The sequence below is a fragment of the Aptenodytes patagonicus genome, chromosome 2, assembly GCF_965638725.1.
Source record: "Aptenodytes patagonicus chromosome 2, bAptPat1.pri.cur, whole genome shotgun sequence".
In the NCBI taxonomy this organism is placed as follows: Eukaryota; Metazoa; Chordata; class Aves; order Sphenisciformes; family Spheniscidae; genus Aptenodytes; species Aptenodytes patagonicus.
Genome location: NC_134950.1, coordinates 27323340 through 27467518, shown reverse-complemented (window position 1 = coordinate 27467518; position 144179 = coordinate 27323340). Strand labels below are relative to the sequence as shown.

The following is a 144179-nucleotide window of genomic DNA, read 5'->3' as shown; positions in this document are numbered from 1 at the left end:
CAATCTGTTTTTCTTTAATGAATACGTGCTTTTGAATAATGCAGGGTAAGCAGTTACTTCAGGTATTACATAATACTCTAGCTCAATTGATAACATTTTAAACCTGTAAATCAGGTTTTAAATTTGCATGACAAGTACAGCACATATGACATTTAAGCTAATGACTTGCTTCACAAATTTATGGACCCTTCTCATTCCTATAATGCTAGAAAAACAGGAAGCTTTTGTGCTAAAGTATTTTGATTCCAAAACGTTGCAAACTCTGTGTTTCACATTTGCAGGATCTGTGTTCCTCTGCCATGCAGTAAATTTTCAGGTGGTAAAAGGGCACTGCAGAGGGTGCAAAACATAAAAAGAGACAGACCGCAACAAGCCCTTTTCAACACTAGCCAGAAGTGAACTGGAGCACTTTGCTCTACTATGTATAAAGAAAAAAAAAACTGAAAAAAATCTTTCCTCAGGGAACAGGGCAGGCATCTGTAGAACTTCTTTTCTTATAAGGTGTCCTCAACTCTATTTTGGCTGAGGGAGAGAAGCAAGACGATAGTTGCTGAACAGAAGCGAAAGCACAGCAACAAACCAAATGTCCCACATTACCTCACTTCTCCATTTTCACATTCAGGGTAGATGAACATGCAAAGAAAAAAAAAAAACAGTCTGGCTACACTGTAGGTAAATATGCAGATATTTTTGTCCCATTGGCATTAGGGCAGTTAGGTTTTCACTGAGTTACTTAGTGCCTTACTGTACCTCCTTTGTCCAGCTCTGTTAAAATATAGAACGTGCATAAATGTATTAATTCAGATTACATAGTTGTATATACACATACTGACCTGATTTATAAGAACAGTCTTCAGTAAGTACTTAACACCTTGAATCTCCAGCTCAGCTGCACTCAAATGACTTATATTGGACTCAATTCTCACCTCAGCTTGCTCAAATACAAAATTCCCTGTTGTTCAGGAGGCTGGTGGCTAATCAAATGCCAACCAATTAATGAAAAATAAGAGGTAAGATACCAGATACACTGAAAACCACCAGCCAGCACAACAGGAAACAAAGCTGAGTGAAATTATAAATTCAGAATGCTATTATTAATTTGCAATTGAAGAAGGAAGACTAGTCTTGTGGTTAAGAACCTGTAATAGGACTTGGGACCAGACACGTGATTTGCTTCTTGGCTATGTTGAAGTCTCCCTGAATAACTTTGTACTGGCCAATTTCTCTTCCATGTCATTTTCCCATATATGACACGATGATACTTACACCTGTTTTCTTCCTGTCTCCCTGTCCTCTTTCCTCACCTTCATCCACGGAAGCACTGGAACAGGAGCTGCTCTCTCCTAAATGCCTTTTACACAGAGTTTCAATCCTACTAGGGATTTTCTATCATCTCTATCATTATCAAAATGGAGTTTCATTTCCTTTTCATAAAAAAAAAAAACCACCATGAGGTGTAGGTTAAAGAAATCTGAAATGCAAAATTTTACAATAATATTGTTTCAAAAAAAATCTACTAGCATTGCTAAAGAAAAACACTAACTATCTGAGGACTCAGTGAAACTATATCTATCTGCTAATCATAAAACACAAATGGTATGTACATTAAGATATTACCTATATTTCAGCTCTATCTAACCTTACCATATCACAGGTCCTAAGCTTGACTCTGTAGAAGTACTACTTTTTCAGTAATATTGAACTGCACAAAACCTTCTGCAAGATAAATAGAAACAGATATGAATTAAACATGATTCAATCTTAAATAAGTCTGCATATATAATTTTACTATTAAATCAGTATTTTTTTTCTATTTTCCTATTAAACAATATAGTCAGCATTTTCCTCTAAGCAGGGCTGTCTTTGGGTGATGTTCTAGGGCTTATATTATGCAAAATATCAAAATACAGGGCCCACTTCATGAATATACATACCTTTTCCTCCAGCAACCTCAGAAATTATAAAAATTTTCCTTTTTTTTTCCTCTACACTGAAATACATTAATTGAATGACAATATCCATGCATGTTAAACCAAAAGGGGTTGAGTGGCTTTATAAAAGCCTTTTTTACCTATATCAATTGGCCTACTGAAAGACTTACTTCTCTTCACATATATATAATCAAGAAAGGCTAAATTTAATATTATTATTTAAGACAAAAATGCAGAAATGCTTCAGTACACATAGAAAAAAACAAATTAAAAATGTTTTAAAAATAGTTTTCCTTTAGCAGTATGTACAGCATGGCATATCTCAACACATTAAACACGTTAATATATGTGTGCGTTAAGAGATCAATATCCAGAACACACTTGTTCGTAATGCATTACAGATGGCTCTCCTCTAATTATTTTCATATTGCTATATGGACGCTATGATGCTTACTGCTTTGATGGTACTTTGAGTTACTGTTTTGATGACTCCGTATAACTTTGAACCAGTTCAAGGTGATGCTGCATTCCACTTACAAGTCCTCTCTTGTTCTTATATATGTGCTTAGCATACGAATTGGAAGATTTCTATTTACAGGTCAGACACTAAGTGAACAACAATTTGCATCGGACAATCTAAAGAATATACTAACCTATGCTTCTTCTATATGTTCATTGTTTATATAGTTGACCAGCCAGCTTAATGGTTCGAAATTTAAGAATTATTTCTCTGCTTGCAATGTTTGTATTGCTTTCTTAAGTCTTTGTGAATAATTATGCTCAACAACCTTTCAAAGTTTTTCAGGAATAAGTCTCACACCAACCCTCTCATCTACCCTGTACTACTGGAATGACTTAAAAAAATGTTAGTGGAAGCATCATCCTTTGTAGATTAGTTTTCTCCATCCAAAATCTTATTTTTTATAACAAAAGATACTTCAGAAGAGAAAATTATATTATTTAATGTAATTGAAAAGAGCAATGCTATATTAATCAATAATAATACAAATAACTGATTTCAACATTCAGAATAATCTTCCAAGCATATACATTTTTTAACATACCATTTCCATTGTTTAGATATAACTATGAAGTCAATTTAGATTTACATGCTCTTTTCTGATCTTCTGAAGGAAGAATGATACAAATCAGAAGAGCAAAGCACTTTGGAAATGGTCTTGCAGGAGTGGAAGAGGAGACTTTTTGTAGTTTAAAGGTGGAAGAAGGCTTCTGCAAAAACTCTTCCAAATTACTTTGTTCCTCTGAGTCCATTTAATCCCTTGGAGAGAATATCTTCTGGAGTGACCTCCTTGAACCTTTGTGACCAGTGCAATAAAACACTAAAAGACCTAGAGATTAGAAAAGAGAGCCTTGAAACTAAAAAGAGTGTTCCTCAGGGCTATAAGTTACACCAACAGAGTGAGAATGAATCCCAGTGGGAAGGGAAGATCCTGTATCCCTACCATCAATTATCTGCTTCGTAATCTACTCCCATTATAATTGTAATACTTTCTAAATGCAGCTCTCCTTTCTCATGCCTGCAGCAATGCACATTGTTCCCTGTCTGACAAAACCCCTCTTTGTTTGGGAATCGAAAGCTATGTAAACTGCATAACAGTCTTTAAGAAAAGAATCAGATCTTTGTTGTGTTTATGCTACACATTTCTCTTCCGTGTTTTATACAAATTATTTGCCCATAGAAACTGCATGGATGTACCAATAGCATAACTTAAGAAATACTGATCTACATGTCTAAATGCTGCTTTATTCCGTGCACAGCTTTACCCACTGTATGTGTCTTCATTAATTATGTTTGCTCTTCCCTGTTATTTAAAAATAAAGAAAACAAATTTTATTCTTGGATACAACTGAGGACACCAAAGGCTTGCTCAGAATTATCCACAATAATAATTTTGACCATAGACAAATACAGTGCATATGTTTAAAAGAGGAGGAATGTGTTTATTCCCACAGATCATACAACTGGCCTCCACCTCATACTAGGAGCATTGTCCATTGGTGCAACACGAGCTGCAAACTACACTCCCGCACAAGTCGGTTGGAGGCACTACAGTCGTATCCCCTGTTTTGCTGCCTGACCATCCCATGTCATACTCTGCCTGAAGCCCGAAGACAGACTCCTGGGGCAGGGACTAAATGCTGTGGTCTCTAGTTGCAGAAGACCACCCTGGTCTTGCCAGGGTTGCTCTGGCTCTGTTACTGCACACGCACTGATGACGGAGCATTTCTCACAGCTTCGTGGTCCTGGGCCTTGAAAAATACAGGACAAGGAAGTTTTCAGAGAAGGTAATAAGACATGAAATGCACACCTGTAATTTCATAACAAAGTCAAATTGTATTTTATGCCTATATTCTACATGGCTGTATATAGAGTACACCAATTTTAGAGGCTTTTATCTTTTTTTGCTCATGTTTTTTCCTTTTCCCAAGGGTGCAAAATTACCAGAGCACTAAGACTCCCTCAGTCGGCATTGCTGAGTATAATCTTTGCTAAAGCCTAACTTCTGAGTATATCAAGTATATCAATTCAGCAATGGCTCAGTAGTTAATGAAATCTAAGAAAGATCCCTAAAAAAAGAAGGAGGCCTATAGTTTGTGAAAGGATTTGTGGGAATTGGGGAACAATTACCATTCACTAAGACACTTGCTTTGCCAGCTGCATACACGTATTCTATCTCCACGAAGATCCTAATCCACAAAGCTGAAACAATCTTTCAGAGAAGGCCAATGTTTTGAGGGGCTCATCGTTACAAAGGCAAGCAAGATAATCAAGAACTAGCAATTTATAATCAGAGCTTTTATTAATAGACACACTGGTTTGAATCAGGAATGTTTCTAAATTATTTCATAGTTATTCAATATCCTTTTTCTTCTTTGCTTCGAAATGATTTCTTTTCCAAAAAAATATTTGGGTCAGATTTTATCTTTAAGGTTTGCTGTTTAATTTTCTAATATTTTTAAAACATGGAAGAAAAGTGGTAATAGAGTAATCATTTTACATTAAGCAAGAGCAGAAGAGTAATGAAGTGGAATCACAGTGTTCAAGTCCTTCATTTACAAAACACGCTTTTATCCCAAACACCTGCATCTTTCCCCAGGCTGAGGGAGCATTTTGACTTAAAACAGAATGTTAGAAGCTCTAGTGCATTATCGCTTCAGATCACCTACAGCCGACTGATTCTGGGTGTCAATTAATGTTATTACCACCTAATCAAATGCTACTTAATGCAAACTGTGGGCTATACCCTTGGCTTTGTATACAGCTTGGGATTCACAGTTGAAGAAAAGAAGCTGTTTGCAAAGGGCAGTTTACAGAAACTGCAAATATTACACTGGTTTCTAAGCCAGACAGAGAATTAAAAAGAATTGTGTATTTCAAGGGGGAAGTTTTAGTGTAATTACTTTCAATGTATTATATGCAATGGTCATACTGTCTAGAGTACCACAGGTTTAGAGGTTTCAAAAGCACAAAGTCTTTATATTAGGTGGGACTCACTCCCTGCACTGTAAAAATATTCCTAAAATTGGGGTTGGGGGCAGGGTGGACTAGATGATCTCCAGAGGCAGCTACCAACCTCAGCTGTTCTGTGATTCTCTAATAAGTAGGGTTAGCCTTCCAGGTGGTGGGCACACAATTATGATATACAAACAGCTATGGTACACAACCTTGCGCCTTCTCACAGTCACGAGCAGTATCTCACATAGCAAATCCAAGGTATCTTCCTTTTCACCTTCATCTTCCTGAGAACACACCTTAATCAACAGATTGTAATCTAAGGTGACATCTTCTGAATTCCTCCTATCTTCTTTGTAAGCATTAATGCAATATTCATAGTAAGAGACCAGACATACAGAGTGTGGGCCTCCTGTGCTCAGCAGGAAGCCCAGACACAGAAACATTAGCCTTTGCTACAATTATGATATCATATGAAACACCAAAATATGCACTGCAACATGGTTTGGAACTTGGGGATTTTAGTATTTCTTTGCTGGATGATGCTGGGACCACTGAGCCTCCTTGTTCTTTCATCCCGGTAACTGCCAACATCTCACCTCCATATCCCATAAGGGCTGGCACTTACAGCTGTCTCCTGGGAGTTTGCTTGTAGAGTGTCATATCCCTGCAAATGAACAAGGAGGAAGCTAAACCCAAGACCCTCTTCCCTTAGGGTTGTACTCCATTTGCTGACACCCTGAGTAAAGAAAACAGCAGCACCAGCTCTTCCCACAGGCATAAGCATTGGTGACAGCATGACCTTTACCACCAGATCAGAGCTCTCTAAACAGAACATGGACAAACCTGTTCTTGTAAATCCTGGTGGGGCAAAAACTGCAGTAGCCATATGATACAAAGAGCTAATCCAGCTGTTTACTTCACTTTCCCAGTCCAAATTCATTCAAAAGTTCCAACAAACTTTCTCACAACTTTAATGCCATATTCTTTGTCCTGCCAGAGGAAGAGTAAAGCCAACATAAAAACACTCAGTCTAAACTGTACTGCATGCTTTGGCTAATTCAACAGAAATGTTCACATACTCATTTTTGATCCAGATCAAATCTGGACTTAACAGGTCATATCCTGCACCATGCAGCCACCACCTTCCTGTGAAGGGGAGTAAGTGGTTCTCACATTCCTCATGGAGGACATCCTACCAACCTGCTTTGTTCAGCATTTTTTGGTTTAGTGTAACAGTACGCTTCTCCACCTCTGGTGCAATATCGTAACATCTTGCACACAAAAGTACCTGAATGCAGATTGAACTCTTCCAAAACCTTCTCAGCATACCATTAAATTTGGATGGGAGCTGAGCTGCAGTAGCTGGGCCTATATAATGTGTTGGGTTAGTTGTAATCCTGTCACACAATATGCAATTCCTATCTGATACATTATTTGAAACCCTGCCAAAACACACTTGAGAAATAAGTTATCTTATAAATGATTTCTGAAGAATTTCTTTTCTATTGTAATTAAAAGCCCACTTTATATACACTAGGCATCTTATTTCCTTAATTATTTTCAAACAGTTCCTGAATGGTTTATGCATTCATCCCCAAACACACCAGCCTGTTATCCCCACTGGAATATAACATATGCTGAAAATTAATTATTTGAATATCTAAATGACAAATATTCTTTTCCAATATCTGTTTGCTGACCAAACTTTCCATTATGAATTAAGCATGGCTAGGGAAGTTGCCTATTATAAGAAGAAAAGAGCAATGACATAACACAGACAAAGACTAATTTATGGTATGGACTGGTCACACTGCCAGATCTGCACTACGTGTTGCATCCTATGTCATGGCTTGAATACAGAACGCTTCAGACTATACATCTGCAACAGCAGCTGATTTTCATTTGACATCATTGCCTAGGGTTCTCCAGCTGGAAAGGCAATGTCCACCACTAGACCTCACTGGGGCTCCAGGCCTTGCAGAATCCTATCTCCAAGCTGTGTTTGATAAAGTCTGTCATGCCCATACCTTGACTGCTGCCATCCTCTAGGTCTTCGTGGTCTTCTTTGCTTACCTTTGAGAGCTACCTTGAGCAATTTCTCTCAGTTGGTCACAACTGTGCCCTGAGTTTTAATGTCTACTGCCTCTATTCTTCTCTTTGGTATTATTTTCCAGTGAAATATAGACACAACCATCTAGATTTAAACAAAATCATCATTATTCTCTTCTGAACAAATGCCAAAAAGCTTTAAAATTAATAGCATTCAATCCCTGAATAACACCTTTCTGCAAACTTGAATGTGGCAAAGAAACACTTTGAGCTTTCAGTTTGAATCGTTTGGATTTTATTACTGTGTTGTGCATGACAACAATCTTAATAAAGCAGGAAAACAATTTTTATTACATAATACCTTTGGTTTTTAACAAATCAAATCCTTTTTGGTAAGTCTTCATGCATCTACCAGTAATCCTAAACTATACTTCTAATTGCACAGAGATACAGGAATTATAGTTTTAACCAAGAGAAAGACAATATAAGGCTGGGATTTTTGTATGCTCCAAACTTATATCTAATGCCCAGTCTAACTGCATGAGGTCAGTGCCTTGATTCTAACCTTCAAAGAAGAAAACAGGTAAAGTCATTGCCATGTTAATAACTGCTTTCAACTCAGAAACCACCGAGATAGCTGCACTTCTGTGTGCTAAAGCTCCCTGTAAACGGTTGTGACCATAATGAAGGCTTTTGAAATTTGGAGGTAAAATATTTGAAGTGGAGGAAGCTGTGAAACCAACTCCGAGAAACAGGTCAGAAAAATGCAAAGTGCAACTATTTTGGAATATGACTCCATATTCAAGGCCTTTTTGACTTGAACATGTTTTTGCTGTAACTTTTCTAAATGATTTAAGAGGTATAAGTGTAAAAAAATTTGTCCCAGAAAAACACAACCAGACAGTCAGCCTGAGAAAAAAGTGAAAGAGTAAAAGAGGTGTTTTATATGGCCAGTATTTCAAACAACCAATAAGTTAGTAATGCAAACTGAAGAGAAAAGTTTCAAGTTTTCTGAAGTTTTGGGTTTTGGTTGTGGGTTGTTGGGGTTTTTTTAAGACTCTAGTTGCAACCTATTAAGGAAGTATGAGCTTGCTGTAATTATAGATGAAATCCTAACTGTCACTTCTAAAAAAGAACATAACCAGTTCTTTTTAAAGTGATATAAAAGACAAGTCCATGAAAAAAAAGTCATATCTTGATGTAATAAAATGTTGGCTGCAGAGTTTCTGAAGAGAATGCTCAAAAGCAAACAAAAGTTGCTTGGGAGTTGGATTTGTTTTAATGAGCTTCCAGGAACATTTATGACATATCTACCCCGGTGACCACAGGTGGATATCCCTGCTGGGTAACACTCGGCTGCTCCTGAATAAAACAAGAGAGAGCAAACAAACAGAAGAGACAAAAGAAAAAAAGAAGAGATTTATGTCAGGGTACACTTAATGAACACCTGCACTTCACAGGCCTGAGTAACTATTTACCACCTTCTTCCTTCCAGATAAATATCTACTAAGAAATTACTCCTCTTTCTGTATCACTGACAAATTAAACGAAACCCCTGAAGAGTGCTTGGAGGCAAACTACGCATAGGTTAATTTTCCTTTTTTGTATGCCAGGAAAATAATCATCATGGGAGCACCTAATTAAAAAGGACTCGACCCTTTGTGCGCGGTCATGGTTGTTGCTTCATAACAGAATGACTATTTATCTGGACATGGAGAATGCAGTTAAACAGAGCTTCCAACTTTAGTGGTCCAGCTGCTTGGGATCAGAGCACCCTAACAGTTATCCATCAGAAAGTCGCCTGTGTAAACTTCAAACTGGCCACAGTGAGAGAAATCATCCTTTGCTTCACTGCCAGTTTAGGAACTTGGCCCATTTGTCCAGATCTGCCTGCCTTCCTCTCCTCATTTGTGATGAGGATTTATGCCTGTGCAAGACATTTATAAGCCCAAAACAAGCTACCCAAAGAGGCTAGTAGCCTATAATCAACTTGGCTCTTTGCAACCTGAATGCAAGCTATATTTGCCATCCACATGCCACAGCTAACAGGGACCCTGATGTACAAACACCCCACCCCAAGAGTCCTCAAAAGCTACTTCTGCAAAGAATGTAGAAGGGCAGCAAAATAAGCAATGCAATCTAGATACTGTTCCAAAAAATGTCCCTCTCAGAGCATGGGAAACAACCACTCTCCATTGCACACTGCAAACCAATTGGTGGCAGTTCAGCAAGATGAGGCCATAAGTTCCTCCAGAGCTGCCCAGACCAGAAGCTGAAATTCTGGCATGTCCAGCACACTGTTGTTCACAGGCTGAAAACTGTCCCCAGGACAGTGTGCCATCCTGTCCATCAAACGCTTCTGTAAACCACCAGTGCCCTTGTGACATGAAGAACATGTATGCCAACAGAGGACAACCTGTTTTTCAAAGATGCTCCCCAAGGACTGACAGGAATATGGAATAGCTGAAAAGTGAAGTTTAAATTCTAGAGGTAGAAGTCATCTTAATGAAATTTACTTAGGTGTCTAATCCAAATTAGTCACCTGAGCATATCCAGGAGGTTTATCCCACTTAGCTTGCAGTCCTGACCACAGGCTGGGATGGCAGTTCCTCAGAAGGTGACTGTTCCTGTTCAGGCAACATAAATGGAAATTAAGCATTAGTCTGGAATAGCCATGGAGTGTCAGACTGTTTAGACTTGTTTTAGATTAAGACACTTGCATTTAGGCACTCAAATGTGCATGTCTTAATCTCAAACTGAATCCTGCCCTGAACTTGTAGCCCAGCCTAGGAAAATATTGTCTTCATGGGTTGAGGAGAAGCTATATATGGAATAATCTTCCCCAAGTTCTACAGCCATGCAGAACTCTGTGCCATAATTTTTTAGATCCTGAATAATCCAAATTGGTCATTTTCAGATTTTCAACCTTTGTAAGCAAAGAGTAACTCACAGCACAATCATAAAGCAGATCTTCCTCAGGTGTTAAACTCCTATTACTTTTTGGTTTTCCTTTAAAATATCCCAGAAGAAATAATTTCTGTCTAGAAATATTAGTGCTTTTTTCTTCATTCTTTCTATTCATCTCAGTCCCCTCTTTACTTTCTGCTACACCATAAATGATAGTGGTTTTGCTTCATCTTCTCCCTCTTGTTTCATAGCCTCAAATGACTCCTTTTATAAGTGGTTACACAATCTTCTGCTGCACTGCCCTGGATCTGAAGAAAACAGACTTTGTATTCTTTATTTTAAATGTTAAACAAGGAGAAAAAGGATGAAAATTCTATTTGCAAAAGTTTTGTCACTCACATTTCTATATTCTAACTACTGAACATGCATTTTCTGCATTCACAAATTTTGGCTACATAGTCAGAGCACAATACATAGAGAAAACAGCAGTACTGGTATTATTGCATTAATGTCAAAACAAATGTTCCATGCTTTGATGGCAAGAAAGTCAGTCCATCACCAAGGGTCAATTGCTTTTGCTAAAGGTGGCTTAGTTGTCATTAAAACAAATACATTGTTGTGACAAAAGCTTCATAGGAATTATGCTCTGTGCCCCTTACAAAAGGAGCCTTGACATCCTACAACAAAACTGGACCTTTAGTACAAAAGGCCAAAAGCTTCAAATACTCTGTGTATGACAGAAGAGAACAGGAGAGGTCAAAGTGCACCTCCTGGTGTCTTATGTTCTCGTAATAGCAGCTAGTGAAAAAATGGATTATCCTAGGAAATGGACTATATACTGCAAAGGCGGAAAAAGGGCTCTCAATGTTCTTTGCCAGCCTGACCAGGGGAAATCCTGACCCCAGGTCCCCCGTGTGTGAGTGGACAGGTACCCAAGCTGCGTCTCAGTCAACTTGGGACACCCCCTGTGCCCTCCACAACATCCCGACTCTGATTGGGGCCAAACTCCAGCTACTGGGAAGCACATTCAAGAATGTGGGATTCTGTTTCATTTGGGAAGTGTGAATTTGCAGATTCTTTCAAACGTATTGCAAGATGTTTATCTCACAGTGCGTTGATACCAAAAAGATACCCACTATGCTGTAGTCTTCATAAACAAAACAATATATTGCCTCAAACCAACAATAAGACAGTAATTCAATAGAGAAATTTATAGACAACATACAACACTTAAATTCATTTTAAAGACTGCACTTATAGTCCCCCTTGGGTTAAAACTTTTCTAACACATCAGGGAGAATCAAGCAAACAAAGTCTATATTTTTGTATAGAGTGTTTTATGTTCAATACTTCAATATTTATGTGTGGCATTATTTACCCTACACAAAAATATAGGCTTTGTGTCTTTCATTTATTCAACACTTCAGAATTGCTAATACCCATGGCTTTATTACACTCACAGGTTTATTCCTCTGACAATCCTTACCTCAGAAAAATGAAATTTTTACATTTTAAATTAAAGCTAACTCTAATTTGCAATTGTAATGTACTGTAAGAGAGTATTATACAGTATGTGTGCCAAAGGAGCTGCCTTATGCTGGTAAGGTACACTATAGTAAGGGCTGCTGTGAATGAATGTGACACATGAGAGCAGGGGAAAAAATAAATCAAGTAACCCAGGTTACTAACTATAACAACTCCACACTGCTAAAGTAATTTCAGACATGGCTGATAATCTGCTGGAACCCACCAGTCTCTCCAACCTGGCAAGGAAACATCACTCACACATTACTCACCTGCAAAACAAACAATGTCTTTGTAACTATGCAGAAAAAGTGATGTCCCCAGGGTATCTCCTTTTTTAATTGCCTTGGCATTAGCTTTTCTGTTGTAGAACATTTTATCAAGGAATCTTTCTGGATGTATTGCATAAACAGAAAATCCTCAATGCATCAGTTACGAATGTGCACCTTCCTATTGAGCCTAGATCTATTCTAGGTGTCGATGCCAATGCTCCCTATTTCAAGAAGCCACTCTGAAACAAAGCTGCTAATGCTCTTCACAGATCTCTCTGAAGTGCTAGCCTGCTAGCACTTTGTTTAATTCTACTACCTTTGTTTAATTCCACTCCCTCGCCAAGGAAGCTCCTGCTCCACCACCATCCTCCTCTTCCTTCAGAGCTAGAAACAGGATACCAGGTATAGCTTGGCCCACTTCTACACTGAGTGGTGAAAAAAGGAAAGATTCACTCAGGATGATGCTGTACTACGTTATGTAGAGCTGCCTGATACATATCAAGCCTAAATTACTTGCTCCCTGCATCCCAGAGATCACTTCCACAGCCCTGCTACAGGACACAGAAGTTAATAGATCTTCAGAGTGATACCATTTCTCAAGGTGTAGTTTGTTGTCCTTAAAGCAGCAGGAACAACAGAGCTCATGCTCCTTGACAGCTTTAGGTGCCCTGCAGAAAGGGACTGCACATCCCTCACGAACAACCACAAGGGTTGATAGATTTGTGGTCTGAAATGGGCCAGATGTTCCCACAGAACACTTCCAGGGGTCAGAGGCAGGGGTGCCAAGTGCCCTCTTACACTGGTTATGTGCATTGGTTGGCCTTATATTAGAACACCCATCTACAAATGTGACACCCATCTATAAGAAGGGCCGGAAGGGGGATCCAGGGAACTACAGGTGTGTCAGGCTGAACGTGGTGCTGGGGAAGGTTATGGAGTAGATCATCTTCAGTGCCATCACACGGCATGCACAGGACAACCAGGGGATCAGGCGCAGTCAGCATGGGTTTATGAAAGGCAGGTCCTGCTTGACTAACATGATCTCCTTCTATGACAAGGTGACCCACTTAGTGGATAAGGGAAAGGCCTTGGATGTTGTTTACCTAGACTTTAGTAAAGCCTTTGACACCATTTCCCACAGCATTCTCCTGGAGAAACCGGCTGCTCATGGCTTGGATGGGTGTACTCTTCACCGGGTAAAAAAACTGGCTGGACGGCCAGGCCCAGAGAGTTGTGATGAATGGAGTTAAATCCAGTTGGCGGCCGGTCACAAGTGGTGTTCCCCAGGGCTCAGTTTTGGGTCCAGTTCTGTTTAGTATCTTTATCAATGATCTGGATGAGGGGATCGAGTGCACCCTCAGTAAGTTTGCAGACACCAAGTTGGGCGGGAGTGTTGATCTGCTTGAAGGTAGGAAGGCTCTACAGAGGGACCTGGACAGGCTGGATCGATGGGCCGAGGCCAACTGCATGAGGTTCAACACGGCCAAGTGCCGGGTCCTGCACTTCGGCCACAACAACCCCATGCAGCGCTACAGGCTTGGGGAAGAGTGGCTGGAAAGCTGCCTGGCGGAAAAGGACCTGGGGGTGCTGGTCGACAGCCGGCTGAACATGAGCCGGCAGTGTGCCCAGGCGGCCAAGAAGGCCAATGGCATCCTGGCCTGTATCAGAAATAGTGTGGCCAGCAGGAGTAGGGAAGTGATCGTGCCCCTGTACTCGGCACTGGTGAGGCCGCATCTCGAATACTGTGTTCAGTTCTGGGCCCCTCACTACAAGAAGGACGTCGAGGTGTTAGAGCGTGTCCAGAGAAGGGCAACGAAGCTGGTGAAGGGTCTGGAGAACAAGTCTTATGAGGGAACTGGGACTGTTTAGCCTGGAGAAAAGGAGGCTGAGGGGAGACCTTATCGCTCTCTACAACTACTTGAAAGGAGGTTGTAGTGAGGTGGGTGTTGGTCTCTTCTCCCAAGTAACAAGTGATAGGACAAGTGGGAATGGCCTCAAGCTGTGCAAGGGGAGGTTTAGATTGGATGTTAGGAAAAATTTCTTCACTGAAAGGGTTGTCAAGCATTGGAACAGGCTGTCTAGGGAAGTGGTTGAGTCACCATCCTCGGGAGGTATTTAAAAGACGTGTAGACGTGGTGCTTAGGGACATGGTTTAGTGGTGGACTTGGGAGTGCTAGGTTAATGGTTGGACTCGATGATCTTAAAGGTCCTTTCCAGCCTAAATGATTCTATGATTCCATGATTCTAAGAGTGTCTTAAAAAGGCATGTATGAAAACAGATCCCTTTGCCATCCTGTCTTGTTTGACAGCCAGTGACTGTGGCATGCGAGTTAGTCTCCCTGATGTGGTCTATCAAGTGTTTCCTGCTTAAAACCAGTAAGCTGTGAGAGTGTTATTTGTTCCCCCACCTCCCACTTTTTTAATTTTCACTGCAAACACAGCTTATTTACACTCTGTCTCTTTTAAAAATCAAGTGTCAACCGAGTGCTAAACTGCTGCTATTTGCCAATGTTTCATTAACACCTTATTAGCTTCCAACAGCTGAAGGTGACTGGACCTTCACCTCTGTTTATTTCCTCAAAGTAACAGTTAACTGAAGCATCAGGATGGAGGCACCCCTGTAAATATGACTGAAAACAAATATGCATGCAGAACAAAATCACACACAACTTCAGCCAGATCTGCTAACAGACACATGTAGTTAATTTTATGCACAGTCACATACTATCAAGTTTGGAGCTCAGATTCTTATTAGCGATGATAATAAAGATCTGTGTGTGTTTTTTGCCCCTTGTCCATATCAAAAACTGACTAAAACAGACATACAAACCCTGTACAAATTATGCTATTTCAGTTTAAATACCAGGTCGGAAGGTGTGATCCTCTTGTCATGTAAAACAGCACAGCTCCACTGATTCCCATAAAGCTAAACCATAAAGCATTCCCATAAAGCATGTATATACACATTCTTCTATACTGAATCCCAGTCCATATAGATATAACTGCAAAAGAAAGCAAGAAGGAGGAAAAAAAAGCAAAACCCTAGAAATAGGACTCCCAGAGCAGGAAGACAGGAAACATCCTCCTTCAGAGGGATCCCTGAGGGATTAAAACCTTTCTTTAGCTTTCCCCTATTCCCCTGCCCTACTGTCCCTTTTTTTTTCTTTTTTTTTCCCCCTTTCCATATTCTCATCTAATTTGAAAGGAAAGGGACAGGACAGCTTAGATATATATGTTTGGTATCTCTCTTCCTCTGTTTTTCATTTTATGAAAAATCTTTCCTTTTTTTTTGGCTCCCACACTTCCAGACCAGCATTCTGCACACCTGGAAAAAGGAACCAACTTGGTGGAAGGCAATTCATAGATGTTTCTGCTACCCTGTCCCAATGGGTAGGGCCTTTTGAACTACAGGTTTTGCTAATGCTAGAGGAGCTGGACCTGTTCTGGTTGTTCTGCAGTTCATACTTCTATTTTTGATGGCCCATTGGTTTCTACAACTGCATCTCACTTGTATTAACACTGGGAGCTTGGTTATCAGAATGCTAGTTACCACTTTTCATCATCCAGACAGGTAGAATTCAGATGTTTCCAATGAGCTAAAAAGGGGGAAGTCTCTTCTATTGTAATAAGCATTCAAGAAGAACGTGAATAATTCTCTTCTGATTTTGGTAATCATTCTTATATCAACTATAAAATTTTCATACTGTTCTTCATGCATATAATGAAAAAAAAGTTTGCTTTCTGAAATGTCCTCTGAAAAAGCTGACAAATCACCAAGAAGCTAAGGTGGAAAGAATAAAAAAAAAGGAATTGGCAGGTATTTGGGAATAGAAGTACAAAGAATCATATGGGTGATTATAAAAACTTAAGTAAATGTGATGTTGGTACCACTAACAAGGGTAGTGTACTCTAGTCTTTGCAAGGCTGGAACCTTGAATTATTCTTCTCATCTCAAAATATTGTGTTAAACTAGAACATTTTAAAAATAATTGCTAACTCATAACTTGAGCATTCATGTAGCTTATCTGATATGACCAATATTTTTTTGCATCTACTCAGGAACACTCCCAGGTTTTACTACTTTTGGTATAGGTTAGTGAATAAATTTTAATCTGTTATCCTTTTAGTGTTCATTCTTATTGTTATACACAGACTTGTGTACAAAGATTTTAAAAAGTCTGCAGAGTGGTATATTTTACTTGAGGAATGGGATGAATGCTTTGCTCTCAGCTCTATCTCTGCAAGTACATTGGACCAGATTTTGGTCTCATTAGCACCAATATAAATCTGGAATAGTTCCACTAGTCTCTGTAATGTTACTCCCAATACATGCTGATTTAACTGAGATCACAAGCTGGTCCATTGACCTAAGTGGTGTCAGTGGGGATGTACTGAGAAGAAAATTTGATCTACTAAATTCAAATCCTTGAGGTGTTGTTCTAGCAGCCAAGTTATTTAGAAAGAAAACACTGAACTTGAATGTTGACCCTCCATCCCAGCTGGATCTCCAAGTAAACTGTGCTCCTGCTGTAGCCTTTTAAATAGATCAGCAATTTACATTTTAAATAGATCAGCAATTCAAATTAGTGAAATGCCAGAATGTAGGTAGCATGGAGGGGGCAGAACTTAGCGCTATCTGAAATTTCATCAGCGTTCCACAGTGTAACTGTCCTTACATTTTCTGAGAGCAGGGACTGTAAGGCTGTAAGGATTCAACTACTGCACATCTGTGCCCAGAGACAGCAGAAGTGGCTGTTATGTAAAGGATAGGCAGGCATGGACATGATATCCCAGATCTTGACCAGACCTTGACTGGCCATAGCAGGTGGGCTCAGGCCCAAATCTTGCTGGGGAAAAACCTGCCAAGGAAAAGGTCCTGTGGGAGACACAACTGTGTTCTGGCCTGGTGTGATTTGCTAGTACAGATGTGGCCCACAAGTCTCATCCAGAAAGTGGGATAACCTGTGGGCAGTAAAGTATACGGAGCAGGGACGCAATGACCCTGCCGCTGATGTTGGGCCCCGAGCCGACACAGGCTCACGGGTCAGAGAGCCCAACCGTGCTTTGGTTGCCTTTTGGCTGCCGTGCACAAGCACAAGGTGATGGCTCCATGTTCCGATTCTTGCTCCTTTAAACACCCAAATGTTCCTGAGAACAGGAGGTGTTTGCTCCGAGGAGCTCTGGGGTCTAAAATGGATGTAGGTGCTTCTAGGGTTAAGCTGCTATGGCCTGTAGGTTTTTAAATCATATTCTTGGATTTTAGCACCAAAGTAGGTGGTCTGAATCTCACCAAAGATAAATTATTGGCTGTGAGAGCAATGTGTAAACATAGGAAAATGTAAATGGAAAGGCCAATGTAAAACTGTATGACTATGTGGCGTTTTCTTCTGAAGGCCCTGGCCTAAGTCAGTCTGCATTATACAACGGCTCATCAGGCCCCTCCAGAGAGAGATAGAATCATAGAAGAATGATAGAATCATTAAGGTTGGAAAAGATCTCTAAGATCAATCGAGTCCAACCATCAACCCAACACCACCATGCCCACTAAACCATGTCCCTAAGTGCCTCATCTACACGACTTTTAAATACCTCCAGGGATGGGGACTCAACCACTTCCCTGGGCAGCCTGGTCCAATGTTTAACCACTCTTTCAGTAAAGAAATTTTTCCTCACGTCCAATCTAAACCTCCCCTGGCGCAACTTGAGGCCATTTCCTCTCGTCCTATCACTAGTTACTTGGGAGAAGAGACCCACACCCACCTCACTACAACCTCTCCTTCAAAGGAGACCTCACCCACCTCATCATTGTAGAGAGCAATGAGGTCTCCCCTGAGCCTCCTTCTCTCCAGGCTAAACAGTCCCAGTTCCCTCAGCCGCTCCTCAGAAGACTTGTTCTCCAGACCCTTCACCAGCTTCGTTGCCCTTCTCTGGACACGCTCTAACACCTCAACGTCCATCTTGTAGTGAGGGGCCCAAAACTGAAGACAGTATTCGAGGTGCGGCCTCACCAGGGCCGAGTACAGGGGCACGATCACTTCCCTCCTCCTGCTGGCCACACTATTTCTGATACAGGCCAGGATGCCATTGGCCTTCTTGGCCACCTGGGCACACTGCCGACTCATGTTCAGCCGGCTGTCAACCAACACCCCCAGGTTTTTTTTCCGCCAGGCAGCTTTCCAGCCAAGATCTGTCCTTATGTCTTCCTATGGAGCCACACACACAACAACAGTCACTTGTCAATGAGGGCCCAACCTGTGCTCCTTACAACAGGCTTGTGGGATTATTTGGGAGCTAGAAGCAGCCAGTTCTTCTGAACCAGCTGTGGAAAAACATAAGACTGACACAGAGTGAGATTTTAATGAGACATTTTGTTTGCTGCTTTTTGCTTTGCTTCCTCATTTATTTGTCTCTCCCTTCAGGTATTTAACCATTGCTGCTGGGCACTGAAAGGACTTTGAGCTACATTATTTCCACCTTTGACCTTCAGCACTGATCTTACTCTGAACACACCGGATGATTTTTGGGTGATAAAATGATGCTGCAGTTCTCAAGGCCAGGATCATTTCCATCTCAAGGAATGGTGAAGCCTCGGTGCTTATGTTCATCTCCACTGCTTGCTTCAAACACACAAACAGCCTTTAATTGCTGCCGCCAATTAAAGGCATGTAATGCAGCCATACACACCTCGTCCCTGTGGTACTGGGTCTGGCTGTCCTTTGCTGAAGGAATACCACTGCATTTTATCCGAATGCCTCATGCCCTGACACACAGCGTACAGCAGCGTCACGCACTTCAGTGTCTGCCTTAAAAAGCATCTGTGCCGATCACAACACAATTATTCTTAATCCCTCCAGCTCTGATATTTGTTCACCTCACGCCAGGAGGAAGAATAGGGGGCAGTTGCCCAGGATAAACACGAACGACTGTGGGAGATCCCCTCAGGAGCAGCTCTGTCACCTAGGACATTTGCCTCATTGACAGCCCCATGCAGCCTGTCGCCTTGGCTGCTGCTCTCCGCAAGAGAAATGGCAGCATTTCAGGCTGTTAAAGGTGTGATTGATGGGTGCTGTCGGTCCCTACCTGTCAGCCCATCACACTGACAGGAGTGAGAGCCCCCCAAGGGAGACAGCCTTACACAATACAGCCCACCCACCCTGTTCAGTGAGATCCTAATGTCCTGCTGCAGTGCTCCTGGCAGGTGGTAAACTGCTCGGCGGGGCTGGGGAAGGGCAAGTGAATTGCTGGGAGCTCTGTTTTTGCTGGCAAGGGCAGTGACATCTCTCTCAGAAGTACCTGGAGACGCCGGAGCAGGGCTGCGAGTGCAGCCGAGGCAGGCTGGCTGCTGCAGAGGGCTGGTTCAGCCTGGGGTTAGGACAGATCCTGCTGCCACAGCTGCAGCTGCGGGGACATCAGTGGGAGAAACTTGTGGGATGCTGGCACGACTCCACGGCTTTGCATGTGCAACATTAAACATGTGCAGAGGGTTTGCAGTATCTGCTCCCGAGCCCGAGGGATGACAGAGGTGATACAACCATTTACCCCTGCTCGGAGGAATCCCCCACGGATGCGCACGGCGGTGCTGGCACACGTAGGTGTGAATTCCTCACCCCACAGGAGCGAGGCTCAACATCGTCTGACTGTTCCTCTGGTTTTGCATCAACCTAAATAAAAGTATCCGGTCAGAATAACAAATCACCCTAGGAGCCAGAGATTTTTTTCTCTTTTGTGTTTGCTAGCAGGAGATTTAAGGCTGTTTTTCAACATTGCAGTTTAAAGAAGATCTTTAAATCCACAAAAGCACCTAAATCAAACCTCAGACCATTCAGCCACTGTCAACACAAGAAAGCAACAGCAAGAAAATCCAGTTACCTTTCAGCAGCCTCTTCCCTTTCTTGCTGTCCCGTTCTCCTCCCCACCCTCTGCCCCTCCAGACTGGCGGTGGTTAACCTTTGTGCAGCTTCACCTGCCTCTCCCTGCATCTGGCTCACAGCAGCACCAGGGCTCTCGGGCCAGGAAACCCCAGCGGGGCTGTCCAAAGCCCACTGACGTCAGTGGAAAGACTCCCACTGACTTCAGGAGAGGCTGCATCAGGCCCAGGTTGAAGCAGGGCCATCTTTCCTTCAAAATTTTTACTTGACAGTTCATAGGCTGGTGCTGGCCATGCATTAAGACATTTGGGGACTTGCTACAGTGCCTGCAGGGCAAGTGCTGACACCACTGCTGGGTCACTCCTTTCATCTGATGACTCAGATACGAGTGCGTCTCACAGCTTCCCTTTCCCCTCCAAATCAAAGGCAGCGACTGCAGCTGCACAGACTGGCGAGTCTGTTTCATTTCTGTGGGCCAACAGCCACCAGCTGTAGAGGCTGCTGTGCTTTTTACTGGATGGGAGCTTTTAATTCCAATAGACAATGTGTACAAATATTTCCCATATCAAAATTGTTCCATATCTTCCTAAGTTAATTAAATGCTAATTTTCTAATGAGGTGACAACAATGGCAATAACCTGTTATCAGCAAGCTAGCTAGTGCCCATAACCAACGGGTGAACACAGAACCCTTGTGCTGTTATTAAACTGCATTCCTATATTAATTAATTACTTTTGCAGCTGTATTATTCTGAAGCTGGACAGAAATGCGGATAGTAATTAAATGAAAAAAAATTTACATTATTTGGAGATTGCAGAGTTGCTTTGTAGTATTTATTATTTCTCAGTGTTGTTATAGAAACCCCTCATGTTTTCATGCCCACTGCATGCTAGTTTAGCAAGAAATGGTGGGAGGAAAACTCAGGATAAAAAGTGCTGTTCAATATACATTGAGCATAAATTAATGTATAAAAGTTTCCTGAGTTGTGCAGTAAGAATGAAAAAGCCACTCGGAGTTCAGATTGAAGGGTGGCCATATATGTCACATCTTTGTACTCAGAAAAGGATTTAGGTGCTCAAAACCTGGCAGAGGTGGAGTTTATGTGCTTACATCCAAACCAAAGATTCTGCTGTCTACTCCAGGAAGTTTCCAAACTCTCCCTGACTTCAGCTGCTAGTACAAAAAATCCCCAGACATATTGAATTCTGGTGATACCCAAGAGCTCTTCAGTCTTAAAAAGCTCAAGTTGCCTAACATGCAGTTCAGGCACCAGCTTAGTTGGGACCCAAAAAATATGTTCCTCTGTTTATCTTCCCCCAGGGCTGGTTTGAGCACTCTGAAAATTCCTACCGAACAGCTCTGAAATTGGATCTTACATAAAATACAATGGCAGCTATCAATTTCTTCTGAAATATGGTCGCTGGAGTCCTCCTCTTTTCTAAGCTACTGCAGTATTTGAATGGGATATGAGAGATACAGTTCAATGCCTGACTGCCCAGTCAGAGCTCATTCCTCCTGTGATACGCTCTAGTCAGGAGGCTTCATCTCCTTGGAAGTCAGTGTGAGATTTTCTCATCCCTTCTCACAGAAAAGGAGTGGTAATTTCCGTCAGGACTGTGATTTAGAGATGTGACGGACGCTTCACTTTTGACAGAGATGGTTTAAGCACCTACCATCAAAAGAGCATTCAGATGGTGGGGAAAGGGACAAGTCTTCATGATGGCACAGAAATTCAAAAGTCTGTTAAAAAGCCATTCAAAAGTGGGAAGGGCATGGGATTTCAGATGGGCTCCTGGCATCCACATCTCTGTGTTCTCTGATCAATTGAGGCAGCATACTCCATCCTTGTGTACCCGCATGTGCTGTTCATGAACCCTGGGTACCCAACCAAGGATCAGGGACTGAGAAATCGCATACTGCAATGCTAGAGTGTTGCAATGGGTAAAACCTTCATTGGTCTTGAATCCTCTTAAACCCTGGGGTTTGTGTTTGGGAACTTCCAAATATTTTTCTGCCATCAGCCAGCATGTTTCAGAGGTACAAGGGACAGATTTTTTTCCCCACTGTTGGAGAACAGGCTACGTTAACAAAGACCGATACGGATTTTATTAGGAATTAGTTGTATGCACCATGTTTAGATAATCAAGTAGTGGATTTCCATGTAGAGCATTTTACAGCCGTTCTTTTAATGGTATGAATCTTGTCACAATGAGCAACTGGTGAGACGCACCTGTAAACCATTTCTCTGAGTGCTTCACACAGTCAGTGTAATGATGTCCTACAACTGAATAATAAAGCCTGCCAGGAAAATGAAGCTGTAATTTGAAATTCATGTTCAAAACTGTTTAAAACAATTTGTTTACTGAATTCAGACAAATACCTCCAAACTGTTTTCATTGCATTTAGTGCTAGCTGAGCCAAGGCAAAAAATACAATGCTGATAATAAACTATGAGTCCATTCACATTAAGCAATAGGTAGACAAATACCTTTCCTGTATTCCTCTGTGTGCTTCTTTCTACTCCAAATGTGGATAAATAAATTCTTATTATTCACTCCTAGTAGCTGACGACGACGATGATGATAATAATAATAATGATAATAGCAAAATAATTTACATTTACAGAGAATGTTTCCTCACAAATCATTCTACAAACTTTGCAAAACGATGCGGTGGGACCACTTTATCCAGTAACTGAAATGCAGCCACCTCTGGAGTGAATCACATCTGCTTAAACACGGATAATATCATGCTGTGTGATGGATTAGGATCAGGAGAAGGGAGAAGTACTATAACTAGGTCATAATGAAAGGGAAATTATTTGAGTTGAGGTTTGTAGGAAAACCACAGCTAAAACCCCTTAGCTTTGGAGAAAAGTTCTACAGGGTCTTTAGTAATTATTAGGTTTTTGAGATTTGCCTCATCCTAACGGCAAAATCTGAAGCTGTACAGCTATCCCAACACCATGCTGGAGGAAGGAAAAACCTGCTGGTGACGGACCAGCACGGCAGCTTCCCCATGGCTGTGAAACGTGTTCTGACCAAGTCTTGGGATGAAGTCTGCCAGCACCACACAGTGAGCGAAGTGAACCGCTTTTTAAGATGCCTATATTCATCCCAACCTATCGCTTTTATCTTAATGAATTTAGTATTATTCAGCGTGGTGGATTTAATTAAAATATTTTAAAGTATTTAAATTATTAATGATTTAATAATTAGAAATAAGTATTTTAATCCATGACTGAATAATGTATACAACTATTCAATTTATTTTTTGGAAATGAGGGTCTAGGTTTATTCTTTTCCCTATATTTTCAATTCAGAACTATTCAGACGTTGCAACTCTGCCATACCGGCTTCCTGCAAAATATAGTGAGCGCAAAACATCGTATTTAATGCAGCCCAAGAAAACACACGTGTGTGGGAGATAGAAAGTGATACAGTCTCCTAAAGTTCTGCTAAAATCTTAGTGGTGGTTAGAGATACAGCTGTATGAAAAACATCAGAAAAAAACAAGTCACAAGTCATAAACAAAAAGGATATAATTATGCCAGAGCAAATTTAGAACCTTTACACCAAAAGTTGAATTACTTTGAATGTGCCCACAGAGTCTTTCGCAATGCAATAGTCATGCATATTCACCCTTCATTCAGGCAATAAACATGGGCTGTCCTTGCAGCAGCTGGGGACAGCCCTTCAGAGATCACGGGCCCACAAACCCGAGCACACCCAGAAGTAAATTTAATATTGCCATGGCGTGAAGTCTGTTACCAGACAGGTTGTTGCAAAAGTCACCTGTGGTCCCATTGTGGACAGGGAGAGACAGCCTGGAGGGTAGCAGCCCTTCGGAGGCAAGCTGCTACATGTGCTTCACACATCTGCAACTCCAGACTGCCTTCTGCTCTCCAGACACTTGTGGTGTGGGCAATTGTTCACTGTACATTCAGGACCAGCTGAGAATCAACCCTAAACCTAACCAACCTCTAAATTCCCTTCATTTCTGATGAGAGTTGGATTTAGACACCATCCTCCTGACAACTTAGCGTATAGGCTCTGTGTCCCCTGGGGCTTCTGCTCATCCTCCCACATGCATTCCTGCCTTGGTTTTGCCTCCAGGGTATTGCTTGCTTGGGTCTACTGCACAGATAAGCCCTGTCAATACTTAAACTGCTCGGAGGGCTGATGCAGCAGCAAGGAGCACCGTCAGCTGCCCTGGCCCTGCAGCGACTCAGGACTCCCAGAGCAGGCAATACCACTGGGAGAAGTGCATCGCAAGGGCATAACCCTGAACAGGCTCCTGCCTTCTCCAACACAAGCTGCCCTGCCAGAGGCACTGCACCCATCTCTGTGAGCAAGGGCGATCTGTGCCAGCTGCAGTGAATCAAGCCACTATCTGTGTGGGCTTTTTTTTTTTTTTAAATGCAGCTGCCAAATATCCAAAAAACAAGTCATTAAGAACATTACAGTATTAGTCAAATCAACTTCGTTTTTCAGAGGGATGAAAGCCAGTGATATAATTCACAAATAGTGGGTGTTGGTGGGTGGTAGTATTATGCAGAGGTTTTCAAGCTCTTTTCTCCTGTGTCAGCAAATTTTCATTCTTGGAGAGACATCCTGTGTAGTTGCTGTTGAAGGGGCACACAAGGTTTGTTTTCCCCAAGCTCCCAGGCAGAGTGAGCTTGCCGAAGGCTTGGGCTTTGGATGGAGAGGCAGTGCTGCTCCTTTGGGCCACGGCACTGCTGTGGATTTGAGGCTCTAGAAGAAGGGCTGGTTGCTCCGCTTGCTGGTTGCTGTCCTCTTTTCAGGACCATCTATTCAGCCTTCCACATCACTGATTATACCTCCACTGGGACATAGACGGCCCAAAGCTTTTTCCACTGTGCTTTCCAAAGAGGAACAACAGCGTCTTTCCTGGAGTACTTTATCCCAGTTTCACCTCCAAGGACGGCTGTGATGTCTGCCTCCAAAGGATTAAGACTAGCATATAGTAGAGGTTTTTAGAGAATATCCTCTTTTTCCTCCTCATTAGCCTGCCAGCTTCAGCTCTCAGCCTATGCTAAGGTCAAGGAACACCTTGTGAGAGGAGCAACATAAGACAAAATCTCTCACACATGTGACAGTCTCTGTATTCCTCAAGACTTCTGAGACACAGGAGAACTTGACAGCGCGGGAACATGTTGCTGGTGGATCTGTTTTTGATATTTGGCTGTGAGGCACGTAATAGTGGGGTATCTATATAAGCTATAATTTAATGAACTGAGAGTTTTATTTCTGCAGCTCTCTAAACTGGGGCAGTTAGGTAGCCTGGTGTTTTGTAATCCTGTTTTACTTAATTAAAGTATTCCTGTTGGCTGGATGGAAAGATGTGTTACCCTGTTACTAGCACATGATGAAAGGAGGCAGACATCATTAGTGTACATGACTCCTTCCTCAGACCCCATCAGAGCTAGGGACTTTGTAGCTCCTCTGGAACAGAATTAACATTTCTCATTGAAATGTTTTTTTCTCTCATATTCAGCTGCATAGATTTCCCCATTACAAGTATTAAACTGTTTTATTATCCGTAATGTGCCTAGACTTTCACGAAGGTTCAGTTACAGACGAACCCCTGCTGTTAGGTTAAGGAAGGTTTATTTTAGCACGTCCTATAATCCTGAGTTGTTAATGAATTGACCAACTTTTCATCATCCTTAGCATGAGAGATACTTCTCATGATCTCGACTCTTACTCCTGAAGAGCAAGATTGCACTGGAGTCCTCTCATAAGTTTTCTTGGGTTTGTGCCATTGGAGGAGGGAGTGCATAAGAAGAAGCATCTGGCAGTACATCTGCATCCAGTCCCTGCTGACATCCTGAGATCCGTCTGCCTGGGCTCACTCCTCCCTTCATACGGAGCTTGGCATATCTGGTACCCCACTGCCAGACAACCTCAGCAAATACTTCTCTCTCCAAGGGAGGCTGAGTCGCTTTTTCAGTGTCTTCATCTTGTGTTATCTCATTGCTAACCTGATGGAAGCGTATGCAGTCTCTTTTCAAACTGCTCATGGCTCTCTAGAAGGAATCTGGTGAAGAGCCTTGATCTAAGCAAGCTGGAAGGCCTGATCTAGGTGCAAAGATCAAAACCAGCCTTCTCCAGACCAATGACCCTGAAGTTTTAATTCTTTACAAAGGATACAAAAACTAAGATGGTAACTGAGATAAATGTTGATGAGTGGATGTGACAGATCTGTTCCTCGAGGCGTTGCAAGGAAGCAGCATGGAAGCGCTGAAGGCCCCCAGGCCAGCTCCACAGTTAGCTGATTGGTTGAAAGCTAGTTATAATTTTTTTCTGTTATTCTACATCACTTTGCGTTATATATTATTGTACATACCCTCTGGTAGACCCTTTCAAAGCAACTGAATAACTCAATGCTTAACGAGGATACTTTAATTTTCTTGTTTAAGTTCTGGGAAATACAAGATCATTTTTCATTCTGAGTTGGCAATGACGATCCCCAAACTAGAGGTGGAATACGGGGAATAATAGCTTTGTGGAAACTACTTTAGAATTCTGCACTGTAAGGAATGATGAATATGTGACAGAGGGGTGAGGCCTACTTTTATTCTTTTAAATGTGCAGTGTAATGAAAACTTCCTTTCTGTATTTGTATTGTCTTTTAAACTTAACATGTTTTATGCCTGTGCACAACTCCTGTGCTGCAGGAATGATTCTTGTTTCCAAATGCCCTTGCTCACAGGGAGCGTTTTTTCTTTCTTCTATCTGTATATTTTACATGAAGATGTACAAAACAGAAGTTATCTTCTTCTGTACGTAGGAATTCATTTAGTAAGAGACATCTCTTGTGTATAAGAGCATAACATTCAGGCTGGGTAATATCCAAGGATCACCTCCTCCAAGCTCAGGAGCGATGCATCCCAACAAAGAGGAAGTCAGGCAAAAACGCCAGGAGGCCTGCATGGATGAACAAGGAGCCTCTGGACAAACTCAAACACAAAAAGGAAGCCTACAGAGGGTGGAAGCAAGGACAGGTAGCCTGGGAGGAATACAGAGAAATTGTGTGAGCAGCCAGGGATCAGGTTAGGAAAGCTAAAGCCCTGATAGAATTAAATCTGGCCAGGGATGTCAAGGGCAACAAGAAAAGATTCTATAGGTACGTTGGGGATAAAAGGAAGATGAGGGAAAATGTGGGCCCTCTCCGGAACGAAACGGGAAACCTGGTTACGTGGGACATGGAGAAGGCGGAGGTACTCAGTGACTTTTTTGCCTCGGTCTTCACCGGCAAGTGCTCGAGCCTCGCCACCCAAGCTGCAGAAGGCAAAGGCGGGGACTGGGAGAATGAAGAGCCACCCACTGTGGGAGCAGATCAGGTTTGAGACCATCTAAGGCACCTGAAGGTGCACAAGTCCATGGGACCTGATGAGATCCATCCGCAGGTCCTGAAGGAACTGGCAGATGAAGTTGCTGAGCCACTATCCATCGTATTTGAGAAGTCGTGGCAGTCCGGTGAAGTTCCCACTGACTGGGAAAGGGGAAACATAACCCCCATTTTTAAAAAGGGGAAAAAGGAAGACCCGGGGAACTACAGGCCAGTCAGTCTCACCTCTGTGCCTGGGAAGACCATGGAACAGATCCTCCTGGAAGCTATGCTAAGGCCCGTGGAGGACAGGGAGGTGATTCGAGACAGCCAGCATGGCTTCACCAAGGGCAAGTCCTGCCTGACTAACCTAGTGGCCTTCTATGATGGAGTGACTACATCAGTGGACACGGGAAGGGCTACAGATGTCATCTCTCTGGACCTCTGTAAGGCCTTTGAGACGGTTCCCCACAACATCCTTCTCTCTAAACTGGAGAGGTATGGATTTGATGGGTGGACTGTCCGGTGGGTGAGGAATTGGTTAGATGGTCGCATCCAGAGGGTAGTGGTCAATGGCTCAATGTCCAGATGGAGACTGGTGACAAGTGGCGTCCCACAGGGGTCTGTATCGGGACCGGTACTGTTTAATATCTTCATCAATGACATGGACAGTGGGATCGAGTGCACCCTCAGCAAGTTTGCAGATGACATCAAGCCGAGTGGTGCGGTCAACACGCCAGAGGGATGGGATGCCATCCAGAGAGACCTGGACAAGCTCGAGAAGTGGGCCTGTGTGAACCTCATGAGGTTTAACAAGGCCAAGGGCAAGGTCCTGCACCTGGGTTGGGGCAACCCCCAGTATCAATCCAGGCTGGGGGATGAAGGGATTGAGAGCAGCCCTGCCAAGAAGGAATTGGGGGTACTGGTGGACATGAGCCAGCAAGGTGCACTCGCAGCCCAGAAGGCCAATTATATCCTGGGCTGCATCAAAAGAAGCGTGGCCAGCAGGTTGAGGGAGGGGATTCTGCCCCTCTACTCTGCTCTGGTGAGACCCCACCTGGGGGGTACTGGGAGTACTGTGTCCAGTTCTGGAGCCCTCAGCAAAAGACATGGACCTGTTGGAGCGGGTCCAGAGGAGGGTCATGAAAATGCTCAGGGGGATGGAACACCTCTCCTGTGAAGAAAGGCTGAGAGAGTTGGGGTTGTTCAGCCTAGAGAAGAGAAGGCTCTGGGGAGACCTTCTTGCAGCCTATCAGTCCTTAAAGGGGGCTTATAAAAAAGATGGTGGCAAACTCTTTAGCAGGGCCTGTTGTGACAGGACAAGGGGGAATGGCTTTAATCTAAAGGGGGGTAGATTTAGACTAGATAGAAGGAAGAAATTTTTTACACTGAGGGTGGTGAAACACTGGCACAGGTTGCCCAGAGAGGTGGTGGATGCCCCATCCCTGGAACCATTCAAGGTCAGGTTGGGCGGGGCTCTGAGCAACTTGATCTAGTTGAAGATGTCCCTGCCCACGGCAGAAGGGTTGGACTAGATGACCTTTAGAGGTCCCTTCCAACCCAAACTATTCTATGATTCTATGATTCTAACATAGTGTAGCAGAAACACTTGCCCCCGTGAGTTTGAGGGTGCAACAATCACAAGCAAAGTAGATTGTCTCAGATGCATTGCCTCTCCATCACGCTGTAACACTGACATAGTCCAGTCACAGTAGTGTGTATACGAGAGGTTGAATAATGCATGTGAAGAGTCCCTTAAGCATTTATTTTGTTCTTTTCAGTTGTCCTTCAGGCATTACTCACTCCATCATGTTATCAACTTGAAAATTTCCTAATACAGAAGGTAAAACTCATTGACAAGGAAAAATTTCAAAACCACTGCTCTTGGTAGAGTCATAGATCTGATATTTCTGTGGAGAATTTACCAAATTTCAGCATCACAGTCTTTGGAAAAAGTCATACATATTACAAGTAATTCCTATTTTGAGGCAACCCTTAACCAAAGGGAGGTAATTATCATTCTGTAACATTTCAGATGAGAAGCTACTTTTGACCCAACTGTATCATCCACAAACAAAGCCACTTTTCTATTAATTAAAAACAGCTGATGACCAGTTTATGAGAAAAAAAAATTCTGACGCATTCTCATGAATAACGCAATCATGTTTATAACATCTTATTTTAATGTGAATTCACAAGCCTTCATGTATAAGGGCAGGGACTGTCAAATGGCATTCACAAGAACAGAGCAGGTTTTAAAGGGCTGCTCTTCAAAATAAAAATCTATATAGCACACTGGAAAAATTTTCCCCACGTATATTGCCTAACTTTAAATGAATTTGTGGCTTTGGTAATGATCTGAAGAAGAACGCTCTACTCTCTTCTCTGTTCAGCACATCCCATTGTTACTGGAGCAGCAGAAACACAGTGGCACAAAGGTAAAGTACTACCTAAGAAGAGCAGCTCGAGAACGGCTACAATTAATGAACAGATAAACACAAATATGATTGTCTGCCTTTTAAGAAGGAACAGTCACAAGCTCATTAGGGCAGTGAGAACCCATGATACCGTTGTTAAGCAGCCCTGCTTTAAGTAGACAACCATAGCACCTTAGCTCATCTTTTAAATGAGAAGCTGAAGGAAGGGAAGCAAGCAAAAACCTGACTTTCACCGTGTGGGCTGCTTTGAAGGCTCCTCAGGCAGGAAAGGCTAAATAAAGCTGCCCTGAATTCAGAATTTGCTGTCCTTCCCAAACCAGAGCAAGTCTTACGGTATTACACAGTAATAGCTACTTGAGGCCTCTTCAGCTTCAGCCAGGCGAGAGCAGGGGACTGGCAGGTCACTCCCCAGCCCCTCCTTGCAAAAGGATAATATCTACAACTTTCCTACCCAAAGCAGTAGGCATGAGCGTGGCATTCTTTGACTGCAAAGCAGCCCCACAGACACTAAGGGAAACAACTATGCAGAAACAAGTTTCAAAAGGACAACAAAAGACAATTTTTCTGGCACCTCCCTGAGAACCTAATAAATAAAAGTAAAAAGCATGAACATCTCAGCTTCTATTTGTCTGTGGTAACAAATCAGGCACCAGTGATGGTAGGACACTCACCCTGTAGGTTAAGCTCTGCTCTGTTCTTTTTTGTAGCCTGTCCAAAGCAATCCAGGACTGCAGTCCTACTCTAAACACCAGCAGGTCCCCACTGAGCAGGGGTGATGCTTTAGGAGTGCAGAATCAGCAAAAGGGCTCCCCTGCCATTTCCCTCCCTGTCCCTCCTCTCTGCTGGCAGTATCACAGGAGAAGAAGGTGTCTCTAGAGAAATGAGGACACTGCCAGTATCAGTACATTTACATTTAACTCAATAACAGACACACAAAGCTACTGTAGCTTGGCATAATGTGACTTTTTTAATACATGAAGGCAACAGCAATTAGCCCGACATGCTTTGTGTAAATCCCCCAAACCCTGTTTATTCCTTACTTAAATAAATGAACCATTGATCCAACGAGAAGCTGCTTTGTTTCAGACATCTTTATCTCCTCCTGTCCCTTTTTTTGCCCTATGACAAATAAGAATTTGAGGCAGCTCTGATTTGATATCAGAATTAGCTTTTCTTCCACCCTCTTCTTCTTGAGCAACACGGTGAGTTGTGAGGTGGTTGTCTCCTGGAAGAATTGGCCATTTTACTTCAATTTTCTTCCACTCTTGTTCCCGGAGGAACTGCGATAGGAGAATGACATCAGTTTGCCACCAAACTCCATACTCATCTCCTGTGGCTTCGCTCTTTAAAATTCCTACAATCTCTTTGTGAAATGGCAAACTCCCAAAGATCTATATGCTGCTCAGTTTTTCCAAGGTTCAGCAAAATGAAGCTTTTCATAGCTCACATTTATAACTGACCTGAACAAACACCTTTTAGGGAGAATTTGGGCAAGGCATGAACTGTGCTGCAGGGCTGTCAGCTTTTATCTGCTTTTTTAGTGATTCAGAATAAGACAACAGAATCAAGCCTATTGTTTGACTAGTCATGTATTTATTTGTGGTTTTAACATGCAAAACCAGCATAACAATTATAGAACTTACTTAGAAAAAATATAGCACTGAAAAAAGTATTCATGCAGAATGAGGCTTCTACTTGAACTATCCTCCACAATCGCCAGTTAGTTGATTTGTCCCAATATTTATAGTTCATCATTACAACTGCCAAAACTGGCAACCACCAGGATTGTTGTCTCAATTAAGGACAGTAAACAGATTGTCCCATTTTTTTTAATGAAAAAATCTAAAATGTAATACTTCACAGTTTAACATGTTTATTCATTTAAACGAGCTAAAAAATAGTGGTGTGACATCTGCTTGAGAGACACTGGTACCTAACATTTTGGCTGTCTCCCCACCAATTTGGTTGTGATTAAGGGGGAATAAAAGGAAGAGTAGAGGATTCTGTCAATTAATGCATTGATGAACTACAACAAATATTTTTCCACTCTTGGAAAAGTGTAGAAATACATCTACAAAAGAATGTATTGCAGCAAACTAAGAGGATGATGGGGAAAAGTGTTGCAAAATATGTCCATCGGCTCTTTCAGGGAAAAATACTGTAAGCATCAGATCACAGACAATCTTTGCCAGTTTATTCATCTCATGGATTCATTTCCCAAAGTGCAGGCATAATCCACTACAAAATCTTTTAAGAAGCAGTTCCAACATCACATTTCTGCTGTCTTATTGATGTACCGTATCGTTATTTTCTTAGTCATAAGCACCACTAATTATTATGCTACTGTAAGTAAAACTTGAAACGCGATCAAGATCTGTAGTATCCTGTTTGTTGGCACTCTAACTTGCCTAGTCTGCATTTCAAGTACAGTCCTTTACTGAGAATTGTCCCGAATGCATTTGACCTTCACCAGCTGGCTCAGTTGTGCCTTATAGGCACAATCCCGTATCAGAGCAAAATGAATCATCACTCTACTGTGAGCTGCTAGCAACATTTTCCTCCCTGAAAGGGCAGCATTCAAAACTTGGCCCTAAGTCAGCAGATAAGCCTCTTCCATGGTGGCAATTTTCATGGAAATGGGATGAGCGGTTTTGTAGGGCTTTCACTGTGCCTTCATTTAGTAGGGTTGTTTAAAAACCGTTTGTTTTCAAACACAACTTGTTAGGTCAACTACTCTAGATGACACCAAAACAGATGAGTTTGCTCACGTTACGTATGTTCGCAGTTATGTATTGCGGCATAATCTCACAGTCTATGTGCCGTCCCTGCTATAGCTGGCCTGATGCATGGAAGGACCTATGACAGATCCTGAATCACATGATGTCTATATGATATGCAACAGTGAACTTTAAATAAAGCGTTCTTCAAGAGAAGTTTAAATATATCTCTAGGGTCCATTAGGTAAATGCTTAACGTGCCTCCTAAGCTTCCAGTAAAATGTATTTATGGACTCTAGGAAATAGAGTTAAAGCCTTTCCTTGGCAACGTTCACCAGCAGCACTAGTAAAACTACTATATTGAGGCTTCTGTCCTGAGATGGTCTACACGCTGGTTCTGCTTTTGTAGGATCAAAAGGAAAAGGAAAACTGCTGAGGAAAGATTTACTGAGCAAAGTCACTGCTGGAAGACTGTCGTGCCTTCCTAGCCAGAGACTCTTCCAGATGGGACATCCGCTCCCACCCACAGCGCGAGGACTCAGCACAGGCATCTCCTCCACAACCTCTGCTGCAGTTTACTCCACAAGCAGAGGGCAACATCAATACCGACATCTGCCCTTTCCGCAGAGATGAATATCCTTGAAAAAACCTGCCCCATTAAGCCAGGGCTGCTGTGTCAATGATTTGATCAGCAATCTTTTTTTGAAACAAGCATATAAAAGTATTACTTTTATAATAACGTCAATCTGTCTGAAGTTGATGGGAGCTACATGGAACAACTTTGTCTGCAGAAAGAGATCTGCTCTATTGATATTGAGTAGCATGCCAAGGGAAGTTCTCTTTATTGTCTTTTAAGTATTCACAGGCTATGCTTAGTTTTAATATGGGCTTAGGCGGTTAAACTGCCTAGAATAATCCAGATATTCTAAAACTGGTGAATATCACTGCTCGCATTTGAACACTGTGCTGTTTAGATTGCTTTAATGTCCTTTCAAATGTATATATAATTCAGTGTGACACATCCAACATTAATAAGAGCACAAAAATAGTAAAAATACATTTATTATTAAAATAGACACTGAGCAACTCATACAAAGATAGGTGGTCCAAAAACCAAGAGGCATTCAATCTCAGGTATAATTAAGGGCAAAATAAGCCACGTTTGCAAGATTAAAATCAGTCTCTACTTTAAAATATCAGGCATGGACAATGTAGTGCTCCAGAAAGCAGAAATAACTTCAGGTCAGATTCTGATTTTCCCTTGGAGTAAATCAGTTGTAATTTCAGTGAACTCAGGGGAATCACAAATTAGTAAGCTCAGGATCAGACCTCATTGCTAATATTGTTGTGCTTGTGCCTTTTAGAAAACCAAGGATGAATAATTTGATGAAAAGTGGGAGCTTTTAGCTTTAAAAAACTATTGACATAGTCCCATTAGAAATTATTGTACTGGTAGGAGAAAAAGTGTATTTGCAGCAATATTTGCCATGCATTTCTATGTACACTGAACAGAAGTCTATCCAGTTTATCTGAGCAAAAGGAAATTTTGTTACATGAGAATATCTTTCATGTGAATGAAAAGGCCTAACCTAAAGGAAGCCAACAGACAAACTGCAAACTATGGCACTTGTGGGCAATACGGACTGATAAGCCGCAAATCAGGGAAGCTGCTTCAATCACACATATACGTGCTTCGGATTTTGTCTATGAGTCATAATTATGGGAAATGCAATCTTCCTGTTCTAGGAACTTCATGTTCATAAATTTGACAGTAAGAATATCTTGCTTTTTCATGTATCTGATTCAGAAAGCAGGTTACAAGACAACTTGCATGAAGGGGATAACTACGCATCATTCTCAGGCCACACATCACCCAGAGAGCTACGTGCAGACATTTAGAAAGCAATCCTTCCAGCATTTTATGCAAGGAGAAAATTGCTCATGCAAAGCAACAGGAGAGGTCTGCAGCTTCTGTGACATGTGGTGTGGCACTGGGGAAGTGAAAGGCATGTCACATCCAAGGAGACAGCTTGTGAAGGATATGCTTTTCTCTCCACTGAAAGTCGGGCCATGTGTCAGATAATGCTTCACCATAAATGCAACATGTTGCTAAGCGTTTGGTCATGTGTGCGAGTATTAGCGGACTGTAAGTCATATGAATGCATAAATGTTAGGATTTTGTGTCTGTAACAGTCATAATTAGAAAATGAGAAATATTTGCACATATACGTTTATGCTTCTCTTTCATATCCTTCTTGGAAGACTGTTGTACTCTGAATTTCTAGAGGAGTTGTTTTGCGTGGCACAAAGTGAATGAGGAGTATGACAGATAGGAAGTGGATCCTTAGAGACTCATAATGTATATGGTCATAGTTACTGTATGGTTTAAAAATTAACTGTATCGATCTAAGTTCCTTAAGTGGTGATAATGGGACTGTGTCAATTTAAAATAAATATATTTTCCATTATAATATTTGCTATGATTTGTATCCCTTTGTCTTCAAAATCACTGTAAGAAATCTTAGTCAGGCATTTCTGGAACAAGTCAGTAAACATCTCAGTTGCAACTAAACCTATCATTCAGCCCTGAAATTGGTATCAAAGATAAAACCAAGCTAGTTTGCTAACAGAATTTCAGAATTATGATAACTTTTCTGGAAGTCAATCTGCCTAACTCCCTTGCCACATTCAGCACCAATGGCTCTATGCTTTTCTTGGTATCAGAGTGAATCCAAACTAGAGAAAGACTAACCACATTTTTAAAAGGATCAAAACTGAACCTTTACAGCCACAAGCTCAGTTATATGCCAAAGCCAAAGCAGAACAGGAAAAAGCCAGAATTTTACAGCTCCCTGCAGCTGCTTTGACATACCAGCTTCTTCAAGTGGCTTGTGGTTACCAAAGGGATCAGAAATGTTATCTACAGTGCATATTCTGAAAGGTACTTCGCAAGAACTGAAGGATGTCATGGGGCCAAGATTTTCCCAATTATTAGTATGCATGGAAAAAAAGGTTTCTTAATACTTACAACTTCTCACATTAGTTTGATGATTAAAATGATTGTATAACTGGAAAGCAATTTTTTTACAACATCCCGCTAACAGGTAGAGCAAGTTGATACCACAACCAGCAGGAAGAGTATAATTAAAATACGGTTTTGACTTTATATTAATAATAGAGCAATACACTAATTAAAACCAACGTTGACTGAACTTTCTATTTACACTAGTTCAGACAGCACAGGAGGCAAAGAACTGTGTTTCAGAGGCATATGCGAATGTTAGAGCTTCTGTCATCCAGGTGCCATTTCTGACAGAACACATGTGTGCTGAACAGTTGGCAAAAGAATGAAAAAGATTACTGCAGATATATGGGCACACAGAATCTGGGATGACATAAAATTAAGTCCATATAGGAGGTGACAGACTGCTTCTAAAAAGATATTTTTTTTCCTACAATTTCTTCCATCTTCGTGCGTGCGCGTGTGCACACATGCACAAGGAAGATTAAAAGGGAGAGAAAGGATGAGGGTTTTTTGATATATTTTAAATACAAATCAAGAAAAGACTTTTTATTTGGCATTTCTGCTTTCTTTTGGGAAAGGAACCTAATTTGGCTATTAGGAAGCTTTGATTCCTAAATTTAGTCAAGGCAGACTCTCCTCCTGTGAAGTTAGCATCAACATCCACGATAACAATAGCACCTGTCTTTTGACATCAAAGTTCTCTGCCTGAGAAAAAAATAACGTAAACAATAAACTTCACGTATTGTACTGCTGCTCCTGGCTTTGGTGTTAACCAAATACACTTGCCGGGCATGAGTGTCCTCTTATTTTGGAGATCTGGAATGTTAAAGTGACTGACATATTGCAAAACTTGCTTATGAATTTGGACTGCAAGAAATGGCATCATTTACTGTCTCACAGTGAAGGGACTGTGTGTTCCTACATAGTCTTGTTCAAGCTGAAGAAATCTTGATGATAGATTCATTGCATCTGCTAGTTTTCATCTGGATCCAGATCAAGGTCAACTTCAGTGGAAATGTTAAGATAAAAGAAAGCATAGAAAGCCAACAAAAATACCAGTATAGCTGCAAGGACAAGGGCAACTTCCTGTAGAAATAAGAGAAAAAAAATAAAACAAAACCTGTTAGAAATAGTACCGTATTTTCAGATAAATCAGGAATAAATATTATTTCCATTCTATAATGCACATCAAAATAACATCAGACATATATAATTGCATAAGGCATTGATACTTTAATGATTTCTTCTTTGCGATTCAGAATGTTACAAAATCCATTCACTTAGTAAAGATTTTGGTGAGTCTGATATACTGCCAGAAATAGGATATTTGGCTTAAATCAGATCTTTCATCTGACCTAGAAATAGGAGCTTTACGTCCTTTTATTATGCTATTCTTTCTTTTTTAAAAGAAAAGACAGAATTCACAAACCACAGTTTTGAACACAAATTTAAGTTACGAATTTACACTGTGAATTTTGATGTTTTCTAGCAATATGTTACTGCTTTTTGCCAACAAATTTGTAATTTTTTAATGAAGCAAACACAGTATGGTGGAAGTCAATGAAAAGTGCTACCTCTACCTCCCAACCTCCTGGCATGCATTACAATATGGAGCTACAAAATCCTTCAGAATTGGACGAAACTTTTCTTCCTTCCCCTCTGCAATAAGGCAAAGCACAACAATTTGCACTTGCACTTGCCTCTCTTCCCATAAAATACTGCAACTTGCTGCATCTTTCTTAATTAACATAAAAGAGTCTTCCAAAGTACACATGATTTATAGCAGCTTTCAGAAGCAGAATAATGTTTTTGTACTACACGTCATACTCATTATGTGACTGCCTATCACCATATTCTATCTTAAGGCTGGACTCTGCTAAGCTCCAACTTTAGATCTCAGATATAATAAATCATAGTATGATCATCCTCTTTATAACACTACTTCTTTCAAAGTCACAGTATTTCATATTTTTAAGCTTTTATTTTCCTGGAAAGCACAGCGCACTTCCTATAGTGTTGATTCTCATTTTGCTAGACAATGAAAGAAGAAATATAAATTTGAGAAAAATCCTTATGTTCCTTCAGCTCACAGAAAGTGCCACTTCCACAGCTAACAACATGCACTGCTTCATTCCTTATTACCATGATATATTTTTAAAATCGTGCACGGAGGTGCTCAAAAGTACAGGTTAGTTTGTACCCCCCAAAACCGTTTTCCCTCTGCAAAAAGAAGCAACAACCTCCCCTCCAAATCTCAGCTTCATGTTAACCTACAAACAATCTGCATCGGAACAATCCAGCTGTATACTTAAAAGGAGAGAAGAAAAACAGTTCAGTGACTTTGTAACAACTAATCTGAATTGGTACAGAAGATGCCACATCAAATCTACTCTGCCAGTGGGACTGAAAGGAGATGCCTACACCGCACCTAGACAATCAGACACCCTTTACGGTCCAAGGAGAGAATCTGACCCTCTTTGGTGTAAGTTTCATTGTGTCCTCTAAAAGAGGTCAGGTGAATTCTTCCTAAAGATGCCTCTTTCTCCCCTTAGACTAGAAGGGGAGTGGAGGTGATACCTCTGGTGTGGAGACCTGCACTGTAGGACAAATTCCATCCGGTATCTCTAGATTGGTGGTGGCTTTGTGACCAACTTTGTGTGTCCACTGCCATGAAGGAGTTAAAACTGTGTCAGCTTCATTTTTTAAAGTCTAGCCCATAATCTGGCATTCTTCTATAGAACAGCATTTCATTTGCATTTACATGAATGCATTATATAGTTTATCAGAATGTTGGATCAATAATTCAACATATGCCATCTAATAAACTTTGAAATACTACTGCCTAGTTGGCATACGCTCTATAGGAGTCTTTGTTCTATAGAAATCTTTGCTTTACATTTTATATGGATGATTAATTGAGATGTACTTTAAATTTATTTTACCATATTAAAATTGCTCCTGTAAATTTGCTGAGGCTGTTTGCTACAGATTTCAACTACATTTTCCTCTTAGAATTACATCGTCCTCTGAACCTCATCCTCCTGATTTCATATGATTTGATTAAAAAAAAGAAAGTACATCTAATTCGCTGATATATTAAAGGAAAGTGATTTTTGCTTTGTTGCAGTTGCAACACGTCAGTATCTCACAAAAGGGCATGGCAGCATCAGACAGGTTTCATTTATTTCCTTGTATCCACAGCTGTGCTCCCAGACCCATCTGGCCACACAGCTACTAATCTTAAGAGGATGTAATAAACAAGTGACATACAACTGCAAGCTCCATCTGCTCAGGAGAGTGGACAACAAAACCGTACAATGCAGGCACCGTTCACACTTGACACAGAGAGCAAATTCATTCCAGTATTAAGAAGTTTCTTCCCTTGTTTGGATGCCACGCTTGCCACGCTTTCTGCTTAACAATAGGTTCACCTTTCCTACCCCTTCTCCCCAGTCTCCCTTATGAAACGCTGTGGTAGCAGCAGCAAAATTTTGGGGAATGTTTGCATTAAAGATTTGTTTTATGGGAAGTGGAACTGGGAAAATCTTGATTTTTATTCTCAGGCTGCCCAGTAACTGCTTTGATGGGAGTAGTTCTTTAATTCCTCTGCCTACGTTTTACAGTGACTAACACTGAGATAACAATACTACTTTCCTTACGCAGGCATTAGGAACTGGGTGGCTGGATCAGTATTTATTAACCCTGGGAATGAAAAGCCTTATTGAAATTCCAGGTTTGAGAATTATGAAAGAACCTTAATTTTGAGTTACTGAAGAAGGCAGAGTAACAGAAATCTAAAATAAACAGCCTAACAAAGGACACCTGGCTCTCAGATAGGATACGCAGTCTCTTAAGAACTGCATCATAAATTTTCCAATGTAAATAACAAATGAGATGCTACACCACTATACTGTCTTTGCAACAACATTATATATTGTCATTTTAATTTGTTTTATACTTATCAGGCTTTGCTATTTGTATTTTAAGCCATGCATAGAAATGAAATGTTAAAGTACTCCCCGCTCGGCATATATAGCTCCCTTTCTCTTGCACTTTATGGATCATCCCCATCATCCCTCTGCGAAATCCATTTACTCAGAGGATTTCACCATGAATAATTAACCAATATAGAAAAAGTCCTACAGAAATAAACTTAAAATGATCACAGAGCTTTTTCTCCTTTTTTTCTTTTATAACATGGTACAGAACACTAGGAAATAACATCCCTGCTCTCAAATCCCAAAGTACAGTCAAAGAAGCCTTTAAGAGGAACAGAATTTTCTATTATATTCTCTTATATTTAGAATAATGTCTGTAGAACCCTACTGATTTCAGCTTGGTTAAGTTTTTCAGAAACTCTTCCATAAAGGAAACACATACCATTACAGCATAACGTAGATTTAATTCTCCTATCATTTTTTTGTCAGTTTTACATCTCTCATGCCAAAATACTTGGATAATGATCTCAGATTCACCCTGATGGAGCAAGTTGCAGAGTTGGGATCTAAACAAGATTAATCAGGAGATGAAAAAAATAGGGGTGAGGAAAAGATGTTGGCTATAATAACACAAATCTGGACACTGTGTATGGCAGCATCGTATCCTACACATATAGAGAAATATCACACTTTCAGAAAATTTTGGATTTTTTACATATTTTTTATGGTCCTCCAAAGGGAATCGTACCTTTTTCATCCAAAACCAGATTAAAACTAGGTGAAAGAGTACCACAAACTGCTGTCTTTGAAATGCTAAACTATCCCTAGCTATTTCTGAAAAGAGATGAAAATGAAATCATGCTGACCAAGGATAACTGTAGAAATAAAACAAACATACATGGACTTGACAAGCAACCTTTTTATCCCATATAATTTCTAACTGCAAGACTTTATCTGGACATTCACTGTGACCATTTTTTAGAATTTCAACAAAATCATAATTAAAAATGGATGTTTACTTCCTTAATGCAGGACATTCTACATCTAATACAAGGTAACAAAAGTAATTTATTAACTTTTATCAGTAATTTTTATGTTATAAATTTTTTATTGTAAAAATTTCAGATGGAACAAAGATCATTATTGTCTCAAATAATGAGAACAAGGTACTATTACAGAGTCATCTAAAAGGCCTGGCTATATGATCACAAAGCAACAGGATTCATTTTAATATAGCTAAATGCAAGATAATATATACAGGTATCAAAGATGTAGATAGTACTTACAAAGTGGAGGGCTCTGCCTTGAAAAACTGTGACTCTAAAAAGGTCTTTGGATTTAGGGGGTAACCACTCCCTCAGGGTGATCTCTGAATGTGCAAAGGCGGAGAGATTTTCAGGAGGGAGATGACTGGTATTTATTTTATCATAGAGAAGAATGAGAGGTAGTTTGGCTACAGCATATAACTATATATGCCATACACCTGTATTTAAGTAAGGTGCTTCACAGTGTGGGGTCCTTCTATCTTGTTTACAAGAACCTTTCAAGGTCCAGCTGCAGTTAGATAAGCTCAGTCTTGAAATAAGATGCCATTTCCTAGGAGCAAGAATGATTGAACATTCCAGTTACCTCTTGGGGAAAATATGGACTTCCGTGTCTGAGAGTCTTTTATGGTCAGATCTCTTAAAAAAAGTACATTTTTATTTAGCTATTGGGAAGAATACTTCAACTTGGGCTTGTGTGAAAAGGAGGTCCTGGTTACCAGCCTTGGAGTTGGCGGACTCAGCCTCCCAGACTGCTCCCTTCCTTCAGGGCCCTGGGAAGACTGGGATTACTTACATGGTCAGTGCTATATTCTGAACCCCTGAAGTACCAGATTGTTAAAAGTAATGGCACCTCATGCTTCAGTGCTTCAGACTTTTCATAGGATCAAAAGAAGTTTCCTTCTTTTTCAGGAAATTTTCCTCCAATTGTATTGATTTCATTTCTGGGATTTGAGGTTTTGTTGTTGTCAACTATCCTTTGAAGTGTTAGAGATTGGTCCTAAGTAGAGACCAAAGCCTGAGAAAGCTGGACTACTGCTCTGAGATGGTACAGAAAATCCTCCTAAGCTCCTGCTTGGTGCATCTTGTTCACATGCTCAAACCACCATGATTATTGTTCTTATGTGTACAGGTCTGGCCACGGTCAGGTGGGAGCAATCTGATTTTGTTTTTCTCTTTGTATGGGTTTTTTCCCCTCCCTTCCATTTCAAGGTCAGGGATCAAAGTCTGACTACTGGGATCACTGGGAATATCACACTTTGTTCACTGGTGGCACGTTAAGCTGCCCTGCTCTTTATGTGAGGCACATAAGCTGGTTTGAAGACCCAGTATTTTGGCCGTTATAAAGTGCTTGGACTTCCTAGAAAGTATTTGGATGAAATTTTATGATCTGTAACATATAGAAGGCCAGATCAAATGATCTAATAGTCCCTTGTGGCCTTAAATTCTGCAAAGCTATGAAACTATATTCCCAACTTATCTTGGCAAATGTAGTTCACTAACTTAGCAGATTATGAACAGCATGAAATCAGAGAATACCCTTTGCCAAAATACACTAGGAATGTCTTGTTATCTATTCATACATAACTTGTTCCAGATGAGATAAACTCTTAAGAGTGAGCTAGCTAGCTACACAATAGATTAAGTAGATATGCGAAAGAATGACAGACAGTAAGCTCTCACTTTCTTAGGAAACATTTTTTCCTGAGCTCAATCGATGTACTACATTGCTAATAATTCTCTATGGAGTGGTATTCTGCAGTCGATTATGTCTTTGCAAGTGGGTGTAAAATGCTACTGTTCAGATTTGCATCCACCTTTCAACACGAGAGAAAACTTCATCATCTACCCCACAGACCACTGATTCATTCTTGCAGCCTGTGAAAAAAATCTCTCCCCAAGAACTCCCATTACTTTCGGCCTCTGCATACCAAACCCCAGCTATCTGGGGCTGAGCTTCCACATTCCTCAAACCATTTTCTGCTTGCCACCCTCCTGCTGGCACCTCTTCCTCACCCACTGAGAGCAGAATTAGCACCGATGGTGCAGACCCCTTGCTGCTCCACCTGGTAAGAACGAGCAGGTGGGCTTCCACCAGCACAAGCCCCCCATGGAGGGACAAAAAAACAACCACAGAGAGAAGGTTCAGAGGCTCCCTTTTTGGTACTGCTACAAAGAATTTTGTCTTATCCAAACACCAGGAGACATACAGCATACTGCTTTCTCTCCGAGTTGTTTCTCGAGACAGGGGTCCTGCTTTTCCAAGAGATACCATATATTTTGGCACTGTCTGCTTTAGTGTCACATATACAAACAGAGCCGGCACAATAGCTCTGCTACAATATTTAATTTTTAAACATGTTTAAAGAGCAAATATTACACACCAAATACTAGCATGGTCACCCTGCTTGAACTAACTTTTGATAGTTATTAGTGCTTAGCTGCTTCTCTGACATTATCAACACAGATAAAATCTCTCATTGGGGAAATTAAAATGTACTAAATGCCAGTGACTGAAAGAAACTTTGTTACTTTAAACCTTGCATTAAAATGACAAGGCAATCAAAGTGTGACAAGACAAGCTAATTAGTATGCCAGCGATGAAATGTGACGGATCTCCAGGGGATTGGCTCTGAAAAGTTTTATGTCATTTATAGGGCCTTTTTTTTTTTAAGCGAATGTTGTCAGCTCTCAAGGTGAAATACACAACAGTTGAATTTCATTATCTTCATAGAAATTAAGGACTAAAATCCCTTCACTGTTTTCCAGTCCTCTTTTTTTTTCCCCCCTAAATACTACAACAAGTCTTAGTTTACAGCCAGGAATGTAAACTCTTCAGGACACTAGTGCAAAACAACTCTAGAGGTATCAAGGAGCACTAAATATCCTATCATTTTAAGTGGCAGTATGGTACTTACTGTGTTAGGTATTTCACAGAATTATAAAAATATTCCTCCTTCCCAGAGAGCTTGTACTTTTACATGTATGATAAGGATATCCTTCCTCTACAATATTTTTATTAACTGCAACATAGCTTTTTATAAGAAAATGTTAATATATTTTGAAATGCTCTATACTGTATCATGTACTGAAACCTGGACAAACCAATAAAATATATGGTAAATACATATATGTATATGTTTTCTCAAAGATTTACAAGAACTTTGGACATTTCTATTTAAAGTGCTGCCTACTTATTACATTGCACTGTAGTTACACCACTTTTTTTTCCCTCAACACAGACTGAAGTTAATCAACTGTCACAGCACAGAATCGGGGCCTACATCATCTAAAAAGACTAAAATCCCAGCCTTTGGAAGGTGAATCATGTCACTTATCACCACCAGAAAACTTTGTTACTATGAAGTGACAACTATGACGATACCTCCCCAAAGGAAGAGCTCAGGCACACTCAAAAGCTCTGAATATTAGGAAACAATTAAAGGAATGCACACTCAAGCCTCAAAATAGTTTCATGAATGTACATAACCTGATGGGACAGCAACTCTGCTGACTCTTCTGACAGCCACAGACATGAGGAGCGGTTTAACAGCCTGCTGTCACACTCACAGCAGGAGACTTCAAGAAATTCTTATTTAAAAATTTATCCAGAAGACAACAGAGGATTATCTGGGATAGGTGTGGAGGATCCCACCCTGGTATCAATCCAGGCTGGGGGATGAAGGGATTGAGAGCAGCCCTGCTGAGAAGGACTTGGGGGTACTGGTGGATGAAAAGCTGGACATGAGCCAGCAAGATGCGCTCGCAGCCCAGAAGGCCAATCGTCTCCTGGGCTGCATCAGAAGCAGCGTGGCCAGCAGGTCAAGGGAGGGGATTCTGCCCCTCTACTCTGCTCTGGTGAGACCCCACCTGGAGTACTGTGTCCAGCTCTGGAGCCCTCAGCATAAGAAAGACACGGACCTGTTGGAGCGGGTCCAGAGAAGGGTCAAGAAAATGATCAGGGGGATGGAACACCTCTCCTGTGAAGAAAGGCTGAGAGAGTTGGGGTTGTTCAGCCTAGAGAAGAGAAGGCTCTGGGGAGACCTTCTTGCAGCCTATCAGTCCTTAAAGGGGGCTTATAAAAAAGATGGCGGCAAACTCTTTAGCAGGGCCTGTTGTGACAGGACAAGGGGAATGGCTTTAATCTAAAGGGGGGTAGATTTAGACTAGATAGAAGGAAGAAATTTTTTACACTGAGGGTGGTGAAACACTGGCACAGGTTGCCCAGAGAGGTGGTGGATGCCCCATCCCTGGAACCATTCAAGGTCAGGTTGGACGGGGCTCTGAGCAACTTGATCTAGTTGAAGATGTCCCTGCCCACGGCAGAAGGGTTGGACTAGATGACCTTTAGAGGTCCCTTCCAACCCAAACTATTCTATGATTCTATGATTCTATGAACGTAAGAAAATTGCTCTTGGACAGCTGGAGGAACTTAACAATGGACTGAGCAAAATTAAGCCCTGCCTGAAAGAGGGGGAGAGGTTACGGGGCTTCACAACTAAGCAACCTCTCCTGGGGTAGGGAGGGCGATTTCCCTGCAGACACTCCAGGCGCATCCACTGCCCATGGTGAAGCTTTGCTGAACTGGAGGGATAGAGCAGGGTGAAGAGTTGTCACTGCGAGGCGGGAAGAGGTGCAAGTTTACCCCGAGACGTTAAATATGCCTTGCTTCCGTGCTGAGTGCTGCAGGGTCTGTCAGTAGAAGTGCAGAGTTTTATTCTACAGGGATTGCCCATATTCTGGTAGAAGTATCGTAACATTTAGTAAGCTTGAGGTTGTTGGCATTAAGCATGTTCAGTGAGAAGGATGCATACAAAGGCCCTGCTTTCCTTCCCCCACAAGCATATCCCCGGAGGGAAAGGTGCCCAACTTACACTCCCTTTTGCTTCAGCTCTGTCAGCTTTTCTCAGCAATTAGGAAGCAAAGCAAATGACTGTGATCTGTTCAGGGATGATCCAGAGTCATATTTTAAGGTCGAGGCGTGCAAAAAGTATCACAGCCGGAAGACAATATTTTAAGGAATTTCTTTCTTTTTTTTTTTAAAGGCAGAGGCAGAATTGCAAACCTGAGACATTGCACACTGCAACTAGCAGAACCCCAGAAACACAACATCCCATGACCTGGAGAGCACGTGTGTGCCTTGATGGTAAAACTTATTCTTACCTAGAAGTCAGCTAGTGTTCTGCTGTAACATGCAGGAACATATTTGTACAAAATAAACTGTTCTTGATTTCTTTGCTCACTAATACTTGATTCCTCATTATACATATGATTACACATATGCTTTCCTATTCTCCCTCATTTTTAAGTAAGAATTACTTAAGAAAATAAGGAAACAAAACAGGTTTTGAAGGACCAAGTTTCGTATTTTTCTCTTGTGAAAGACATGCAAAAAACTTGCACATTTTAAAGGAACTAGGCTGTACAGTATAAGTCTCCAAGTAGAACATTACTTTTAAAAGGTCATGTCATTGAAAGTAAAATGAAAAGAAAAAGTAAAATTTAATAAGAAAGGAAAGAAAAAACATTGAACTCAAAAGGTTAATAATCTATCCTTTAAACAAAAAAGGCGATCTACTTTTTCTCATTAAAACCTGACACACAGCACTAACTGAGGAGATTATGTTGTGAAAACATACTGCATCGCACGGTAATGCTTGATCGAGATCAGCAATCAGGAGCAAAAAGAAAGCACTGTTTCGTGATTATAATAGCAAATTCTGGAAGACAACCAAATACATCATCTGGCAGCTCAACAGCTGTTACAGCTTGGTAGTAATACCTTGGCATTTGCTATAAGCTATAACTTGAAAAAATTGATTTCTCATCTGCCAGAAACAAGAAAATGTTCTCCTTTTAACATTTCTGAAGTTTCTTTCACTAGAATACCAAGGTATTTGAACCACTTTTTTATTTTGCTTGGTTTTTACCCTTGCTGCTTAGCTAATTGTATACCAATTTGATTCAAAAATAAGTTTGAGGGAAAAATACCGGATGCAATGTAAATAAACAATGTGCGTTCAGATAAATCCCGTATTGATGACACACTGGGCAGTTGATAGCACAAAATATTCCTAATTGTCCTCCTTGCTCATATTCACAGCCGTGATCAACTAGTCATTATTATACTTCATACCTGCTTGAAAAAAGGACATTTCCAAAATAAAGTTCAGTACATTTCCATGTGTTTTGCTGTTAGTTAAGCCTTCTGTTTTCCAAGTCAGAGGCAGTACACAAGGATGTAGACTGAGATAATAATGCTGAGAATTTACAATACTTAACAAACCCAGTCGTTAAATTACTCCTGGGTATAGGATAGGAAGAGGAAGAAGGAAGATGTTTATTGTAATTTTTATAACTATATGAAATCGTTAAAGCATTTGTTCTGTGTGTAGAGAGGCTCCCTGAAAAGATCAATTTTCTAAGCATACAGTACTTTATTGACCTTAAAGTAAGTATGCATCATAACAAGGACATGGACTACCTAAAATCTTATAGCATTTCAACTATTCTAGTTATTTTAGGATTAAGTAAAAGCAATCCATCATAAATATTTTAGATTCTGGCATTCCACTTAGATTTTGACGTGTCATAAACAATATCTCTCAGAAATCAATATTCACACAGTACATCTATGGGGAAAAGAAACAACATATACACAAAGGTGGTATAAGCTATCAAATAGATCTCTACCTTTATGCCTAGTGCAGTTTTCTTGGCCTCTGCTTTTAATCTTGTAGCTCTTAACATAGGCCTGGTTTTCTTATAATCTTGTTTTCCTAGAGTAGAAAAGCACATTTAATGAAAATGATGCAAAAAGAAGATAAAGAATGTCTGCAATTATTTCAGTTGAAAAGTCAGATCTAACATTTTGAAAACTTCCCACAGTCCAGCACTTTAAGCAGGAGCTACTCTATAAGACAGGGGCCCAATCCATGGAACAACGGTCCTTAACACAGGCAATGACAGCAACAAGCAAGAGCTGACAAATCAGCATAGAACCTATTACTCCAGAGAGACATCAAAATACACGTATGGATAGCCATCCACTAGTACAATGTTTATTAAATTGTTCAGTAAGCATCAGACAGCAAATAAGTAGATTAAAGGTAGATGACGTTTTTCCCTCACATTTAAATAAAAACAAAATTTTAATTATAATTTTTGTTGGTTAGTGATCTCTAATGCATATATAAATGTGTCATACAGGACATCATGGTGAATGTAAATGTTTCATCATTCTGAACTGGAACATTATTTGCGAGTAGCAGAACTTGGAGACAATGCAAGTCAGTCCAAGTAAGCGCTAATAAAACCATTGCTTCACACCATCTGCTTGTAGAAACATGTTACACAAAACCTTCTAGAAGTGTATTAGATGGACTTTTAAACAGTTACGAGGACTATCCCTTGAAGTCACAAAGAGCGCAGCCAAATGCTTGGTTACTGTGAGTCCATATGAACTGAGTTCAGAGGAGGACAAGTACTTAGAAATGGCATAAATCATTTATCTGAACTTAATAAAGCATTAACCACTTGATATCTCTCAGGGATATTTTTGCTGTCTGAAGGGCCTGTTACTGCTGTACTGTGTACTATTAAACACAGCTTCTTTAAGTCAACAGAAGTCAAGGTACAGATACAGTCACAAAAGGAGGAGAAGGAAAAGAAGAATCTGTGAAGAAACTGCTCGCAGGGGTAGCGCCTCAGTACAACCGCTTTGGCTATCAAAAAAGTCCTTTCCATTTTTTACCCCCTAATTCATACATGCCTTTTTGTCCTTTTTGCCTATTTCCAAAGCCGAGCTACAATGTTTAAAGCAGAAATCTTTGGCCATTTTTAACCACTAATTTTACCTAGTTTTACCTTTAGCTTCCATCGTTGTTACATTCAAATAATTTAACCTTTTCTCTAAAACCATGCCCACTAGTTTTGTGCATGCAACACTCCCATTTGCTCAACCAGATGTGGTCTTACATTCATAACCAATAGTGCAAGCTTCTCATTTTATGGTCACCTTCAAAACTGGGATATTATAGTGCAGTGGTGAAATTCTGAAACATGAATTGGAAAAGAAAGGTCTTCTCCAGCGGTACACTGGATTAACAGAAACACACCTCTACCTTTGTCCACTCTTTCTATCACTCTGCTCATATTCAATATAGAGCTCCTCTCTGTAGCATATTGTGGATGCTGAACTCGCATTATGAATTTGCTTTCATTGTATAATCTCTCCTCAGCCCTAGGGATTATATATTGTGAAGGTCTCTGTATTATCCTTTGGTCAGATATTATTCATAAAAGACCTGAAATAACTTAGAAAACACTCAGTGACAAAAGGAAAAAATAACTGAAACCATGTCTATTGGGGGGAAAAAAAAAGCATATATCCAAGGAACCTTCTTAATGGATAGAGTGAAGAAAAGATGACAGAATGACTATTTACGTCTGATGCTCCAATATATTCATCCAGTCAATGTATCTCATTTGCAGGACAGGACCACTGCAGCATTATTCTTCAGAAGTCAATGATATCGGATAATAGGATGCATCAGGAGTACAGTAATTTTTTTGAACAGTTAGCGCAAGAATTGCAGGAACCACTAAAATGGCTAAGTCATGAGACGACACCAGCCAGAAAGAGAACGTTTCTTCTCCCTACAGTACTGCAGCCTACTTTTGCTATGAAATAGTTAAAGAGCTGTCAGAATTTCCATTATAGATGGCAGGAGTTTATTACTCATAAAAATTCACTCCAGGCTGAAATTTGGCATAGATATACCCCAGCCTTGAATTTTTTTGTTTGTTTGTTGGGAGCCAACTTTCAATGAAGTGATGCAGCTGTTCTTACTTACTTGCGAACAAACTATAGAAATTTATCCATCCAAGATGTTTTAAGCATGGCAAATACCTTCGTTTAGAAGTATATAAATGACAAGGACTAAGTTCAATTTCAGTTCTCGTAATTCAGGTTTGCTGCTCTCCCGTCTGCGGTAAATAAAGCAGGACAGTCAGAGGTTTCCCTTCCAGTGATGCAATGGCATTAGATAATGAAAACTAGAAAGCTTTGTAAGGCCCGTAAGAAATGGGAAACAAATCGGCTACTGAAACCCACCTCCCTTTCCTCCCGTTGCCCAGTCTCCCTCCCCCTCTCCAAGGCTCAACTGTGAAGGTGACACGAGCACAGGAGACCCAGCCTATGAACTAGATCTATCGGTAGGACCAAGTCTGTTCCTAGAAAAGGGAAGGCTTATTGGTGTTCTTTCCCTCGGTTTCAAGCACTCTGGCACTATTTATTCTAGTATCGTGGCTATGGCTAAGACTGGATTCTACTTATCTAGAGAATGCTTCCAGATTTATATTAAACCTGATATGAACAACTAAACCACCCTATATAACAAATAGGCTATTTTAATAATGACTCTAGAGCTGGTAGTTCTCCAAATTTATGCACCTGCCATTAATTTACCACTCTCCTTGCTAAATGCAATAGCCAAAAGGAAAAAAAAAAAAAAAAAGATAGGGAAACAGTCTGAGTCCACCAAGTGCAAAAGTTTAAAAAGGGCATCTGCGGAGTCCTCTGTAATGAAAACCAGATTCAGCAGTTGTAGTAAAAGACTCTTAAAGCATCTGAACTTTCTGAGGCCTTGGGAAAGACATCTGCACTACAGGACTATAAAGAACTATGAAATACAAAGCCCCTACCACGTGAATACTGATCATTACCACCTGGAAAACAAGCAGAAATAAATAATACAGGCTCCCAATGTTCTTTTGGGTCTGCAAATTCAACCAGTTGGAATACGTATACTCACACTCCCAATGTCTTCTAGTTTTATCTCACTTATCCTGCAAGCTTTCTTGTACATTTATCTGTCAGAGTCATCAGCTTAGGCTGTTTCTTCTTCCCAGGAACTGACCGTCAAAGCCAGTTAAGATGGACTAATCAGACAAAGCCCCATTTGTCTGCTTTACCCAATGTCTATCCAAGACAGACACAGTTTTCCTGAGGGAATGTAGGAAGGCAAGAAGAAGAAGCCAAAAAGATAGAATTGGAAGATTTCCAGATCAAATCTTACTTTTGGTATTACTTAAGCAAAATCCTTTCCTCTTCTACTTCTCATTATCGTTATCAATTCTTCATCTCATCTCTTCTCTCAAATTCCAGTGTTGGCTTTCCTTAACTTTTTTTAATAACTACCCCAATTTCCCTTTTTTTTTTTTTTTTTTTTTACAAATTTGCCACTTCTTTCTTTACAACTTTTTCCAAGTCCATTACCTTCTTTCCATTTTTAAGGCCAAAGATCTAGTCCACGATAAGGCAACTTTTCTTACCGACTACAGCCATCACCTCCCTGCTTGTCTTGCCTCCTGCCAGTCCCTCCCAAGGCCAGGTGCAAAGATCATCCACCTTTCCATTTCAGTGCCTGAAGTTGCCTTTGCCCTTCGGAAGCTCTCCAGAGCTCACCTTTCATCCCACCCCTTCCTTCCACCCTTCTTGCACAGTTTTTTCTACTCCTTTGGTGGCAGAGTGACGTCAGCAGCAGCTGAACTGAGTTGTGCCCTGTTTACAGATCCTGCTTTGAAAACTTTCCACAGGTAGAAATGAAGACTATTCTACTAGCTGTAGAATTAGAAAAGGGTGAAGATAAGGGTGAAATATAGGTACTTTTTGAGCTACTAAACACAGCTGTATTGTGAAAAATGCCAAAGTGTCTCCCTCAGAGTGAATATTAGGTATTCATACAATATGCAACATGAGTTTGTTTCTCCTCATGTAACTAGGATTAAAAATCTACAAGTTTCACAAGAATTTTTGTGATTTATCTCTACTCACAAGGGAAATTGAGATCCCATATATCTTCTATTCAATAATTTTAATAACAGATTAGAGATGACCTGATCTGGTATATTCAGTATTCTTTTTAACTAAACCTCCAATGACGCCATGACTCATGCAAAGCTTAAACTAAATAATACATATGAACTAGACAAGTTCATTAAGTTCTGGGTGACCATTTTTTTTTAGTCTACAGAAATACTGTGACATTACCAGGTAGTATGCATAACATTGTACTTTTGCATACATACCAAGCTCTGTTTTACATGTAACTGAGAATGCAACATGCTGAGCACTATATTTAAGAAAACTCACTACATTTAAGATTGTGTTTAAAGATGCTGCCGTTTAAGATACAACCTGAACAAATCTATAGAATAACTTCACGAGAAAAAAAATTAGATTCCCAACACTTCTAGATATTTACTCTTTCATTCTAACAATAGCTCATTACTGCAATTGAATAACAGACTAAAGGCTGCCTCTCTGCTTTTCAATTCCTCAGGCTTTAGCAGAAACAGGACTGCATCTTTGGCCTTTGTTGATGCTGCTGTCCAATCTTATTATCATATGAATATCTAGTTATTGTTTTATAAATGTTCACATTTCGGGAGCTCCCTGCTTTCTTTTCTCTCAGTAGACTTTACAATATCCCCCTTCATTATCATCATGTGGCAGCACTGCTCTTTGCCTGCATTTGCTACTTTAAAAATTAATGCATTGCTATTTTCTGAATACTGTACTGCGTAAGCTGCTTATGAGTACATTATGCTATCAAGCAAGCACATGCAGAAAAGCTTCCTAAACTGTTATTCTTTCAATGAAAATACAGCTGGTTCTGCTTCAAAGGCACTTCTTTTCACCTGCAAATGGACTTGCTCCTACACTTATTCCTCAATTCATTGTCTTTTATTTGTGTCTGCAAATCTTTAATTGCCTTTAATTAGAAAAAAGTAAATTCAGTGCTTTAATCTTGCAAATACATTCAATCATAATTCTGTCTGGGATGAATACCAAGTTCTATTCACTGACTGATCTTTATAACAAAGGTATATAAATTTATTGTCCGTTTATATAGACCACACCAATTAAGCCACAATAGAAAAGCAAATAGATAAGAGTCAAAATATTTGAAATGACAAATGTGCAATCGAAATTTAATTACTCAGACAAATTATTTGAAGATGAGTTATTTACAGCATGCCAGAAAACCTGACAGATAGTAAAATTTGCTAATCAACATTACAGATTTAAAATTCCTTTCAACACTTTCACTATAACTTGTAACAACCAACAAACTGCTGTCCCAAATCTTTCTGTACTGGCATTATAGTCATAATCAAAACATTAGTAAGATATTTTCCATACAGTAGCAATCCATTTCGTATGTTAAGGTATTAAGTTGTAATAAAACTACAACTACTGGGTAAATTTTAGTTACCAGTAGTAGTTTAACTAAAGTACATTAATGTAACTGATGCTGAAACCTATACTAAAATGTATATGTAGCTAGTTAGAAACTAGAGACAGACTGTGGCAAGCTTTACTGTCAAACTGGACGTGTGAAATCACACACCTAGTTAAGCTGAAATCAATGTTGTTCTTATGATTATTGATCTAAATTAGCGAAGGTTCCAGGAACCTTCCCGCAAAATCCTACAGAACAAACACAGAACAAAAAAACGGTCCTCTGGTCTTTTCAGGGTTTCCACGGTCTGACTTCGAGCATCCCCTCCTTTTCCCCGCTGTAACAGGGGGAAGGGAAAAGTTAGATCTCGCTGGCAGGGGCAAAGGTCCACGATGGAGGAAGGCTCAGTCACACTATCCTCCACAACCTTCTTACATGCAAGACATAGATGGTCACAGGTATTGCACCTGACTTCAGTTTTAGGTGATTGTTTATTTAGGTCTCTCTTTACTTCTCATAGAGAGACTTCTCCTAGACTGCTGTCACTTACTCTTTGGACAGCCTCAAGTGCTCCCTGGCAGCACCTATTTTACTGTCATCAACAACAGAGAGAGCCTGTCTCTCTCTGCACCAGCACCCAAGTCAGGTGGGTTGGTTTCACCTCTAAAGTTAAGCAGAATGAATCTGAGCCAAGGAAACTAGATCTAAAGGACAAGTGGAGAAGGAGAATCGGTTTCCTACATGATTTTATCTGGACTCTCGGGACATTTGTGAACATGGCCAAATTACCTTTGAAGTAATAACCTTAAGTATTACTAGCACTATAAAGAGAAGATCACAGAGCCATGAAGGGACTGTAAAATGCATCTAAAATCACAGTTTAGCTGGTGGTTCCCAGTGATTTCCACCCCTGCTCAGCTACGCCGTGGCGGTTCCCAAGCCAGTTAGCTACGTCTGTACTACAGAGCCACTGTTGTGAAGATGTACCATAATTACACTGCTTCTTCAGAACCGTTCCTGTGTGCCAGCTGTGATCCCTGGTGCTTTAAGCTACAGACTCATAGGATAGTTTAGGTTAGAAGGGATTTCTGGAAGTCATCTGGTCCAACCCTCCACTCATAACAGAGCCAACTTCTAAACTGGATCCAGCCTGAAAGTTAGCTCCAGTCGCTCAGGGAGCTAAGTCTAGCTGAGCTTGTCTAGCTGAGTTTTGAGCATTTCCAAAGGTGGAGATTCCACAGTCTGTCTTAGCAACCTTTTCCAACATTTGACCATCCTTCTGGTAAAAGCATTTTTCTCCTACCTAACTGGAATTTCCATGTTCTAACTTGCCTTTTGTCCTACCATTGTGCACCTTCGAGAAAAGTTAGGCTTCACCCTGTCTATAGCCTCCTATTAAATATTTGTAGACAGCAGTAACATCTCAACTGAGCCTTCTCTTCTTAGAGCTGAACAAACCAGCACGCTCAGCCTCTCCTTGTACATCCTGTATTCCAGACAGTCATCTTGGTCCTTCACTGGACTCACTCTAGTATGTCCATGTCCTCCTCCTAGTTTTCTTGCAGATAGGCGCGACATTTGCCTTTTTCCAGTCATCAGGGAACAATTCCTTGGAACCAGCTAAATGGCTGACAACTCAGGGAGAATTTGGCCATAAAATCACATTGTCTGAAATACCTTAATGTAACTATAGTAATGTAGCTAAAGTGCACCAAAGGAATTCAGTAGGGTCTATAAATAGCAAGTCAATGGACTAAAAAGTTCAAATCAGTTTGTACTTTCAACAATTCCATAACTTTACAGTAGTTTGTTTTTTATAGGAGGGAATATATGTATATTTTTTTCCTACATGCCCTGGGACTCCTCAAAACTGGGCTCTATCATCTCATACACAGTAGCAGAATTTTTCTTTAAGTGCCTTTATTAATGCCAGCAAGTTAGGTGTCTGGCATGGGGAAAGAAGTGTTTTCTCAAGTGCTTTGTAACATCACCCAGATCCATAAAGGTACCTAGGCACCTAGCTTCTAAGGTGCGTGTACAGAAGTATATGATTAAATATCTTTGAGATATTTTAAACCAGTCACTATGTATTCATTGAGTAACAGAATTTCAGTCCAGTGAAACTCTACTCACACATGACACATCTTAAAGATGCATGCCTCATCCATAACACTATAAACTTTAAAACTGGAAATAACTATTTATTTAGGATGTTAGAGGAACCTCAGAAAAACAAAATTCCAAAGGAATTTCAGGCCTAACCTCAGTTAAAATCAGACAGCAAATCACACATCAGTAACAGTGTTATAATCTATGTTTGAGAATTGGCACCAGAACTCTAGCTCACGTCTACGGAACAAGACCAAGTTCTCAAGTATTTATTATTGGGGTTTTTGTGCTCTTAGTGTCACACAGATGTATTCAATGACCATTCTTTTCCTGAGAAGCAGAAATGAGATTTTCTTATTTTTAATTGTTGTGATTCCAACAACAGTCTTAGGAGTCTTAGGTTAACAGAAACATTTTGATATGTCTTATACATACTCAAGAGTATGTCTGTACTCAGAAAAGGCATGAAAACCCCCCACAGCCTCTCTCTTTTTTATTCAGGTTTAATGGCAGCTCAAATCACTGACCATTTTTCAATCTTGAGAGACGGAACAGCTTGACACTAATAATACATTTGCAAAGGACACATCATCATTTAACACAACATTAAGTGCTCAGGGACAACTTTTTACCGTAGACACAATGTGCTCTGAGCTCAGGGTTGACATTTAATGCTACAAAGATAATCCAACCAGTCATTCATGAGGGGTAAATTAATTTTCATGCAACTATATTTCAGCTTTAAGCCAACAAGAAGGATGCATTAAAAAGAGTAAGTTCCTTTTATGCTGCATACAAGATTAAAAAAAAAACCAAAATATAAAGCATCCTTAAGTATACCAAAATATACCCATCTAATTATTGCTATCTTTTCCCGATTCCAAAACAGAAGTCTGGTAATATTTGTTAAATATAATATTCTGACTGGAAACAGAATCCCTTAGAAAATCCCTCAGAATTTGCTATGAGTTGCCATGAAAAGCAGCATTTCATTAAAGAAATGTTTTACATTTAAAATTTGTATTAGACATACGTTGATTATAATGAGTAACTACGAACATATTTAAATTAGCACCTTTTCTGATACTTCTTTTAAGGAATATTTTAAAAATCTATATAAGCAATTAAGAAAAGAAATTCAGAAAACTTGTTATCAATAATGTACAAAACAAAAAATAACACCAACACTTTAAATCAGCTAATTAGTCAGGTAATTTCATTGTTTTCAATACCTGTAGAATATACTCAATTAACTGCAAGACCATAATAAAAGATCTGAAGAACAGCACTAAAAATGTTGATGCAAATAGATACTATTTGATGGGCAATCCTTTTTCACGCCTTTCAATGCTAAATCATCTTTTACAATCTTTTGCTCAAGCCCAACAGGTGCATGCCTACAGCCATTAAAAAGTAATAGCTCCATGTAAAAGGAGTATCTTTAACACACGTGATGGCAGTTCTTCAATTAACCTTTCCAACAATCTCCTTAACATTTCCTACTCAAATAGACAACTATGAAAACATTAAATACCTTTCTTGAAAATAAATTAACACAATTAATTTGAAACAGATCACTGGGTGGGGTGTTTCGCTTCTTTTCTTCTCCACCTACATAATATATACATGCATTAATGTGCACATGTAGTTTTGAGCACATTTTTATTACTTTGCTATGGAACAACGACTAACAGTTGCACTTTCACATAAACAACCATGTTTTAGTATAAATTCTGAAAATGAGAAAAGCAAAACAAAAATACTACTGCTTAGGAGTGAAGTACACACCATTAACACAATTAAAGGCCGTATTTTTATCAAACATTTGATTAGATGATTGTTGGACAACAGAAACTATCGTACTATTTCTTTGATGACGAGAGGTGTGAAAAAGGCAGCGTAACGTGTGGTAAGAGGGACACACAGCACACAAAGAGTCTTTCTGCCTTTCTGAGACAGACTGCACCCAGCTCCAATTTGGCTTATGCTGATTTTATTAACTGTTGGTTGCAAATAGAGGAAAATGTGACATACCCTGAAATAAGCGGAAAAAGACTTATGGCCAGAGCTTTCTAGGAAGACGAAGGTAGCATGCAGCGGCATCGTTCCAGAGCTGCACAAGTCCTAAGTATGCTCTTCTGGTCTTTGCCATCTCTGTCCCTAGAGGCCTCAGACTTTTTTTAATACATCCCATTTGAAGGTGTACTCATAGCTCACTTAATAGGGGAAAAAACTGAACAGGAGGGGATCTGCCAGATAGAAGCTAAGTAGCAAAGACAAGAGAAGGAGAGATGATTCCATTGTTGTCACAGATACTGACCTGGAGGACACATCCAGCAACGATGTTCCACACAGGGACTAGAGAGTCACAGAAAAACAGGTCCTTAAAAATGGAGATGGCACAGCCTCACTAGCTTTCCCCTGGTGCTTCGCTAGGTTAATCATGGAAAGTTTCCTCATGTCCAATATCTAACTCAAATCTCCCGTATTGAACTCTTAGCCCATTACTTTTTGTCATATCCACCACAGACTTGGAGGACAGTTGATTTATTCCCTTCTTCTTTGCATAAGGCTTTTATATACTTAATGACTGCCATTACATTTCTCAAGTCTTCTGTCCTCCAGATTGAACCAGTCCTTCAGTCCCAGTCCTTTAGTCTTTGTTTTCTGGGCTCCTCTTGATCTCCTCTGGACTTTTTTTCTGGTCTTTGTACAAAATCGAACACAGCACTTCATCTGAGGCCTTAACGGTATCTTTTATGTATATACTCTCCTTACACATTCAATCACAGTCTGCCTGTGACTCTGCTCACTGTTACAAACCCTTTCTCCAAAATTATTGCCTAAGCATTTCTTACCTATATTCAGCCTGTAGGTTGATTATTTATACCAAAGTTAAGAATCTTGCCCTTGTCCTTGTTGGATTGTATTCTATTTTTCCAAGCCATTTCATTGATTTCTCAAATTTAGTTTGAATTTTAATCTTAAACTCTTATCTCTTTACTGCCTCCCATACTGGTATAATTTGCAAACTAAATTCACCATCCCACTTGCAATTAAAATACTGGGTCCAGGACAGACCACTATGGATCCCTTATTGCACCTTTACAAACAGACAATAAACCATTAATAGCTACCGAGAACAGGTTTCATACCAATTTGGTACCCATCTTGCAGTAGCTTCACATTCACGCATCTCTAGTTTGTTTACCAGAATACACTGTCAAAAAGCCTTGACAAGGTCAAGGCATATGGCACCTCTTCCTCTTCCCCATCGATAAGGTTTGCTACTCTGTCAGAGAAGAAAATTGAATTGATTTGACAAATCATGTTGGCTGTTGCTTACCTCCTTGTGGTACTGTAGGTGCATACAAGAAACTGTCTGTCTCTGTCCTGAAGAGCTTACTGTGAAGGATGAGGAAGCTGCAATCAATAATTTATTAATATTATATGTCCCATCTGTTTGCTTGTTATTGTGATGTTGGCTTTATAATTTACTAGAGGTTAGCTTCAATAAAAGCTAGCCTGTGCTTAGGCAGGAAGGTAGAAAAATACTACTAATAGTTGTCCACTGAGAGCATTTAAAGACAATAAACGAAAATATAGAGACTGATGACCAGGTCATCCAATTCAGGCCCACAATAAATAAATATAATAAATCGACGGTTGGACTCGATGATCCTAGAGGTCTTTTCCAACCTCTATGATTCTATGATTCTATGAATAAAGCATATCCATGTAACAGATGTTCCACAAAACATCTTCTCTGTTCTTCTTATCCCCACAACTACATAGCCAGAAATTTCTCCCATTGTCTTATACAAATTACTTTCTTTTGACCTTCAACAGAACAGGAGCAACTGAGGTCACAGGAGAAGTCAAAGATTCCCTACTGGGGTATTTTTTTAGGAGAAACAACAACACACATGTAAATTATTATAGGACCATGATCAAAAGGAAAGCAATACCCCCTTCCCTCTTTCCCCACTGAAGAAAACCCCTTCAACAGCCCTAGCTTATCTGAACCAGCAAGAAACTCTGCCAGACCATGTCTCTGGCAATAAGTTTAACCTCTTGAGCACATGAACAGGACCAAACCAACCACTGCCTGAAAAACGTTTTCAATACCAGTAATTTGAAATTTATTCCCAATTACTCTGGTGTATATCATGCTACTGCCAGACAACATCACTGAGTCATTCACAACAGTGGTTGCTGAGTAAGCACCACAACATCACCAAGTACTGTAATAATAATATTAAACTTTTTGGATAAAGGGTCAGTGGTGTTTCAGGACAGGAGGATCTCTCTCCCTCTCTTGTAGTTAACCCCACGCTACCTGATGTGTCCAACCTTATTAGGTGACCGGGGCCTGTGCCTGGGGGATGTCACAGTGGGACTGCGGCACCACATGGATCTGCAGTCATCCCTTCTCCTGTGCCCCTGCTCCTCCACGAGCACCCTCCCAGGAACCACAGACCTCCCCAACCAAACCTGACCAGCTGTTCTGCTGTGGGACTTTGCGTAGAGGAGGGATGAGGACAGCTAGGCCAGGAAGACAAGGACACAACCTGTCACCCACAGCTTCCTTTTCCCTAGCTGGAACAGCAAGGTCTTGGGGGTGGCACAGAAAACCTGAGCAACTCGGGGAACAGACGAGGCCATATGAAACAGAGTACAGGACTTCCACTGCAGATACCACATTGCATCCATTTCTAACAGTTTCACAGTCTTCTGTTCTCACACACGATAGGATGGCAGTATTTGAACGGTATTAGTACATCACCCAGCATTAAATCATATATGCGATTTTCTGAAAAACAAAAGAAGCCTTGCAGCAAACAAAGAACATTGACAAAGTTGCATGATGAGCCAGGGACAGAGCCTCAGAGACAGTGCAGCTCAGCAGAAGTTAGGGTCACTTCTCTCTAAGGCCTGCCTTGTTGAGCTGAAATACCTTTTAACATTACCCTGTGTCCTCGCTGCCAAGATTAAAAACATTCTTAGTTTCAGATTGACTCACTGTTAATTCGCCACTGGTCACAACTTGCTAAAGAAAAGCTTCCCAAGTCTGAACCAAACAAAGCCTGGACTGGAGCTAGAACTTGTGGGTAACGGACTAAATTTATGGATTTAGTCCAAGTGTGGGATTCATGGCGTTCACCTAGGAGTGGAGAAGCTGCAAGAGCTGAGGGGGACACCCTATGAACAATCACAGCCACATCACACACCAAGGACAACAGCAGAGTCTAAAAAAGGCTAAGAGTGGGGAAAGGAACAAGACATCTGGGTGAAGAGACTTGCATGAGGTCAGGCACCAGAAGAATGGCACAACCGTGATCCTGAATGCCTTAACTCCTGATCCAGTGTCTTACCCAGTGGATAATGCTTTTCTCAGAATTGAAAATAAATTGGATGCTGTCTGCCAAGATGCAGTAATTCCTTACTAGTAAGTCATATCATTCTGGACCAGCTGTATATTCAAGACCATCCCAAAACACAAGTTGTAATTTATTAATTCTGCCTAAGTAAAAGGTTTCCAGTAATACTGTCAGCATTTGCAGTTCTCACTTCAGTGAAGCATATTGCAAAGGATGCTGTGTCAGACCTATATATCACTGTCACTCCAGGAGTCAATGCACTGACAGTCTTAGCAGAGGTGGATGTTACAGGATACTGTGAAAGTGATTAGGTAAGATGGAAAAGCAGGTTTTTGGAGTCTCACTCCAGCAACGCAGAAATCAGAGGCTTTTAATGGCATTAGCGGAGAAGGGAACATCTCTTGTACACATCACCATTATCCCTTGGGATCCTAAAATTACTTGTGAGGAATAATCTCTCCCACTCACTCATAATTTTAGCACTGCTAAGAACTACATATCTTCAGTTTGCCCATAATTTAAACTCCTTTCCTTCCACAGAAACACCACCTGACAGGTCTTAACTAAAAAGTGAATGACAGCAATAGCAGCTTACTTAAAAGTGTAAAGGAAATGCATATTTATGAGCACCCAGAGTAATGGTTTATGGACCTCAGAACTAAAGGTGTAATAATGTCTTGAAGGCATATTAGGAGACACAATTTTACCTTCAAAAGCCACACTGGGCTACAGCCAGTGATGAGATCCGTGTTTGTGTTAAGATAATAGGATAGAGGAGCCTGGCTAACTTTAAAATGTATTTTATTTTACGGACATACTACTCCATCCTTTTCTTTTCCCTTTCTGAAAGCTCATAGAAAAGGAACTACATGTGCATGCATGTAGTGTATTAAAACATGTAAAATAATGGCCTCTTACTCCTGACTTTAGGATTGGACTTGCTGCCTTATAGGTGAATGTCTGGTATCATTCACAAATACTGCAATCTTCAATATATAATGAAGAATAGCTAGGCTTTACTTCACATCTTCCCTTTAGGCATGTAAATTTGTCAAGTAACTTAAATGCTGTATTTTTCCTATCACTTTGCCATCAGAGTGATGGTAATGAGTTTATCTGAGACCTTTTGATTTTATTTCGTCATTCGCACCAGCATCAGTGCTCTGTTGATGTTTTAATGAATAAAGTCAGTCGGTTTCAGGAATAGTCTTATTTTGAACGTGACTATATTATAAACAATTTCAATAGCGAAGACATGTATTAGGGCAATTTATTCCAAGAAACAAGGATTTCTCCCAGCATCATTTTTTTCCGAAACTTTATCCCACAGGATGATCTTTTAAGTATGCTACCTCTTTTAGGAAACATACAAAAGCTGAGGAGACTGCTGAGGAAAATAGTCTACCATCTGGAAAACTATTCGATTAGAGCAGATAAAGCATAGAGCTGTTTTCTATTCCTGAATCTTACATAAAATTACTGTATGACCTTGGGAAATCTCTTTTCCTTGCAAGACTTCGGTACTCATCAAAAACTCCGAGATCCTGGTCTAATGGTGTAACAGAAGTGAAAAACACTCATGAGTATTATCTATTAGAGATGATTCTCTGATGGCCTATATTAATTTCTTTTTAAAGATTTTAAAATTACATTTACAAATATAATGAGAAACAATCAAAAAAAGTACCTGAAAAAGTAACCAAATCTGCTACTGACCCTTAAAGTCAATTTCTTATTCATTAAAAATGCATGTTAAATATTTATAAACCCATGCACAAAGCAATTTCAGTTTCTGGAATTAAAAGCATACAAAATTAAACAGAATTAAACAGAAAACTAACTTTTAGCTGTGCCTGTTTCCTCACAAACTGTTGATGTGGGCACTGCTCTGATCACAGAGGTCCTACGTAACCCCACACCACCCTGTCTTCCCTTGCTGAAGAAGTCCCTCTGTGCAGAGTCACCTAGTGTGGTCTAGCACGCAATACAGGACACAGAACTTCAGCCATGCACCGTTAGGTGACGAGTGACTTGGTCCTACTTCAAGTGCATCTCCTGCGGGGAAGTCCTGATGTGCAGCATCAGCAGAGAAAATCCTCCACCTCCCGTGGCACTGGGCTCGCAACAGACAGGACAGGCATTGCTCAGGACAGATGAGAGAGGTTATTTGTGAACTACCTGAACAGTTCTCTATTAACATTTCTTGCTCTGATTGATTCTGTTCTTTAAACATACCAGAAAGGACACATTTAGTATACATAGCATGCAGAGTGAAAAACAGTCAATGCGTTTCTTTTTCAGAGTCATTTTTCAGTCCTTCGCAACCTAGAGGTTTGTCTCACATTCAGAGCGTACTGTTTTTCTGAATGTCTCATTTTGTAGATAGATAGATATAGAAATGCAGAACAAAACAAAGCCATACACCCTCCCTATGGCCTGTTTTTCAACAGTTCATTTCCTCAGAAGAAAAGAGGCACAACTTCACTTTCAGTAACAACGCAGTCCTTATGACAGACGTACTTTTCCTAGATCCAAGAAAAAGCCAGTGGATCTGATTATGTCAAGTTCTAAGGATTTAGCAAAGGGATTTTGCATATGCAGAATAGAGGACACTAAATTATTAAAACAAAATTACTGCAACTAACATTTGAGTGAAACATGCATGAAATGAAGATTTACATCGAGTTACTTCTTAGTTCTTTTAGTGCAAAATCCAAAGGTGTGGCAGAAATGCAAGGCTAATTTTATGCTCATGTTCTAATCAGTAATTTTTTTTTCTTACAATAAAAGGGCTACAGAATGTGGCAAAAGGACTCACTGACAGTTCACTCCGTGGTGTGCTAGTGCTTTATTTTTTACTGCTTTTCTCCACAGAAATTTCATAGGAAAAATCTTTAGGCACCCACCTGTATTTTTAATACAGATACAGATACTAGCAAGTTCAAAGGCAGGCATTGAAAAGACAAGGAATAAATATAAATTTGTCTGCTCCTAACATATATACCAGAATACAGAATTTTATGAATTTTTATCATTTTATGATAATGTATGCTGCTCAGAAGCCCCTTCCTCTTTCAGTAGCTAAGTAGATATGGATGATAAGACTCATTGATCAAGTTGTATGAAGCGTAGTAAATGAGGCAAGGGACCAATGGAAGATGACAAATGCATTTATGGTTAGGGTAATAGACGAGGACCAGAGTATCTTTTCCTCTCTCAGCCACATGTTCTGGGTATGACCTTGGACAAGACATTCACATTTTGATTCATCAAATGTGCAAACAGTCCTAGATAACAGTCTTCCTTCTTTTGGGTTAGGAAAAGTGCAGAGATTTGATGAGTAAAACATGGCAATAGTCTTACCTCATTCTTCTCCGAGGCCAGCATCCCTCGCCGTGATCGAATGGCAGCCTTAGTTGGTATGTCCCTGTGATACGTTAGTGACCAATAGTCCACATAAATACATGTGCTTTGATCACTTTCTACTCCAGGTGTTTAGCCAGCTTATACCCACTCTAGCCAATATATTGACCTATTCCAAGATTTACTGGGAACGAAGCTCTTTCCATGTCCCCCATACTGTTGTGCACTTCCAAGATCCGAGCAACTTTACGCCAAAGATTTCAGTAATGCTTAGTGCTGCACACCCGCATGAATTTCTTTCAAAATGTGCTAAGCTAGGTTAAAATAATTCTTGGGAAATGACTGATTTTGAATATGCTGCTCAATAAATAAATAGATAGGCGGAGAAGGAAAACTCTACCTAAAGAAAGCACTTCAGTCAGCAATGTATGCAGTGGAGACTGAAGTTACCACGCCCTTATTCCACAACCTTTGGCACCTGCTACAAACTGTTTCCAAACTCTTCCTATTTACTTACAGAATGAAATATGTTCCCAGGTTCCTTGACAACCTAGAAATACTATGCGTTTCCTACCAGTGGGACATGCTGCAACAGCTAGGGCCAAGGGGTGACATAGGGAAGTCCTGTCAAGATGTACAACTGGGGATCCTCTGAGATATTCCACACTAAACTTACTACTAGACTGTTAAGTACTGCACTTCTACAATATAAAGAACTAAAAGAGCAGCAACACCAAACGTACACCCAGCAGTTTATTAAAAACCCCCAAAAACAGACAGGAAAAGATGATGCTGGGGAAATGTTTTGATAGTTTCACCACATTACATTGAGAGCACAGGCACTGAGAAACAAAGGTTAATGTTACGATCGAAATGTGCTCCTTTTCCCTCATGTCTCTTCTTTCAGCCTGGACTTCCAGCATGAATTTCATATTCTCTTCAACAAAAAGGAAAAAGCCTGTGAAATTCAATTATATTTTCAGTTCTCCTGAAATCTTGCTTTTGGTGAAAATACTCAGTATTAATTTTTCCACAAGGAAAACTACAGTCAGAAAGTTATAGTAATCCTTCCAAATGCATTTTCTAGCTATAAATATCTCAGAAAGCTGCTCCACTTCACAGTGAAACTTTGTCCATATGGAACATATGACTAGGAAGGACTTGGTGAACTACTGAAATCCAGTACTCTGTTAGTGAAGGCACCCATAGCATTCAGTTTTATTCAAAACCGATCATAGAAAACGATCAGTTGGAAAACGAGCTAGAGCTTTGGGGTTTTTTTTGTCTTTAGCACTGCAAGTAGGACATTACTCAAGAAGCTCAATCTCCTATTGGAAGAAACTGTCTTCTAATTTCCAGCTTTGTTTCTTTACGGACAATTTATACACACAGACTGGATACATATGGACTGTTGTCTTTCCCAAGTGTTTACTCCCAAAACATTCACTAAGAGGAACCCATATTTGCCTTAGTTTGTGTTCAGCTGTGCTAAACAAGGCTCTTCTTGGTCATCCTAGTAGTTCTTTCAGCATCTCTTTCACTTTCGATTCATCTTTCTTAAACATGGATGAGCAAAGCAGTACTCAGTACTTCAAACACACTGTCTCCAGTGCCCTATTTAATGGCTTTAGTATTTCTTATCTCTACTTTAAATACATAAAAGGATAAACCACACTTTTTTTTCATGACCATACTTTGGGTGATCATCAAAAACAAGGGGACCTTTCCTCTAAGATTTTCAGCTGATGAAGTGCCAGCATTCGTATCGAGCTAGCTGGTCATCAAAGTAAAGATATAAGCCATGTTTTAAGATGCTGATGCAACCCACCCTGACATTCCCACATAGCGATGTATGAGAAGTACCGCATCATTAGTTTTCTGTTTCTTCATCTGCCCATGCGAAGGAGTGTATTGAACAGCTCTGAGAACCTTTTCTGTGTTACGACTCTATGCTGGTACCACTCTAAGCAAATATTTCCAGCATTTCAGAAACAAATGAGAATAATGGCAGGGTACGTCAGAATAATTCAGGACGGAAGTGACCTCTGGAGGTTACCTACTCTAACCAGAAGCTAGGCCAGGCTAACTTTGAAGTTAGATCACATGGCTCAGGTCTTCGTACAACTCTGTTTCAAAAAATTTCCAGAGATGGAAATGCCACAACTTCTCTGGGCAACACGTACTGATGTTTAGCCTCCTTTATCATGAAACTTTTCCAAAATTATTACTAAGTTAGCAACATGCACAGTTCTTTGATAGTATTTTGACAACAGACAACAAACAAATCGTGAAGAAACATAATAAGCCTTTCCAGTATCTAAATGTTATTCATTTTATCTTCACACTTACAGATTCAATTTTGCTCCCAGTTACAAGGATGAGCATCTGAAATAACTTTGCTAAATTCAGTAGTGTGATACCTGTCCCAAATCTCCACCACCATAAAATCCAACCTTCCTACTCATGGCCTCTTGACTGTAGGAAGTGTTTCTCTTCAAACTAAAAATTACCTGAAAGGTAGCTGGATAAAGCAAAAAAGTTAACACTGCTATGCTTTTTAATTTCTCTTTTTGCATCAGTGATAGAAGTAAGATGGGGAAGACAATCCTCTGTGGACTACACTTTTTCTGCTTTTGCCACAGCCAAAATATTTCATTCTCCCTCTCCGAAGAGTACATGAAAGCACTTCCCTCTTTGTCCTTTTCATGATGATTACTCATTAGAATTTGATAGTTTTCTCTACACAAACACAACAGGTCATATTTGCTTTTCCCATTAAGCCATTTGGACAGAAACTCTTCCATGGAATATATGGTATGGGGTCTGTGGTTTTCCAAGCTGCCTATCAAGATACACGGAGCCTCCTGCGTTACAGACATGAGTCTGATTTTCTTGTAACTCTACCAATCGTTTCCATCTGGTATTGTACTTAACAGGTTGATTTTCTGAGACACTTCACACTATGAAGTATGTTAAGGATTGTACCTTCAGTTCTATTTGATTTGCAATTTATTCAATGTTTCTCCCTGTGCAGTTCATTCTAGTTTGCACAGTCCCCATCTATTCCAGAAAAGACACAGCGGACTGAAGCCTATCTTTTCTGGAAAAGTATTTCTTCAGAGATAATCCCACTAGTCACTTCATTTCTTTCTAATGTTCGGTAGGCAAAAGATGCAGTACTATACCTGAACATTATGGAAAAGGAAGGCTGTGCCAAAAAAAGAACTGCATTCAGGTTTTGGTGTGCCTTCCACATGTATGGAAGACAACATTGTTCACTGCAGACAGTGTAAAATACCTCTAAAAATACATGGATTTAAACTATCATAGTTATTAGTCATAAAGTAATTTAGACAGTAAGACTGATCTGACCTACAGAGGCCACGGGACTGAAATCAAAAGTGATTCTAAGAAGTCGGGGGAAGCCTACACAGGAAGCGAATCCTTTTTACACTTCCTAATCTGTTCAATCTGCATGTTATACGGAATAAAGACTCTTTCTAGACTCATTCAAGGTGTGGCTTGGCTTTGTAATATGTTCAACAACAATACTGGCTTATGGCACTTGTTGGCCTGAGTTTTGCCACACACTTCAGTCCCTGCAGTGTGCCGTCCTGCTCTTCGATGCGTATTAGCTCAGTTTGTGCGTGCAGCCAGATGATGAAGCAGATCAGGAAATTGATTCAACTGAAAAACTGCCCAGCACATCTTTTTCTTCAAGCTGGACCAAAATGGTACACAAACAGCTGTGCCATCTCAGAGGATGGTATAGTATACACTGTGACATGGGGACAGGAACAAGTAGAGAGAGGTAGGTGTTGCTCAAGGTCACTTTGTAATGTCAAACTGTACACTCTGGCTATTTGGTTGCAGGATAGCAATGTATTATACAACGCCAATAGGAACTGGAATTCAGTGGTCTGCACCCTCCCATTGTTACAACAGTCCCTGGCACAGTTTGTGCCCAGAGTACCCCTCTCTCAAGCAATTCCTACACATGGCTCAAGAGTTAACATGGGCCTGGAGCAATTTTCAATAAGCACTTTGCAAGCAGCCACTCTGGTTTAGGGATAAAAGAGTTTAACAGTATGGGCAGGGTCACTGGATGCCAGTTGGCCTCTGTGCCAGAAAGCAGTACCAGGCTTGTTTAACCTACAAGTGCAGACATGAATCACCAGCCCAAAGTCAGACTTTTCACCCGTTAGAAGAGAAGCCTACAGAGATGATTCTTACACATCCCCACTCAATGCCTACAAAACTCCTAGGAGGCCCCACCTGCATTCTACTTTAACTTAAAACTTCTTCCAGCTCTTCAGTGACAGTGACTGAGGGTCCCTCAGGCCAGATCTACACAAACAGTTGCACACTCATTCTGCCTGTGATGTGAACTGGGCAGGTGCAAGCCAGCCTCAAACCAGGAGATGCACTGCCACAATACACAGCATCATGGCCAAGTTAATTAGCACTGCTAAGAGGCAGGTCAACACGAGCGCTATGCTCAAGAGGTCCAAAGCTGAGGGATTTAATGCACCCTCTGACTCCAGACTTACAACAGCTTCAGTGAATCTGGGCCACGCTCTCATCAGTATGCCATAACCTTGAGCTGAAGGGACCATGTCTAATGCTGAGACACTGTTTCACTCCATATGCTAGTTCGTTATCCAGCTCCTCTCTGTTTTGACTGCCAACAAATAATGATGATTTTCAACACTTCTCCACTAGGAACTGAATGCACAAACATCGCATCATAAATGCCACCCAACATCTGCCAGGCAGTTACCATCTTCCCATGACTAACACCTAGGCTGAACCTGAGCAAGTGATTTAGTGATGAGCTGTGTCAAATCCTCTTACCTATCATGCCCTAGATCATCCAAACCCCAATTCTTATGGACAAGAAAGCCCACAGGTATTCAGTTAAAATCCCATAGGAAAATTAATTCTAAGAAAAAAACCCATGCATTCTAAAATTACTGTTACTTTGTTAATGAAAAATCAAATACCACAATCGAGGATATCATCATTGCTACAAATCTTACAGCACCAATGCAGATATGGTGATAATGATAAGATAGTCACAGAAAATAAACTAAGGAAAAGGCAGGCTTTTTCTATCTTTCCTATTTAACAGGCAGTCAAAACTCTTGAAAATATTATTATTTAATGTATGAGTTATTTTAGAACAGCACCAATAGCTTAGCAGCGCAAAACTCGCTCAGTTGGTCCCATGGTAAATAGGGTATCTATGTAGCTGGGATGATGACAAGGACCAGATTTCAAGTAAAGTATTTCAGAGATTAAACAACAGATTAATGACTTGCCTTATATTATCTGTAAATTTATTAACTGTAACCAGAGCACTCAATCAGGGCAGAGTATTTGACTTCCCACATTCCACTTCTTATTCTTTGTTCACTTCATGGTGCTTTGCTGCACTTGATCCAACTGCTACACAGATGAAACATCTCAAAATAACTTTGAATCTGTGAATACTTTCAATAGTGCTTATTTTTAATCAGCCTTTACCATCAAGTAAAAGCAAAAGCTAGTCACATGATGTTTGCAATTTCTGTAAATGTAATTCAAATTAAGCAACTGCCTGTTTATATTTTCATTCTAGCAGTTTGAGCTTACTAAGATCATTCTCCCGCTGCCCTGTTACTTCATTTCCCATCCAACGCTTAAAGCCCGCAAGTAATATGTAGGGCCTAGCAGACAATCCCATAAATAGTTCAAGACCTTGAAAACCACAATGTAGCCAGTTCCTAACTTTCTTCCAAAATAAGGCATAATAGACACAAAAGCTTCCACTGAAAAAATATTTTTAATACAAACCAGTTACAGAAATCCCTGACAACATGCAATTAATAGACCGCATAAAGCAATCACCAATGTGAACAAATTCATTACAAAAGCCAGATGACTGTTCTATGGTCATGCTTACCCTGAACACAGATATCTAACACATTTTTTTAAGGCCATAAATAGATGCAATACCTGCTGAACTACATAATGCACACGGTCACGTCCTCAAGCATGAAATACAAAAGTCCCTTCAGTTAAACCTCTTGAATTGAGCCAAGGGGACTCTATGTCCTTCTTCTTAGACCAGTGCACCCTACAACGCTCGCCAGACTCCTTGCTGCCTTCATTTCTGCTAGTCCAGACAGTGGAGGAGCAGTGGAGGTTTAACGGACTGCCACCCTCCATTAGGGGACAGTGGCTGGACAAAACTTAATTGCATGAAAAAAAAATAGCACTACATCTCATAGCATTGTAACTGAAGAAATGCAGTTACAACTATGCATTACGTCCACCTTAAACATCTATCAAGCACATCTTGATAGATGTATGTGCACTGGGCATTTCATTCTTATGCCTTTTGCACTGCTGCCTTACAATGAAATAAGAGGAAATCAGATTTGTAGCTCACTGCCCAACTCTCCTTGCATTTATATTGACATAATATTACCTACAAATATAAGCACATGCACCACACGCAGAGAATGCATATATAAACACTGTATACACAGAAAAACTATGTCTGAGATTTTTTAGAAATGGGCGTCTAAAGTTAGATTTACAGATTCACATTGAGATAGGAGTACTTTGAAGTCCACCCTTCACACATACGAGCTAAGATTTTCAAAGCCTGGTGAAAGAATTTCTAAAAATGTTAAACTGCTCTGCCTCTGAATGTAATATATACATGCTTATGTGTCTATAGTGAAATTTTTATGTATTTTGGAAAGGATGCAAAGAGGTTGTTTTAGGTTGATTTTTTTGACTGCAGAAATGAATCCATTGAAGAACGAATCAGAAGCTGAGAGTAAGTACAAGCACAAATACGTAGCATTGCAAGAGCCCTGTAGACACCAGATACCCTACAGGAATTGCAAGTGCCTGAAATAACACCATGCTGAAATGCAGTTCAGCAATTGGAAACAGCGTGTCAAATTTCACTCTCATTTACACCTATAAAAAATTTCGTATCGACTCCACTGAGTGAAATGGTGATGTTGTTGATGAGATTAAAATAAGAGCAGACTATGAGCCTCCATCTGTATAAAAGTACTAAACAAGTGTAGTATAAACGTATAGTAAAAGCAGTATAATCAAACAAGTTCAAAGAAACTCTAGGCTTTTCCTGTGGAGAGGGGATGGGAGCCAAGGGTTGGACACACCACCTTCCTCCTTAGCATCTCTGCACGGTGTGTGTACACGCTCCCACAGCCCCCTGGCTCTGCAGCCGCCCCTCCCGTCCCTGCTCAGGCTGGGGCTGCGACTGCCCAGCAAATGAAAACTAAATAAAATCTACGCAAACACAATTACGTATCCAGATCTATCATCACCTTGTATGCTTTAAGCCAAGGCAATAAAATATAGCTTTACTGCTTTGGACTTTAAAAAATAAGTGATCACATACTGTATGTGCTTAAAATCCATCATCAGCCTTCACAGAACATATTTAAAAACATCCCAATCGTCACAAAATGTGGATTAAATTAGTACAGCCAGACTAGGCTTCACTTCACAGCAGTGTTTTCCTCAGCTGCTCCTGCTTTAGTTTCCAAGAAGTGATGCCACTGGCACAAAACTGAAATCAAAATGGCAATCACTGACCAAAAGATCTAGCTCAATTCTTGTGACAAAGAAATTAATTTTTCATAAAACCTCTTCCCAAACAAAAGAAAAGGAACTACAAGTGGTATCTGTGGCATATCACTGTGAAGTATGAAACTCAGCATCGGAAAAGATTCCAAAACTTGCCAACAGTCACACATAATAGCAAAAAGGACGGGGTTTTTTTCCTACTTCTCTTTATTATGTGCTTAATAGTACATTTTTATTAGAAAAATTCAACAGAGTAAATGTAATGTTCCATATGCAAAAAAAAAAAGGGCATGGCATGCACTGGAACTACCTTTTTCTTGGGTTCCTTTCATCCTCTAAATAAATAGTAGGAGAGGTCTCTTCCCTTTTTGTCTCAACTTAGAATAGCAAGTATTTGTTTCTGTACTTTTCCCCTCCCTACCTTCCCCCCATAAATAGGTGACTGACATCAAATATAAAGGAAAAAAGATGACTAATTAAAAAAATAGGTTGGAGCATTTTCATTCCATTGACATCAGTCCTGCTACATCTTTGCTTGTGACAGCGGAGAGCAATCTTGATGATGCAAATGCTGTCTTCTGGTCCTGTGCCTTTTCTTAACAGACAAAAGATACAGGAATTCCTGTTTTGTGACAAATGGTGCGATTTTGAAATTTTCAGCACAAATTCAGTCCAAATATTTTTTGCTGCTGCTGCTGTTGTTTCAGAAATGAAATCTAAAATTTTGATGCTGATAACAAACATTTCCTGATCCAAACCAAAACAAAACAATCACATTTCACTTCAAAGTATGTAATATATTCCAGAAGAAAGTATCAAAATGTAACACTTTTCCTTTTTTTGAGCTGAAAAGGAAGACTGTTAGTGGCCCGTTTGATTTGAGTATGTAATGGCACTACTCAGGATAAGGAAGGCGGACATTAACTCTGTAAAAAAACAGAGAAAGTGAACAATAATGGAAAACAGAGAAAAAGGTGAGGTGGTAGAGAGTAAAGACACTTCTTTTAGCAGGAGGGCAAGTGAAGATGGCAATCTGCCACAAGAAGGGCTTCCCTCTGGAGACAGGGAGGCAACAGGTCCATGCTCACGACTGAGCTGGTAACTGGAGGTGGGAACCCCAGAGACATTCTTGCTATCGCTAGTCCCCATCCATCCATCCATCTTGCCAAGGTCTATTCCTTCATATTGTCAGTGCAACCGTATTACCACAAATGACTCCTGGTTTGGGAGACTGGGACTGCTTTCTTTTGCAATCACCCCGCTGACAGTTGAGCTACTCTGTGCAGGAGGCTGGGAGGCAACAGAGCCCAGCTCTGCCCACCACGCTTGTGCTGAAAGACAAACTCTTCTCCATCTCATCGGGGCTACAGTGGGACCGTAACCCTTGGCACTAGGATGAGGTGCCCTTCTTCTGGACCAGTCACCAGTTCCCGACACCGAGGAGTTTTAAAAAAGGGGCGACTTTACCCACAGAGTTTTATCGGTTAGTTCAGGTGGGCAGTGCTCTCTCCCCTCCGTGCTGCTACAGCCGGGGTCTCAGGACTCCCACCCAGTCCCCTTCACCACCCCATTGCTCTGTGTGTGCTATGCCAACGAGCACCACCTCCACCACTGAGCCACCGTGCTCAGCCTAGCACCTTGTGCTTTCCAAAACAAAAAGAGAATTTATCTTCATTCATAACTTTTACTCCTTCCCAGGGGATGTGAGGAGCTTTGTTTACTCCAGAGATCCCCTGGGCTATGCCTATATAAGCTCCATCCCCTAAAGGATCAAGCCGGCAAGTCAGAAGATACAGAAACAATAAGCAGACCTTTGAGTCTACAAATTGGAGGTTGAATGATTGGCAAACAACCTCTCCTCATGAAAAATTATGCTACAGCAACACAATAGTAATGGGAGCCAAAAGTATGTCTATTCCTGATTTGTAGACCAGGTTTTAGTTATGCTATAATCCTCTCAGTATGCCTGCTTAGGATCCCGCAATCACACGAGTCATGAACACTACCCACAAATCCTGCGGCTTCCATGCCGAGCAAGCGACACACCAGATGAAGAAGCATGGAAAATATACATGTGGAATTGTTCTGGGAACTTAAAGCACGCATAACAGTAAACAAAGCAAATATGGTGCAAAACCTGTTGCTATTTTCACAGCATTTGTGGAGCAAAGCTGCATAAATGCAGAAAGATGCATACTGCCTCACACCTTTCCTCCGATCCCAGCAAATTAAGCACAGCGGCACAAACAGCAGCAGTGAGAAGGAAACGCCATGCGGAAGAGTTGCCCCGTTTGCTGCTGCACTACAGGTATATGCGTGGGTATGTGAGAGAGAGCTGAGTAAAGAGCGTTAAAATTACTTCTCCTCATGCCTCCTCCAAAGCCTCAGCTGCTCACGGGGAACTGAACGGGGAGAGATTCCCTCAGCGCTGTCCTCCCTCCTCCAGGCACAGTCTAAGCCAGTTTGAAAAGGTTGCTGCTGTTGTTCCCTGTCCCACTTGGGGACAGTCTTCACGAAGACAGTGCCAGTTTGGTCTGATAACTAAAAGGCTGCCTCTGCTCCTCATGGAAAAGGCAGTGCCACTGTTGGATACCGGAGCACTTACTGAACAAGAGGCACTACAGACAAATTTTGGCTGGTGGCAGGAGAGATGGCTGAAAGCCAGCTGACAGAGAAGAGCAATATCAATCTCTTTGCTGGGGGAATCCTCTGAAAATGCTACTGAAGCAAACAGCAACCGCTAACAGCACAGCAGCAAACAAGACACGAGCGATCCTGAGCTCACGGAGGAGAGGAAAAGGCAAACGGCTGAACTGAAGTGATCAACATGAACTTGAACCATGGCACAGGGCAAACATGTGGTGTGCCGTATGGAAACTCAGAACAAAACAGAAAGCTTGGAACAAAATGAAATTAAAAATCTGCTTTTATTTAAAATTACTCCACTAAACATCTAACTGAAAATTGTGTTGAAGTTGACGTGACTTTGTGACATGTTGTTCCTTGAAGACTGCCATTTTTCTTAAAAAAAAAAGGTATTAAAAACGTTTCAATCTGGTTACCTTCTATCCAGAAAGGCTAGAAAACATTAAATCATGAGCTAAAAAATAACGCCACACCATTAGTCAGCAAGAGATAGCTGTTCAGACAGCATCCATCATATTTTCAAGAATCCATAGATACCGAATGCCTGGAAAGGAAGGACAGCAGTCACCTCAAGCATGGATTTAGAACTTTAAACAGGTTTGATAAATTATTTTATTTAAAGGCAGGCTCCGTGCATCCTCCCTTTGCCCACTGTTTCTAGATATAACCTATCTGGGAAAGGGTGATCAAATGTCCATCTCCAAAACAGATGAGCCTTCTGTCTCTGTTCTCCTACAAACAAGAATGACCCTCCCATAAGCTACACAGTCCTGGAGTATGACAGTGTTCTATATCCTAGGAGGTCTTCTACTGAACAGCCTCACACTAAGGCATTCCTGAAAAAGTACCTAAGCTGCCAAATCTAGGGCTTAATTGATGAACGATTTTAAGAAAAAATTGAAATTCTTCCTGTATAATTTCTAATAAGTATCTGAATTAAATCAGTTCATGAAGAATTAGATCAAAAGGAGTTAAAATTAAGTATCTGGAACATCTCTCCTATGAGGAAAGGCTGAGAGAACTAGGACTGTTTAACCAGGAGAAGGCTCAGGGGAGACCTCATCAATATATATAAATACCTGAAGGGAGGGTGCACAGAGGACAGAGCCAGGCTCTTCTCAGCGGTGTCCAGTGACAGGACCAGAGGCAGTGGGCACACACTGAAATACGTAAGGGAAAACTTTTTACTTTGAGGGTGGTCAAACAGAGGAACAGGTTGTCCAGAGAGCTTGTGGAGTTCCCCTCCTCGGAGATATTCAAAAGCTATCTAGACACTGTCCTGGGCAACTAGCTCTAGGTGGCCCTGCTTGAGCAGGGGGTTTGGACCAGATGACCTCCAGAGGTTCCTGCCAACCTCAACCATCCTGTGATTCTGTGATAAACAGATGAATTATCATCACTTACGCAAAACTATATAAAAAGAAAAAAATCAAGAAGTAATGGCAAAAACTGAAAGATTTCCATATTCATTATAGCAAGAAAAGTTCTTTATTGGATAATATTTGTCAATAATACACCTATTTGCCCTGTAATACACCTAAAGGCATAATGAGACTAGAGGGATAGCTCCACTAAGCTCAGCTACCAGGCCTAAAGCTAGCCCAAAATGCTTATATGTAAAACAAGCATGCCCACAATGTTACAGTATAAAACCGTATCCATAAATTTTCAACTCCCCCCTCTCACATTCATTAAGTTCACTGGTGAGGTCAGAGAACTAATTTCCATTGGCACACACTGCGGCTGTATCAGTGAATGACCAGAGTGGGAGCTGAAACAACCAACATCAGAGCAAAAGGCAGTGAATAGTCTATTTTAGTTCTTGATCTCTGTACTCTAAGGAATGCTACAATCACAGAAACACCTCCTAGGTTATATAGTTTATTTGCCTGCTGGTAGAATCATAGAATCGCTTAGGTTGGAAAAGACCTTTAAGACCATCAAGTCCAACCGTTAACCTAGCACTGCCAAGTCCACCACTAAACCATGTCCCTAAGCACCACATCTACACATCGTTTAAATACCTCCAGGGATGGGGACTCCACCACTTCCCTGGGCAGCCTGGTCCAACGCTTGACAACCCTTTCGGTGAAGAAATTTTTCCTCACGTCCAATCTAAACCTCCCCTGGCGCAACTTGAGGCCATTTCCTCTCGTCCTATCACTTGTTACCTGGGAAAAGAGACTGACACCCACCTCGCTACAACCTCCTTTCAGGGAGTTGTAGAGAGCGATGAGGTCTCCCCTCAGCCTCCTTCTCTCCAGGCTAAACAACCCCAGTTCCCTCAGCCGCTCCTCATAAGACTTGTTCTCCAGACCCCTCACCAGCCTCGTTGCCCTTCTCTGGACACGCTCCAGCACCTCAACGTCCTTCGTGTAGTGAGGGGCCCAAAACTGAACACAGTATTCAAGGTGCGGCCTCACCAGTGCCGAGTACAGGGGCACCATCACTTCCCTACTCCTGCTGGCCACACTAGTTCTGATACAGGCCAGGATGCCATTGGCCTTCTTGGCCGCCTGGGCACACTGCTGGCTCATGTTCAGCCGGCTGTCGACCAACACCCCCAGGTCCTTTTCCGCCAGGCAGCTTTCCAGCCACTCTTCCCCAAGCCTGTAGCGCTGCATGGGGTTGTTGTGGCCAAAGTGCAGGACCCGGCACTTGGCCTTGTTGAACCTCATACAGTTGGCCTTGGCCCATCGATCCAGCCTGTCCAGGTCCCTCTGCAGAGCCTTCCTACCCTCGAGCAGATCAACACTCCCATCCAACTTGGTGTAATCTGCAAACTTACTGAGGGTGCACTCGATCCCCTCCTCCAGACCACTGATGAAGATATTGAACAGAACTGGCCCCAATACTGAGCCCTGGGGAACACCGCTCGTGACCGGCCGCCAACTGGATTTAACTCCGTTCACCACAACTCTTTGGGCCTAGCCATCCAGCCAGTTTTTTACCCAGTGAAGAGTACGCCCATCCAAGCCATGAGCAGCCACTTTCTCCAGGAGAATGCTGGAAGAATGGAAACGGTGTCAAAGGCTTTACTAAAATCTAGGTAGACAACATCCAGGGCCTTTCCCTCATCCACTAAGCGGGTCACCTGGTCATAGAAGGTGAGATACTTCCCTATGACAATTTTTAACACTTGCTTTTGCCAAGTTAAGAGCAACGTAAGGAAAATGAGCTTATTATGAGCCCTCTCAGACACTGTATTTTGCAGTACCCAATGGATCACGGTGCTGCATCGTATAACAGGGAACGTGCCAAATTGTTCAGACAACATGCTAGCCTGAAACCAGAGAGTCAGCAACATAACAGGATCCCTCTGAGTGCTGAGCCCCAATACAAATACTCTCGCCCCCTTGCTACAGCACAGTGTCCTCTCCCCTGCTCGAGGCACAGCTGATCAGTCCTGGTATCTCACGGGTGTAAGATGTGCAACCCCGATGCTGCATGGTAGTAATGTGCAAGAAATAGCCCAAGCTGTGAAAGAGCAGGAGGTAATTTTGTGAGTCCCATACTTAGATGCAGATTTACATCCCCCTGGTCCTCCGGCAGCCCAGCCTGCTCTCCAGGGATCCCGCTGGAGATCACCAGTCTCTTTCACCCTGCGGAGGACTTCAAAAAACAAGTCCAACCGTGGTCACTTGAAGGTGTTCACAAAAGGAAGAAAAGCAACCCTAAAGCAGGTGGCTGAAAAAGAAATGACCGCGATGAAGAACATGCAGAGAAAATGCCAGAAGGCTGATGCAATCATGCTCTCTCCAAACACCCAGTTAGACGGGACGAGTTGTCCCAAAGATGAGCTGCAGGGCTTCCACTTCTCACCAAACCCATTTGGGTGAAATATTTGTGGTGTCATCTTCTGCTGGTTAATAGTTTCCTTGCAAGGTTTTCTAAACGAAACCTAAATCGCACAAAAGCACAGAGTCCATCTATTTAAACATTTTTCTAGTATATCTGCTGCCCATCTGTAAAGGTACTCAGAAGTTTTCAGCCACATTTCTAACTATCTCAGAGAATGAACCGAGGAAGCCAGCCACACAAACTGCCCAAGATTAGGAAATATAGAGCATTCCATAGCTATCTAAAACAAATAAAATACAAAATAGTCTCTTACTTTCAACTTTAAGTGCAGAAAAGACCATTAAAGCAGTTATATTAAAATAATAAGGCAGCACTAAAAAAATTAAGACATGATAAAAATAAAATTGTTCACATAACCCTAGCTCTTTCACCATGAGAATGTACCTTATAAACAGCCTTTATTTCCCAGACACTTGCTATTTTTCTGCATATTTAAACACAGATGTGGGTACTTAGCAACTGTAAAACAAAGTCATTTACTTAAATAACTGAGTATAGATTAAAGTACTTCATTTTATATGTGAATTTTTAAAATCTTGTGTCTGATTTATAATATTAATTAACACCTAGAGAGACAGAATCCTCATATATGGATTCCAAAAATAAGCCACTTACCTTTGCATTTAAGCAAAGAAATAGGGATTTGAGTCTGCTATGTAGGTATCTGTGTGAGTATACATGTGTGCACTCGTGTGTGTGCATGTGCGTACTTTGTATACAAGTTACCTGCATATACAATGGGTAAGAACAGAAAAAGACCTAGGAAAATAAACGATTAACATGTTAAAAGTATTCCATTAGTGTGAGAATAAATACAGTTATACAATGTTAAGGTCGCATCATTCAGTGTATCAAAAATTGTTATGAAGCAGGAAGAGTATTTTGTTAGAAATGCCCATATTTTAAACTGGAGACAAACAGGAAAATCAGGGAAGTTCCAACAGTTCAGAAACACCATGGAGCTGCTGCAATGCAGTATTTCACTAGTATTTCCAAACACAGAACATGGACTTTTTCAAGTTACTCAAAACACTGTCTTCATAAAAGCTTTCGCTGAATGAATTAGTTAACAGCATATAAAAAATGTTTCCCTGGAGTGTGCATTATTTTGCACCACTCGCAAGAAAAACAAAGTTTTTGAAGAGGAATAATACATTTTGTTACACTAACTGGTCTGGCTGAAAAAAACAGATTTTTTTTTTTAAGCACACAAACTTTTCTTCAGATCTCTTACCTATTTGTTTCCTGTACTGGTCAACAGGAGTCCTTGCTGTAGAGGCATCTTTTCTACCCATCGTTTTCAATCCAAAAATCACTGTCAGTATCAGGAAAAAAAAGAAGCATTATTCCTAAATAAGATACTAAGGAAATCAATGACTTATAACATCAGAAAAAACTGTAACAAGCAACAGTTACATGATTATACACAAAGACATAAGCCTTCCCAGAATACAATGAGACACTGGAGTTAACCATCACTATTCTGAAGACTATTAGATAAATCCTAAACATACCTTTTTCCCTATTGCATGGGTTATTAACATTACAGAATGCCTGTTAGTTTGAATAAAAAAATAATAAAAAAAGGATTTAAACTGATTGCACTGTAATTCAGCATTTGGTACCATTGAATTACATTCCTGTATCTTTTTTTTTCTTCAGTAAACCAGGGATTGAATGTAGTATTGTGAGCTGCTTCTATTGTTGGCAAACGTATTTACACTACCTACACCTGGGAGTCTGAGGCAGGACTAGGCATGTGTGCATCCACAGGTGTAACTGCTCAGGAAACCCACCTGCAGACACAGCCCTCCAGCCACCCTGAGCAAAAGAGAGGAACAGATACTTAAAACACAGCAACCCCATGCTCTCCTACCTTCCCATCATGGGCTCTAGAGGTCTGAGAATGAAAAGAAAGTGGAGAATAAAGGTGAGAGCTGGGGCTGTGCCCATTTTACACCTCTCAGCCGAAGTACTGAGAGTTTAAATCCCCTTCAATGCCTTTAGGTAACAACCACCCTGACTCTTGAATGGGCTGCTCACGTTGCGGAGCGCAAGCAGGTGACACTAGGATTGCACAGGGAACTACCCTATCGTTCATCCAAAGATGCTCTTTTTGGTACTTTGGTGCTCCCACACCATCCGTGTAACTGAACAAGCGTCACCTGAGTAGTGTTCTAGCAAACCCCCGATATACCCATGGTAATGTGCAAAACCTTATGGTCTCTTATTCATCCCCTCACAGGACTGCCACTCAAAAGATACAGTAAGATTCTACATACATGCTCATTTCACCTCTTTTTCCACAGTTAAAAAATACCTGGCTTTTATAGTCATGCTTGTTGCTCAAAACACTGGTTTTCAACTATTTTGGCCGGGCTGAAGATAGCACCCATCACAGCGATGATAAGCCCTGCTGTTTGACCATCTTTATGACACAAGCATCCCAACATCAACCCCTGCGCTCACAAGAGGACTGACATTTTCCAGAAGTGTCAGATTTACCATTTGAGCGCAGAAGACGCACAACAGCAAACACTTGCCTTTTTCCAACCGGCCTTGGCGAGCACAGTGCCATGGGCAAACTTTGGCTGAACCGTTCCGGGTAGCCGCAAACCGTCTGCCCATTGTGCACATATGGCCTCGGAGTATCTGCAAGAGTTTTACTTTTCTGTTAGGCATAACCAGCAGCGTTACAGCAAGACGAGCTTCCCCGGGCTCTGCCAAGGCACGCTGTCTGGGAAGCGCAACCCTTTAAGGCACTACGATGCCAAACCATGGGCCAAAAAGCATGCCAAGGCACTGCTGAATGGGCTACCATCAGCATCCCAACCTCAAACATCCACCATTACTTCCTTCATAGCTTCAAACGAGGTTTAAAGTCTAGCTGAAGGAATGATCCCACCAGTTATTCGTGCATTTTGAAACCACAAAGTTTCTTCTTTTGTTTTTATCTATTCTGAAAGAATTATTGTCATTTAATGTCAAGTGACAAATCCAGGCTCCTTAATTTAAAGTGTGGGACACAGGGCATAAAATGAACTTTGGTGCTCAAAAGTCAGCAACCTTTTTTAAAGGTATTCAGGAATAATAACAAGGTATAAAAGACTGCCATTATTTTTTAATCCGAACTGAAAACTCAGTTATAGTGTTCTAATGTTTCCATACATTACTTTGGTTTAATTGAGAGAATATTCCCATTTTATGTAAGACACATAAGCAGTGAACCGTAATCCACTGGGGTTTTTTTCCCCTCTATTATGCTTCCCAGCTATTCTCTTGACTGAGTTGTATTTCTCACATAATGTTCACATCATAATAACGAGAGTGGAAAATAAAAGTACCATTTGAACTTTCAGCTAGTTGAGGAGATAACAGATACATTTTTACACTGCAAAACTAGTTCTTGGCTTTTTTATGCCACTGTTGGAGACTGTTTTGACTTGCCTTTTGCAATTTCAATAGCCTAATGTTTTGTAACAAAACGTCAGCTGTGAACGATGTTTGCAGTTTTAGCAGTGCCGATAAAACACAAACACAGGCAAAAATTATTTCACGACTTAATCCGAGCCACAGAGATGCTCGCATTTGCCCGTGTGGCTCAGTGTCATCGACTCCCGCACCTAGAACCTCGACTCCTCTTTGTTCTTCAAAGGGATGCAGTAATCATCATTCATTTCCACCGCTTTGATGGTTAGATAGCAAACGCCCGAGAAACCCATGGAGACATTAGCACACACAGCCGCAATGTCTAATAAGACAGCTATTTGCATAAAAGATCAGCCACAATTTAGAATGTGTTGTGATAGATGTGGAAAGGGAATAACAGATCTATATTAGCATGTACGAAACCAAGATTGTTTTCACAATTTAATTCCTCGGGGACTGTGGCTCATCACCTTCTCTTGTAAAGAATCCTGCATTCCCTGAGGAAGCAACTTGCCATGAGCCAGAGTTAAACTAAAATATGGATTAATAAGAGAGAATATTTATTATTTATGAACCTTGCTGTAGGAGTGGTTTCCAACGTAACTTTCTGATCAGATTTCCATAAAGGAAAAGCCTGGAACCTTTATGAGTCACGAAACAATTTGAAAAGCACCTTTTCCCCATTTAAAATAGCAGTGGTCATCCTAGAATAATTGGTCATCTTAACTTCACTGTAAATGAAATGTGCACTCAAGTCTATCCCAGCTGTCTTTGGCTGCTCCGCTGCCTCCGATGTCAGCAAGTGGATCCAATGTCAGCAAGGGAAGGATCTGGCTTTTCCCATATTTCTTTGCCAAACTGAAGGGATAGCCAGCGCGCCGTGCTGTGTGCACCCTGAGCAGCCTTCAGGTCCATAGAATTTTAATGACTGCATAACCATTTAAAAAACACATAAAGGAGCTTGTCAGTGCTCTTTTTACAGGCTACTAAAATACTTCAAGAGTAGTTTCAGATCATTTGAAGGCAACGTGAGCCGCCCTCAATTTTCAAGCTTTTACAAAAGATGGTTTTAAGAAAACAAAGCGAGGCCCAATGGAGTGATTTTTTGTTTATTGCTATTTCAGAGATACTACAAGGTCAAAAGACGTCTTTGTTTTTGTGGTACCCTTCACTGTTTTTTCACCCTCTTTCTCCTCCCCTCTAGTAATTAACTTTTGAAGGCTTATACCCTTGGAAGAACACTTGATTTTTCTTTCCCTCCTCTTTTATTCATAAGCAGTGACTGATAATAATTAATACACACAATAAATTGCCTATTATTACCTCCAACTGTTAACAGCATTTTGTGAGATAAAAACCAGTTCTGAATGTCCATTCAAGGTTGTGCTGGTTTTGGCTGGGGTAGAGTTCATTTTCTTCATAGTAGCTAGCATGGGGCCATGTTTTGGATTTGTGCTGAAAACAGTGTTGATAATACAGGGATGTTTTAGTTACTGCTGAGCAGTGCTTACACAGAGTCAAGGCCTTCTCTGCTTCTCACACCACCCCACCGGCGAGTCGGCTGGGGGTGCACAAGAAGTTGGGAGGGGACGCAGCCGGGACAGCTGACCCCAACTGACCAAAGGGATATTCCATACCATATCACATCGTGCTCAGCATATAAACCTGGGGGAAGAAGAAGGAAGGGGGAGACATTTGGAGTGATGGCATTTGTCTTCCCAAGTAACCGTTACGCATGATGGAGCCCTGCTTTCCTGGAGATGGCTGAACACCTGCCTGCCGGTGGGAAGGAGTGAATGAATTCCCTGTTTTGCTTTGCTTGCACGTGTGGCTTTTGCTTTACCTGTTAGATTGTCTTCACCTCAACCCATGAGTTCTCTCACTTTTACCCTCTGATTCTCTCCCCCATCCCACCGGGGTGGAGTGAGCGAGCGCTGTGTGGTGCCCAGTTGCTGGCTGGTGTTAAACCATGACAAAGGTCTGGCCACAGGAGTGTTTAAATCCCAACCCACTATTCTTGATGCATACACAGCTTGTATCAACCAAAAAAAAAAATTAAAACAATTACTTTAATGAAATAGAAACATACTATGAATTACTTTAGAAATACTAATAAAAAATAAGTACAGGGACTATATAGCACAAAGATTGCCCTTTGTGCATTTATGGTGCAATACAAATGATTAATAACAGTGATAAGGCTTAAAATGTGAACCAGTGAACACTAAAAGATCTACATATGTGCATGTGTACAAACTGTCTTAGCAGTGATATTTGATAGTATGTCTGTATTCTTCAACAATAAACTGCCTAAATATTAATAGAGGGCACGTTAAAGAAATAATCAATGAAATGACTGGTTTTGTAGCTGAAATACTGCTAGTCAGTTGAAAGAAAAGCAAGCAAAACTTCAGGATAGAAAAGAACCACTACAGAATGTAAAAGTACTGGACCAAGTCTTCAGCTGTAATTGAAAATGCAGGTGAATGCACAGTGAATATCTGCATATATGCAGAAGTACCTTATCCTTAATTGCAAATGGATATCTAACTTAAAAATCCTTTTTTTTTTTTGTTGGATGCAATGCAGGTTGATAATTTGAACTCATAACCCAAATCATTTTTTTAATATGATTCAAAGTTTACTGATGTCAGTGAAAGAATTGGTCTTTTACCAGTCAATTCCATAGCTCATAGTTTAATAAATAATGGATATTAAAACCCTTACAAGTTACAAGAGAGCAAAAATAGCCTTTTATCCTCCTCGGGTAAAATCCAAGGAGCATATCAGATCCCCTGTGAACATCAAGTTATTCCAAAGAACTGGAAGCACTGCATTTAAAGTGGGAAACTGTCTGCATGTAGGTATTTTGGAAATCATTGCTGTTGGTTATTTTAATTGGCTTTTTTTGGTGTACTGCTGAAGTACAGTAACTAAGGTCTGTACAGCAGTAGAAGAAATGCAGTGGAAGTAACCTGCAGCCAAAATTGCAAGAATAATGCAGCTGAATACTTTAACCATACTTTAGCCAAGAGAAAGAATTTTAAAACCTTTAGTACTACTACTTAAAAAAAACCATAGAGACAAACAAAAAAAAAAACCTGAAAAAAACCACCCCCGTTCATGTTCTATTGATAAGTCTTACAGTAGTCTTCACCATTCCTCTGGAAAGCCTCTCTCAAAGGACGCAACTATTATTTCAAAGGAAAGAGTAGCTGCCCATGGTGCTTCTTGCAGAATCTAGCTCTACTTTCTTTGGGGATTTATTTCATTTTCTTTTAATAAAAGGAATTTAACATTTCTTTACTTAATTTAACCTTGAAAGCAGCAGAGGTGATTTAAATTCAGTTAAATTTGGGAAAATGAATCAAAAAACCAGGATCCATAACTCCAGTTGGAACAAATATTGCTAAAATAATCTTAACTTTCTACACAAAGACAACACACACTGTACCATACCGCAAGATTAAAACCACCTAGGAATTACAGCTTGTATTCTGACATATATCAGGCTGTTTCATAGCTTCATGTAAGCACTAGGAACAAAACACACATTGTTACTTCCAGTAAGTGCCCTTTGCACTCTAGGGAAAGGAGCCGCTCTGTTGTTTGTTAGTTATACAGTGCCTACAAAACCCATGAAATTAGCTCTAAATTTATTTCACGAAAGTAGTACACAGGTAATAGTCCATGTACATACTCAGCATATTCTCCTGGATGTTTCAAAATCCTGAGGCAATATATTATGAAGAATAAATTTCTCAACAACCCAGACTAGTTCCACCTGATTTCAGGAAGGCGAGACACCCAAGTTATGCAGGAGGCCACCTCTGCTCCCTTTACAGTGAATGAAGAAAGAGATGCAATGTTAAGGAATCCAAATCGCCTCCGGCAATCTTGCTTTCTTGCTATGCCCCTAAACCTCCCCTAAGTACCTAAAATTTGGTGGGATTACTTAGGCCCAAATATTTCCGTTTGCTCCTCTAGCAAAAAATCTACTTACTTTTACTAGATGTAAAATGGTTTTAAACATCCGAAGAGTTGAAAAGATTATCATTATATGTATTCATGACAGCCAGGAAAAAAGTGAAAATTTCAAGGATTGCAAAACCTAAGATTTTTTTTAGAATACTTCATACTTATGTAAATTTGTTTTTTTAAGCAAAAAGAGGCTATTAAAAATGTCAAAGGTTCCTTCCATTCCCTATGGAATGGAAGGAATTCTTCCACAAGGAAGAAGAATCAAAATGTACTAGGCCAAAACTCACTTAAAATCATTACTTATACAGAAGATATCTGTTTAGCAATTGGTGTTATACTTGTTATAAAAACAGCATGACATTTTGCAGAAGAATATGCCTATTTGTAGCAATTCTATGCACCTTACATTTACTTTTCATTATTAGGATTTGTTATTTGTCTTCAGAACCAAATTCCCTACTCACTTCAGAGCCGAGTAGAGCTATACCATCTGTGAAACATATATTCATTTTAATATGAAGACAGATCTTCATCTGAACAAATTTAAAATTCCAAACGTTCAAAGATGAACTTTTTTTTCATGCTTATGAATATATGATGGCATTGGTGTGTCAAGAAAATATCCTTGAAGAAGTTCATGAAGGAAAAAAGCATACATGTGGTTCGATTCTGCCTTGCCAGACAGTTCAAAATGTAGTATTTCCCAGAGGAAAGAGTAATCTCTGCTAAAGGGAAAATTACACGATAAATGACACCATATGCAGTATTTCAGAATAACATTCTTCAAAATAACAGAATCTGTTTCATTTTTTTGGGGGGGAGGGGACTACAGTAGAAATAAGAGCTAAAAAGGGCGGGAAGAGAATGGGCATCCAGACCACCCTGATGCCCAGAGGCACATCCACCAAGGATGGATACAGCCTCCATGGGAACAACCACAGATGCTGTACAGCCACCTCTGTGGTCGGAGGGTAAGTACGGAGGACACCATCACCACCACGACTGCACAAGATGGAAACAAAACACGTGTTCTCTGCCTCGCGAGTTAAAAGTTCATCGAGTCAAAAGCAACGACGAGGAACAATTATTTGCTCCATCTCAGTAATTGAAGCGGCAGCAGCGAACATTTTGCGGTTCAGTTAAATCCAGGCAGTTTTATTCCCTCTTTGATCCCCACCACACACCCCTTCAGCACTCATTTCCTTTGATGAAGTAGGGAATAATTTAAATAACAGGTATAAAGCTAGAGGTCATACACCTTAAATTTCAAAATCGGCTAAGTCTGCCTAAGCACTTCACTTCTAATATGTTACGAAGTTACAATTCTTGCATTTAGGAGAGCGCCATGTGGTTTCACTGAGGTCTTATTCCAAAACCTCAAAAACTTTGTTTTGCCCTGCTAGGTGTTACAGCAGGGGAAGAGCAACTTCTTTCCCTTCTTTAAATCAGAAAATAACCCCTCTACTCGCCCCTCTCTTTACTTTTGGGAAGTGACAAAAATACCATTTTTTCCAGATGTTACTCCTTTTCTGGGACTGCCACAAGTCATAGCTTGCTATAAGCCTGGGTGCTTTAATTATATACAGTTGTTAATTCCTCATTCGTAGATTTTAAGCTTAGGCTCCTCTTTGACAGAAATGAAATTCTTATTTCTTCCTTAAGTGAGAAGAAATATTTAGGGAATAATTATACTTCCCTTTAGCATATCCATCTTAAACTACAGTTCACAACCATCCAGAGGACAGAAAGTCTGTTTCACGATGTTTTCAATATTGCAAAATGGGATAACGACCTTCAGTGAGAATAAATGTTGCAACTTTTGAAGTTATTCACATGCAAAAAAATTTTAGAACAATAAGTAATTCCATATTGATTTTTTTTTTCTATTGTGCCTTTTTTTTCACTTGCATTATCTTGGACCATTAAAAATAAAAAATTTCTGAGTGAATTGTTTAAAAATTGAAACAGTTTCTTTGAAGAAATATATCGAAACAAGACAATTTGAAACTGCTGGGATTTCTTCCTTTCCTCTCGTGCTGTTCTTAAAAAAAAAATATGCTTTTTAAAGTATGTTAGGCTAAGTTTCAGCTTAATTTTTTCCCCACTAATTCTATTATTGGTATCCCATCTATTTTGACTCCATTTTCATTGAATTTTGTCTATCGTTCAAGAAGAAAACCAGCTCTCAGCAAATAGTCGATTCCTGCTTGACAATCAACGTAATAACCAAAAACCAGAAGAAGAGAAAACAGCCATAAATAAGCCACACAGGCACAAAGCTGGGAGGCAGACAAACGTGCCCTTCTGTTATGTATTTCACTGTAGTATAATACGATGTCCCATCACACATGACTTGAAGTCATAATAATTGCTAAAACTGGTCACTACATCTATAGCCTAATGATTGCTTCACTTCTTACCTTGAGCAAGCATGCGAAAGTTGAAAACAGGCTACAAATGACAGCAGCAAATAACACTTCAGTACACGTAGACCTAATTGTAACACTTCAGCAAAACTGAATTATTAGTTCCATTACTACCTGGTGTTCAAAAGGACTTAAAAGGTAATCTTTCCATCCAACGTTGAGAATGAATGTGGGTTTTTTTCCTTTCTCTGAAACTACTGCAGCTCAATAAGTATTACATAGACTGATCTATGAATGAACAAAATTAGTTTTATGCCACTTTTGTTGTCTCACATGCTGTATTAGGCATTCAGGAAAGCAACTCAGCTTAAAAAAAAAAAAAAAATCTATTCTAGTCACCAGGCAAAAGAAACATTAAATGTAAAGAGTTTTAATTTGGTCCTTTTGGCATCTATGTTTTCTTATATTTTTCAATAACTGATTAAAGACAGAATAACCTGTTAAATCTTCCCCATAAAGATCAGAAGATAAAGCTGACATGTATTTCCTTAGCCTTAACACAACACATCATTTTTTGTACTTTTTTCTTTAAAACTGTCTGAGGTGAAAACCAGTAGATAAACCAGTAGATAACTTAGTGTTAACATGTCAAATGCCAAGTTCAGCCCTACAGCACTTAATAATGAGCTTAATAGTCAGGCTTAGTGAACAGACCTATAGACATTAGCAGCAGCATTTTCAAAACCAAGTCCTACTCTATTGGTTTTGAAGGATTAGGCCATAATTGGGTGAAGAGTTTAATATGCCTTAAGTAACATTGGCTCAGTAGTTTCCAGAGTAGTTGAAAACAACAGGCCAAGCACACTCTCTGCAGATTATATCTAAATTGCTCAAGACTTGGCTCTCCTGAAACCTACCTAGAGATCCCATTAAAGGCAATGATTTTTAAAATAAAGAATAAAGTAATAGTGTACATGATACCATCTCTTGAGGGGCTTTATGTTCTATTTGGGCAAAAAGGGAATATAAGATCATTGATATCTATCAAAAATCTGAATCTTGAACAAAATTTGAATTAAAGGAGTGGATCAAAATCAGGCTAAAACCTTTATATGTGCCAAATGAAAAAAATATGAGCTTTGATAGCCATCAGAAAATGTGGTAAATGTTTACCTGCCTCATTTTAAGGCAGAGGAGACATTTTAAGGCAGAGGAGACAAGTGTGGAGTGCAGCTGGGAAGAAAAGGCAGCAAAAAGAAAAATCAGCAACTAGCACAAAAGTATCAGTTGAAATAGCAGAAAGTCATGTGAAAGTCTGAAGGTCCCAGACACAACCATTGTGCAAATGTCTGCCTAGGTGCCTTTCACGGCTTTCCCCCTAAGACCACAGGATGGGAGGAGACTGTGTCCCCATCTATTCCCACTACTGCCGAACAGCGTGTGCGTGTGTCACAAGGAAGAAGGAATTTTGCTGCAAGGTTCATTGTCCAGGAGAATGCCAAAGGAAAGGACGGCACCGAGACTAACACACTGAAAAAAAGTACTCCTTTGTATGTTTCAAGTCATGCAGTACATGTTAAATTCTATTTATTGTAAAAATATGAGTGAAATACAAAATTTAACACTTTTTCATGGGTTGCTGCTTTTGGAGACTGCACATAGAAGATCCCGGGTTCTGACATGTGAAAGGTTGGCCTTCTCTGGCCTAAAAGATACCTCTGATTGAGAGACTTCTACACCTCAAACTAGTTAGGAATGGAAGAGTTATGAGACTCCTAAAAGAGATCATTTGATGAGTAGCTATCAGCTTGCGAGCATCTCTTCAGAAACCCTAGCCTGAGACAAAATGGCAGACGACAATCCACTCCATTAGCTCCAGTTTCCCAAGAGCATCTCTCTAAGTGCTAGGGGTTTGCACATGCCCTTGGCTCGAGTCAAAGGAGAACGTATCCTTAGCACTGCCATAAAGTTTTATTAGGAGGAGGGGGATATACTGCCTGAAATCTAGCCTCGTAGACTGCATACAACAAAAAAATCCTGCTAGAGCATACAGTAAAATGAGTTCAGACTGGTTTTCATAAGAACAAACAGATTCAATACCAACATCACAAGAAACTGCAGGTCTGTTCTGTTCCTGCTACAATTGCTGAGTCTGGCCATTACTGTACCAAAAGCTGTACAACCCTGTAACCAAGCTTAAGAAATTGAAGGAGAGCTGGGTCAACTCTGAAAAGGACTTCAGCTAAATTGCTTCTGCTTTTAACTTCCAAAATACTCTATCCCATGCACTCCGCTCCATACGGACTTTTTTTTTTTTAATGGGGTGAGTTAGTGGCAATCTATACCAATATAGTACAGGGGCAACAACTTTCCAGCTCTTCACTATTTCCAGCACTGACAGTGCTTAAGTCTGAAGGCTCAAAAACAGACGAGAGACTAGTTTGGTCAGAGAGCCATTGCCCTAAGCTTTCTCCTACACACACCATTCCCTCCCCTTGAAGGTCTCCTCAAGGTGCAGTACATATTCTATAGAGTCCTTCTATGGTCAGGATACAGAATTGAACCAAGCCTATACAATATACATTACTTGTGTGCAATAAATGACAGAATGCAAGTGCTTTGAATTCTTTACTCTGCATATATGGCTATGTTTTAGTACGGTACCCACATTTAGATCACAATTTCCATGGGTCTATATAAACACACATGAAGATAAACAGGCTCTCTTCCCATGCAGAACTGGAAAAAATCATCCAGAAGCTTTGCTTTGTAAATCATTTCAGATGTATTCTACTGAAGCCATAAAGGATATTAGCAAGTGCGCTGGGACCTTTTGTTTTAAATTATTACGATCTGTTACTTTAACAGAAGTTACTATTATTATTTAACCCCACTGGTGTACTTAAAATGAAAATAGTTCAAAGCTTTTTTAAATAGGTTTTGTCTTTATAATAATCATTTTTCCAGAATACCCTCTTCCTATTTAGCCTGTTGGTACGCTGCTTTGTACACCCAGGCTTTCAAATTATCCTGTCTTTCAGAATAAAAAGGTAAACAGCAAACTAAGAATGCTTTGTTAACCTTTTCACTCCAAATTATGGAAAGATTCATAAATTAATAATACATAAATTAAACAGCATATGTCAAAAAATTCCAAAGAAAGCAACATCCATCCTTGCTCTATTTTATGATTGCAGAATCAAAAACCCCCCGAATTATTAGCTGCTGCAATTCTTTGTGATTCCATTAAAACCATACTTAAGTTTAATCACACCAAAGTCTAAAGTTGAAAAAACATATTATAGAAAGCTTTCCATGATGCATACATACAACAAAAAAGAAAAAATGCTTTCCACACCCTCTATAATGGGAAAAAATTACAAATTCGGAGAGATGCACCATAGCCTTGCCCAAGACGCTCAACACTATATATGTAGGAGGGCCTCTACAGCAGCCAGGTGGGATGGCTAGCTAATAAAGCTTGCTGAGGTCCAACATGAGTGAGGTGAGGAGACGTGGTCAGAAACATCACAGCAAGCTTGAACCTACTCTCAAGCCCACCTACCAAAGGTAATACCATTAACAGAGGTAAGTCTGTGTCTTCCAGGACCTTCATCATGCTTTCAAATTTTTCAGGACATGTTTTTCATAGAAATTAGAACTAGATGCAACATTCCAGCACTGGTCTTATTAAAGGGATTTAAACAGCCCTCCTACGTTTCCCCCTACCCCTACTAGGCAGCACCAACCCTTCTTGCCACTGCCCTGCACTTGAATCCCCTTTGGCTACAGGTGCTTCCTCACAACCCCAAGTCTTCCCACAGTCACAGCTTTACAAGATAAAATCTTCCATTCTGCACACATATCCAGCATTCCTTCTTCCTCGGCACATTTGCAGACAAACTGCATTTTAACAGACTCATGTTTCCATGATGTCAGCCATGCTTTAAACTTCATCCCTTCTTCATCAATCCAGCAACCACTGAACCATCTATAGTTTGTCACTATTGCTTTCATGTTTACACCCAGACAATTGACTAAAACAGCAAAAAGCATCACACCCAACACAAACACTGGGCAAAGTCCCCACAAGCTCTCATCTGTTGACAGTGGCCTCCAGCCATTACTTCTGAGTGCTGGCAGCTCACCAGCTCTTTATCCATTTTATTGTTACTGTACAGTCCTAATTTTTAAATTAATTTTAGTTGAGTAACAGTAAATCAAGGACCTAATCAAATTTAAATGTTAGCTATACAAATAGTGTACTTTCAGTTTGACAGCCAAGACACAAAAACAAAACAACTAATACACTGCTTCAGGTTAACTGTTTCCTTTTGGCAAGAACACAAGTAATACAAAACTGGTTTAGCAGTAAAGTAAGTGATGTAATCTTAATTGGAGGCAGCGTAATCAGCTCCACACACACTGAGTGCAACACTAAAACAGCCTACTGGACAATTTCTATGGCATACATACTACATGAAAGAAAGATCTATGTTTTTTAATATGAGGCTTTAGGCACTCACTTTTAAGAGTAGACAAAACCATGAGGTGAGAGTTTAAGTAGAGATGGTGACATGGTAAAGCCAAGTACTGAAATATAGAATCACAGAATCATTGAGGTTGGAAAAGACCTCTAAGATCGAGTCCAACCATCAACCCAACACCACCATGCCCACTAAACCATGTCCCTAAGCGCCTTATCTACTCGTCTTTTAAATACCTCCAGGGATGGGGACTCCACCACTTCCCTGGGCAGCCTGGTCCAATGTTTCACCACTCTTTCAGTAAAGACATTTTTCCTCACATCCAATCTAAACCTCCCCTGGCACAACTTGAGGCCATTTCCTCTCGTCCTATCGCTAGTTACTTGGGAGAAGAGACCGACACCCACCTCGCTACAACCTCCTTTCAGGGAGTTGCAGAGAGCGATGAGGTCTCCCCTCAGCCTCCTTCTCTCCAGGCTAAACAGTCCCAGTTCCCTCAGCCGCTCCTCAGAAGACTTGTGCTCCAGACCCCTCACCAGCCTCGTTGCCCTTCTCTGGACACGCTCCAGCACCTCGACGTCCTTCTTGTAGTGAGGGGCCCAAAACGGAACACAGTAGTCGAGGTGCGGCCTCACCAGGGCTGAGTACAGGGGCACGATCACTTCCCTACTCCTGCTGGCCACACTGTTTCTGATACAGGCCAGGATGCCATTGGCCTTCTTGGCCACCTGGGCACACTGCCGGCTCATGTTCAGCCGGCTGTCAACCAACACCCCCAGGTCCTTTTCCGACAGGCAGCTTTCCAGCCACTCTTCCCCAAGCCTGTAGCGCTGCATGGGGTTGTTGTGGCCTAAGTGCACGACCCGGTACTGACCTGCACTATCCTCCATGCTGACTTGATACAGTAACAAGTTGAAAACATAGGTAATTTAAAATAGGAAGTTCAAAACATGTTCAACTTGAAACTACAGGGGAGTCTCATAAACAAGCTTTGGGTATCTGAGACACTTTAAGATGTTGCTGACCCTGGGCGTTTAATCACCTCTCTGCCAGGGATGAGCAGCCTGTAAGAAAGGGCAACAAGAGGGGGTACGTTCTGTCTTCGGGACCCAGGACCCCATTCGCAGCCTATGCATCAGCTCAAGCCACCCAAAAAGAAATGTGAGTTATGACGAGGGAAGCAAACTCCAGTGACTGAGGTGCAGGTATTGCTGACTCTTCCGTACAGACTGCAATCTGAGGGGTGGGGAAAAGGCGACCAGCTGGCAGCATCTTAAACCACAGCACCTAAGGCTTCCAGAGCACATCTGTCAGAGCCATTCGTGAATAAATTTGAGCATAAGAGTTTGTAGAATTGAGAACTTCATATGTAAAGATTACAATGAAAACACAATAGATAAAAGCACAAAAAGCTACAAAGGCTGATTGATAATGTAAATGTGAGAGGGAATTATCATGGGTAAACTTAACCTTTTCTTCATTTAAACCACACAGCACAGCCGGAGAGAAAACAATTGAAACTTTGAAATCTACTACATTTCCAACCCAATCTGTTTCCCCACTATAAAAAACAGTTCATAACATAAAAGGTTATTTTGTTCCATTATTTATTTTATTTCAATGGAAATACATGAGGATAATTTTGGCTTTCTGGCTAGAGGCAACCAACTACAGGCAATGTAACCCCATCTTTTATTTTGTTGTCTTACTTAAGAATAGAAATAACAGTATTAGTAGCTGACAACAAACTTGTGTACAAAATGGTGTGCTTCAGTTTGCCTGCTGGATTTTAACTTCCCAATACCATTCTTAACATTAACCTAGTGCTAACCTTTGCTCTTTCCCCCTCTCATACTTGCCCTTTCTAGTATAAGTGACTTCTCCACTGTAAGCTTCTGCTGTCAGAACAGTCTTTCCCCATTTATTCACTTCACCAGCTCAACATCTATTCCTGGATTTCTATTTCACCCTTCTTCTCCTATCTCCCATCCTTCTTTGCACCTGCTATTGGGTTTACATTGGCTAATACATCACACCGTGTCTTTCCAATTCTGTCTGGTTTTGATGTCAAAACGTATTGGATGAAGGACGATGCCAAGAACAATCACAACACATGAATAAGCAATATTTTGTTGATGCATGAATTATCATATTTAACATTGCAAAAAGTCCTGGGACACAATAAACTGTACTGTATAAAGCTCCATTGTATCACTGCAATATGTGGTTAGAGATGCAAAATGAAACTTAAAATTGCTAACGCTGATTTTTAGCCTTGCTGCTAAAAAAACCCAGAAGAAATGGGAAACAAAGGGATTAGCACTGTCCATGTCAAGAATGCCTGGAGTAAGTGTTTACTCAGCCCACTGAATTACAGGGGTATCTATGTGCAGCTAGTGATACAAAAGCACCTGGGGTGCCTTGACATTTTCCCATGACCTTCAAACATAATTCTAATGAATAAAAACGTATTAGGAATCATAGGCTGTTGCGGATAATTTTGGGATATTAAAGCTGCATTAATGCAAGTCCTACTCGGAAAAACACATGCAAGTGCTTTTTCTTCTTCTGTAGCAGTACCAGTAACCATCTATGTTTGTCACTACATGAAACAGAGTTCCTTCTTAAATGGCAAACACCACAGTTTTTCTGGAACTCTCTTTCCTTCTTATCTTCTTTCCAAAGGGAAGAAAAATCTTACCTGCTTATTCTGTGTCAAAAAATACTTCAAGACTAAAACAAATTATTAAAGAGCCGTAACATAAATTGTGTTTCTTCATCTCCTCTACCAACAACACCATGATGTTTACGTTGTGCATAATAATGCAATGATATATGAGATCATCAGCTTGGTAACTAAAAGCAGTTTCACTGTGCCTGTGATTGATAAACTATGGAAGTATTAAAACATTAAAAATGTTAATCTTTGTAATAATCTCCTGAAAAGTTTTTATATTAATTTAAACCATCGATCATTTTAATATTTAATCATTGCAGATTTCATTTGAAATGATAGCCATTCACTGAAAAGCACTTCATTTTTTATTTTAAAAAATGATCAGCTTGTATGCATTCTGTAAATCTCTTCACACTTTTTCCTTAATAAAAAGTAAACCTGCAAGCAAATGAGAAAATTTACAAGAGCAGAAAAATTTAAAGCAGAGTTCATGTCAGAAAACATGTACTTTCGCAGTCCTGTTTTACAGAAGTAACTGTATTACAACAGTAGTATCCTAAGAGGGTTGGAGGATTGAGGGAGACTTCTACTGTAAATGAAAATCATCATCTTCTTTGTCTACACCTTACAACCATCTATGTTTCGTTCTCTTTATGTATCTCGTAACACGTAAACATAACAATTTAGTTATGAAGAATAAGTACTTAATAGAGCAACTCAGCTCTCCAAGATGATATTAAACTGGTTTAGGTTTTTTTTAACGTGTAACCCCATTTTGTAACATTAGCCTGCTTTAGCAACATATGAAGCCTTTCCAAAGCATCCTATCCTTGTCTATAACTCACAGCTTGTTTTGCCTAATAAAAAATTTATATTAATATGGAAATATCCCAAAGGAAAACAAAACCAAGAATTGCTGAGTTATGAGAAAAATCTCATGGAAACTCTAAAATTCCAACTGTGATTAATTATGACTAATCTGGATGGTATTTGTCTGGTTTCTTTTGAAAGAGTCTTAAAACTATCTAAGAAACAAAACTAATTCATGGTATCAAGAAACAAACTTCACAGAAAAATCCAAGGGAAATGTCTTCATTGCATTGCAAAAAAACCCTCATCTTGTTTTCTATGTAGTCTACTAAAACTCGATGCTTCCTGGAGGTACTGCCATAAAGTGCACTGAGCTTAAGTTGTCCTTTAAGACTGGGCTGCAGGATTTGGCTGAAACACTTGAACAAGTAAATCCTAGATATACACTGGGCAGTATCACAGCTTAATATATTAGCTTACATGACTAGTCTTCGTTTTGTATTTGTGACCAATAGCGAGTTAAAGGATTTTCCCATACCTGCTATAAAACTCGCACACAAATTGGCTTCCTTTTCTGAAGAGGCTGCAGAGTGTAATGGCAAGAGCTCTGAAGAAGTCGGGGAACTGGCAGAAGTGCATGTGGAATCTTCCAACGCATATAAACTTACTCTGTACAGTTCAAGTTTATGAAAATAAAAAAATCAGTAATAAAAGCACTGCCTTTGTTCTTGATTTTATGAAGAAAAGTATATATCTTGTTGCATATTACCTTTTGCTAAAGTCTGTTTTTAAGGAAAGATGTATGGAAAAATCCTGTTTATTCAATGTGATGCAGTAATTGAATTCAGGAACTCAGCTGCTTGCATCTGAAACAGAAGGGATAGTCTTGTTTTTATGGAACTTAATAGAAACATATATGTGTTTGTATGTGTATCGATACAAAATTTAAAGCTAATTATAACAGGAGTTTTGCCAACACTAACAGGAATCTCTGTTTTAGTAATCTGATTTGAAATAATCCTTCAAAACCTAGATATTTGAAGAGCTCCCACATCTGTGTTGAAACAACCGAGTATTTTCTATATTGCTTTTGCAGATACAAAATACTATTTTAAACAGACTAAGAAGTCAGTTGTAGAATATTGTTGTAATCTCTACTTGGTTAAATTAATAAATCAAATTCACAGAATTACAGGATCATTGATGTTGGAAGGGACCTCTTGAGGTCATCTACTTGGGCTCATCTACCCCTGCTCAAACAGGTTCAGCTAGAAGACTATACATAAATTATAAAATAAATTACGAAAAGGATTTACATATTGAAGCAAGAATAGCAGAAAAAAGTGAGCAGCTGCCCTTTCCTAAAAAAAAAAAAAAAAAGTCAACTGTTTGTACTGGTGTGATTAATTTATTTCAAAGTCAACACTTCTTCTTCGCTTTCTCTACACTCACACTTAGAGTACTGACCTGAAGTAGACTTACATCTTCACGGCTTCCATGAAGACAGAAGACAAGTCCTAGAAGGGTAAACTGTACTAATTCATGATCAGAGATAATCATGTCAACAAAAGCATCTGCCAAATTTTTCCTTAGTGAGCAGAGAAGCTATTTTCTGAACAACCAAGTCTGCCCATAGCCCGTTTCGTACCAAGACGTGAAGTGATTCAGGCAAGGAAGAGGTGCCAAATACTACTACTTAAGAAAGGGTTCAATTGTTCAATTTTCCCCATGCTTGTACATTGTTGTGCATCCCTTAAACATCATTTTCCACAATTTTCCACTATAGAAGTCATACATCAGTAGCAAAGGCTGGAAGAAAGTCAACACATCTTTATTAACACGTACCCTTCCATTGTAATTAGCTCTTTAGGAATGAGCCTGGTCCCCAACAGGAAAAGAACTTGAGCCCTCTGTAACATGTAATTGAATTACTGTGTGTGAACGCGTGTGCTGTACATATAGTCCCGTTACACCACACGATCTTTTAAAGGGGCTTTCTGGTACTACGCTCTGTCTTCATAACTATGTAGGCTGACGTAAGGCAGAGCAGTTTGAGAGCCACACGAGTAGGCTGGCAGAAATCCCTGCTAACGCTTCACATTTAGAAATGTCGTGGCTCCCATTTTCTGTCCAGGATTTTCTGAGCGTAAGCACGACCAGTGCACTCTGCAGAAAACACAAAGGAGTCCAATGTACCCAGAACACATCACGCCTGCAAGGTAAACACAGCCAGCTCAACAAGCCCGGGTTTTATCTGATTTACTGCATACGCGCAGCCGGCCGACCACATACAGCCCCGTTACACCCCGCATGTGCAGTGGCTCCAACACGTCCCTGCCTCACTGCGCGCGGGGGGTCAGCCTACTCCACACACACACAGCGCAGCTGTTTGTCCAGCTCCCAGACACTGGGAAACCCCCCCACAGACAGGGTTTCACGCACACACACCCAGCCACACCGTGCTGGCGGGCAGGAGCTGAGCTCGCGAGGGGCAGCTGTGGAGTGTCGCCGCTCAGAGACATTGCAAACTCCTGTCAGCTCCTGACAGCCCCCGGGCCAAGCCTCGAACGCAACCTTCGCTCAGGAGACCCCCTGGTAAGGGGTTTATTTCCCTCCAAATCGGCCAGTGGCAGCCTGGCGAAGGACCCAGCCGCCCTGCGGGCACGGGGGAATTAAGCCAGGCGGCCGAGGAGCGCTCGGGGCTGCGTGAGGTGGCACGGCCGGCCCCGGCCCTGAGGGGAGCCGCCCGCTCTCACCTCCTGCGCACAGCACAGGCCGCGGAGGAGGGGAGAGAGAGGGCTTCTCCCGCCCACACCCAAAATGGCCGCGGCGCCCACCACCGCTAACCCTTCCCGGCCCCTCAGCCCACGTTCCGAGGGCGGCACCCGGCCGAGCGCGGCGCCCCCGCGATTGGCAGCGCGCTCCGGCCAATCGCGGAGGCGAGCGCTTTCTCCCGGCCTATGGCAGCGGAGACCCGCGGCGGACAGCGGGCCGGCCGAGCGCGCCGCCACTGCGGACGCTGCCTGCCCGCAGGCCAATGGCGGCGCCGGAGGAGCGGCGGGGCAGCGCGCCCCCGCCGCCCCAAGTGGGGGGCGGTTGCCGCGACAACCGCAGGCCCGGCGGTGCCGGCCGGTCCTGGCGCCCGCGGCCCCTCGCCCACCCCGGGAAGCGGCGCGGTACCTCGGGCCGAGCGGCAGAGCTCCGCCTCCTGCCTCCTCCCTCCTCTCTCGGCGGGGAGACTTCCTGTGCTGGCGGGGCTGCCACCGCCTCCTGCCCGAGCGCCCCCGCCGCCCCGCCTCCCGCTCCCGCCCGCCCCAGCGGGCAGCGGCCTCGCGGGGCCGGGGCGCCGAATTACCTCGGCCCCGCGGCACCTGCGGCGGCGGGAGCGCTGCCCGGCCCCCGCCTTCCCGCGGCGCCCAGCAGCTGTGCCCGCAGTGTGTCGGGGAAGGGCCCCGTGCCCCGGCCCGCCGGAGGGGCAGCGGCGGCCTCGGCCCTCGCCTCCTGTCTCGGCCCCGCAGCGCCTGCCTGTCTGCCTGCCTGCCTGCCTGCCAGCCAGGAGGTCGCGGTCCCGCCTGCCTGCCCCTCTCGGGTGGCTAGCTGGGTTTTCCAGGGGAGATGCTTTGGGGGAAGCTGAAAGTTCAGTTGCGGAGTATTTCAGCATCCCGCCTTCGCGCCCTGCCCTCAGTTTTTACCACTCTTTTGCCTACCTGTATCAGAAATGTTGCTCCAGACACGTAGAATGAAAAGCCATTAGCCACCTTCATATCATCATCACAAGCCTGCTTCAGTGGGAACTTACTTTTAAGGTCCCAAAAACATAACACATGGGAAATTACTAACCCTGTCAGGTAATTTTTCAGTACCTTGAGATGATGCTAGGTCCTTTGCAACAGATAATTGATTCACTTCGGTGCAAAAAGTAAGCCATTAACTCATGGAACAGCTTACTGATTAGTATTGCAAGTGCACGCTTTTCTTCCTGCAAAATGGCAGTTGATAACCAAGTGTAACACTCCCCTGTAAGGAAAGATACACAGAAAAGAAATATTTGCATTTGTTTACCTCCGCAGCTTAGGAAGTGAAAGCCGTACCCAGCTGAACTTTCCCATCTTTCTAGATGACATGCATACAGAGTGGAGAATGAGCCTACAGAAAAGTTGATTAATCAGAGTTTCTGTCTGGCATGCATACCAAACCACAGGGTTTTTTCCAGTCATTTCTGTAGCAAGCTTAATGGATGGCTGAAATGAAACAGCTTTCTTAGAAATATAGCCTGGCCTGATTTCGAGTGATGAGACACAAAGCTTTTTTCGTACCATTTCTGCCAAGAAATCTCACACTAAGGGTATTTAGCTGCTTTGAACATGGCAGCTCACTGGACACAACCTTATGTTTTCTTCTCAGGGTATCTTGTCCCCTGTGGGACATGGGGTGTCACACCGACTGTGGGCACCACCTCTGATTTTTCTAACTTCTGTGTGTTCAGAATTTTCAACAATATTTTATTTCATTCATACTCTTAATGGTAAGCCAGGAACCATATATATATAAAATATTTTGATACGTTATTTTGCTTTCTTGATTGATTTAGTATGATTCAGTTAAACCCAATTCATGATTATGCTCATGGCTATTTGAATATAGTATGTGCAAAACAGCAATCATGTTCAAATAGCTGTTACACATGATTTTTGACTGTGTAATCACAACCAAAATAAACAAACATGAAGGAATATCGGAATCACTGTATCCAGCTACATGATTTTGCGTTATCTGAACCACTGCTGAGGAGTTTGTCCTTGTGAGTCCTTGTAGCAAAATACATTTAGTCCTAGTTCAGTTTCACCTAGTTTCACCTAATCACGGAATTCATTTCACTACCAAGTTATTCTTCTAAGTAAGAAACCTGTGTATGCCCAGCAGCCTCGATGCTGCATCCATACAGAAGAAGTCATAAGGAATTATGACTTCATGAAAAGGAGCTCTACAACCACTGAGAAATTTTCACCATTTTTAGTTTCACTGTCTTTAATTTCTTCATTTTGAATCCTCATTTTATAGGAAAAATGTTTGTTTCCCATTGAGAGGTTTTTTCTGCAGAGAAGGCATGCACATCGGTGCAATGGTCGGAAGGGTGGTTGACATTTAGGTGATGGAAAGTACTACTGACAGGCTTGCTGTGTTTTGTAGGATAAGAAGCAGCCTGGGCGGAGTATATGTGTCATAGGATATTTATAATGTCTCTTACAGGTATAAATATATAAGGGATACGGTTACTAAATACGTAACTATAACTGAAATGTATATCAATCAGGAATATTTTATTGATCTTGCCACACCTATCAGTTTGGTGCCATATCCTTTGAGCAGATGAATTTAAAAATCCAAAAGTGTATTTTAAATTTACATGGTTTTATTTCACAAAATTTTGAAGAAAATATATTGGCCGTTGTTTTCAGTGACTGTCTTTTCCTGGTTTTCCTCCTACTTTTCGTTTCTTCACAAGATCTTCAGCTTACTCTGACAATTTGACAAGAATCTGTCCCTTTTTGTTCTCCTTCTGTGCAGTGGTTTTCAACTTTACAATTTGTGAAAAATTTTTGAATAGAAGTTAAGCCTACTGAAAATAGGCTTGCTTTTCTTATTTATCTTTTGCGGAGCTCCTAGAAGCAGTCCCTGAGCTTTTAGAGTTCAGTAGATAAAAGGTTGGAAAATGATGCTCAACATCTTTGTCCAAGTTGACAACAGAGATTAAATTAACATACCGAAAACTAACTCCCCAAAATGCAACAACTTGCCTACTGTCTAACCTGATGTCTCCTCCTGTATGTCTAACCACCAGGTTAAGCTCAGAGATGTGAAAGAATGTTCTTAATTATTTTTGTTCCATTCATTTTGCCATCACTATGAGTAAGAGTTTTGCCCCATCTCTCATCCAGGACTGTAACCTGAATGTTGCCAATGAAACAGCTATTTAATCGGTGCTACTATTCAGGCTACCAGTAAATCTCTCAGGTAACACCTTTCTCCAGAACTTCTAAAAGGTACAGTATTCCCCATCCAACCACAAAGCTAAAACTCTCTTTATGCTCCTGTCACTTCCTAACAGTGTCACTTCTGGTGGCTTTGACAGATACAGTCTTGCTCTGCTCATATCCAGCCAGAACTGCTGTTGAAAGAAATAATCCCCTTAGCTCATCCCTTTGCCCATGTGACTCCCCACTTTGCATCTCTCCAGTGTCCCCCATCTCTACGCCGGCTCTGTATGCACTTTGCCTTCATTTTGAAATCCTTTATTCCTATCCTGTCTTGTTTTCACTTAGCTTTAATATGTTGCTTCTCGCCTCTGACTGACCGAGGATACTGGCTTCCGCTGTGCTTTTATTCATGTTTTTTTAACAAACCCTGCTGTGCTTTCCCCCATGTAACACTATTGCTCTCAAATCCATCCAAAAACACGAGTATGGCAGGATAGCTACTGTAACTTGAGGCCACTGGTGTGCTGAGCCTAATCTAATCACACTTCTCCCGTATTTACCATTTCTGTCCGTTAGTTCATGTCATGTCTTGCAATTCAGTTGCAATCTCTTCAGCACAGGTACCTTCCTCTTGCTCTTTGCTTGGTTAATATTTAGCACCACTGCCCCTTAAGATCAGACGTGCTTAAAACCTCTGCAGCACAGCCCGTAGCAGAGCAACCCCAGACAACTGTCCTTACCCCTGCTCCCCGCGGGGGTAGAAGGGATGCGGAGCCCATCCTCTCTCCTTCCAGCCTTCCAGCTGAAAATCTCAACACGGTGTCAGTCATGATAGATGGTGCATTTTGTGACACAGACAGCCTGCCATTAGGACAAACTCATTTCAGTGAAGAGCCATCTGATGGTAATGACTTGCAGTCGCAGACTGACCTAGGCTGGCTCGAGTCAGTGTGCTGGAGGTGAAAGGCTCCGTATTCCATTACCAGTACTCTGAGCCATCAAGTCTGCTCCATCCCACCCCCACTTAATCTATATTGATAGACTTGGTAGCATTTTCCTAACTGCTATCATCCATACAGATGTCTGCCGTCATTTTGTTGATACAGTCAATCAATACTACATTAAATGTTACCTTCAGTTTACCCTTAATTGTCTAAAGTAGATGTGGTATTTTCATTATTTATACAACTATGCCATTAAATTATGCATTCCAGATTAAAAGAATAAAATACTTGTTTACATTATTATTATTGCTCTGGCATTAACTTTTGGATTTCTGTGTAAATAAATTAATCTCCTATCGGAGGGGGAAATGGGGACTGACAAGCACTAGCTCCTGTTGCCTTTGGGACACAATTATGCTTGCAAATACAAAACCAGAAAAATCATAAGCTTAACACAGTAGACACTCTTGAAAGTTTCATCTCAGCATGAAGCTATGTTTTAATTATTATTTTTGTCTGCATTGTTCAGATCGACAGTGCACCAACTAGAATAAGTGCTCATCCTAGTTAATTCTTCATGAGGCTTATGTCACTGTAAGATGCATTTAATTTATTTCCTTTTTCTTTTCTTAAGCCAGCAGTGACTAAGTGGTTATCTATAAACATTCAACAAAGGTTTTACTACTTGGGGCCAGATCCAAAGCCTGTTGAGCCAATTGGAAACTTCAAAGGTCTTTGGAACAGGCCCTATTACAAGACAGAGGTAAGCTGTGATTTGTTTGGGGACCTTACAGAATAAAAAAAAACCCTTATTTATATTCTACAATATTAAGAGATTTCCTATATGGTAGAGATTGTCTGTTCTCATGAACTGAATTTGGACACTAACATCTCCACACACCTCAATAATAATTTTATATATATATGTGCATGTCCCGATTCCAACTGAAGATTAATAACGTAATTTATGATTTTTTTTTCTAATACAGTCCTTGGAAATATGATTCTATGTAATACATACAGTTCTTACACCTGAACAACTGTCGTCTGTGTTGTGGGAGAAGATTTTCATATTTACTGATTTAATTAGATAATTACAATGATGCAATTCGTATTGGGAAAAATCACATTGAAAATTACTGTGATGCTATTTTGGTTCATTTTTTTAAAAAAGCTAACTTGTTAAGTATCCATATAATAGTTATCTATGATAGCATCAGAGAAAAAGCTCAGCTTCCAAGAATGAATGTGGGTTTTGCCATGCCAAAATTAACCAAGAAAACTTCTGCCTCCAAGTATTAGTGTGGTCATCTGGGAAACAAAAATCTATTTACAATTTTATAAATTATTTGTAATATAGTTTGGGAGCCAGGTTCTGGCTGGCTAGTGCCAGCCACATTACAAGGTTGATACAGTCCTCCTCAGTTTCCCTCAGAAATGTCCTCCATTTTGTACAAATAATAAAATATTCCATTAAGTCTGGACTTGAACTTCTCTCCCATCCCAGATGTGTGCCTTAACTGAATTATGCACTATCCCCCTTTCTACACTGCTATTCCATTAGCTAATACAGAGTTGAACACATCAGTAAGAGAAACAGAGAGCTTTTCCTCATACACCCAGTTACCCAACAGCAGAATACTTCGGGCCCTCTCCTAGCAAGTGTGGGACCTGAAATCTAGTCTTCATTTCAAATCAAGTAGAAAGAGGGGTTGAAAACAGTTCCCACCAGGTGAATACCCTTTCCTCTGGACTGCAAGGTAAAACAGGAATTTCTTCTCCACGAAGAGTCCTGTCCTTGGAAAACTTTGTGTAAGGTGTGATCTGAGAAGTGCCACCAGACCAAATGCTATCATGCCAATGAAACTGACATGATGATGCAGCAACTCTCTGAGAGTCTAGTGTCTAAGGGACAACTAAATGTTGGACTTTATTTTTATGTGAATGTCACCTAAAGCAGCAGTTAGATGCCTAAGTCCTTTTGAATATCCAGCCAAAGGGACTCTGTAAGACCCCAGCCTCATGAACCTCAATCTGTTTAGTGCAACAATGGAAATTTACTGGATGCTCTGATCACCACCTATGAAAAGCTATCTGAGCAATCAAAATCTGGTAACAAAGAACTCCTTAACCTTTATATACCGTTAGAAAGAATATATATGTAAAGAGCTAATAGCTGGGAGTTCAAGCTCAACAAAGTGAGAACAGAAATAAGGCATACACTTTTTCTAAGCATTATACTGGATTCTCCATTGTTTGACTGAATAGATGTTTTTTTCCTCCCAGAAGAGGAGACTTTTTTCAGTGAGGATGTCTCCTGGCTTTCGAGAAGCTATAAAACAAACTTGGGGTGATAATCATCCCTCTCAGCTTTACACTCTATGCTTCTACTCAGCATACTACAAATAATAAGTAGTTCAGAATTTTATTTCTTATTGCCGTTTATTGTGTGGTCTCCCTTTTTTATTTGCTACTTAGTAGAGTTCTCTCAACAGTTTAAATGCCTTATAATCATTCATATCACCCATATTTGAGTGATTCAGAAACATAAATTAATTAATCTTCATTGCAGGCCTATAAGATAAGGACGTAGCAGCATCACAGTTCTACAGATGGGAAGTGAGGCATAAGGAGCAGCTGGGAGGACCAGCACATCAGACTTCTGTACCAGGGAAAATGGTTGAAACTACAATAGCAAATATAAAAGGATGGATGTCACATATGGAGGAAGATACCCCATGATTTTTATAGATGAGGGTCATGCCTCCTGCATCTGTTAGAGTTCTTTGAAAGAGTCACCTAAAAATGTGGATAAGGGTGACTGGTCAAAATATTATAACTGGAAAGCCAAAACAGCTGAGTTGCTATGGGATAAAGAGGAAGTTACTTCTTTTGCTTAAAACCTAGAAAAAATAGATAGAAATGACAGCTCTGTTTTCATACCAATGGGATAGTGGCATGTTCACAATGATCTGTCTGGGATCCATGCTGGTCAGTACAGTCCTAAATGACTCAATAGTAAAGCAACAAATTTTTCTGATTATACAAAATAATTAAAAACAATCAAAAGTAAAAATTCAAAGATTAGCAGAAACATCCCACGATATTCAGGGATTGCATTTTAAAATGGCTGATGAAATCGAGCAATAAGAACTACACATAAACCATGGGAAAAAAAACTATCTGTACAAATGATGGACAATAACACTGTAATCAGTAGACTTGCTGAGGGTACACTGTGCCCCATCATCCAGACCATTAATGAAGATGTTAAACGGGACTGGACCCAGTATTGACACCTGGGATGCACTGCTAGTTACTGGCCTCCAACTAGACTTTGGGCTGCTGATCACCACCCTCTGGGCCCGGCCATTCAGCCAGTTTTCAACCCACCTCACTGCTCATCCAGCCCATCCATCAACAGCTTGTCTATGAGGATCTTACAGGAGATGGTGTCAAAGGCCCTACTGAAGTCCGGTAGACAATAGCCACTGCTCTCCCCTTGTCTACCAGGCCAGTCATTTCATCGTAGCAGTTTTTCAAGTTGGACTTCCCCTTGGTGAAGCCATGCTGACTATTCCTGATGATTTTCTTGTTATTAATGTGCCTGGAAATGCTTTCCAGGATTAGCTGCTCCATCACCTTCCCAGGGATCAAGGTGAGGCTGACTGGCCTGTAGTTCCCTGGGTCCTCCTTCTTGTCCTTCTTGAAGATAGGAGTGACATTTGCTTTCCTCAAATCTTCAGGCACTTCTCCCATTGCCATAGTCAATCAAAGATTATTGAGAGTGGCCTCGCAATGACATCTCCCTCAGCACTCATGGATGCATACCATCAGAGCCCATGGACATATGTATGTCCAGTTTGCTTCAGTATTCCCTGACCTGATCCTCTTCCACCAAGGGTACATCTTCCTTGCTCCAGCCTTTTCCCCAGGTCTTTTGGACCTGGGATTCATGAAGGCCCGTCTTGCTAGTAAAGACTGAGGCAAAGAAGGCCTTCAGTACCTCAGCCTTTACCATGTCCTGTGTAACCAGGGCCCCCATCTCATTGAGCAATGGGCCCACATTTTCCCTAGTCTTCCTTTTGTCTCCTAAACATACTTGTATGTTAGGTTTACCCAGAACTGTTCTTTGATGCTGAGGTCATGGCACATGCCCATAATATTATATTCCCTCTAACCTTCTAGAACAGTGTGGCTACAAACAGGCTACCTGTCAGTAACCATTCCTGGTGGATGATGACTCGTGCTTCAGGAAGCTTAACCATGCTTGGGAATAGTTTGGGAGAGAGCTAGCTGGCATAGGCCAATACTGTGTTGGGGACTGTTGTAGCTATTTAGTAGCACAAGTGATCAAATGCAAGTGCCCAGGATCAGGGTTCAATGTACTGCTATAGACACAGCCTTAGTGAACTATTACAGTTCAAGAAAGAAATCCTAGAGTCACTGTAGATAGTTCTCTGAAAATATCAACTCAGTGTTTAGCAGAGGTCCAAAAATCAAAGTAGAATAATCAATCAGAGTTGTTTAGAAAGGAACAGAGAACAAAACAGAAGTCATCATTATACCACAGTATGCAACAACGTGTTTGCATCCTGAATACTGCACCTTGTCACCCTGTCTCAGGAAAGACACATAAAACCAGAAAATGTTACGGAGGTGGGTAACAAGGATGATGAGATTTGGCTATTGTACAAGAGAAGATTAAACTGATTAAAGCTCTTCATCCTGGAAAAGAGATAACATGAGAAAGGGACACAAAGTCATTGCTTGCAGAGAGAGTGTAAATATGGAGCAATTATTTGCTGCTTCCCAAAGATAAAAAAGAAGAGGGCACCAAAGAAAAAAATCAGGCAGCAGGTTTAAAACAGAGGTCCTTGCTGGACTGTGGACTGTGGACCTGCTTCTTTGCTTTGCCTTATCTGGGATGATCAGTGGACCCAGTTATCTCCTCTGCTCTGCCTATCACGTATAGATACTGTGTGTTTGGGTCCTGCCGGTGAGGGCGATGCCTGCCCTGCGGCCACCAGCGACTCCTGGCCAACCTGCCTTGTGGAGGAGCCCGGCTTTTGCTCCTTCCTGACAGTAACTTTGTAATTTAGCCAGAAATTCCATACCTTACTGTATGGTAAAACTCTGTATACATATAGATTTGCATCTCAAGTGGATAAATATGACATTTGTCTCTTTTTTAAAAAAGATTTTGTGTTATTTTAAGGTTAATACCATCAGAGTAGCATTTATATTATAGTTAGTGGTTAAGGCTGCTTAGAAATATTTCTTCTCAGTTAATGTTTGTTTTATGTGGGCAGTGTTAGACTTTTATATATTTCATATATTTTGTGGATGGGTACCAAGATTTTTCAATTAAATGAACACATGACTCAGACTGAAGTATGGCTCCTGCAGAGTTTCGTCTCACTCATTGTGACAGGTTATGTGTATTTCAGAGAAAGTATAGTTCGTCATGGACACCTACACAACAGTGCCTAGGTTCCCCAGATTCGTAGTTTACAGTCAGAAGAGAAGGTTAGATTGTCTGCTCTCACGGTCTGTATATCCTGTGCTATTAAAACTTGCCCACTTACTGTTGTGCTGAGGTTTGCTGAGCACAGGCACATGAGGATGGACGCGTTGTACACTCTGCAAAGGAGTTATGGAAATCGAGAGATGGAGAATCAGTCATTTTCCTGCTGCGGTTTGTTCCCACAGTTAATCACCTTCGTAGTTAAGATCAAAAACCAACAAATAACAGCCAAAAAAAGTTGTTCCTAATTTCTCATTTGAATCTGTTTGATTCCCTTTTTCAGCCATTGGCTCTTGTTCTGTCTTTATCTGTCAGAGAAGTCTTCAGTATCTTTTCACTGTGAAGGTGCTTATACACTGTAATCAGACCACAGCCTAACCCTGCTTTTAATAAACTGTGCTTACTGAGATTTGGGAAGTTTTACTGAGATTTCTTACTGTTAGGAATTTCCTTCAGCTCTCACATAATCTTTACACCTGTCTGCTGCAGTCTATCTAATTTTTCAAAATGCTTTTAAAAATACAGATTATACAAGTGCATGAGTTATTCCCAAAATGATCCCAATAGTGACAAATTTAGAATTAAAGCATGTCATTAACCCTGACCGTTACTTTATTACACGATTTTATACCCAACAACTGAGTATGTGCTTTGTTAAAGCTTTGTTTTGGCAAACTGCATTGAATCATTTGGAATCAGTGACCATAAGAGTTTCAAATCATTGTTCTTCAGGATAAAGGCTCCCACCTTTGTAGGTATCACTTAAAATTCTTTGTTTGGCTTCATTAAAAAATGGTTTAATGGTTCCAGATTAGCAACAGATTCTTATCACTCTATATTAATTCCATCTTCAATGTTATTTACTACCTACCAACCTTTCTGTTCTCATTTTTTATCAAAATGAATTTATATTTCTAGCTGGAGCTTTGACAAAAAAATCTTAGCGCATGTGTAGCCTGCTGTCATTCCCTGCAAAACCTCAGTAGAAGTGTATCTTCAATAACAGCTACTTTTTTGGTTCACCATCTATTGCTTAATATCTTTAATGCGTGCTCTATTGTTTTGTTATTAGGAAAGTCACGCTTTACCATTTCTTCCCACAAACACAAGTGGACTGCCAAAATTTCCTAATTAGCTTAATAACAAATTCACAATTAGAAAGCAGGTCTTTTAGTTTGACAGCCTTTGCCTAATTGACGGGCTGCGTCGTGGCTACAGGCCACTGAAGTGCGGGAGCGACCTCAAGGCTGTCCTCCGGACCGCATTTGCTGCCGGTCCTTTTTTGCTGTCAGGAGGGAAGACGGCGGTGGCTCCCTCGCCGTGCAGCTGGCATGCTGTGCCTGGCGGGGCTGCCCCCCCAAACACCTTTTCCCTTTGGTAATGATTGACACAAGGCAGAAGGATCCTTCCTAGAAAGATCCTGGCATCACCTGCTAGGAAAAGCAGATGGGATTTTTACATAGCCTGAATTCAAGGATAATGTGGATGCTTTCTCTGTCAGCACTTCAAACCACTTAAGTAAGTACAGACATAACCTGTATTTCCTGGCTGGCCATGAGTCCAAAGACCTAAGGTAATTAGTTCCTTAATTCCCCTTGACTGCAATACGGCTTTGTGAGTTTCATTCTCCCCTATGAAAGCTCTATTTAAATGTTACCAGACCCAGAGTTCGGACACTTAATCTTAAGCTCATAATGGTGGACAGGATTCATGGAGAGCATCCCCATTGTCCTCCTTGTTTTGCAGGGGTGGAATAAGAGTAGAGCAGTAACAAGCTGGAACTCCTCAAACCTTACAAATAATTGCCAGGCACTGCTCCAGTTAACTGAGAAAATACTGAACCGAAATGATGCAGCTTCGCACTGTAATGTCTTATCCTAGCTACTGCATATCGTGGCTCTTCTCGATGCTGCCCTGCTTTAATGGCTGCATGGATTCTGTTTTTTTAAAAAATGAGATTTATATCAGAATGATCTAAGTATAAGCTGAAACTACCTAAAAAGGATATTTTCAGGGTTAGTATAGCCAAAGTGAGCCATCTCTTCATTTTCATCTGCTTAGAGTATCCACTGACTCAGTATCTTTATTCCAATAAGACATTTACCCAAATGAAGGGCAGCCAGATCTGACTGGAATTGCTTCGACACGTTTTGTAAATATATTATTACTAATAGTGTTAATACTAATGGTATGTTGAACTATGCACCATATAAACATACAACAAAAACATATTCTTTGCCTGAAAATTTCTGAAAATGAGCTTCGTGTAACACTAATGGGCTACTCTCCAACAACAAAATAGTGGACACAGTTTGAAAGGGGGGTCATTAGCTTCCAAGGAGCTGTTAAAAAATATCAACACCAGTTTAGGATAAGGTATAAAAAAATACCCAATGACACAATAAGGAGCTATTTCTTCAACATCGTACATGAAACAAGACTTGAGTAGCTGGAAATAACTAGAATGTTTTCAAGCCCAACCTGTATTTATAAATAAAAAGCTGGTTTCTCAAAACATCAGGAATTAGGATTAACTTTCTACTGGGAAATCTATTCCAGGATAATTGAATTCTGTAGTGACAAAGAGGAAGTACATGCAAATAATTAATTAGCAATAATTCAGCATGGAGAATTAATACTTACTCTACGTAACAAGGCAAAAGGTAGCATAGCTGAAAAACAGTATTATTCTTAGTTATGAATATTTTTGTACATATTTTTCTTTCATCCAGTATCTAATCTCTTCATTCTTTCTGAAAATATTACTCATTCCAGAGTTATATGCAAAAATCCTCATTCTGCAAACATTTATGTATATGCTTTATATTATTCAATCCAGTGCTAAGTTAAGAAAAGTTCTAGCTTCTAGGGACTTCAGTTCTCAAGCACTTCATTTAAAAATCAGCTTAAAATAACAACATTTTTTCCTCCTTAACAGACTGTACATTTTCATGTTAGCAGAATAAATAATAAATTAATGTGACAGGAGGTAGGATAAGTATGAAGACTGAAATGCTGCATTTACAACTCTAACATGTTTTAAAAAAAATCTGATCAAAGGCATTTTATCAACAGAAATTTTCTATTTCCCTTTTGGGGTAGATTGTCTTTACTGTGCGAAGAGGAGTACTACTGGGAGCAGAGAATCTTGTTTTGAAATCTGTTTTCCTAGTATGAGTGCTTTATTTTTGCAGTTTCATAGCCCTTAGTCTTTTTCTAGCACTAATCATGCAAGTGATATCATAAAAAGTAACTTTTATAAGTTTTAATCACATATATTTCAAATCTCAAATAGGCTGTTCAGACAATACACTGTTTAGAAGACCCTATTATACCATGCAGTAGTGTGTGATGAGGAGATGCTACATTTATTTTAGGAGAGAAAGAAATCTGTATTTCATTTGTTACACTGCTAACTTCACTTTAGGTAATTGCATTCAGCTTTATTATTGCCCAGAGCAATAACTGATTGTTAGTTATTGAAGTCTGAAATGATTTTCTCGTTTCCCAGGGGAATCTGGAGATTTACATGGTGCACAGCAGTAACTAATAGATATAATCTGGTCATAATGTAGCCCTATAATGTGTTATTTACTTGTTGAGAACACGGATGTTGAACATTTTAACATTTCCTCAAGAAGTGTGGCAGATTTTACTCATGATATGTGAGCTTTAAGTGTGTACTACTCTTAGTTTCACAATGGTTGAAATGCCGGCAACCATTGAAAGGTATATAAAACGCTGGAGATCACACACCTGTACTTACCTAGCTGCACTGGAACTTGGGACAGATTTTATCTTTGATTTCTAAAATATATGCACATGAATTAAAAATAACCTATGATAAGTAAAATTTCATCAACAATAGATACTCATTAGTTTTATTTGGAATATCCTTATTATATGAAGATAATTACACCAGGACAGAGAAAGGCTTTTATGGAGCAGAGCTTGCTTTTCTTGCTCTCCTCCGAATTGTTTGTATCCATTTCAGTACCAGTGTATGTGCAACCGTGAGTATTTTCAGTAGCTGTGTGCCTTGTTTTTTGAACGTCCTGTGCCATTCTGTAGTCAAAGGACATTAAGGGTGTGTAGTCACAAGCAAAATGTCCCTGGTTGTATTCTGGAAGCAGCAGACGTTTTAAAGATGGGATTAAGTTGCCTGTACATAGGCATCTAATGCCATTTTGCATGCCGTGGTGTATTAAGGGACTGCCACATAAGGCACAGAGCCTGCAGGACATTTTGGCCTTCTGAAGCAGCCAGGTGAAATACCTTAGGGCACGTCAGGTGTCTCATGACACCCCTTTTAAGTCAACAAACTACCTCTCTGAAAGTCTGATGCATTTATTCAGTGCCCAGCACAAGGGACCCCAACCTAACTGTGACCTTCTTTAAGGCAGTAAAATAAACCTTAAACAACAATCACTTCAAACTCAGCAGTTTTGTGGTGCAGATGTCTGCCTTTGAAGCCACATTCAGAAATAGGGTCTTAGAGAAATAAAAAAGAAACTGTTCTGTAAACTTGGGTTCACTCCGGCTTACTTAGTTAAAATACTCCATTTTGAGGTTACAGTAAAACAAACTGTTAACGGTAGATAAACAAACCAATAACATGAAGTAAAGTGATCTTAGCCTTATAACATATACTGGCAATGCAAGTACGTTATACATGATACTCAAGTAGATAAAATACCAACTGCTGATTGTATAATAGTGGTAAACATGTTTTATTAAAGTAGGTTTTCCTTTCCATCAAATATGAATGTTTTATAAAGGTTTCAAAGTATTCCTCATGGAAACATTAAGGAATCTGTTCTTTTCTCAGTCCCCAGGGGATTTGTGACTGTTATTCACATTAAACCTAATGAGAATTACTGATATAATACCTGGTGCCTCAAGAGGCAACCAGGCTCTTAATCCTTAGCACCTTCATCATCCTTTCTGCACAGGCTCCACCTCTTCCCAAGCTTCCATTCCTAGTGCTCATTTCCTCATACAAAAACATTCCTGCTAATGTGGGAGCACCTTCTTTAGTGTGGAAGACTGCTCAAGGAAAATCCTCCTCCTTGACTAATCATGCCGCGTTGCTTTCTTCTTCACTAGAGACAGACCCTATACCACATGGCTAAGATCTGGATGCCATTTTAAAGTTTTATTGGGATCCTCATTGGGTGGGGAGGGAATCAGAGCTGTTTCTGCTCTCTGGATTCAGCTCCAGACTGTTTATTGTCAGGGTGGAAGATGAAAGGAAAGAGAAGGAAGAAAGCAGTAAAGTGAGGACTGCAGGAGAAAAGGGGGGGAGTGAGAAAGGACAGGACGGGTCTGTGCTCTGATAAAAACAAAATATACAATTAAGAGTTCAAAGCCATTCCTTCCCAAATGGCAATCAGAAAGAGCAAAATAAATGAAATCCAAACAACACCATCCTCCCTTGAAACACCAACCCTTACTATTCTCCCTCCCTCCCAAAACCCAGAGCAAACAGCCGGACCTGTGTCCTAGAGTTAAGTATCCCTTTAAAGCCTGTGATAGCTTTTCAATGTGAGATGCTCGACTGACAGTTCCTCCTCTGTCTCAAAGCATGGTCCAGAAGGAAGGTGCTTCGTTTGTTTGACTCTTCATATGCTAGCCTAGATTCACTGCCTCATCTGCACCTGCACAAACTATAAATAAAATCACCTGAAGCAAAAAGACTGGGTTCCAGTGGGTAATCTTACATATTACACTGTGATGGATCACTGCCGATAACACGTACTAAAAATGTCACATTTCACACTAAAGCCATACATCAGGTAACTCCTGCACTGGACCGCCAGCCAAGGCCACATACATAATCACTAGCAGATTATGGCTTGAAATTTTTTTTAAGGATTTTAGTCAAAATTAAAATGACTCAGTCTCTCCAAATCTTGTAGTGCCATTCATTTTCCTGTATCTTTGTTCTGATCTGTGCCTCCAGTTGTGCTACATTCTCTGCTAGTTCTTTTTTCCCACCTCAGTCACCTCCGTGAAGCTCTTTCCCTCCCTTTTGTTCTTGCACTTGCACATTATAGAGAGGTCCTGTATTACAGAACCTTTCAAGCTTTTTAGTTAGCTTCTAATGATAGCTGTCACTGCAGTAGTTCTGCCCTTTCGCTAATCCTGACTCGCTCAGATTGGCCCTTTTAAATTATATCAGGTTTTTTTTTCCATAGGATTTTTTCTGATAAGTAAAAACTCTATACAGAACTAGAAGATAAGCTTTTGAGAACTTGTCATACGATAGCGTACCTTGTGAGTTTACTTTCTCTAATTGCCGTCCTCGTACAATTTCTGCTATAGTCACACATATGTGCATCTAGCTAGTTCAGAACAGCAGCTCTCAGTCTTTTAATATCAGAATCCTCTTTTCTATACTAATTATAACTCCACCACTCCATTATGTGTTTGTCATAGCTGTCTGTACCCCAATGTTAGGTTCTCTAAAATGAAAAGCTTTGGATGCTCAGGTAAATAAGAAATATTTTGTATGGCAGTGAATTAGAAGACTTGGAGTTTGGTGGGATATATGCCAAGGGAATGGGAATGCCTGGTAGGAAAATATTTAAGCTAGATGATAGTGCTAGTCAAATAACAAAGAGAGTATGGTAATACTTTTATAAAAGAGTAATACAATGACGAAACTCACCGTGGATAATTTTTATTTGATTGTTAAGATTTCTAACCGTTTGAGAGCAGGAGGACTGGAGTAGCTTTCAATGGAAGCATTTGTAGCAAGAAATTCAACCCTTTTTAAGACAGGCATTAAGGAAAGTGCCCGGTGTGGTGCTTGTGATAGCCAGGATGTAGACTTAGTGGTCCATGGGTCTTTACTGTTCCTTGCTTTTTTTCACTGACCTTGAAAACGTATCTGGGAATGCTACATCTCTTTCTCAGGTGCTATATAAGCAATCACCTTTGCTGTGTGGCTTTACGTTGCTGCCTTCCAGTCTATCCAAAATGCTGCTAACATTTCCTTCTCCAAACACATCTATCTGATAAGATCAGTCCTCTTTATGTATTTTAAATGTATTAGAAAAACAGACTTAATTTAGTGGTCTTTGTTATCTTCATTACTAAACATAGTAGGAATCAAAATGCATGATCCTTGCTAATGTCTTAAAGAACTGACTCTCTAACTTGGTAAACCTAATTTTATTGAAGCCCCAACAACCTATTTGATAAATATGTCAATACCGTACATATCCTCTTTGGCTTGCTACCATTTTCCTGTTTTGGACAGATTAACTCAGCAAATAAACTAAGTACACATTAACCGTATTGACTGTCAGGTGAATAACTTATCAATTATATATACCTACGTTAGAGTGCATTATCAATAAAGAATCCAAGACTTATTAAAATCAACTTTTAAAATTAACTGTTTCAGTGCTTACTGCTGTTTGGCATTCTCAGACTATGTGTTAGAGCTATGAGCAATTATTGGCTCCTTCATTTCCAGAAGATACTTTATTAGCAAAAGTGCTTTCTTTTGGAGGCAATGGAAGTTTCCACCATCCTGCTGTCCATCAAAGGCTGACAAGCAGGTCTTCAGCTGCTGAACCAACTTGTGCAACTAGAAGGGAAAAGCTCCTTCTTCTGCTGGATTCAGTTTACAGCTTTTTATGATACTAGTAATTTTCGCTGCTGTTTTAATTTCTCAGAAATTGTTTTAATATCTCCTCACATCCCGTGCCCACACCTTTCTTCTTACTAACTTTCTGAATGAAAGAAAAGAAAGGTCCTTAGACCTCGAGACACAAATTCTAACACCCTATCTGCTGCAAAGCCTTTGGTATTATTCATATGGTCTTCCATTAAACTCCTCAGGACAATAAGATATTTTGATGGTGATGGCAGGGAAGTCATTGCAGTATTCTTGTAATGCCTTACAGATTGGTAAGCTTTATTAGTAATTAGTGGTGTATTCAGCAAGGTCAGAGCCATCATCATGGAATACGAGTGCTTTCAGAGAGGAAACATCACTGTCCCTGGGTACATGGGGTAGATATTCTGAACCATAACACCCAATCGTAAATAGGCTATTACATAGTCTTCCTCCCATATTTTACATCTTAGGCTGCCACTGTTTGTTTACAACAAAAGATTGCAGTTCTTCTGACTGTATCATTTTTAATTGACCAGTTTTCAAATACAGCTGAACTACACAAAAATGTTGTTTTTCCAAGCTTTCAGGGATTATTAAATGACCTCGTCAACTCCTGGAGGATAACAAAACCCAATGTTTTGCAGTTCAAGTGAGAATTTTTCCCTGTTGAAAATTGCTTGTTGTATTTATTATTGTAAGAACTGGTCCACTGAACTTAGCACAGCCTCTGAGGTCTCAGTGAGAATCCTATGATTAATGAGGTAGCCATTAATGTCAGTAGATTGAACAACTGAAATCTGATTATATTAAAGTGCTTCCCAAACATTAGGGTCACATTAACAGTTTATTGAAACAAGCTGATAAAATTTAAAATGGTCATCTAATTCCCTAGGGTTCCTAATTGTTGCATGATAAATCACTCTGTAGAGAAATCTATTACAATGTTCCAAATGAGAAAATGTAATTTACTGTACCATTAGTGGGGTGTTTGAAGCACATCAGTTCTTTCGTGGGGGAGTTTTGCCAGAATAAGACAAAACTCTGTATATGGAGATTTTTTTTTTTCTTTTGGGTCAAGATAATGCTCATGCCTTGAGCTGCCTAAATTATGTAAGAAAAATGAGGCATCTTATCAAAACAAATCATCTGACAGTGACTTGCAAGTCTATTACCAAAGGTCCAGCATGAATGAGCATTCATCTATGTTTATGGTATTACTCTACTTACAAGCACATTTTTGCAGAGATTAAAAAGTTTTCATGACTCAATTATGGTGGCTTCTTAAAGGGAAAGAATCAGCTGAAAATTTACCCGTTTCTGCTTTCAGAAACTCAGATGCTGAAACAAATCTCTGCACAGAGGACCTAAGCTACTCATATCAATGTCTGCAGGATCAGGGTCAATCTTTGTAGTTTTTTCTCCTTTTGGTGTCAAAAATTCCCCCACACTTACCTGTATTTACCTCTTTCTTTTCCCAAATTTATTCATGGTATAATTTTATTACTCTCATCCTGTGCTTAGGTAGAATTTGACCTTCAGAGATTCATATATGTGTTTCATTTTGTGTGAGAAAATAATGTGGTTCTAATGCTTAATAGTTTATAAAATTTATTTCTATGTTTGGGGGCAAAGATGATCATTGCTGTCGTGTTTGGAGCTTTCCCAAATTCAAAGAAAACTAAAAAAGACATTACAAGTAGAAAGGCCTTTCACAATCACAACTGTCAAGGACAGGTAAGCAGTTATCCCTTTGTCTCAAAACTAGGCATCAGACAAAAAAATGAAACCGGACATTCTAGAGACTAAGATATTTGCTGAAGAGTTGCTGAAGGACTGGAGACCCACTGTTGGCTTAAGAACCCTTATTTTTCTTCAGTCACACTGGAGTAGAAATGGCACATGGTAAGGGACAATGTTTCTGTGATGGAGGGGTAACAAGTAGCTGAATGATGAGCGTCTCATCATGCACTAATTCAGTGTCATGTTTGGTGGTAACCCCAGCCAGGCAGACACAATTACCATGCCATTAACTTGCAGCAAGAATGAAAAATGGATTTAGTTCTCACCAAAACTATTATTAGAGGGAAAAAACCCTCAGCTTCTCTCTTCCTCCTTTTCATAAGCAGCGTGCTAAAATACTGTAAAAATGAGTGATTGAATGGGATAAAATGCTGACACTTATACCTGGCATCCTACCAATAGATACCTGAGTTTTTCTGAAATGTGTCTTTCTAGCTGCAACAAAATTTTATTCACATTGCATATGCAGAGGAAATTTGTACATGTTCCGCATTCAGAAAACCTGGTGCAGGATGTGGAGTTATTAGTACTGCTTGCAGCTCAGTAGCATCTGGGAATCTCAGCTGCACAGCAGAGTTCTGTGTGCAAGGAGATGCACAAGCACAGGACAAAAAGACATGTTTCAGTACGTTTCAGAGGATAAAAGAAGACATGGCAGATGGATGTAAGGAAGTTAAAGGGAACATTAAAACAAGCAGCAGTCTCAGCATTGTTTGCTGTAGGTTTCACAGAAAAGGAGAATTCTAGGCTGGCTGTACAGAGAATAATAAGGTGCAGCTTTGTGAAAATTTGCTGTTCCCAGAGAAAATGCATCTGGAAGAGGAATTACTGCCTCTGCTTCTGTTTTATACAGTGCCTCAGTGGTCAGAATAGCCTCGTGGGAGACTCAAGTGCAATTTGCCAGCCTTAGTGGTATGGAAGTCAGGTTGAAGAGGATTCAGAATCATTTTGAACAGAAAAAATTCTAGATTTTTGAAATGGAAGAAACAAGAAAAGAAATAGGGGGGCAGTTGAAGGGCAGTCTTTTTTAAGATGGGAAAATAATTGTTTTTATAGTGAGAGGAAGGAGCAAGATGAGATTAAACAAAAGCAGAGAGTAAGAGAGTGACTCTTGGGTCACTGTCTTGGGGGGGCTCAGGGGAGATCAGGCAGCAGACTTAAAACAAAATACATATTTAAACTGTGGAACTCATTGCTACAAGATACTGTAGAGATACAAAGTGATTTTTTTTTTTTTCCAGAAAGAGATTAGACGTTTATGTAAGATGGGTTCATTACTACCTATTAAACATGACTGACCCAAAGGAACCTTTGGCTTAAGAAGTCACTAAACAATGGTGGTTTTTATTTTCTTTTGCTTACCACCTGCTTATTACCTGAACAAAAAGAGTCACTAAAGATGATGAACGTACCAGTCTTTATATGATGCTGATGAAAATACCAGACTTTCATGGGCCCTTTTGAAACCACCGGAATGGGTCTGCCTGATCTTTCTGAGAGACTGAAGCCTGTCTGGACTGTGAGTTGGGTCTGACAGTACAAAGCACAGCTCCCTTTTAACCTCTCATATCTTCCCATGGCCTGATGGGCAACTCTTGGTTGTCATCTCCATTCATTTTTGGCCCTCCTGTTAATTTTGTTCTTTTCGGTTGATCAGTCATCTGGCCACACTGCAAAATGGGGAAGGGGAAGAAAGAAGAGTCCCAGGGACCAGTAAATTTTGCTGTGGAATACTTGTTAGAATAATGCGGGTTTTTTTTTTTCCTGAGATGAAGGAATGGGATGGAAAGGTGAAAGAAAATGTGTAGAGATCAGACGAAGAACTTCATCTAAGGAAGGAGAAAGCAAAGGCAAACCAAGGAAAGGAGACAAATCAATGTATGTGAATCATCATGTTTCTGGTTCAGGTTCAGCTGTGACTGAAGCCGTTCCAGTGTAGTTCTGATTCAGGTCAACAACAATTTATTATTCAGTTTGGGAAGCCCAGCATAGTTTGGATGAGTTTGGAAAATTAATGACAGAAAAATGTAGAGAGGTATGTGACAGGGACTGGGCTACATGGCAGGGCTTCTGTAAGGGAGAAGCTTCTGCTTCTCTCTTCTCACCCTTGTGCATTCTCTCTGTCTGCTCAAGTCTGACACATGGGATGGAGGATTTGGAAAGACATAGAGCAGCCCAACATGTGAAGATCTTCTGGTGCCATCACCATAACACTGGGAGTGGGGAAGAGAGAAGGGAGAAGGCTAAAGTCTCCATTGAGTGTGTCAATTTAGTAAATAGGAGGGCTTTTCTGGGGTCCAAATTTGCCTTATGCCTATACATGGAGTGATGCAGCATACATTCAGACACACCATTGCACTTGAAGAAGTTGAGCGCACACACTGAGGCACTATCTGGGTGGTCCACCTACAGTGTGGCTGCAGGATCCTCCACCAGTTTGTCCTCTGTGCACAGATGGTGTGTGCCTGGGCCGGGTATCTCATCCAAACCTCCTTGTCATTGAAGTTACAATGTGGACTTACAGTACTGGAGCCATACGAGGCTCCAGCAAATCAATCCCCTGTCCTTCCTTCTTTGTGTCATACCAGTTGGTAGCATAGGCCTACCCTTAGTGTCCTCTCTTTTCTTGTCTTTGTAAATCCTCATCAGTCAAAACACAACATAGAGGGGACAGAAAAAACACATCCATGAAATACACTGGTAGAAGTGCTGAGCCCAAGCGCTCACTGATGTAAGTAATGGCACACAGCTCTCTTCCTGGAGGACAGGTTTGAAGATCCAGCCACCACGCCCATCATCTCTGACCAATTTTCTCTCCCATGCAGCGAACGAGAAGTGGGAAGAGGGGGCAGAAGGGCTGTGGAGCTGCCCCATGTAGCACAAACATAGGGTTCCATTACAGTAGGTTGTCATACTGGTTACCTAAAAAGGCCTGCCTCAACCCAAAGGGACACCGCTGGGATTTGCATTATGCTCATTGCCTTACTGGGCATCCTGAAGAACTGGTAAGAAATAAATAAATAAGAAAATAGAGTAATAACAAACTAATAAATTAGCAGACTGTTCCCCTGACAGTGACTGATTTCCTAGACTATAATGTTAATTCACAATAGCACAGCTATTGGTTTGGGAGGCACAAAACTGTACATCACTCGCATGCTTTCTCTCCCCTTTTTTATTCTTTAAGAGTTGGCTGACTTTGAATTGAAGACCGCAGAGTCACAGTGGCTGTGTATGTGCCCCCACAGAGTTTTTTTAATACACTATTTTACTGGGGAAAGGTTCTTCAGATGTAACTTGTCTGTTAATTTTTCTCTAATTATTATTATTACTGCAATCTATGAATGATATCTATGAATTTCTGTGGATCTATGATAACTATGGATTTCTAGGTTTCGGCATTAGAAACATGAATATTGCCTAATGTGCAATTCAGCTCCTCTGAAGCTGCTGAAGGGTTCCATGCTGGTTTGCAGGGACTGCTTGCACACAACATGTTGCAAATTGGCCCTTTGAATGGTTGGCAGTAGAGTTTTTTGTGATACCTTTTGTGTGAAATTGCCTTCCTGGTTTTGGTAAAACCCGACTGAAGTCAATAGAACTACTGCAGAGATGAATTTGGACCTTTGTATTTTGTTTATTCTAAAAAAGAAAAAAGAAAATAAATTGCCTTTATGGAATAAGAAAACATACATAGTATTTACCTGAAAGCTTTCAAAAGCTTTTTTATAAATACATGTCGTATTTCTGTTCATGTAAATGTGTATTTGTATTTTTACAAAAAACCTACTTATTAGTAGCACGGTTAAATAAGTGTTTTGGATGTGTAGTAGGAGTTTCTTAGCTCAAGCATGATTTACCTTATCGGCTATAATGACTACCAGGATAAACGCATATTTTGCTGTAACTAAAAATGCATATTATTAATATTTTTATAATAGTTTACATTTATATAGTGCCTTTCATCCCAAATACCATAGGGTATTATGTATGTGAATAATCCCATTGAACTGATGTGAATAGTCCATTGAAACCAATGGGACTATTCACACAAGCAAGACTATTCACATGAATTAGAGCTTTAGAGTCTGGCCCTCATTCTATAATGTATTTTTTCTCCACAAAATTGACACTTGCCATACATGTTAGTTTTAAATAAATTAATTGGAGAGGAGGTGAAATTGCAAATGCTGCTCCTTTCAATATATTTTCAGAAATTCACATTTATGAATAAGGGTAGGAGGCCAAATAATTTAATATCTCTCTCTTTCTCTGTCTCTCTCAAGAGCATATTAACATGATAGTTTAGTGCTGATTTAAAATGAAGATGTCTCTTGTTAATGGCTCATCCCAAAACAACTTACTACAAATAAGGGGCTTAACCCTAGAAATTTTTACTTGAGGAAGCAGGTTTTAATCATGTTAAGAATCTTATTTCATTCAGTGGGATTACTCACATGAGTTATGATTCCAGGATCAAGATTAAGGCTAGATAAACCAGTGGCTAATATAATTGACTGCTTTTTGGTCTATATTAAATAAACATTTTACACTGAAACAGCCACTTGAGGAATCAGATTTGGGTGACAGACACTTTTCAGTGTTAGTTTTCATTTCTGTGTGCTAGAGATGGTCAGGAGACAAACTTTTTGCAAGATTCAGGATATGTTATTTTTTACTTTACCAGCTCTAACTCAACAACGTACCAGCAGTAAAATTCCATGAGAGAATAATTTAATTTGGCACTATTCCTTGTAAAAGGATTCTTGCTCTGCTCTGCTCCATGTTGCTTGTTCCTGCTTTCTCGGCCCGCCCTGGCCTACGTCCACCCAAGCAGTTGTGGAGCCATACATTGATCAGGTCAAGGACTGATCTGGCTGAAAACTCACCAACTATTTTTTTGGCCAGTTTGGCTTTAATCCCTACTATTTGCCCAGCTGAAGTCGATAACTGCACAAATAGCTGTGCCAGCACCAGGGAGAGGGTGATGCTCCTCTTAAACTGTAAAATGGTGGAACCACTTCCTTCAAAATTGCTCAAGTTGGTTTTCATTCAGGCAGAATCAGTTAGGTGCCTTGGAAAGATATCCCAGCACACAGAGGTAGGAGTGGTGGTATTCAGGAGAAAAGGGCAATGTAAGGGTTGTGTGGGCTCTTGAGAGGCTCTTATCCACCCCTCTGTATGTGGGACAGTCAAGGTTAAAAAGGAATTTAAGAGACTGTCTGGTAAAGTGGGAAGATCAAGAAAGAGATGCACCATGGTCGTTGATAGCACAATGGCCAAAGGAGTCACTGGGGATGCAAGAAACCTCCCTTCAGATCCCCAAACTGCCTGATTTGGAGCATTGACCCCCATTTTTGTGACTGTCATATGAGGTCCCTGCACAACGGCTGAGGGAGCCAGCCTCTTGCTTTTCTTATTTGCCTTTATAGGGCAGTGCAAAGCAAAAGACCTCCCACAGAAGACACGAAAGGTGACCTACCCCGGAGGAGAGCACACCCTGGCAGATAGGGGACTCCCTTGCGGATGTATGAGACCAGGACTTATGTTCTTGCTCTAAAGCAGGCAGAATGATGATGAGAAAAAAGAGGAGAGCCCCATTCGTCTAGCAATTCAGTAAAACTGAGCATATCGCTCAGCTAGACCCTGACGTCGTGAGTCATGTCCAGTAAGAAGGCAGGTCTGAGAGTAAGCCTTAGATGAGGGTTTGCAGGATTGATCAGTGTGGGCTTGCTGATCTCCAGATTACCCAGGGTTAGGCACACAACAGGTCAGTAAGGTTAGCTTGGACTGTCACATTGGTACACATACTGGCGATTCCTTGGTGTCTAAGGAAATGTAGGTACATGGGGATTTAGTTGCTTTTGAGGACCTCAGGTTTTCCTATTACTGAAGTCAAATACTTCAAGTGGCTGAGCACTGCCCGAGTCCCGTTGCAGATTAGTCCTAAATTGTTAGAGAAAGTGTAATTTGTTCAATATATATATTATATTCCATATAAAGCTTTCTATGCCCTGGCCAAGAGGTTGTATTACCCCACCTTGAGGAAAGGTCACAGCCATAGGAGGAACATGAGGACAAAAATTCACTTTTCAGGTTTGTGTCCATTCTATGGCGTTGTTCATTAGTTCTGAATATCACATGGCCAAAAAGGGCCTTATTCTCTCTCAAAAAACAAATATCCCCTCAAGGGCATTTAAGAATCTCTGTTTGAAGGTCTCATGAAAATGTGGCAAAGAATTTTTCAGGAAAATTTTTAAGAAAGCATATTTAATACTTTGTATTCTTGAGTATTTATTTCAAATACTTCAGATTCACTATGCTTTTAATACTAATGTCATACTTAAAATAAATCACAATGTGTACTTCCTGTGATCTTTTCAGAATGCAATAAAACAGATTGTTTTTAATGGCTGTTCCAGCAATGAAAAATATCTGTGTTAGGTGGAAACAACAAATTGATGCTTTTTCAATTCCTTTTAATGGCATGAGGATCTTTGCAACATGCTGTGAAAAATATTCTCTTAATGATAGGCCTGTGGCACAACTTAAGGAGTCATCAAGAAATAAATGCTCTGCTGTCTGGCTGGCAGCTTGGTGTCCCTTAATTGAAGTATTATAAGATTCTGTGCAGAGTAAAGCCTCCAGGGTTTTGTAGCTAAATGGCACGGACACCTCTGATGAGACATGCAGATGAAGATGTGTCAATACAATCTTCACCAATTTGCTGTAATAGCAGAGACTGATTAATTTTATAACTACGGGTGCTTCTATTATCTAACCTAAGGAATGATTTAGACTTTATTAAGCAACTTATTTCTATCTTTTTCGAGAGACTTCTACAACATAGTTTATCTCCAAGTGCTAGACAGCAACACTTTTTCTAATAAGGATTCTAAATTTATTATTTAAGGAGGGATCATGAGCATGACTCAGGTACATGCAGCTTAGTGGGGGCAAATCTTTGTGACTTGGCAAATCAACTGTACTTAGGTTGGTGTTTCTCAAAAAATAAAGTGGCTTGATATCCTATGCAACTGGGATGGCAGCTCCTATATACATTTTTAATGTATGGAAAGGGAAATGGAAAGAAGCAACTAAATCAAAAGTATGTGGCTCTATATTTTTACTTTTTTTGCTAGACTATAAAACTCTTAATATTTTGTTATAATTGCTTATGGACATCTAACATAATTTGGTTACCCATAATCAACCAACACTTTATATTTTAGGGCTTTCTTCAATAACATATGAATTACCACATGGACAATGCATTTCATGATTGCTCTGCACAGTGCTGGCTGTGCAGTCACGCTGCGCTTTCTCCCAGGAGTAAGGAACCCAAAATAACTCTTGTAAATTCTGGACACAGCAGATAGTTAGGAAATGGTCTTTCTTGCCTGGATGGAAAAACCACGAATTGATCGCTGTCATCAGTTTCCTTACCCGTTCAGCAGGAAGACTGATGGCCATGTTTTTTCCATCGCAGATGCCAGCATGCCTCCCACTGCTGAAACTGTACATCCCGCGTTGTACCCTACTGCTGCCTCCTGACATGGGACTGCATCCTTATTGCCAAAGGAGAATGTTTTGTCATTGAGTGGAGACAAGCCTCCCTCCTTATGAATATGAAAGTCTTACTTACCAAGAATACTGGAGACAGACTGACCTTGTCTTTTTATTTTTCTGTTGTTTTTTTGTTTTGTTTTTTCCAACTAGCCAGGTCTCATTCAAACTGATAAAGAATATGCTGTTCACAAAAGCCAAGTCCACACGTCACAAATTAAAGCCATCAGCATGGGTATGGTAAACCATTTCCAGATCATGGGTCAAAGTTTCACTCATACACAAATGGCAGAGGCAGTTATTCTTCACTCATCATGGTCACAAGATCTGGACACAATATAATCCAGTCTTGTGCTTGTATATTTACAGTCTGATTTTGGGATGCACACTTACTGCATGAACTCATCTGTTACAAGGTGGGAGAGCTGCACATACAATCTGAGGTTCATATTTTCCCCCCACCAGCAGAAATGTGAATGTGGGAGGGTGTTTCTTTGGATGAGAGCTTTTCCTTTCCCTTCCCCTCTCCCCTACTGTTTTTGTGCTTTGATTTTTTGTGTGTGTGTGTGTGAATCACCATTTTTATATACTCACTTCTCAATTGTGGCTGAATTCATCAACGTATTTCAACATTTGTTTGAAAATTGTTCTCATTACTTGTTTCATACAGTTTCTTCTCCTTGACCAACTTATGAAATTATGAAACAGTAATAAATAATTCCTCACTAGTGAACAACAAATTTCACTTGTTCTTATGTGTATGTGCAACTCACTTTAATAGCAAGAATGTCTAGAATCACAGTACATTAATCCTTCATTCTTGCAGTCACCTGAAAGTTCAGCCTACAAAATTTATGGGAATCCCTGCTTTTTGACTTGCCAGAGATCTTCTGAAGGTCAAATTATTTCTAACTTTGCCTCCTGTAGGTTCCATATACATTTTTCTCATGTATCTGGTGCTAGCCATGTGCCAGCAGGTGTCTGATCTAGCATGGCAGATCCAAATGCTTGTCACTGCAGAAACATTCAAAGAAATCATTCTCCAGAGGTTTGTGGGAGCCAAAGGCAACTTGCTCCTGAAGAACAGAAACAGCATCCCTTTGGAATTCAAGCAAATATTGGTGATCACTTTTTATCATACTTGCTTTGCTTTTTCCTCTTTCCTACATCTGTAGGCTTCATTTTTCCCCTCTCCTAACTAGGCTCACTATCATCCCCACACTTTCAGAGTTGCAGGTCAGAACTGGAGCAGCATGTGAAATCTGGCTGCTTTACGTCAAGCAGGTACATGCCAGCTATATCTAGACAGCTTCTCTCAGTATTTCAGGCTTGTTCCTCCTGCAAAGATGCTGCTGATTCAGGTTGCATTCTTGTTAAAGTGAGTAAGAACCTGCTCTGATGCTTACATTTCTCACTGAATGCTGCTGTGGCAGCTCCATGATATCCTACCTACCAATTAGTTTTGCCTTTGAAGTGAGATTGAGGCTGCTGAGAAAAGGTACTGTGGCATTTACTGAAGATCCATTCCCTTGTGCTTGAATTGAGACACTGGCCAGGGGACACTTGGCTTAGAAATGTCTTTAAAAAGTACATTTATATATGTGTGTCTGTGTGTGTTTGCATTTACACATTAATCACCAGAAATACGCCTTAAAAAAGAATTATGTATGGCTGGATCACTTTCCAAATTAAAACACAGGCTATTACTTCATCTTATACTTGTAATTCAAGCAGTGCCCCTAGCACCCTGCCCTCTGCATCCTCACGGAGAGACAGGAAGGAGAGCTAAGCTCAGATAGGCTCATTGGCACCATATTACCCCATCCAATAAGGCTCCCTAACCCTTGAAATGGTGCTGCACCTAACACTGATTGAATCACTAAGCACTATTGATTTCAGCTTTCTAGAGAAGCCATTCATACAGCCTACAGTGTATAAAAGAGCTTCTATTCTCCTTGAAAATGATTTAATATAAATAACTAAAATAAATGTCAGTGGGAGATCTGTGAACTTATTAAGAAGAGGTAGACCCCTTGATGTGTTGCACATAGACTGAATGTGTATGCATATGGATTTAAATAATGATACATGTATTTTCAGTCCAAGTCTGGCACAGCAGCAGAATGGACCTCAGAGTGAGTGCAAATACACCGGACAAATTACATAATGTGCATCTGCATAGGGAAACCCGGAGCCCAGGCACACAGCGTCGATTAATCCTACCCCAGAGGCTCCTAAAGGTTGGAGAATGCATGCTCATAAACGTGGACTGCGTCCCCTGGTCACACAGGCGGTCCCTGGAGACCCATTTGCACCCACCTTGGCGAGGTGTTTTTGTGTTTTCAAGGGTGACCAGAGCGGGGGAAGAAATTCTGACTTACAGCCAGAAAGCACTGATTTGGGTCTGTCCTGCTTGTCAACTGCGTGGACATGCTGCTTTCTTTGGCCATTTAATTTGGTCACAGATTCCTAACGATCCGAGCCAGTTTCCGGTGCACCCAGAAGGCATTTACCCCTCTGCTCCCTTCTCCCTGAAGCGTGAGCGTAAGCACGATGGTGGGTGCCGGGAAGGAGGGACCCTGTGCCTTCCCCATCTTCCATCTCTGCCCGCCCTGGGAAAAGGACTGTGGTGGCCATGCAGCCCCTGCTCTGCGTCCGCGTGGGCCCTGCGGTTCTGCGGCAGGAGGAAACAAAGAGCTCCTACTTTGTGAAGAAGCAGTGCACTGCCCTGGATTTTTCCCAGCATCTCCCAGACTTTAAATAGTCTTGTTTGTATATGCTTTCTGGAGGTGAAGCACGGAACATACAATACCACACCAGATCCAGGCATTTCAAGTTAACTCTGATTCATAGTCTGCTGCAGGCAGTAAAAATCTATCACCTCTGATAGACTCTGGATCAGGCAGACACTGAGGCACTAACAAAATCTAAAACTCTACACACGTGTGCACATACCTAGTGTTCATACAGTGTATACATCTGTGCATTGCTTTAAATTTTCATACTTATATAACATAACACTAAATTATAAAGTGGGCCCATTGCTCTGTTAGCTTTTGAAAAATAAAAATAATAAGTATCTAGCCTAAAAATGGACGAGATTTTTTATGTTACATGTTCTTAAGGCATGACAACCATCGAAAGAGCTATTTAGTATGTTACATGGTTTAATAAAAATAACTCGTCTGGCAATGTCTGAAAGCTTTTGCAGCTGCAGGGGTACTTCTTGGAAATAAATTTGTGTTTACACAGGTGCAGCCATATTTAACAAAATTTTTATATGCAATGCAAACAGCTGCCTGTCTGTTTTCTTTGGCAGAGCTCTTTTCAACTGAAACAATTTGTATCAAACATATCTCTCTGTGATACCTATATAAACAATAGACAAAATTCCTGTGAAAGGAAAAGGTTTTCAATAATGTGTCTTTTAGATAAACTGGAAAGCAGAAGCAGCCTGATTAGAAAAGCCTGGCCCTTCATGAAATATTTTACATTTGAGAAGACCTCGGGAATCCACCAGGGAAGTATTAAACACTCTGTAGGATAACTCAGAGGGTTTTATCAAGTTACAGTCAAGCTGAAGGATCCCATGATCAGTAAAAGATGCTTGGCACATTGAATATTTTCCTTAACAACAGCACCGTAGATACTGAAGTACACTATACTATTCAACTTTTGCCATATTTTTATATAGAATGAAGTCTTTGCTGAAATATTTAGCCTTAAGTCAATTATCATTTTTTGGCTATACTATAAATATTTTGTTATATTTTTTCCATTGTATGAAATTCTAGTTCATTCAGAAAACTATAATTTACAAGAGCCTTAGTAACCCCTCACTTTTCCAATTCTTTGCAAATATCGGTGCTTTTGAAAGGCTGCCCTATCACCAGCCTGCTTTCTTTCAGTAAAAATTCAGTAGATTAAATGAAGTCTGTGGATTTTAAATTGCAGTCTGGAGTTTGGGTTTCATAGACACCTTCCTCAGTCTTGCCTGTTCCCAAAACAGCAAATAGGAAAGAAAGATTTCTCCACTTCATTCATCTTGATTTTCACAGTTCCTTCCACTATTTTTTCATGTACAAAGGTTTTCTCTGTTTCATTTGCAGCAAAAAATGTTAGCATTAATATTTACTGCTATTGATTCAAATTATAGAATCATAGAATCATTGAATCATTGAGGTTGGAAAAGACCTCTAAGATCATCGAGTCCAACCGTCGACCCAACACCACCATGCCCACTAAACCATGTCCCTAAGTGCCTCATCTACACGTCTTTTAAATACCTCCAGGGATGGGGACTCCACCACTTCCCTGGGCAGCCTGGTCCAATGTTTCACCACTCTTTCAGTAAAGAAATTTTTCCTCACATCCAATCTAAACCTCCCCTGGCGCAACTTGAGGCCATTTCCTCTCGTCCTATCGCTTGTTACTTGGGAGAAAAGACCGACACCCACCTCACTACAACCTCCTTTCAGGTAGTTGTAGAGAGCAATGAGGTCTCCCCTCAGCCTCCTTTTCTCCAGGCTAAACAACCCCAGTTCCCTCAGCCGCTCCTCATCAGACTTGTTCTCCAGACCCCTCACCAGCCTCGTTGCCCTTCTCTGGACACGCTCCAGCACCTCGACGTCCTTCTTGTAGTGAGGGGCCCAAAACTGAACACAGTATTCGAGGTGCGGCCTCACCAGTGCCGAGTACAGGGGCACGATCACTTCCCTACTCCTGCTGGCCACACTAGTTCTGATACAGGCCAGGATGCCATTGGCCTTCTTGGCCGCCTGGGCACACTGCCGGCTCATGTTCAGCCGGCTGTCGACCAACACCCCCAGGTCCTTTTCTGCCAGGCAGCTTTCCAGCCACTCTTCCCCAAGCCTGTAGCGCTGCATGGGGTTGTTGTGGCCGAAGTGCAGGACCTGGCACTTGGCCTTGTTGAACCTCATACAATTGGCCTGGGCCCATCGATCCAGCCTGTCCAGGTCCCTCTGCAGAGCCTTCCTACCCTCCAGCAGATCAACACTCCCACCCAACTTGGTGTCGTCTGCAAACTTACTGAGGGTGCACTCGATCCCCTCATCCAGATCATTGATAAAGATATTGAACAAGACCGGCCCCAGTACTGAGCCCTGGGGAACACCGCTCGTGACCGGCCGCCAACTGGATTGAACTCCATTCACCACAACTCTCTGGGCCCGGCCGTCCAGCCAGTTTTTGACCCAGCGCAGAGTCCACCTGTTTAAGCCGTGAGCCGCCAGCTTCTCTAGGAGAATGCTGTGGGAGACGGTGTCAAAGGCCTTACTGAAGTCCAGGTAGACCACATCCACAGCCTTTCCCTCATCCACTAGGCGGGTCACCTGGTCATAGAGGGAGATCAGGTTGGTCAAGCAGGACCTGCCTCTCATGAACCCGTGCTGGCTGGGCCTGATGTCCTGGTTGTCCCGCACATGCCTTGTGAGCGCCCTCAAGATGAACCGCTCCATAATCTTCCCCGGCACCGAGGTCAGGCTGACAGGCCTGTAGTTCCCCGGATCCTCCTTCCGGCCCTTCTTGTAGATGGGCGTCACATTGGCAAGCCTCCAGTCATCCGGGACCTCCCCCGTTAACCAGGACCGCTGATAAATGATGGAGAGCAGCTTGGCGAGCTCCTCTGCCAGCTCCCTCAGCACTCTCGGGTGGATAAAAGATTATTGTACACATACACCAAATACAGCTCTAACATTAAATATCAGTTTAATTATTTTAGCATTGATGAGGAATAATTTTCTGTCCACAGAAGAAGAGCGAACTCTCCAACATTATCTTCTCACGAATGTTTTTTTTTCTTTCTTCTATAACCATGCAGTATAGCATGTGATATATTTGATCGGTCCTTTTACTTCATCAGAGAGTGAAGTGGAGAAGGTAACAATGCTTGCATCCTCACTACAACAGAAACTACGTGTCTAGCTAAAGATTTTAATAAGTTATATATTTGTATAACTCCACTGACTTCAACAGAGGATCCAGTGGGCTTTGTGCTGCGCTTGCATTCATGTGGAGCTGACACAGCTCCTGAGTGCTCAGAATGACAAATCTGCCCTCCGTTTGTTAGCATCACTGCAGCTCTGCGGAAAGCCCTTCCACAAAATGCAGAGTTGTGTACCAGCATCGTGGGGACTTGTATTCTCTCCCAGGCAGGGAGCTGGAAGCATATTTTTAGTGAGGTGGATTGTGTGTTCTTTCCCTGTGGATTTGCCCCTCAGTATGAATGCAGTCTGATAAATGACCTTTTCTTAAGCCTGTTCTGCACATGGCATGTTCACATCTCTCCAAAAGATGTATTTACATATACATCTTATATCCCTATATAGAACGAGGCAGTGCATTACCGCTGGTTGGAGTTACGGCCACAGAAAAAGATTCTGCGATTGTACATTTTCTACACTTTCTGAATTGTTCGGGCCTTCTGTTTGAACTTCCATCTGATGAGCTGAGAACCCAAAAGACATGTTTAAGAAAGTTGTGCTCCATGTGTAAAGGCTGCTTTATGTTTATATGACTGCATTAGCTGCAAGAAGCACTTAGAAAATGAAAATTCTTTGTGGGTATTTAGCTTCTCTTTCCCATCTAAATAGCATTTAAAGCATTAACTACAGTGTGATTATTTGTCTCTAAGTTTAAGAGACACGCTTCTATCATCAAGCATGCCTGCACATTTGGAAATTGTGTAAGCTTTGTGGTTTCAGTAGGAATAGATTTACTGATTTACCCCTCAAGCTCTTAAATTTTCAGACTGAAAGAGTTCACTCCAGTGCTTTTAGCTGAACTGGACCTTAGGCTAAATTAGGAACACTACTCACTGACAACCAAGGAGTCAGAAAATCCAGTACGTAAGTTTGCGATAACAATCTTTTTCCTAATAAATGAACAATTAGATAAAAGAGGGTATTACGTTCAAGTGAAATTAAAAACATTAATAAAAAAGAGATGGAGAAAATTTCACCTTGATGGAGAAAATTTATTTACACATTAACTGGGGACCGTGTGCTCAAGAGCAATGATCTCACCAGACGTTACAACAGAAACAGTCCTGGGCCTGGGGCAGCTAACCAAAAGTGTTGAAAATGGCACTCCTTTATTTCACTAAGTACTAACCAGTGTTTCTTAGCACTGCTGGAGACACTTTCTTTTAAGCATGTTGCCTAACTGACTGCTGGACCATGACACCTTTATAAACAATCCATTCTAGTATCTCAGTCAGATCCTAGCTTTCTTTCCACCAAAATTCCTTGTTAAAATGCATGGCCACTACCTCTCTGTTCAACCTCAGAGTAAAAAATATTTGCAGGAACATGTAATGGTATAAAGTCTATGAAGACTTTAAGAACCTCCTAGACAAATTATTATTTGCAATTATTATTATTTGGATAAGTAATCTCTTCATTTAAGTTGCTTTAAATATACGTTATCTAAACCACTCTTATAAGACTTGTGTTCTTTCCTATATGGGCTGTTATTTCAATATGCTCTCTTTGCATGATATAGTCCAGGTTTGTGTAGGGACCCTACAAGATGAACTAAAATGCTACAGAAACTGAATCCTTAGTCTTGTATCTGACTATGAGGAAGCACAAAGAAGCTGAAAATGTACTTTAAAGGGATAGCCAAGTTCTTGTTTACATCATGCAAAGTCTCTGAGAAAATCATGTCTTTGACATAGATATGTCTGATGAAGACTTACTACTAGGATCCTCCCCATGAAAGGAATTCTGGGACAACCACCATGAAAATAAAGAATAAGACGTAGTCAGTATTACTGACTACAAGTTTAGCAAGGCTGAGATAATATGGAGATACATTAAATCAGGCACTAATATTATAAAGATTATACTAAAAGCTGTCTCAAACCCATCAGATAACTATGTTAAAGATGAATATGAAGACAACTATGAAGCTTAACTGCATTCTTTGGTATAAACTGTATCTTGAGTTATGTCTCCAGAACAAAGACCCGTACTGCCCTATAGCGGGCGATTGATGAGGGGGCCTTATTCATTCCTTTATCGTTAGCTTATAAATCACCCTTCTTCCCTTTCATGCTTTCCTCTTACTTCCTCTCCTTGAAGGTCCAACATTAATTTAGGTTGTGCTGCTGTGTGACTGCCTTGAGAAACTTCATGTATGTCTATGCATTAGCACCTAAACCGGACGTTCCTGGCGGAGCAGCCTGGATGGTACTCCCGGGGTACGCGCTTCCTTTACAGGTAGATGGTTCATCCTGCACCGGTCTGATGCAGTCAATAATAGTGTCATACATTTACAAACACAAGGAAGCATTATTAGCCCGGGTGCATAAACATGAAGTTAAGTCACTGGGAATTAATTCTCCCAGGATAACGTGGCGAAGCAGTGGTGCAAATATGTTATTGCATCATTCAGATTAATCAGATACACAGTAAAATTCTGTTGCTTGTGACAATGCTAGCTGAAATAAATTATCATACAGATACTAGGAAATAAAATGGGCCAAGGACTATTTTCTAGCTTTCAAAGCAAGTGTCTCATCTCATATCCATATCATTAAATTTAATTCATATCTCCTATTCCCCAAAAATAAAACAAAAGTGGTTTTGTCCTACATAATCCCTACTGGGAGCAATCCTAGTCCCATTTAGTCTCCCTCAGCACACCTGCGTATTAGCTGCTGACTGGCATGTGTCGAAACTGGACTGGAGAGTGTGCTAACAATAAATAGTATGGACAGCCCTGGCCATAATTATGCCATGGCCATATTTTTGCCATGGCCACCCTGCTTAGCTTCCTGGCACTGTGCTTCATCAGCTCAAAGGCATTTTGAAGGCAGTGGAATATTTTAATTTTGCTTTAGCTAAGGACTTAAATAAATCCCAGAATTCTCCCTGCTTTATAGCAAAAATGCTTAGGTCCCAGCAGACTCGAAAGGAGTTTGGTGATTTTCAGAAGGATGTTATATCATATCACAAAGTCAATTTAGAAGTAATAATAAACTAATTTTTTTTTATTAAAATGTTTTTTAAAAGAGTACTGACCAGGAAGATACTGGGTTTTTATGTTTCATTCTTGGCTGCCTCTCAAAAAAGTGAGAGGCAAAAAAATCTACCACCTTTTTATTAATAATCTCTGGATTTTTTTTAGGGTGAGAATAAAGATTTCTATTCAGTACATGGCAACATCTCAAGTTCACGTTGGTGATTGAAAAAAGATCTATATACCAGGACTTGAATCTGAAGTCCTGCAAAGCAAAAAACCTTTGATAGCGAGGATAAACTCTGCTAAACAATACAGTCTCGTTGGTCAAGTGCTTCTTGGTTGTACAAAGCCCTTGAGAAATCTGCCATCTTTCATTCCTAGAGGTGTTCAAAGCTGTTCTCCGGAGCACAGAATTTATTTGGCTTTGTAATCAGCAGGTGCTGTAGTAAAAGCAAACTTTTTAAGGGGCATTTGACTGTATTTTGTCCTTACTCTGGATGGAGTAACGTAGTTAGATGGCAGACAGAACCCTTTCAGCACTCCAGTCTATCGACTTCAGACCGCAAGCCGGTAACTGCAGTTATAAACCTCTGTTGCCATCGTCTTTTATTATGTAACCCAGGTTATAATATTATTGCATCCCCGGTCTGCCTGTGATCACCATGCCACTTCATTGTTCTGGCCTTTTCTGTTTGAAACAGATGTTTAAAAACATTTGAATAAGATATTTTAGTTTGTAGACTTCTTGTCATCATCCTGCAAATTTACAACAGTCAGCAATGTAAACATGTACTTGACAAACTCCAGCAGCTTGTAGACTTCAGAGTTCATCCACTCATTTCAGTGAGGCAGATGTTTCATTTTAATACTCTTCATACTGTAGATTAGGATTATGTTTTTTCTTTCTTTTTCTTTCTTTTTTTTTTTTTTTTTTTGAAAAGGGAATAAACCTGACATGCTACTAATGTCATTTCACACTGCGGGCCAGATGGCAAAAAATGCAAAGGCTGCAACTATGTTTATGTATGGGGAAAAAAGGAATTTTGTTCCTGAAAGACTTTCAGCTCAATCATTTGTTACTTTAAACTAAACACTAGATGATGAATAAAGTAGGACTATCTGAACTTCAAAAAGGTCCTTGAGATTAAGTGCTTAACAATGTAATGCATCTGGAGGAAGAGTATTACATTATTCCTGCTTGCTGCGTTGGAAAGATGTTGCAAATGTTTTCACTATAGTGGCTGCCTAAGAGCAGGGTGCTTCAAGACAACATTTGGCAGTCCCTTGGAAATTTCTGGAGATATAAATCATGTTTCCATCACTTTTTTATTATTACTAGTGAAAGACAGTACTCGAGCAGAGGATTGGCAGACTGTCTGTGCTAAAATAGCTTGTTTTCTCTGTCATTTCAAAGCAACAAAATAGTATATTTACCAAGAATTGTGTAAAATGTTTGCAGAGAAATTCAGCATTATTCCAGGTAACTTCAATTTAGACTCTGAAACTTAGAAAGGGGAATATTTTCATTCCTTCTCCCCTCCCCAGCAGGTTTATATTGATTTGCAGATTATCACAGAATTCATCTAAAATTTGTGATTCTACATGATTTTTAGAGAAAGGCTGAGAAAACTCTAACTGTGCTTTGATTTGTTTATTTGTAAAGCAAATGTTCCAGAAGAGATTTCAATTTGGGGATCAAACTGTTTTGCTTTGTTTTTCCCCGCAGTTCTGTAGTACAATTGTAGGACCTCTTGGATGTTGTGGTCCAGTTGCCTCATTCTGGTGTGTGGGTGGACAGGGCGGTATTTTCCATGAAATACCACTGCTCTTCAAGAATAGAAGTGATTCTCATGCATCACTGGAGACTCCAGTTTGCTGGAGAAAGTCAACCCTCAGACAATGGTGGGAACAGAAAGGAAGCAAATCCTTTCCTACCAAGGAAGCAGGTAGCAGTGCAGCATCATATTCAACTCTAAATCTTTGCATTTAGGACAAAGTATTTCAGTTCTTGAGTTTTTACTTATTTTTTATTAAAATAGTGGGGTGTGTTTGCTGGTTTGGGGTTTGTTTTTTTTTTTAATGGGAATTTTACTTTCCCAGCTAGCTCCAGTAATTTCCAAACAAACGTGAGAGCAAAGTTTGGACTAAGTAAGAGAAAATGTTTTGTTCCTCTGTTTCATGAGGTTTTTTTCATGAGTTTCCCTGTGATCATGTCATCATAGCCTCTGCATGACACCAGGCTGTCTGGAAGAAGAAACTCCTATGTAGCTTTCCTCAAATGAGTTATGTCAGATTTGTAGAGGAAGGAATTAACTATGTAAAGAAGGGGAACAACCTTTTGAGATGAAAATTGTCTGGATGAACCCAAGAAAAACTCAAATAGAAGAGCATTGACCATCCTGCGACCTCACAAAATTGCTTCCTTCACTCTTGGCTGAACACAGTGATGATACATCACAGTATGTATGAGAATCTGCCCGGATTTGTCAGTATATTAGGCCCTAGTTAAGACTGAAAAGCAAAGATAGGATATGCACAGGCTGCATCTTTCCCTGAAACCTTTGCTGGTGCTGTAAGTGCTACCCACATGAATATTCTCCAATATCAAAGCGATCAGAAATAAAAAGGAAATACATAAGAACTCTTAAAATAAGTTCTCAGCAGTATTTTTGACAGTTCTACTGAGTACGAAGGTAGCATCAAAGGAAATTAGTATAAATGTTTGGTTAAGTCAGGTAAATAAATGCATTAAAAATGAAACAACATCAGGTGCATGTCAACAAGATGAGATTTCAGTTTAGGATATTATCAAATAATACAAACTCTGCCTATTGTGGATGTAGTCCTAAAGGTCATGTTTGTAACAACAAAACACTCCTATTACTGAAGAAAACTCTTCTGTCCAGATATTAATATCTAAGAGATCCAAAGTAAAAACTAATTTTAATACTCCTTATATTTTTGTCATTCAAAATACAGCTTAAGATTTTTAATTATAATGCAGACCAGGAGTAGACGAGGACTGAAAGCTCTGACTGAACCTCTTCAAATGCCTGAACTGTTTGAATGTGTCTGAATCTAACCCGTGCCCATACATTTTTGATTCTTGGCCAAATCCAAATTAAAAAAGAGACTTACTTATCATTTTAGGTACAACTGAACTTTTCATGTGAGTGACTGACCTCACAAATTTTCCAGCATTCACACTGCTAGAAATTTCTGAAGAATAAATTATCACATGAAGTTTTCTCCTATTGCAAACTACCAATTCCTAATATAGACTCTAACATTGTTATAGCTTCCAGTCTACACCCAAACTCCAGTCTACACCCAAACAAGATTCAAATATGTGCTGAACTAAGTGTGGCTAAAATTTTTGAAATGTCTGAAATACATTTTTGAATAAATCTACTGTCAATCTTTTTTTGGTCTTTTACATTAAGTCTATCAAAACTGAAATTGAGGTATTTTGATATATAGAGACTCCCTTACAGAAACAATACCCTGCAGTGTGACTAGGAAAGTCTTATAAAACCTCTCTGTGTTACTTAATTAAAAGATGATGGGCAGAAGGGATAATAGGTTGTTTCTCAAATTTTAATGAATTTTATCATCATAATGATGATTACCAAATGTCTATATTTGCAAAAGAACAGCAGTTCATAAATATCAAATTTGTGCTATTATTAACATGCAGAATACGCCAGTTTTTATCAATATAGGAATCTGGTAATTATCACTAAAGCTATTCATTAAAATTAAGAAGTAACTAAATAAGGAATAGGAATGCCACTTATTTCTTAACATCCAAAAAGCAGAAATATCTACCTATTATCCTTTTCAGGCATCTGACACTGTGACAATGGAATAGAAGGTTGTCACGGTATAATAGTCCCCAGCTGCTGGGTGGATGTGAGCCGAAACTGAGGCATTTATCAAAAATAAACACCGGGGGAAGCTGGGAGACATCGATCCTGGGACAACGCTCTGTTAAATCGGTGGTATTTCTGTTCCAGCGAGTGACTGATGGGTATGCAACCGCTCAGTCTGACGGGTGTCGATATGACACAATGGTCCCGCTCGCTGCACCGCGGGGAGCCGCGTGGTGATTGGCCAGGGGAAGCAGGTGCCCACACGGAGTGCCCAGTCAGAGGGGAGCTTCTGCGGGGGCTCTGTGAGGTGTCATGCAGCGTTACCCTTCCGTCACCCTCCGCCTCGCTCCCAGCCTCCAGGTGGTGGTCTCCAGCCCCGTTGCTTATCTGACTGCCAGAGCTGGCGGGGGGGACCAAGTACGGATTACCCAGTGGTGGAGGGGCTAGGGGGACTGCACGACTGCCTCCCACCCCTGCCCTGGGGACACCCATGGCCCAGGGCTCGGCACAGGCCCCCGAGAGATGGTGCTGGCCAGGGAGGTCAGCGCCTCACCCCTGGTGTGGGCCCACGCCTCAAGCCTCACGGGCCCCTTGGAATATTGTGCATAGCAGGGCCAACACCCATGAGCATGAGAGGCCTGAGGGGTGAGGCTGACTGCCATGAGGCAGCCCTAGTTCCTCCATCATTGCTCTGGGAAAAATGGATGGGAGGGTGCAAAGTGACCAGGAGGAGGTCCGGCGCTGGAGGTCACGAGGGAAGGAGGGAATCAGGGAGCAGTGGAGGCTTGGGGAGGAAAAAGGGGCCATGCTTTCAGTTGCCACTATGACCTTCTGGTGGAGCTGGAGCCGGGCAGGAGAAGAGCCTGAGACTCTGTGAGGAAGCACACCCACACAGCACACCCGTACAGCCGGGTGGGTGGTTAGTGTGCACCTCCATGAAAGCAGCCATCAACCCCCATGTAGTGTCCATGGATGCCCCCAGGGCAAGGGTGGGAGGCAGTCGTGCAGCCCACTGTGAGCCAAATGAGGTCTGAGGCGTGGGAGGGGGTGTCGCTGGAAGGGATTATCGTCATGCTTATCAAGACATTAGTACTAGCCAGCAGGCCTCATCTGCACTGGACAGTAAAGATTTTGAAGCAGACCCAGTCTTCCAAGGCAGTGAAGGAGGAGGTGGGAAGGGTACATTTTTTTGAGGTAAATACCAGTTACCTCTGTTTCATAAAGAGCTTTCTTCTCTCCTGGCATTGTATTATACATCTTCAGCTTCACTCGCTGCCCCCTCCTGTGTAAAATTTACACAAGCATTGAAAGATTGTGGAATACCCAAGGAAATCATTTTTCAGTCGATTGAGTTCTTAATGGAAAAACCTCCCTGAATGCTATCTTACAAATTAGAAGATCCCCTGCTTTCTAAATAGTTCAATTGAAATCAGCTTTTGTATTTATCCTTCAGGTCATTCAGGCTCAAATGTTGTTAGCTCTGAGTCAAAAAGTCAGATTTTTAAAGGGAAAATGTCAAGTCCTTTTAGGCTTCAACTGACCTTTTAAACCAGATTAGGGATTTGAAGCATTACACATGGATTTCTACATTTTATATCACAGTATTTAACAAATGATCAAATGCAACTCCCAAGAATACTATTTTTACAAGCTTGACATTTCAGGCCTTAAAGGATGTTGCTGGTCTTTCTTTTACATAAAATTACCCTGGAGAAATTCAGCCTGTTTTCTGCTCTTCCATTTCTCTTTCATAAGAGGGGAAGTTCTGTGCCTTTTATTTCATGCTGTTGTTCTCTCTCTGGCATTGCAAGCAGCAAAATATCATGATGAAATCCTTGAGATATGCTCAAAGTGATTGCTACAATAAATTCACTCAGTGGGTGTCACATACGGTTAGAGTACAACTCAGGCAGTTATAGATGCCAACAGGGCCCTAGGAATAGATCTGACCTTACTTTTGTGCCTGGACTGTCAGATAATGCCACTAAAAATGCACTAAATCTGCCTAGGAGGAGATAATAGAAACCCTCATTTTGTTCCAAGCACTTCCCTCACACAGGTAGGACAAAGAAACTGGATGGCAGAGTGGGGTCATGGATGTGTGAGAGGACACTCATGAGCTGAAGAGGCAAGCTTGGTCCAGTGCCCAGAGCTTGCACACACAGCAGGAACAAGAGGAGGAGTCCCATTCTCAGCTACTGTGGTCTGTAATAGGTCTCTGACAGAGTCTTACGTCCCGTGAGCTAGACAGTCGTGGTCATTTGGTACCGCTAGATGATGATGCTTATGGAGAAGATAGAGACAAGGTAAATTTCCTTCCTGTGGGCTGTCAAGGGAGGGAGATCCTAATTCAGAGGTATCACATCAGAGGGCTCAGCTCTGCCTTGCTGGCTGTTCAGCCCTTCTCCTGTGTTCTGAGATTGGCCCATTAGTGCTAATCATGACGCTGGAGTTTGTAGCTGAACCATTTATCTGATCATAGCTGGAGAGAGACCAGCAAATGATTTCGCATGGACCAAGTAGGCATCAGATAGCAATGGGGTTCAGGTTTAAAAGGCTCTGCATTAAACCACCAGACAGAACCACCAGCTCCTTCTAAGTCTGTAGTGGAGACATGGTTTGCCATTTGGGCACCTGTTTTTTTTATACCAGATTAAGAACTGTAGGTTCCCTGACAAGTTTTCCTCATAATTTCAAAATCATATCTGAAGTCAGTATTATTGTGGAGTGTAGAGGCCATCTCAAGGCTTTACACATAGTCCCATTTTTGTTCAAGGTCTTTCCCCAGTGACTTGACTCCAACATAGACAAACACAACGCAACATTCTGCTACACACTGCAGTCCAAAGGGGTGGAAGCACAAGAGTTTATTAGCGGTCAAGCATTCTCCATCCTTTGATAAACAAAAGGACTTAAAAGGATAAATTTTTAGAAAAAGAGCAGAGACCGCCTTCAAGTTGCAGCCCTGTGTTGGTAGCATTTAACGCAAGTGGTTTTGTGTTTTATTTGCTTAACAGGCAGTTACTGTGCACACCACAGTACCTGTATGTGGTTAGATACAGGCTTGCAACATCTACACATTTTAAGTAAACACAGAGCTTACCTTCTGAAGCAGAATTTTAAAGTTTCAGTTGCACAAGTTTTTGTTGTGTCGGAAGGGACTGAAGTGGTAAGTCTTGTTATACCCAGAAATCATGCTGACTTTGAGTCACTTCTGGTAATTGCTAACAATAAAGTAAACACCATTCTCCGCATAGGACAAGTGTATACCTCTGTATGCTTTGATACTTTCTGCATCGTGACACTAGTACCGTCATTATAGGATCAGAATAATTCACTTCTCCCTAGTCCTACATCTGAAGGGAAAATTAAAAAAGAAGCAATCGGCAGCTCTGTGCCTGGGATACAAAGTCATTGCACTCTGAAGCTAACATATCAGAATTGGTTAGAACAATTATTTACAGTCCTTAATATTAGTTTTGCTGGTGATTTCACTATTTTCAGCTCTTCTTACTGATTGGTTTAGAAGTTCTAAGTTATTCAAAATAATATTTATAACACAGAAAAAAGCATTTGTTGCTTATAGCCAGATGTAGAAAGTCATGACAACACCTAATGATAAAAACACCGAAGACATCTGACAGATGCCATCTTTGTGATGCTATTATTTTTTCTAAAATAAAATAAGCAGCTATGCAGCTGTTTTAAAATCTTTGTCAGACTTTATCAAAATCATTTACCTATCACCATATATTTGTTTCTTGTAATGGAAAATACCTGTAGTATGACAAGAAGATGAGGTTAATCTGAAGCAAATCAACATGATAGTTTTTCCATTACTGGAACTCAAACAGACTTGTCAACAAGGGATGACATAGAATAACAGTGCTGCTGCTGTTACACAAACAGGCGTTCACAGAACAAAGAGTATTTTGAGATATGTTTTTCTTCTTATTTGGCAACATTATATCATGAAAATTAGGCTATTCTTTTAAAGCTCGGGAAGGCAAGCCCTTTTGAAATGACACATTCTTCTTGAAGCTTCTGCTTTGCTCAAGTTTATCTCCTTTCTTGCCACACAACGGAGTCTTTCATTGCTTTAGTCATTATTAGAAAGACAGAATTAAGAAGAGCTTGCCAGAAACATTTGGATTCATCATGCACTCCAGTGTTAGTGGGGAGTACTTTTTTTCTGATACAAAAGTTGTATCTACTTAATTTGTAAGTTTTATAGGACAGATCTTCTGGTCATCTGTTATTTCTTTGGAAGCAATTATACATGGAGCCTTGTTGGATCCTCCATGTGACTATAGGCACTTTTGTTTATGCCAGTCAGCTCTGTGCATTTACAATTAGATGTTCGTTTGAGTTGCACTGAAGTGCTTGCAAGATAAAGCTCTGAAAAAAAAGGATATTGCCCCCATAGCTCCCATTCAGAGTGTTCTGGACTTCCTTTCTCCATTAACCAGATGTGGCAAGGAAACACCACCACAAAACTGAAATGGCTAGTTACTAATGATAACTTAATGGATATAGCGTCGCACTTTATCTCCAATTTGAGTTCACAACAGAGTTCTATACTAGATGACAAGAGTCTGTGAATTTTGCAAAGCCTAAGGGGAATAATTTTTTTAGAGTTACCAAGCAGGAAGGCAGTCAATTGGAAACACTAAGTCTGGGATGGAGAAGAAAGTTTGATAATGTTAAAATCTCCACAGTTTTAGAAACTGTTTTTTGCTTGCTTTTAAAAAAACACAAAAACCTCAGCTCTTGTTTCAGAGAATCTGTCTTCTCTCTTAAGTATGCTGCAGGAATAGTTTTCAGCAAGTTACTTCAGGAACAGCCTGACTAGTGAGGAACTCGGCTGGGTTTCTGAAGCAAATGTATCACTGAACTGTACTGGTAGAGCTACTGGTAACCAGTGGACCATAGTCCTGTCTTAACCATGCGACAGGGTGTGATGCAGAGGTTCCTGAACTAGTGCCAGATGCAATGGTAGGCCTGGCACTATGTCAGTGTGCACAAGCCAACCATGGGATAACATTTCTGATTTGTTATCTCAGCTGGTATCTGTGCAAACTGTTCAATAGCAGCATGGACCAGGCTGCTTGGGTGTCTCTAACACAGTGCCCCTTGCACTCTGTGACATACTAATATCTAACAGTATTGTTCAGTTCACGCTTGATGGTACTTCCCCTTATTCTTCCCCTTTTTTCTGATTTCCTCAGCCTGAGAAGAAACAAGTCCTCCCCCACCTGCCCCTGCTCCAAGAGCATCGTCAGAAGCAGCCCGAGTGCTGTGTTTTGTGTTCATCCCGCACTCTGCCTGGGAACAGTCCCTTGGACTAAAGACTGGGACTTGGCTCAGGATTTGAGACGGAGGAGAGAGGGTGAGATAAGGTACATACAAAGATAGAATGTTTTCCTTTTCTAATCCAGAGGATGTTCCTAGGGCCTTACATCAGCATAAAGGCGGACGTCGTATTTTCAGAAGCACATGGTTGCCTTGCTCCCATTTATCATCTGCCTTTACCAGACTAAATTAGCCAGAACAGCAAGATCTGGCAACCGTTCTCTGGGGTTCATGCTGTTTTACCACCACATGGACTCAGTTTTCGAACCACTCAGCAAGTGCTCTCTCTCTTCTAATTCACTCCTTTTTTCTAGTCACCCACTTTTCCTCTCCCTCGCGCTAAAGCAGCCTGTTTCCTTCACCTAAACTCCTGCTCACACCACACACTCCAGTTAGCAGTTCAATGTTTCTGTGTCTGAGGTCTGTGCAGTGCTTCCCCCACCATCCATGGTTTTGGACATAAAACCTTTTGTTTGCTTGAGAACGCTTTCCCTTGCCCTTGACTTCCAGGCAAAAAGGCTTTTCTTAGCTAATTATTACTTTACATTTATATTGGGTCTATCTTCTCAGAGCACCCCAAAGCACTTTACATACTCTATGCAGGAATCAGTGGAGGGTGACTGCATTGGGGCTCTCTTGTTATTTCCGTATTCTTAGTTACAGCACTCTGTGTCATGGAAGCTGACTTGGTGACTGACAAGGTTAATTCTGCTTTGCCTAATTCATTCCAGTAGAAAAGCCATGAAAAAGTACAGTTTAAGTGCATAGCATTTTAGAGGGAATATCAAGCACACTTCCTACACTGTTTTAATCTTGCTCTAAGGGAATATATGAGAACCATAGTTGATAGCAAAGAGTATTTACATAATTTAGATTACTCCAGAGCACTTCATTATAATACCTAGAAAGAGTGGAAACGACAAGCCTTTGTAGCTAGCTGTCTGGGCATCAGAACCATCCTTAGCCAATGATGCAAATCAACCCTTTCAGCAGTCAAGGAGACTAGGGTT

General features: G+C 40.7%; 1 protein-coding gene across 5 annotated transcripts; it reads right to left on the bottom strand.

Moving 5' to 3' along the window:
* Positions 1–31376: 31376 nt before the first annotated feature.
* On the bottom strand, positions 31377–98765 carry TRIQK (triple QxxK/R motif containing). 5 transcript variants are annotated; one of them, XM_076329428.1, is made up of 7 exons: positions 98696–98759; positions 97361–97681; positions 96983–97032; positions 96285–96381; positions 79000–79080; positions 47237–47322; positions 31377–36648 (listed from the first exon to the last, which is right to left on the bottom strand). In XM_076329428.1, exons 5-7 carry the CDS (start codon positions 79058–79060, stop codon positions 36535–36537), a joined length of 261 nt encoding a protein of 86 aa, XP_076185543.1. In that variant the 5' UTR covers positions 79061–79080; positions 96285–96381; positions 96983–97032; positions 97361–97681; positions 98696–98759; the 3' UTR covers positions 31377–36534. The 5 variants fall into 5 exon arrangements, with proteins under 5 accessions (XP_076185543.1, XP_076185542.1, XP_076185544.1 ...); XM_076329427.1 differs by lacking the exon at positions 96983–97032; XM_076329429.1 differs by lacking the exons at positions 96983–97032; positions 97361–97681 and having other exon boundaries at positions 98696–98765.
* Between the last annotated feature and the right edge of the window lie 45414 nt (positions 98766–144179).

Bases quoted from the DNA above. Each gene is read 5' to 3' on its own strand.
- TRIQK (XM_076329429.1), bottom strand. From the start codon at position 79,060: ATGGGTAGAAAAGATGCCTCTACAGCAAGGACTCCTGTTGACCAGTAC. The intron at 47,323-78,999 runs GTAAGAGATCTG...TTTCTACTCTAG, and splicing joins CCAGTACAGGAAACAAATAG to GAAAACAAGATTATAAGAAA. The intron at 36,649-47,236 runs GTAGAGATCTAT...TTATTTCTACAG, and splicing joins AAACTGCACTAGGCATAAAG to GAAGTTGCCCTTGTCCTTGC.